Below are 140,923 nucleotides of genomic sequence, written 5' to 3' on the forward strand. Positions count from 1 at the left end.
CTTCGAAAGGAAGGCTGTGATTTATTTTTGGAGAGTAAGGCTTATGAAAATCTTTTGTTTTTTTAGTACTATAGCATTTTTATTTTTATTTGATAATTATTATCTAATTATGGACTAATTAGATTCAAAAGATTTATATCACGATTTACAGGTTGTGTAATTAGTTTTTATTTTTATCTATATTTAATGTTTCGATATGACGTAGAATTTTGAAAAGTTTTTTGGTTTTTAGAGTAAAAGTCTAAGATTGTGAATAATTGATTTAATAGAAACAAAAAAGATCCTAATTACTCCTCACAAATTTGGCTATGTGTACATAAACCCCTAAACTTATCGAAGTCGAAGAGCAAGCGAGAGGAGGCGGCAGACGCTGCAATTTCGGGCTTGGAGGAGACGATCGTGGAGTGCCTCTCTGGCGGGAGTTCCTCCTCATGGGGAGCTCGGACGAAGACTCCGACTCCGGGGAGGAGGAGATGGAATTGCGTCCTGTGAAGAGGACACCGTGGCTTGGGGTTCTCAAGGACTTAGGTATCGATCTGATCGAGAAATTTAACGCTGTCGGCGGCCTAATTGTACGTTTGTTTGCGTCCTCAAGCCCGTGTTGCCGTTTCCATCTTTGCTAGTCTTTCTTTTTTGTTTGTTTGTTTGTTTTCTTTGTCATTTCGCGAAATGCTATATGATGGTACAGTATTTTCTTGCTCCTCCACACCCGAATTTTTCCTGCACCAATATCTTCACGCTCTTCTCCATTTCTCCAGAGAGATTTATCTCGTCCAGCCAATTCCAGTGAGTTAGGGTTAGGGATTTAGGAGTTGGGGTTTGGGGATTTCGGGACTGAGTATTTTTAAGAGTGAGTTAAGACCTGAATCATGCTTGTTCCTACAAAGGTGGAGAACTGTCGGATATAAGTATTGATGTAGATCCTAGGAGTACAGAGGAGTACAGAGTATACATCCCCTCAACGAACATAATTCATGTCTTTATACTGTTGCTTCAAAAGACTTTTTTTTTAAAGTGAACTGGCATGAGCTCTGCCTTTCAATTAAGATTGGAAAAGGAGTTTATGTACAGCAGTTCCCCCTCCTCCCAACTTTGATCTGGGGATTGAGAAACAAAATACAATAACACTAAAAACGATTATACGCTTCAAATTTGGGCCCTCCTCCAGTGTAGGATGTCTTCTTTTGTTCTCGCAGCCACCTGCAGCGCCGTCTCAGGCGAGTTGGAGAAAATTCTCCTGTTCCTTTCTTTTCAGACGTTCCAGATGGTGTAGATGACTAGTCCATTAAAACGCCTCCAGTCATTCTTGGCTATTCTAGATTGGGCTTCCTCCCACCATGTGAGGAGACGGGCTGGTTCAGTTGCCGGTAGTACTTGGGCGGCATCAAAGTTCTCCCACTGAAGGATCTGCTCCCATACTAGTCTGGAGAATGGGCACAGTAAACTGGAGCTACCTACTTGATGTCCTGCGTGCTCTTGGCTTCGGCACAAGATGGTGCGAATGGGTATCCATGCTGTTTCGCACTGCCACCTCGAGGGTGCTCATCAATGGCCTGCAAGGTCCGAGCTTCCACCATGCCAGGGGAGTTCGCCAAGGCGATCCTCTATCGCCAATGCTCTTTATCCTCGCCATGGACCCCTTGCAGCGTATGCTTGAGCTAGCAACCCAAAATGGCGCTATATCCCCACTACCCTCGACCATTGCTAGATGGATAGTTTCCCTGTATGCGGACGACGCGGCCATCTTCTTAAACCCTACAAAGGATGACATTGCTGCAACCCAAGTGGTTCTCCAAGCTTTTGGCAACATCTCCGGACTCCACATTAATATGGATAAGAGCTCCGTCCACCCGATCAGATGTGAAGACATAGACCTTGATCATGTCCTTGGGTCTTTCACCGGGATCAGAGGCACCTTCCCTTGTCGCTACCTCGGACTTCAGCTACACACGCGTGCGCTGCGAAAGGTTCATATACAGCCACTCATCGAACGAATTGGGCAGAGACTTCCCGGATGGAAAGGGAAGTGGCTCAACAGAGCTGGACGCCTTACTTTAGTCCAGTCCGTCCTCTCGGCTATTCCTACATATCACCTAACGGTATTCCCGTTACCTGTTTGGGCCCGCAAAAGCATAGACAAGATCAGAAAATCTTTCTTTTGGAAAGGAGAGGAGAACGCCAATGGGGGACATTGTCTTGTCAACTGGCCAACAGTAACTAGACCAAAGGACCTCGGGGGGCTCGGGGTACCGGACCTCAAGAAATTCAGCAGGGCACTGCGGCTGAGATGGCTTTGGAAAGAATGGGTGGACACCTCCAAGCCGTGGGTGGGAATGGCGGTCCCCTACAACGATCTTGATCGGGCCCTGTTCTTGGCATCTACTAGAGTTACCATTGGGGATGGTCGAAAGGCACGATTCTGGCACGATAGCTGGCTTGATGGCGAGGCCCCAAAATTCCTAGCACCCAGCCTTTTCGAGGTCATCAGGTTCAAGAACAGGAACGTGCACTTCGAGTTCCGGAACAACGCCTGGATAGCTGCACTGAGGGGGCGAATCTCCACCTACCAGCAGGTAGAAGAATTCATCTCAGTGATCTTTCTTTTGGAAAGGAGAGGAGAACGCCAACGGGGGACATTGTCTTGTCAACTGGCCAACAATAACTAGACCAAAGGACCTCGGGGGGCTCGGGGTACCGGACCTCAAGAAATTCAGCAGGGCACTGCGGCTGAGATGGCTTTGGAAAGAATGGGTGGACACCTCCAAGCCGTGGGTGGGAATGGCGGTCCCCTACAACGATCTTGATCGGGCCCTGTTCTTGGCATCTACTAGAGTTACCATTGGGGATGGTCGAAAGGCATGATTCTGGCACGATAGCTGGCTTGATGGCGAGGCCCCAAAATTCCTAGCACCCAGCCTTTTCGAGGTCATCAGGTTCAAGAACAGGAACGTGCACTTCGAGCTCCGGAACAACGCCTGGATAGCTGCACTGAGGGGGCGAATCTCCACCTACCAGCAGGTAGAAGAATTCATCTCAGTGATCTTTCTTTTGGAAAGGAGAGGAGAACGCCAACAGGGGACATTGTCTTGTCAACTGGCCAACAATAACTAGACCAAAGGACCTCGGGGGGCTCGGGGTACCGGACCTCAAGAAATTCAGCAGGGCACTGCGGCTGAGATGGCTTTGGAAAGAATGGGTGGACACCTCCAAGCCGTGGGTGGGAATGGCGGTCCCCTACAACGATCTTGATCGGGCCCTGTTCTTGGCATCTACTAGAGTTACCATTGGGGATGGTCGAAAGGCACGATTCTGGCACGATAGCTGGCTTGATGGCGAGGCCCCAAAATTCCTAGCACCCAGCCTTTTCGAGGTCATCAGGTTCAAGAACAGGAACGTGCACTTCGAGCTCCGGAACAACGCCTGGATAGCTGCACTGAGGGGGCGAATCTCCACCTACCAGCAGGTAGAAGAATTCATCTCGCTATGGATCAGGATACAACAGGTTCACCTAATGCCGGGCACTCCCGACACCATCATCTGGAGATGGACAGCTAGTGGTGCTTATTCCACCAGTTCAGCATGTAGGATCCAATTTTCTGGGTCCTATAGAGCTTTTAGAGGAGACTTCATATGGAAAGCGCACACAAAGAACAAATGCAAGGTTTTTGCATGGATCATGGCACGGGAAAAAGCTCTCACGGCAGATAACCTACAGAAGAAGGGTTGGCCCCACCAAAAGCATTGCACCTTGTGCAATGGACCCCTGGAAGCTTCAAAAGATTTAATGATTCTTCAAAAGGTTAATGGTTCTTTTTTGCCTTGTTGTTACTTCTTTCATTCGAAAGATAAGTTGGCAAAGGTATGGGTCTGGGAAATGCTGCTGCCATACAAGTGTAACCCTGACTGGTCTGACTATTGCAACTACCTTGGGGAATATTACAAGCTCCATCACAGTGTTATTGCTCAAGTTCCCTTGATCTATCTGACATTTGGCTTTCTGTTATTAATGAACACTCCCAAAAACTTAATATGTTGTATGACTAGTTGCTAAGGATGGCCTGTGCCTTGCATGCTTACTTTTTTTTTTTGAAAAAATGGCAGGAGCTCTGCCCTTCAATTAAGAACGGGAGTAGAAAAGGTGTTTTAAGTACAAATAGGACCAAAAACAGTCCAGTCGGTACAGCAACAAGAAAGAAAAACTCCCTATTGAAACGCTCTTGTTCTTTGCTCTATATCGTGCCTTGCATGCTTACTGTTTCACCTGCTATGGATTGTTTGGTTTACCATCACAACCTTCAGTAAAGTATATTGGCTCCTTGGATAGCATTTTGATTATGTTATTTGATTTTTTATGATACACTTATAAAACAATCGATTCTAGTGTATCACCAAGGAGGCTGACCTGATCTGTAAGATGCTGAGTGTTGGTGCCAAGCCTTCTAATTACATAATCATTCAAAGCACTGAGATCCTCATGTGCGCTTTAAGCCTTACGAACCACCAATTGTGTGATTCTGTTCCTGCTGCTGCTGCTATGGTGGTACATCCCTGCCTGCATCACGCCTCTTAATGTTATATCCATTCCTTTCTTTGTTTAATTTGCGACCAACTTATGTGACCTAACCGCTAAGTGTTGGGTGGTTTACTGGCTTGAATTCAAGAGAATCATGAAGGAGACTAATAAAATATGTGACTGGATAAGACAAAACTGTAAGCCTTTTGACACGACCGACATGGACTTGGATAATGATTTCGAGTTGGGTCGCCAAGTTCGGCAGGGAACCCTGGACTTCATGACCAGCCTGCTGGAAAAGTCTCCCTTTTCTGTTTCTGCTGCTGCTACTGAGCAAAAACCTGTTGAGGAAAAATATTTTATTGGAAATATTCCTAGAAATGATGGGAATGACATTGCTCCTGCTGAAGCAGCAAACTCTACAGGGTATGTATAGTCTATCCTTTCTTGACACAACAAAGTGTAGATAGTGTTTGATTATATTATCTGATAATGTAAGAGAGTTAGGTTGATTATTTTCGACGAGAAAATTAAAGCATTGTGATGCTGTATCATTGTACTGTGCTATCACCAGGGGGAACACACCCGGTCAGGAAAAGATCACTGGCGCAGATATTAGTAAGAAGAGGATGGAAGATGCAGACAAAGAAGCAAATGACCAAGGTATACCCCTTGTAATTTTTTGTCAAGTAGTGAAATCGCATGATTCATTGTCTTAATACAGTTGTTTCAAAAGATTTAATGATTCTTTTTTTCTTTGTTGTTAATCTTTTGAAAAGATGTGTTGGAAAAAACATGGGGGTGGGACAGGCTGCTGCCATTGAAGAGTCCTATTGAGTGGTCTGACTATTGCAACTACCTTCGGCAGTATTACAAGCGCAATGCCAGTGTTGTTGCTGAAGTTACTGGCAGCTTGGTTGCTTTGGCCGAAGTTGTAACTATACAAGTATACAACTGCCCTTTCTAAACCATCAGCCAAAGCCTCCTAATTTTTTTCTTTGCTTATCTTCTTGCTATGTTGAATTAAACTGGTTGTCAAATAGTGTTTCAAGAAGGAGGAGGAACTTGTGTCTTTGTGGAAGACTCAGGTTTTTCGTTCCCATATTGTGATCTTGCCTGTCAACACTATCACTCAGAGTAACCTGATCCAGGAGCATGCACATTCATTCATATGTTCTGACTTCCTGTTGCTTCCACTGTTGCTTTTGCGGTATGTGCCTTAACTGGGCCTAAATAAAGCAAAAAATTGTGTCGTATTCATTGCAGAAATACTACTACTACTCTCTAAACCTACTGACCAAATGTGTGTTGCAGTTGGCAATTACCTACTGACCAGATCATAAAGGGAAAAGACATGTTTAGTGTGTGTGTGTGGGTGGGTGGGTGGGGGGGTGGTGTTCTCTATCAAGTTAATTGTTACGATATATAAACTAGTTGGACTCATCTTTACAAGAAGGGTAAGAGATTATCTCTTTCAAGCAATTGTAAAATACTACAACTACAGATTGGTTATTGTGATCACCAGCAACAACAATATTATCTTTGGTTAGAATGCATATTTTATGGTTTTTAGTCCTGTCTTCACAGTTCTATTTTATCAATATTGAAATACCTGCCTATGGCACATTTGATAACCGATTGCGACTGGTTCTTTAGTAAAATTGCCAAGCAATGTACTGTCATCTAACGTTTGTGATCTGCTTCTTGCTGCAAAACGGTGCAAGATCTAATCTTTTATCTTTTTATTGTTGCAGACTTTATATCTATTTGTTGTGGTGCCATTTTAATTGTGCCAACTTGGCCCTGAGCCCTACATGCTCACTGTTTCACTACTTTTATCCAACTCAGCACATGCACTTTCAGTAATGTAGTACTTCTTTTATGGCTTTTGACTAATGCAAAACTTTGGTTTCAAGTGTATTAGCAACGAGGCTGACCTGATATGTGAGCTTCTAAAGCATGGTGCTAAGGCTACTGATGGCATCATCCAGCAGAGCAGCATGATCCGCATGTGCACCTTGAGCCTTATGCACCTACAACTACAAGGATTCCATGCCATTGATGCCGCCGCAGCCATGGTGGTAAGTGCCCGCCTGCATCACGCCACCTCTGCCAAAACACTCTTAGGTTTAACTAGCATCCTAATACTTGCTGGCACTTACTACACCAATGGCTTCAATTGAAGGGCATCACAAAAGAGTGCAAATTGATGTGTGATTGGATAAAAAAAGAGGACAAGCTTATCACCTTTGGCTTTTTCACACGGCACAGGCTTGAGGAATGCCGCTTGATTCGCATCAGAACCTTGGATGTTATGCTCAGCATACTGAAAGGGTCTTCCTTTCCTCCTTCCAAGGTTAGTGGAATGGGTGATCAGAATGGAGCTGCTGTTGGATTTCATTTGGCTTCTTCATCATTTGGTGGGGCAGTCCAGCTATGAAATGTTGTTATGCCCTTTTGTTTGTAATATAGGATTTATTCATTTAGTTCTAATACTAATTATCTTCACATGATCATTCAAAATGTTGAGCAGGTTAGCTCGACATGGGATGAGCCGATTGGTTGGCCACTTCGCTAGGATAGCATACAGATTTCTTTTTTTCACTTAGCATTTAATGCCGCTTGTGTCCTGTTAATCAAATTCGACTTTATTCATATCATCATTTAATGGTATGCCTTGTGCCAGTGTTAAAAATTTTAGACTCATTATTGGTGGCGAACATGCCAATCACTCAGGAACGAATTGTACATGTTAATCTTAGGTTATCATGATGGTTCTGGCACCTATTTTGTTTTCATGTGTAGTACTTGATTAACTGATTCATGATATTTCTTTTCTACTGCAGATGTGGCTTGATCTAGTGGCTAATAACTAGAAACAATGATGGTGGGCAGCTCCATGGATGAAGTTTCTTTTGGCTGGAACACCCTAAACCCTAAATCCTAAACCCTAAACATTAAGCACAGTACTCGTTGCGGAGTATATGTCATGGTTGTCAAACCAAATTGTAACAACTACTAGAATGCACTGTGCTATTTAAATTTGTTGCTCCAATGACATATCTTTGGATTTAACTGCACCGTTAAGTTTTGTAGTCCAAACCTCATGTCGCACTTTGGCAGCCGCGGGACGTTCACGCGCTGCCGCATCTGAACTTATATCCTGCAAGGAGGAATGACTTAGGTCCCGTTTAGTTTGAGGATGAAAATTTTTTAGGTGTTACATCGAATATGTCGGAAGAATGTCGGAAAGGGTTTTTAGAAACTAATAAAAAAACAAATTACATAGCTCGTCAGGAAACTGCAAGACAAATCTATTAAGTATAATTAATCTATCATTAGCACATGTGAGTTACTGTAGCACTCAAGGCTAATCATGGAGTAACTAGGCTTAAAAAAATTCGTCTCACGATTTTCAACCAAACTGTGTAATTAGTTTATTTTTTTTATCTACATTTAATGTTCTATGCATGTGTCCAAAGATTCGATGGGATGGTTGAAAAATTTTTGGGTGAGTAACTAAACAGGGCCTTACAACTGCAAAGTGACAGATTATGTGGATTGATTGAAACAGCCAGTCTGGCTGATTATATTAGCTGTTTGTTAGAGCATCTCCAAGAGCTTGGCTAAAATTAGTAGCCAAATTCTAATGTTTAGTCATTTTGTAAAATATATAACTTCTTAAAAAAGAAGAGGTTCACAACAGTCTTGCTATCAGATAGCTAGTGCCAGTGGTTGGCTATATATGGCCAACGAAAATCAAGGATAGCAAACTTTCTATTTTACAAAACCAAATAGCACATCTGTTGGAGTCTATTTTTCTACTACAAAAGTTCTAAAAGGCCTCCATAACAAGAATAGCACGGAGTTGCTCTTAGCTTGTTATCCGGGTCCTTCCGTGGTTAATTTGTGGCTCATAACTAAACCATCTGCCGCGCGTCAGGTATCCAATGAATTTGATGCAAGATACGATACTAGGCTCACTCATGTATAGGGGCTCATTCCTATTGTTTATCACCATTGTCCAAAGACTGGAAACCCTTGTTCCAAGACTTGGAGTAAAATTAACAGGTGCTCCATATGCACGTCGTGTTCAAGTTAGGGATTTTTCTTTGGAAATGTGTTCCAGATATGTCTGAAAAGGACTTAAATTATAAAAATAACTTGAGCATATTTAAAAATAAGCTTAAGTTGAATTTTAACATTAAAGAAAGTTTCAAAGATCCTTTATTTTGGCTTTCAAATGTGGTTTGAAAATATTTTAAAATAGTCATTTAAAAATGTTTTAAAATGATTTCAAAATAGCTTTCAAATAATTTCAAATATAACTTCTAAAAATATGGTTTGCAAAGTAAAGTTTGAAAAAGGTCTCTAAAAGAGATAATTTTGACCTTCAAAATTACTCCCTCTATTCCAAATTATATGATTTTATAGCTTTTTCTCCATGTACTTAGATATACACTATGTCTAAATAAACTATAAAATCAACCTACTTAGAAAATCCAAAACATGTCTTAATATTTGTTACGGAGGCAGTATTTTACAAGGATTTTCAAAATATAGTTCAAATGAAATTCAAAAAGGTGGTTTAACAGAGTTCGGAACATATTTGTTTGTTTCCTCCAAATCTACCAAAGTCTGAAAGGTTCAACTCTCAAATGTTTAAAACATATTTGAAATATACTGTGCAATATTTTATAAAAGGTAAAAACTTTTCATGGGCCAAATCTCATTTGGAAAACCCCACCCAGCCCAAAATTTCTTTTTCCTCCCTCTATTATTCTGCCGGGTCATTCTTTTCTTCGGGCCTAAAGGCACCAGCCCACAAACCCCCTTCTGCCCTTCTTCGTTACCTTTTTTTTTTTTTTTTTGCGAACAGGTAATTTGCTTGCTGCATTTCATCCCTGAACCTGAATGGAAGTCGCTGAGAATCTTCAACCCTAGAGATCGGATCCTCTGGCTGTCTCAGAGAATGGAGATGGTGGTACGCAGCAGCTTGGCGCCTTCCTTCGCCTACCTCATTGCACTCGTAATCAGCTCAGCTGGAGGGCAGTCTCGTCATTCCGGCAGCTCTTCCACCATGCCTTGCCTTGACCTTCCTATTCTTCCCCCACAAAGCACAGGGCCTTATCTGCTCTGCTGCTCTCTCTCCCTCCCCACCCCACTCGCCGTCTCCAATTCCAATCCGTGCTCTTGTGCCAAGTCAGGCAATCAATCAAAGAGTCCAAAGATCCCAGCTTTCCCATGGCGAGCGTCGATCTCCCGCCTCCTCCTCCTTCCGAGGAGACGCCGGCGGCAGTGGCGGCGGCCGAGGAGGACGAGGACCTGATCGAGATCGTGGAGGAAGGTTCGGGGCGGCTGGACATCGCCCGGTACGTGGACCACGTGCGGGACCTGTCGGCGGGCGCCATCGCGACGTTCGAGGGCACGACGCGGGACCACTTCGCGGGGCGGCGCGTGGTGGAGCTCCGGTACGAGGCGTACGCGGCCATGGCGCGGCGCCGCCTGGGGGCCATCCTGCGGGAGGCCCGGTCCCTGCACGCGCTGCGGCGGCTGGCCGTGGCGCACCGCCTGGGCGCCGTCCCCGCCGGGGAGGCCAGCGTGTTCGTGGCCGCCTCCGCCACGCACCGCGCCGACGCCATGGAGGCATGCCGCTACGTCATCGACGAGCTCAAGGCGTCCGTTCCCATCTGGAAGAAGGAGGTCTACGACGACGGCGAGGTCTGGAAGGAGAATCGCGAGTTCTTGGACCGCCACGCCGGCGACGCCCACGGCAACGGCTCGGCCGCCGCGGCGCAGACGAAGGCGGGCGGGTGCTGCGGGAGCAAGGTCAGGGTGCAGGAGGCTTAATGGTGATGGATGGCGGCGCCCGGCTCTCTCCATCGCCATCGCAATCGCAATCCACGGGAGTGGGTGGTGTTTCATGAAATTCTCTGTACAACTCGATGCCCGTTGACTAATTTTTCCTCCAGTTTTATTGCTGAGAGAGACTACTGCTAAGTACATCTTGAAGTTGAAAGGCAGATAGATGTTTTGAGAAAAGTGAGAAGTGATGAGGGAAAATAGTACAGTAAAGATTTGTTTCTGAAAAATTCAGTTTGTTGGAAGAAACGGCATGTGAAGTCACGTTTCTAGATTCTATCTATGCCTTGTATACCAACACAACATGGCGAAAAAATAACACGAATTCTGTACTCTTTGAGGAGCCATGGAATGCAGAAATTTCACATGAATTATATAGAAACTTTATAGGAAAAATTTTCTGGATTCCAAATGGGCATAACTATGGAATTGCTGAAAGCCAAGAACTGCATATGATGATATGAAGAGGTGTTGATGTTGTGGTCTGAATCTGAAACTTGACAGGAGTTTTGTAACTGAAACACGAGTGGGTGGTATGGTACTGCGAGGAGAGGAAGGAGGGGAGACGAAAATACAACAGAGCAGTAAGAATGATTCTGACGATTCCACGTTTGAGACGGCATAATAACATCTTAACAATTTGGAACAGAGGAGAGAGTAGTTTCTGGAACTCTGACTCTGAGACAGGGGCCTGAAACTGGACAAGACGAGGAAGAGGGGTTTAAATCTTCTGGAATCTGAAACTGGGCACAGGAGTCTGTTGTATTGGATGGAAACTTGCCTCTCCTAGCCGTTTTCAATTATTCATTCACGTGTAATGACTACATGTTGGATGTAGGAAGCTCCCATTTCATAACTCAATTATATATGGCTGTATGAAACTGTCAAACATCAAAGTGGCTGTAGTTTAGTGGTGAGAATTCCACGTTGTGGCCGTGGAGACTTGGGCTCGAATCCCAGCAGCCACAGTTGTAGTTTTAAAATATTTTTTAGTCCTTTATTGCCATGATTTTCAATTTTTTTTAGTCCTACCAGCCATGGTTTTCATTTCTCTTCTCAGTCCTTTTGCAGCCATATTTATTCGCATATTTATGGTCCTTTTTTTTGTATCTCATGTGCGCATGAGCCACAGTTGTAGTTTTAAAATAATTTTTAGTCCTTTATTAGCCATGATTTTCATTTTTTTTTTAGTCCTACCAGCCATGGTTTTCATTTCTCTTCTCAGTCCTTTTGCAGCCATATTTATTCGCATATTTATGGTCTTTTTTTTGTATCTCATGTGCGCATGAGGAGGTGACATTTATTTAAATTTAGCAGCCACATTTGTTTTTTTTTCAGTCTTATTTTTGTCTCATGTGCGAAGGTGAGATTTTTTTTTTTCTAGCCCTTCAGCAGCAACAACTTTTTATATATATTTTTCGGTCCTTTTTTCTTGTCACTTATGTGCGCAGGAGGTGACCTAGATGAAGAGTTCTGGCAGGGCAGGATCACGACTCACGAGCCAGCTTGGCTCAGGCTCACCTCACGTTGGCTCGTTATTCAAATGAGTTGGCTCAGCTCGACTTGCGTTAATTCAACACAAAAAAATGCTAGCTTGTCTCTGCTTGTTAGGATTGTGGATTGTAAACTAGGTAAAGTCATGGCTAAAAAAACTATTCACTGATTTATTACGACAGAAAAACACTGTTAGCTGACAGAAAAAATACAACTTATATAGATGGACCTAGGTCATGGTCAAAAGGACATGGACTGATGGACATGGGTCGGCCTTTGACTAGGTGTTTGGCAGCGCTCAAGACATCGTGGTTCTCTTATGTGTCCATCTCCTCCAAGTCAAAACTTTTTTAGGGCTCCTCCAGGTCAAAATGTCGTGTACAATAGAGTTTTGTGGCCTGTTTTGGAGGGCGGTTAGAGCGCAGACATAATTTATGGACCTTAAAAAAAGTTTACAAACCAAGGCCTTGTTTACTTTCGATTTTTTTTTTTTTGATTTTGATAGTGTAGCAATTAGTTTTTATTTTCGTCTCATAAATTACAGACAAATTGTACAATTATTTTTTATCTTCGTCTATATTTAGTGCTCCATACATATGTCATAAGATTCGAGGTCAAAGTTTTTAGATTTTGGGGTGATCTAAACAAGGCCCAAGTAGGGGGTAAACCTACAAAAACCGTGTCCAGCCCATTCTTTCTGGCGGACGAAGCCCAATCCAAATAGCGGCTCGGCCCAACGAAATTCAATCGGCCTGCGCGGCCTGTCTAGCGTTCTCCGTTCCATCTCCACCTGTCGCCGTCGTCGTCCTCCTCCTGTCCAGCTCCGTCCCTGTCCCCGGCTGGGCGACTCCTCATGGCGTCGCCTCCTCCCGTGGCGGCTGCCGCGGGGCCTCACAGCGTCTTCGTGTACGGAACTCTGATAGCGGAGGAGGTGGTGCGGGTCCTCCTGGGCCGAGCACCGCCTTCCTCCCCCGCAATCCTCGCCGACCACCGCAGGTTCAGCATCAGGGGCCGCGTCTACCCGGCCATCCTCCCCGCCCGCGGCCACGCGGTGAGCGGAAAGGTCCGCGTCCGCCTCTCACTCTCTACGGCTGAAACATGGAGGCGAACGCCGCCGAGACAGCTCTCGTCTGAATCCGTTGCCTCTGTGCTCCGTCCAGGTTCTCAAGGAGCTCACCGACAGGGAACTCCATGTGTTCGACATGTTCGAGGACGAGGAGTATGTGAAGACAACCGTCGAGGTCTCACTGGCTGTGAGTACATTGCAACCGTATTTGCAACATCTGATTCTGATCGACTCCCCATGCTTATCTCCCATTGTTCTGAACTTCTGAACCTTAGTAGCTCAGATGGTTGATGGTTTCATTTTTCAATGATGAAAAAGGATGGTCTGCGGTTTTGCAGGATGCACAGGAGAAATCAATCGCCTGCGCCTACATATGGGGCAACGAGCGTGATCCTGACCTCTACGGGGAATGGGATTTTGAGGTCTGACTGAATGTCACCGTATGATGTTCGTGTTTGTCAGTGTGGCGCTTTGATTTGCATTGATGATTCTGTTTGTGGGCTGTAGGAGTGGAGGAAGGTGCATTTGAAGGACTACCTTGAGATGACTCAGGAATTCATGCAGGAACTCGGGCAATTTTAAGACACTTCTCCTCTGGTTTGTAACTACACAGGATCCTTGCAAAATTACCATAGAATAATCTGTGTCATAGTAGAGCCTCTTGTGCTCATATAGAGTCGACGAGTGATTGCTCCACGATGCATTTCTTCTGTTCTTTTGGAACATACAGATGTTTACTTGAGTCATTTGGATGTGAACAAATCGACTCTTCTCTTCTGCCTGTTTTTGCTGTGTTATCCTGTGAAATCCGCTTCCTACTAGATGCCTACCACTAGCAGTGACGTTTACTGCTCTATATATCTAGATCTGACTAGTTGACAGTAAAATGTCTATATAGAAATCTGTCGTTAAACTTTACCAAAATGAGACGTATAGAGTTTCCTCGTAGTGCCAGTGCGATAAAAACCTGGTTATAGTTGAACAAGTACACCTACAAATGGAGACGGACAGGTTGTCCATTTGTTGATTTTCTCAAAATAGATAAAGGAATAACAATGGGGAAAAACAAGAAAGAATAGCAAGCATGTGTAAGAACACCTAAAGGCCATTCACATTACACAAATAGTACTAATCAGTAGAACCTCTTAAATCTGCTTCAGTATTTTCTGAACTGAGACTCATAGTGCTACATGGGTTTCAAGCAACCCCAGCAGCAGTTCAATACACAATTACAAATACTCTCCATCAAAATACTTTATCTTCAGATCTGCCTACTCTGTCTGTAGTTCAGACTTTGCCTAACCCTCTGTCTGAAGTTTTGACTCTGCAATGGCTCTATATATCTAAAACATACCCTAATCTGAGGAGTGCTCTGCCAGCTATAAAAGCCTAGACGTCTACAGCATCCTGCATTGCTTGGCGATAATTCTGTAGATGGCTGGACACTGGTTGCTTTTTGCAACCATAGTTCTCATCTCCCATTCTGAATTCATAATTGTGAAATACAGTTCAACAACTAACACAGGGATGAAAGGAAATACTGTAAGCAAACTGTGTATGTACCTGTGATCACGTCATTCAAATTGATCGTAGAAGCCGATCGAAGGGTTACCAGGGTTCTGGTCACAGCGAGGCTTCCAGGCATTCCCACCATCTGAGCTGCTGCAAGCCTGGTTGGAGAGGACATTGTTCCCCAAATCACCGTCTAAGCTCATCTGTTGCACTTCTTGGGGGGATAGGATCCTAATGCACTTCACACAATTCACAAACTCCCTGTGTAATTCACATCACATTTTATTACAATAATAACCAACGAAATTCTTTTTCTATCATTTATATTCAGTGCGTTTACGAAATTTACACTCTATAAGCTCCAGCATACACTTATCAATAAAAAGGAAGACACAGGCACATTGCTGTTCACTTTTGTACTTTTTTTACTATATTACATTCCTAGACAATATACACATCTACATTGGGCACTTCTACAATATTATTTTTCTTGACAACTTTTCATAGTGAAAATACAAAATTTAATATAAAGCAAAAATAGGAAGGTAAACTTACTCCCATGGGTCATCACCGAGAAGTAGGATGTCATCCTCATGATCCTTGTAGACTAACTTCCAGCCTATTCGCTGTCGGTCCTCAAGTTGGCCCTCTATACCAAACATGCGGGCCAAAGCATGCTTCAATTCTTCATATCCAGAGAACCTACCTATGTCAATGGACCGGCCTACAGCTCCACGCTTGTAGACCTACAGGATTTATGTTACCGTCACTTTTATGAAAATGTTAGGTTCACATTCAAAAGAATGATGGCTATAGCAAACAAAGCACATGCTCAAGAGTTTATGGCTCCAGAGTGAGCATGGTCATAGAAGGTACCAATTGCCAAGTGTCCAGTCCTTGACAAGCTTTTAAAGCTATATGTGACCACCTCATCAACCATACATCCAAGCAAGCATAAATACACCTATCACGTTTGAATCATGATTTCAAAACTGCTTGACAGTAGCTGACTACTCAACTGGCATAATAGCATGGCACCATATACTAGCACAGCTAAAACCATAAATGCGCTCTTGAAAAGACAGTTATACATTTGCTTTTCTACTAGTCTGAATATGACAATTTTTTACATGTGAATTTTTTAAATGTACTTCACATATATTGTCATATCTGCTCCCATATTTCATCTTATATTTGGTGTTCAGGAGTGATCAGAAGTGTATTCCATTCTTCCCTTAAAGCCCCGCAATTTAATATTCAGGAATTAGTAAATACAACAACAAAAGCATACTGTTGAATGTTATAATATCAGTAAGTTGGGTTATGTAAAGAAGCACAAACCTTTGTGAATGTCCGCATTCTCTGTGGTGGAGGTGCAGGGGGCCAAGAATTTCTGTTCAACATGGCACCATCGTTGATTGCAGAATCAATTGAGTTAAAAGCTATATCAGACTGACCAAATGACTGTGAAACCATGGAGGTTGAGATCTCTTGTTGGGCATCCTTTTGTATTCGGTAATTGTTCTCAACATCAGTTGACAAATTAGTCTGACACTTCACAGGATTAAGTGCACTTACCAACAAGCCTTCTGTTTCCATAGGAAAGCTCAATGGACCATCATTGTTGATCCCAAAGAAAGCATTGTTAGTTGGATCCACTTCTTGAATTTCCACATCTGCAAGTGCATCTTTGAACATTTGTTGCTGGTTCAAGTTAGAAGTGGGGAATCCTTGATGCAAAAGTCCATCTGTTTGGGTAGGCCATAACGAAGTTGCTGATGAAGCTGTTTCCAGGTTTTCTGTTGATGGTACAATGTTCAAAAGATTGTCATGTCCAGTCCCAACAGTGGGTGACTTTGAGGTGATTACATTCTCCTTCAGATTATGGTTCAACTTCGACGATTCCTTCATCATTATTGGAGTTGTTACAGCTTCACTAGATGTTGGAATTGACATCAGAGCAGACGATTGAGGCACCTTCTCCATGTTGACCTTGCAATGCTCGTTCCTGCCAATAGTTGGGTGTGCCAAATGATTTCCGTTGTTGGCTGTAGAAGGTGATGTTGAGCAAGAAGGGATTTCCTCAGTTAGTACAGATTGTGTAGCACCTGGAATCATCAGTTGGCTTCCGGCTTTGGACAGAACGTTGGTTGATGAGATCTGTTGAAAGGCAACATCTGACACATTTGCAAGTGCGACTTGTTTCTGTGAAAGCTTCTGCTGTTCTTGCTTCATTGTTGGTGGCGCCTGTGATGCTTGCAGTGAAACTTTGCTATCTTGCTGAGGCATGATCCGCTGCTGCGCAAGTGAATGAGAACTCGATAGCTGCTGCATGTCCAAAAGTAACTTCTGCTGTTCCTGCATTAGTGGTAATCGTGAGAGTGTAACTGCTGGCTGTGATATAAGTGACTGCTGCTGTAGTTTCTGTAATAGCTGCAACTGAAGTTCCTGGTCAGACAATTGAGCCTGTTGACCAGCCAGATTCACAAGTTGACCTGGCAACTTGTTTAGCTGCTGCTGATTCTGCTGCTGCTGCCGCTGCAGTTCCTGAAGTAATAGCTGCTGCTGTTGCTGCAGTTGAAAATTCTGGTCCTGATGTTGCTGTGAAAGAAGCAGCTGTTGCTCACTGGTTCCCTGCTGGCACCTAGTTGGAGACGGTTGTTGTTGTTGTTGTTGCTGCTGCTGCTGCATCTGAGTCTGGATAATTACCTGGGCCTGGACAAGATTGGCTTGAGCCTGGCTTAAAGGAATTGTTTGGTTAATGTGCTGCTGTTGCCTCTGCTGGTTGCCAACTTCTTGCTTCAGTTCTTGATGATTGGTGATGGTGTCAAGTTGATTACAAGACAACGATCCCTTGGCAAGCTCATTTATAGGTTGCATTTGCTGAGGGAGCTTGGAAGCATTAAGCTGTACACTGTTTTGTTGCAGGAGATGGTTCTGAACATATAACTGCCTTGCAAGCTCAGCGGCACCAAGGTTTTGCATGGCAGGGTTACTTAGAGATCGCAGATACTCCGACTGTATGCCTGTATTAGCTAATGTGGAGCTCTGCTGCCTGTTCATGTTCATCCATTGAACCAAGCTCAGACCAGGCATTGTGGTGTTCTGGGTCTGAGCATCCTTTATGCATATCTCCTCACCAAGCCAAGGCATTGCCCTCTTGAAAAGGTTTTCCATCTCTGATGACTCATCATCTGTTAATTCAGATATAAAAGTGAACCATGTAAACCATCAGAAGTGGTTGTCGTGATAAGCAATTTGCATTGCAATCTAAAACAGAAAGATGAACCTAAGTCTGATTTACCTATTTGCCTAGGGCGCTTTACGCCAAAGAAAGGCTGGGGGCATATGAAGAAAGGAGCAGCAATTGGTTCAATCTCCCACATTGAAACTCTGTTTCGTCTTTCACCCGCTGCAGACTCATCCCAACCAACCTACAAAATTATGCTACATCTGTGAATCAGATAAAAATCAAATCTGCCATCAATGGTGTGGCTCAGCAATCTAACCTGTAAGTTTCGCCACTGGGAGTTTTTCCATCTTACAGGATCTAGGTCACTTATCCCAGTTATCGTGCCCATGTACCTGAAGAACATTGAATAATTTAATTGGTATAGAATAGGCAACAAAACCATGGCTATAATTTAGAATTTAGAACAAAGAAATAGAAATTGATTGTTTATAAAAAATGTCCAAATGAAAACATGTAAAAAGAGCCACTGTACCTTCTCATCCCTAATTCCTCAGTCTCAAACATCATCCGGAATCGCATTCCTAAAGATATTTGGTTACTATACAGTGCCTTCTGGTATTTGGCAAATGGGATAACAAACTCAGTAGGGCTAGCCCTGAAAGTCCACATTTCAGATAAATCATTGATAGTTACTGAGCTACATAAAAAGGCTGTTTAGAGCCATCAGGGTGGGAAAATTATAGTGTAGGAACGTTACTCACCTAGGGTTGTAAAATATGGTAAATGGGCTATTGTTAGCAGCAGCATGGGCCGCTGCAGCAAGCACCCCTATGTGCATACTGTCACTTGAAAGTACTGAAGAAGATATATTAGTTGGCTGCCGGCTAGCCCGCCTTATTCCCAGTAGAAGTTGCTGCCTTTCATCCCTAAAATCATGATGAGCCAAAACATAGATGATATTCACACTCCAATTTTGTTCATTATTTCGCAGTTAATTTAGTAAGAATATTTACTCTAGAGAGAACCAAGACAAGCTTTTACAAGAGGAAAATGACCAGGAAACCTACCTAACAAAAATGACAGAATCACCAGCAAATAATCTCTTGCCGCCCACGAAAAGACTCCACCCAGTGGTTAGTAAATGTCTTTTCGGCTGACCTGATCATAGCAAAGTCCAAAAATGATTCATAGTATTGAAACTTGCATTTACAGTCAAGGACCTCTAATGTCGGCAACAGTAACAGTAGATTTTCCCTTGCAGACCAACCAGAACATAAAAGAATGATGTGCAAGGTTCTTCAAATGCATGAAACTTCATTGGGAAATACTTGCATAAAAACTAAAAAGAGTCCTTCCTACTGCCATTTGTAGCAATGAAAGGGCTATATTTTCCCCACCTCGAAATATATGGCGAAATGTCCACACGTTGTCATGTATGTCTCTGGCTTGAAGCTCTTGAGCCGGAGGCTGCATACTGAAGTCCTATAGAGCAGACCAGGAGAGTAAAAATATTACAATGGCACTATGGGGTTGATAAAAAGCAAGCATTTTGCTGCGGCAATGTTAGATATTCGATGCCTGGATACCAGTGGAGGTAATATCTTCTCTGCAGCACGGCGAGGCACAGAGAAGCCTCCATGTGTACTTGTATCACTTGCAGTAAGTGTCTTACAGAAGAACTCCATCTGTGGCCTTGCATGTTTTAGTGCAAGCTCCGATAGCTGCAAAGCCTCTTTTCCATACTAAAGCAAAGTCAAAGCCATGGTTTTAGGACATTGGAACAAGCAAGAGACTTTTGGAGAACCACAAGTTCTAGATGCTCACTGTGTTCACTGGCTGAAGAGTCATCTGTGCATACACCTCATCAGTGTCTGGGTCCGCCTGAGGACAAAAGAGAGGTGGTTTTAGAATTGATCATTGCAAGCTCTGTGTCAAAGGGACAGGATAGGAAGTGTACATTACATGCAAAGTAACACTGTGAAGAAGACATATCAACTTTGAGGGAAGATTTGGGTAGCTTGGCACATGTGCATCAATGTCCTTTTGCATAGAAGCTGCAACCTGAATCAGAAGGACAATAAGTCCAAGCATAACATTGCGTTTGGAACAAAGTGAAAAATATTAGTATTCAAATATTCAAGGTAACTTTTTGTCTTAATCTCGGAGAATCGGAAGACATTAAATTGCAGGCAGATGAACCAACCATCAATTATATGGGGACTAATATCTTTTCATTATTTTCCAGTAATACGCCACAACTTTTCATGTATTCATTGTTGCATTACTGTCAGTCTGAATAATGCATGGGGAAATGTTTATCTTTGTGCCGTAGTTATTTCAAAATGTGCTGGTGTGGGGACTCATCAGTACTCTGCGGATTTTGCGATAAAAGATTATTTCTTGAAATGATTAAGAAAGTAGAGCCATTCGAACATGCTTCCCCTTTTGCTAACCCTTTCTGCAGTTTGACTAAAAAAATGAAGCGGAAAGTAGTCTGCAGTTTAAAAGGAGCGCCGCATGAGTGAACTTTTCTTAGATAAACTCTTTATAAGTACTGTGATAAAGTCCTCTACCATCATGCGCAACACAAGCAGATGTCATAAAAACTTAAGGGCTTCATTTCCTTTGCTTTTCTTCTGAAATAGTAGAAAGATAATTTATGTTTTCATCTTTTCTGAAAAGAACACCATGACTGCCTTTTGGATTAAGATTTTTATTATAGGGCACCATGACTTGTGATAAAAATAATATTTCATAATCATGTTATTCCAGTTCCAAATCTGTAAGCTGGGACAAAAATTACCCATCCCAGGACCATAAATGCAAGCAACCCACATGCACAAAAGATGCTTCATGTACACCAAACTCCTTGCAAGGAAATAGTGCACAACACACCAGAAACCAACAGAGGAAAGAAGCAAGTAGGACCCCAATAGTTCCAACCACTTTGGCAATGAGCTAACATTAGCAGGTTCTTGCACTGGAAGATATCAGCAACCTAGTGAATATCTTCACATTTCTAGTGAAGAATGGGAATCTTCTTGCACCAAAAAGATCTGAGTGAAAAAAAAATCACCAAAAATCTGGTAGTAAAGAAGATTATGGGGAAACTATTCCAGTTAGCTCAGCAACAATCAGTTGGCTCCACCAACAAATCAAAAAACTGTTTTTTTCATTTTTATTACTGCACTGATAGTAGTACCCTTTATATTATATCCCTTGTATAAAAACCACAAACATTTTAGTAATAAACTCAACATGAACCCGCCAAAAAGAATCACAGAATGAAAAAACACAACTTTTCTCCTGAAAACGCAGAATCAAACTACAAACTTTGTGCACAAGTATCTCAGAACTCTGACATATCGATAACCAATTGAAGATTTGGAAACATGATCCCATAGAAGATGCCGAAGAAGCATCAGCGGATGTTACAAGAACAGAGCATCCCAAAGGCTGTAGCAATGGCGTCAAGCCGTCAACTACCGTTACGGCGTGACGTCGAGGAGCAGGAGCAGGAGCAGCACGGGGACGAGGAGGGGCGCGGTGTCACTCACCTGCTCGCTGTGGCCCTGCGGGAAGTAGACGACGAGGCTGCCCACCGGCGGCAGCGACACGAGCGGGCCCGCGCAGGCGTACCACAGGTCGGCGTTGATCGCCGGCGCCTTCCGCTCCCCTGCAAGCGGACGCATGCCGACGCCGGCGTCAGCGACACGACACGACACGAGAAAAAAAAAGGCGACGCCTTTCTGAACTTGGGCACAAGAAACGCGAACTGCCGCCGGCCGGCGACAAACGCATGCCGCAGAAGAGGAGCAAGGTGGCGAAAGAGGTACCTTCGCATGCCGCCGCGCCGGTGGAGTCGGGCGCGGGGGCAGCGACGGGCGCGGGCGCGACACCAGAGCTCGCCGGGGACTGCTTCATGGTCGGCCACGCGGGAGCTTCACTGGTGGCCCACGAGCATGGAGCAGGGGCGCGCGGCGCTGCGCTGCGCTGCGCGGCGTCGCTGCCAGCCAGACAGCGCGCGCCGCCGGCCGGCCGTGTCGTCGTTCTTGGCGGAAACAACCTACTACCACTAGGAGTTGTTGCTCCGGACGCGGCGCTAGCTAGGCGAGCGGCGTGGCGGCGCCTCCCCGACAACGCGAGCAGCAGCAGCAGCTCACGAAGACCAAGGGGCGTCCCCGAGAGAGAGAGAGGGGAGGTGCTGAGCTGCTGGCTAGTTGGTGCGTTGCCTCGGGAGTTAAAACGAAACGCTCCTTGTTTCTCTCTTTTTCCTCGTCTTCTTGCGAGACTGAAGAGAGAGAAAGAGGACCGTGAACGACAGCAAGAGGAACACCACTCTCTGCAGCTCTCAGCTCAGCTCAGCTCAGCCCAGCCAAGCCCAAATCTTGTTCAGGTACAAAAACTTTTTTAGATTTTGATTCTATAGCTTTTTCATTTTTATATGACAAACATTATTTAATCATGAAGTAACTAGACTTAAAAGATTAGTCTCGTAATTTACAGACAAAATGTACAATTAGTTTTTATTTTCATCTGCTTCATGCATATGCCGCAAGATTCGATGTGATGGGGAATCTTGAAAAGTTTTTGGTTTTTGGGTTAAACTAAACAAGGCCTAAAATGAAAATCTTTTTCTGCACTGTGAAAAGATATTTTTTTCTATAAAGGTTTTTATATGCTTTAGACTGTGCCTCCGTGAAATCGTAGAATTTATTTTCTTGGAACATGACTAATAATGGGCCGTGTTACCGTGACCATGATAGCGAGTTTACCGCGAGGAGAGACGTGGACGACACTTTGTATGCCCATAAAGATAATTGGATAATTTAGCATGCTAAATATTGGTCAGTGCGACACGAGAGTGGATTTTTAGAATTGTGTAAATGTCAACTAATAACCAATTTGGTTATTCTAAAAAAACGATTTTGTTACGAGTGTTCTATTGATTCGACGACTATTTGTGTTTTCTTATGAAGTCTCGTGCTAACTACTAGTAACTTCGATTGGCAATCCACGAAGATATCATCGTGATCTATGAGACACTGTAACTCACTTTGAATACCAATATCTATAAATATATTGTTTTGTTATCAAATATGCTCTACGTTGCAATGAGAAAATAAATTGTTCTGTTGTCAGCTAGACTAGCCCCGTACCAATGACAATGGGGTAAGTATCTTTGTTGGATTTGATTGGGCTTGTCTTAATTCTTCGCTTGAATTTATCAGCACGGCTTTATCAGTTATTGTAAAAAAAAATTCATAACAAATCAATGAATAATACTTATCAGCATCAGCATGATCAAATCAAACACTCCTATGAATAAATATCTTAAAGTTGTCTTAAGTTAGACTTTGTTTTATGTTTGATTGAGTTTATAGAAATGTGTGCCAAGATTTATGAAACAAAAATGAATATAATTAGATATATCATAAAATAGATTTGTCGGTGTTTTCCCCACGGGGGGTCACACCAACGAGAAAATTTGTATGCGTGCTCCTTTTCTCAGATGGTGATGCAAGAAGACAGAGATTTATCCTGGTTCGGGCAAGAGAAGGCCCTACGTCCAGCGGGGGAGGGAAGTTTGTATTATCTTGCACCTAAGTGCTTGTACAGGGGTGGATACAAGTGTGGTCTGGAGTATGCGAGTTCTACTGCGTATGGGTGAAGTGTTTTTTTCTCTCCTGTATCTATTCCCGGGTCCCTTCCTTTTATAGCACCAAGGAGAGACCCAGGGTACATGTATAGGTGTCAGAGTAGGAGTCGATAGGAGCATGGCGCGCTGACCTACTCGAAGCCCCCGTACCAGCGTGACCTCAAGCCGTCCCGTCTTAGTAGCCTGGTGATGATTACGCGTGCCCCTGTAACCTGCTCTGCGCGCCGCTTTGGGCTGGTTCAACGGTCGCACGCCTGTACGATACGGCGGCAGATCCGGCGGAGTGGTTGCGGTATTGTCAATCGACGCCCAACTCGTCTCCAGGAAGGAACCAGGTCTGGTCGAGGGTCAGACCCCGTGCAAAGCCCTGATGTCCGGAGCGCTGACCTTGGTTGTCTCGAGGGGGTCCTGATTAGACGTTCCATCCCTGTTTCTCGTGTCCTGACACGTTCTGGGTCGTTTGGTGGGGAAGGCTGCAAAAAGAACGATGAGACGGGTGCCTGTTCCCTATCACGCTTCCCGTGACCAGCGTGTTAGGTGGGAAAGCGGCAGGCGCATTTAATGCCTCGGCTCTCGTGCGCGCGTCAGGCGGCGGACAGTGTCCTTGCACTCGACGCCTCCTGGTTCGCTCGAGCCTGTCTCCGTATTCGACGGTAGTCAGCACTCGTCCCCTGAGTGGTTCGCTCAACGCCCTTTCCGTCTTCGAGGCTGCGGCCGCCGTCGATCGTATGTGTTCGACCAGAGCGTCGAGTTGGAAGCCCCGACCTTTGTACGGGTAATCTCGTTATATGCATTGGTGAAGGTACCCCTTACTGATACCCTCGACAAGATTTTTATAATATGCTCAATTTTGTGTTATACACTACAAAAAAATACCCTTATACATGACGGTTTACTTTGGTCACAAACAAACGAAAATACCCTCATAGTTAACTCACTATGACGATCGAAAAAAACATCATATATCCCGCATCATACATTTGTTGGCCCAAATTGAGTCGTCACAGATTGGAATTTGTATTCGTCATAGAATAGTTGTCTTAAGTTAGACTTTGTTTTATGTTTGATTGAGTTTTATAGAAAAGTGTGTCAAGATTTATGAAACAGCAAATAATATAATTAGATATATCATAAAATATATTTTTATAGTATGCTTGTTTTTATGTTATAAATATTTGTGCTCTTTTCTATAAATTAGGTTAGACATAAAAAAAGTTTACTTAAGACAACAAATTAATTTATTTAGAGATGGTAGAAGTAAATTGCAAGGCCATAATAAATGTTAAACACAATAAAGGATTAATCTTGTATGGAAATTGACTAGAGATTGATCCAGCTTAAAGGATTGGCTACGTGTATGTATCTGTTGTAAGGTTAAAAAAGATAGAAGATGAGCCATAAATTAGAAGCCGATAAAACCAGAAAACATAAACCAAAAGAAAAACTTCTTCCAAAGAGACCTTAACATAAGCCTAGATTGTTATACTTCAGACCTAAGTAAGAAAATTTATTGCACCTCCTCTATCAAGAAGCGTCTGTCTCCAAAAGTCCAAATCATCTCAGCACTGGTACCAGGGCCTGTTCCCTTCAAAAGCAAAATAACAAAGCACCATTGGGCAGGCATAGCCCTTTTTTTATTAATTAATTAACTAATATCTTGCGGATGAAAGTGGGTCCATATATTATATATTAGTCGGTTGCGCCTGTATGCCACGTGAATTCCAGGAATACGACACGTACTCCTACACTTTTGGCTAATCATCCCTGCTACTGTTCTTTCCTGTTGCAACTCATTCTTATACTGCATACTTAGGCCTTGTTTAGATGCAAAAAGGTTTTGGATTTTGACACTGTAGCATTTTCGTTTTTATTTGACAAACATTGTCTAATCATAGAGTAATTAGGCTTAAAAGATTCGTCTCGTGATTTACAGATAAACTGTGTAATTAGTTATTCTTTTAATCTATATTTAATACTGCATGTGCCGCAAGATTCGATGTGACGAGGAATCTTGTAAAGTTTTTGGTTTTTGGGTGTATCTAAACAAGGCCTTATATTTAGAAGAAGTTAAAAAAGAGTATGTAGTTCAAGTAGCCAAAATTCGTGTGTTTAGTGAAAGCCTGCTGGTGGATCCTATGCACAACAGAGCATAGTTTTTTTTCCCGGCACTTTAACATAAATAATGTAGCATCACCGCTTCCCCCTCTTTAGAGAAAGGGTGTATTCATATGGACGGAGTTGCAGAATAAATTGAGATTATGTTGGTTGGTTGTATAAGCGGATGCAACTTGTGAGACTAACGTGTGGGCCTATCCTCGTCCTCCTCATCTTGCAGTCTTTGGGACAGGTTCAGGAGAGACGGCCAAATTAGTCGCATGAGCAAGGCTTGATTAATGGGAGCGTATATATTTGCACTAACAAATTAATGTAGCATTAACATAACGGAACAGAATATCCAAGCACCCTTTTTCGATAGTTTATATAGATGGACAGTTGCTCGTAAGAACCAAGCGTCCAAAAGACCAAAACATACCCAAGAGAGTTGAGCCCATAAATTATTACAGGAATGCAGCATCCGCTACTGATTTTGTGGATTCTATAGGACATGAAAAGAACAGATCTAGGTAGTAATTAGCCAAACGGTAGTGTGTTCATATACAACCTTGTACAACTTTAGTTTTGCCCACTGGACACTTGCCTACGCTTATATATAAAAATAAATAAATGATATCAAAACATATGCACATATGTATACTCTATTTGCATGCCCCATAATTTAACATACGTGGCAATGATTTATACAGAGAATGTTTGTTGGTGCTTGGTGGTGTGCACATGCATGTTGTCACAGCGTGCTTGATGCCAGCAGAGAGATCCTTCCAAGAAATCAAGACGCAAATTCAGATGAAATATTTCTTCATCATAGGTGTGAATGTGTGATCCACATCACATTATTATTATGATTAATATTGCCATAATATGATGCACCCACCATATCATTCCCTTTTGGAGCTCCTAGTGTACTTTCTGACCTGTAGAATTAGAAAGGCCGATTTGGCATGTGAATTAGCTAGTAGGAGATCTTCAGAGCAGCAGGCAGCGTATGATTGCGTGGTGGTTAGTTGGGACGTTTAAGGTATCCATTCCATCCGGTTGGCATGGCAATGGCAATGCCAATGGCAGAGAGAGAGAGAGAGAGAGGACATGTCCAGCTACTTGAACCTGTCATACAGGGACAGCCCGCCGGCCGGCCCGTCCGACCTCCTATCGGCAACCACCACAGCATCTCATCTCTGTTCGTGTTGGACTCCACCTTGAGTGGTGTCCAGTTCCAAAGGGCTCCGTAGCTTTAGGATCATGAGTCATGACTATTATATTATTGTTTTGTATTTCTTAGATTTCTGGCCATTTCTCCTACAGTAATCATGTCCTTTTAGAGGTTGTAGGAGTCACCTAAACTCCTTTTTTTTTTCCTTCTTAGGCCTTATTCTTCAGTTGGCAATTTTTTTTGGATTTTAGGTACTATAGCAGTTTCGTTTGTACTGGTAATTAATATCCAATTATGAACTAATTAGGCTCAAAAAATTCGTCTCGCAAATTATAAGTAAACTGTATAATTAGTTTTTGTTTTCGTTTATATTTAATACTCCATGCATATGCCGTAAGATTAGATGTCACGGAAAATTTTGAAATTTTTTGAAACTAAATAAGGCCTTAATATAATGATATACACCTCTAGAAATGTGCATGGCATAGACTGATGTATATATCATAGAGATGACTGCATGTTTAATTATTTTGCTGGAAAGATGTTGAATTCCAGATGAAGCGAAGTGTCCTCACCGTAGCCGTAGCAGACTACTAGGCCTTGTTTAGTTCCCAAAAATTTTGGGAAATAGACACTGTAGCACTTTCGTTTGTATTTGACAAATATTGTCCAATCATAGAGTAACTAGGTTCAAAAGATTCATCTCGTCAATTCCGACCAAATTGTACAGTTAGTTTTTATTTTCGTCTATATTTAATACTCTATACATACGTCTAAAGATTCGATGTGACGGGGAATGTGAAAAATTTTGCAAAATTTTCTGGGAAGTAAACAAGGCCCTACTCGTAGCAGCAGAAGGAGAAAGGCAACAGGCAACAGGGAATGATTGACGGGACGCGTGTGGCAGGGGCGCCGGTGGCTGCTGCGTCCGACAGCATTTTGCGCTCCGCCGCCCTGCCGCCTCGCCGGGGGACACCACCCCTTGCCCGCCGGCTTTCCCTGTCGCCCGCCGGTGTCCGTCGGTCTCCCCGCGTCTGTCTGGTCCAATCCAATCCCCCCTGCTGCTCACCCTGCAGCAGAGCAGTGCAGTGCAGCCGAAGCAGCTGCCGCATGCGACCGTGGTCGTCGTCCTTCGAACGGAATGGAATGACATCCACCTCTAGCCTCGGGTCTCGGGACAGGGCTCTCCTTTGCGCATTCTTGTCTGCACTAGTACACGCAGCACGCCACTGTATTTTTTTTGGCATTTGGAGTTGTTTGGTTACATGTGTTAAAATTAAAAAAAAATAGTATTTTTGTTTTATTTGATAATAGACCAACTGTACTTAAAAATTCATCTCATAAATTATTATATAATTATATTTTTAGTTTAATAAATACTCCCTCCACTTACAAATAAATGCACATATAATTTTCTAAGAAGTTAAATATTTTTAAGTTTGACTAAATATATAAAAAAAGTATATTAATATTTATCACGTGTGATATGTATCGTTAAATTGAGTACTAAATATAAATTCATAATATACTTATCTGTGGATACAAATATTAATATTATTTAATATATTTCTAGTCAAACTTCGAAAAGTGAGACGTGTATTTGTTTATAGACGGAGGGAGTAATCTATATTAGTGCTTTACTTACTCCGTCCATAAATAAATACATATCTCATTTCTCGAGGGGTTAATTTTTTTTAAATTTGATTAAAAATATATCAAATAATATTAATATTTGTATCTATACATAAGGCCTTGTTTAGTTCACTCCGAAAACCAAAAAGTTTTCAAGATTCCCCGTCACATCGAATCTTGTGGCACATGCATGAAATATTAAATATAGACGAAAACAAAAACTAATTACACAGTTTAGCTGTAAATCACGAGACGAATCTTTTGATCCTAGTTAGTCCATAATTGGATAATATTTGTCACAAACAAATGAAAGTGCTACAGACCGAAAAGTTTTTACTTTTCGGAACTAAACAAGGCCTAAGTATATTACGAAACTATACTTAATACTCAATCTAATGAAATATATTAAATATGATAAATATTAGTATATTTATATATATTTAGTTACAGGGGCGAAGCTACATGTTACTTAGGGGGTGCAGATGCACCCTCAAAATTTGTAAAAACAGTGATTAGGTCCAAAATTTCACCATATATGCACCCCTATGGAAGATGTCTATGCATACAACTCCTCTAATTTGCTCTAGCTTCGCCACTGTTTAGTTAAACTTAAAAATAATTGACTCTTTGAAAAATAAGATGTACTTATTTGTGGATGAAGTGAGAAGTATGCATTTATCTAAACATGGATGTGATAAAAAATCCGCCCCAAATCGGGGCAGTAGTACAGCACTGTAGAAGTCTACAGGAAGAGGGCTGGCGGACCTCGGTGTCTGCGTCAGCGTGCCCCTGCAGCGCCCGAGCTCCTGCTCGCTCGTGCGCCTCGGGAGTTGTGCTCACTGGCGTAGGCACGTCACCAGCACGGTCGCTGCCGAAGGCCCCCGAGCTCGGGACGGGCCAGGGCCACAAAGCTGCGCTGACTTTATTTTATCTGCAACTTAAATTTAATGTGACAGAGAATCTTGAAAAAGTTTTTAATTTTTAGATAAACTAAACAAAGCCTTAGACTCAAAAAATTTATACCAGTATATCCTTAGGCTGCCCATTAAACAACCGAGACACAAAATAGGTCCTTAAGATATCTCTAGGCTGCCTTAGAGTTAGATCCGCTGCCTTGCCTATATAACTCCGGCTCTTCCGAAGTATACTCCATTCACAAAACACGATACAATAATATACTCCATTCACAAAACATGATACTATTAACATTTATGTCTCCAACAATATATAGATGAAACTATATTTTAGAACTAATTTAATGATACTTATATATTTTGTATCGTAGATGTTGGTACTTATATAACTTTGATCAAATTTCAATTCGTTAACTAGGAACTAGCACCTTCCAAACCAATAGCTATAAAGTCTCGAGGAGGAGCAAACAGCCAAACACTAGAACTAGCTAGCGGATCGATGGCACACGTAACTGTCTTTTTCGATTGAAAGCCATCTGACGAGTGCCTAACCTAACCAACGGAGTGTAAGTAATACTACCTGATAGCGATCATATATACTCCTATATTACAATCTCCTCTAATCACACTCCACGCCAAGGTTTCTCCGGACCAACCAAGCGCTAACCACCGGTCAATTAAGATCTTCCTAACACATGGGCACATCGGCATCACGTGCATCTATCCGTTGTCTACCCCTAATCCTAACACATGGACACTTTCGTTTGTTTGCGGCAAATATTGTCCAATCATAGACTAATTAGGGTTAAAAGATTCGTTTCATGATTTATAGGCAAACTATATAATTAGTTTTTATTTTCGTCTGTATTTAATGTTTCATCCACTGCCACAAGATTCGATGTGACGGAAAATCTTAAAAACTTTTTAGTTTTTGGGTTGAACTTAAACAATGCCATATGGACATAGGCGTGATGGTATTTGGCGTGCAGTCAGCTAGTGTGGTAAATAACTTTGGGCCTTGTTTAGTTCCCAAAAAGTTTTACAAAATTTTTTAGATTTCTCGTCAAATCGAATTTTACGGCACATGCATGAAACATTAAATATAGATAAAAATAATAACTAATTGCACAGTTTGCCTGTAATTTGTAAGACGAATCTTTTGACTCTAGTTAGTCTATGATTGGACAATATTTATTAAATACAAACAAAAATGTTATAATATGCATTTTGCAAAAAAAAAAAACTAAACAAGTCCCAGGTTTACGAGACTACAAAACTTTGAAATACTAGGTCCATCATTGGTGCCATGGTGACGACATCTCCCTAAAAAAATAGATTTACCCGCTGTGTAGCGGTAGCAAACCTCTTCCTTTACCGCTATTGAACATTGACACAGGATGGCAGAGAACAAAGATTATTGGAAGTGGACCTAGGATCTGCTGTTGCACTTAGGCTAGTGTTAATGCATGTTTCATGAGAGTGTCATACATATTAAATAGGATGTCACATAAGCAAAATTAATGATTTAGTGGGGTCATTAAATGAAGAAGTTTCATCAGATGAGAGAGAAGTTTCATCCTCATGAAACACATGTGACTCAGTTACCTAGTTTTATGGGAGCAAAGAGGGTTTTATAGGGATAAAATATTTTACACTGTTTCTAAAATACAGATGTGTTGAAAAACTGAGCTATAAAACCTGCATTGAGGATGATCTTAGCATTCGCTACTGCATGCTACCATTGTTGTGCTAGGGCAACTATTTTTATATAGGCAATAAAAATCAAGTGGCAATAAAAATGTTTATAAATATAGGCAGTATAACGAAGAATTGATGGGATGATGAAATGAATAATGTCTTCTCCATTGATATAAGGACTTGATAAATTTGCATAAATGTGTCTTCTTTGTCATTGGAAAAATATGTAACTTTAGTTTGCAAGGCAACATATGGTGACTTTCGAGTAAGGAGTTATAACCGTTTTAGTGGAAGATGCACTAACTGTTGCTGGCTGCATAAGAACTAAAGAAGATTCATCAAATACTCCACTAAACTAATCTCAGTTCAGAAAAGAATACAATTCTAATTTACACAATATCAAATTAAAGTATCTCAAGCTTAACTAATTATACATGAATAAATAACTATGATATTAAATAATTACTATTAGATTATCATGAAATATATTTTTATAACATAATTATTTGATATTAAAATATTAATACTTATATATATATATTATCAAACTTTAGATACTTTATTAATCGAGAATACAACAAAAATTGTATTTTTTTTAAGGACAGAGACAATCTGCTGCCTCAGCTGATGCCTGAGGTCGGTGATGAGTAGTAGTAGTAGTACTGTGAGTGCTACAGAACCTGCCTGTCGTGCCAGGGGAACACACTTGAACAAACAGTCACAGTGTTACACTACTTTGGATGGGACCCCCGGTGGATTTGGCTTTGTCCCTCGTCGTTGAGACAGCCAGCGACCAGCGGCCTGCTTCAATTACCGGCTCCAATGGCGGACGTGTGGCGCAGAAAACTTAGGCCTGGTTTAGTTTCAAAATATTTTGCAAAATCGACACTGTAGCTTTTTCGTTTGTATTTGACAAATATTATCCAATCATAGACTAACTAGATTCAAAAGATTCGTCTCGTCAATTTCGACCAAACTGTGCAATTAGTTTTTATTTTTATCTATATTTAATACTTCATACATGTGTCTAAAGATTCGATGTGACGGAGAATCTGAAAAATTTTACAAAATTTTTTGGGAACTAAACAAGGCCTTAACGGACGCCTTCTTCTCCGATTGTCCGATGGGCGATGGCAAATAAAGTAGTACTACTTTCTCCAAAGACCATTGTTATTGACTTTCAAACATTTCTTTTAACCATCCATCTTATTACAAGTTTTTAGTATAAATATAGTCTATTTTGGTATGACTTATTTAATCATTACAGGTACTTTAATAATAATTTATCTATTTTAGAATTTGTATAAAAAATTTAAATACTCGAGCGGTCAAACATGATTGATCAAAGTCAAAAACATCAATATTTTTCAGACAGCTGGGAGTATATATAACGATTTTAGGAATGTATATTGGTCTTGTGATTTCGGTGAACATAAACTAAAATTTTAAATATTAACAACGATTTGCTAGCTAGGTACTTTCTTCATCCTAGAACGAGAAGCGTATTGTATATCCGAACAAGTCAAACTTTACAAATTTTAACCAACAACTAGTGTTTGTTTCTTGGTGCAACTTGTTAAAGACTGACTTGTTATAAACTCTATTTCAAATTATAAGACTTTTAGCATTTTCTTATAGTTTTTGTTATATTATATTTAGATACATAGTAAACTAACGTTTCTAGAAAAGCCAAAAGTCCTATTATTTTGAATGGAGTAGTGGTCAGTTTTCTTGGCACACACAGTGTGGTTTTCTTTGGCACCTCACGTCTCTCTCTCTCTTGTACCCTTTCCTTCTTTGTACATATCTTCCTTCTTTCATTCTTTGGTGCTACTCTTAGTTATCAATCGAACTTGTCCATATATCACTCCTCATATCTTCTCTGTACCTCTTTCTTCTTTGGTGCTATACTACTACTCCATAATTGAGAGAGAGAGAGAGAGAGAGAGGTGATTATATAGGATATATAGAGTGGCAATAAGAAGCTTCATCCCGATGACCAACAATATCTCATGCATATAATAATTGTTCATGATTGTTTTTCATCGTACTCTTCAATTCTCACACTACTTGCTTTTCGAAGAATGCATGCCCTTTTTCCTGCCACGACACTTGTCACACCTCTACGGCTAGTATGATATTGTTTGTAGTTGTACTGTAACTTTCTTTCGGTAAGTGTGGCATTATTTGTACTCCTAATAATTGTTCTGCGTTTACCAAAGCACAGGTTGCGGACAGGCTCACTCACATGGTCACATGCCTGTGTGCAAGTAGGGTATATGTGGTTTGGGATTTCCTCCACCTGCGTGAGAGGTCTTTTTCTTAAAGCACAAAGCTCTAGAGCTATCTAGCCATCCGAGGGTCGAGTTTTTTAGATTATTATGTCTAGCTACACTATTTGTTACTCTTAGGAATGATGCAAATTTAGCACACTAAAGGCCCATTTGGATCCTAGGGCCGCTAGGAGGGTTATGAGAATCACAGATGAGAACATGGGTTTTAGATAGAAAGATTCTAATCAGTTTGAATCATGAGAGTATACTATACTACGGAAAGTGGGTGTATTATACAAGATAAATGTATAAAATACTCTTTAGATGATTCAGCAAGGAAAGCAAGGGCAAAGTTGCCTTTTGTCACCTTATTGGTTTGGATTGCTGAAATACATATAAAAGCCTTCCCGTCTGGATAAAATCGTAATTAGATCCAAACGACCCCTAATTCTAAATCTATATCTGATATTAAAGAGGCTAAGGTGCCATTTGAATTCCATGGGCTTCTAAATCCAGACAAGAAAGAATCCCAATAATTATATTGAATTTTGTGATTCTAAAAACTTATGAGTTCAAACCCCTCTAAAATTTAGACAGTTTGGATGACATAGTAGGATAGGGATTTCATATTGCTCACACACCGCCTAAGAATCCCATGTAATTCAAAAAGGGGCCTAAGGATTCTTCATCTCTCATCGCTCACAACTGTCTGATAGAGATTTTGTTGGGACATGCGCCCTGATCGAACAAGTTGTAGAGGTGAAGGCTCCTTGGTGTGGAGAAGGTCTGCCGATAAGAGTTTGGCCAGAGAAGGCTCCTATGAAGGCCCATCCGGAGAAGGGTCTAGTGAAGGTTTGGTCGGAGGAGGTTGATGACAAAGGCCTAGCCAAAGGAGGCTCCAATGAAGGTCTGGCCAGAGAAGGCTAGTGACGAAGGCCTGGCCAGAGAAGGCTGCGACGAGGGCCTGGCCGAACGAGGTTGCGATAAAGACCTGACCGAAGGAGGCTGCGATGAAGGCTTGGCCATAGAAGGTCCCCTTGCCCTCATGTTATTGGCATTATATAGACAAGCGGAAATTTACAAGTAACTCCTTAATGCGGCGAGTTTTACATACCACTCCAATAAGCCCAAATCCAAAAGTAATTACAATACCAATGATAATCTCTAGGGCCAGCCTCACACTTCCGTGTCCATACGAGTTAAATATTCAGACATGGTGTGCAATCCAATCCCAAAACGAATTGGGCATTGTTTACTTTCAACCAAAAATCCAAAATTTTTCAAGATTTTCCGTCAGATCGAATCTTTAGACGCATGCATGGAGTATTAAATATAAACAAAAATAAAAACTAATTGCATAGTTTGGTCGAAATTGACGAGATGAATCTTTTGAGCCTAGTTAGTCCATGGTTAGACAATAATTACCACAAGCAAACGAAAATGCTACAGTGCCGCGAAATTTTTTCCTTCAGAAACTAAACAAGGCCTTAGAACTATCATTAACAAAATCTCTAAACCTCCCATACCGTGCGTGTTGGAGCAATATTTGAAGTCATACCATGTATTTTTCATACCAATTTTTATAAATCTCAATCAATTTTAAGATAATTGTTTGAGATTATATATACCAAATCTATCAATTATTTAGCAGTATTTTTCTTTTATAATAAATCAGGAAATAATATTTTCAGTTATAACTTATCAATTAAGTGAACAAGCTCACTGTAGAGTAGGCAGTGGGAGTTTGGATATATACAACCTGCCGACACGATCATTGAGCCGGCAGAAATATAGTACACAGTGCGTAAACAAGGATGGCCCCGCACCGCACCCTTATCTGGCCTGGATCGATCGAGAGCAGCTATAGCTGGTGATAGATCGATAGTAGACGAAAGATAACCAGTCAGTCACCACTGCAGTCAAGTCACTGCATGCCCTCTCCTGCCACAGCTTAGCGTACGCACAGTGTCCATGCTCACGAGGCAGACTTGTGTGACTGCTCACTGCTGGTGCAGCTGCTGGGCATCACGCACAGCTTGCATGCAAGTGACAGCACACTTTGGCTTTGCTACTACTGCTTCTACACCGTAGACCACACAAGAATTCCTGTCATGTCATCAGGTAGGAGTATTCGTTCTCATCTGCAGAGGAGGGGACTCGGCTGTGTGTGAGCCTCTCTGAATGCGTCCGTGCCGACACACGCATATGCATGCTTTGCAACCGTCTACGTATATATAAATCTGATCTGTGTGAGTAGTAACCACGCAACTAATGAGCTCTTGTGTGTATATTATTCGGTTTAGGTTCTTGTTTCTGCTACGCACTGATTGTTGGTGAGGAAGATTTAAGAGAAGGGTGAGTGAGGCTGTAACAGCTAGCCACCAGCATGCAGCAGCAAAGCAGACCTCTCTTTAGCCTGAGTGGTGTCATCTCATGCTTGCCATTGCAACTGCACTAGCCTCAAAATGAAAGGGCTTTATATATTCTCCTTCACTTCACCAGGATATGATCTAGTAACCCTTCTTTTTCTCCACATCTATATATAACAGGATTGACCTTGCGCGTATATCCTCATTGGATGGCACCGCCAGTAGTAGAGTGTGTCACCAACAACTAGCTAGCTCAAATGGAAAATCCACAGGATTTTATTTTAAGCTAAACAAAAAAAAAATACTAGTAGTTCATATAAATGGCCAAGAGAACACCTAGATAGTCCACATGAATAAAAGAACCAGCAGATCGATCTATGTTGAGGAGAAAGAAACCAATAATCACAGTGGATAGGATCATATTCCAGAATTTCACTTCGATGGCTACACTCCATGCATGTCCAAGTGCATGCATATGGTTATTAGCAGGGTACAGAAGCTGGCTAGCACTGCTGCTACCTAACCTAAAATGTGGTCTCTCTCTTTGGTAGCTTCTATATATCTATAACCTGAAAACCATGTGAGTGAAATCTGTCCCCAGCTTTTATGATGCTTCTTCCAGCCACCTTCTTCAGAGCCTGGCTCTAGCTTCCATTTGCTTGGCTGGTTTCTTGAGATGGACACTACATTGAGGGGTCTGGCCCAGGTCCAATTAAGACCTGGCCCAGCCAATCACCAGACGCTGGACGGCAGCAACAGTGTTGTGAGAGCGTAGTAGTAGTGGGGTCATTGCTGGGCCTCCTCTTTGATGGTTGAGCCTAACAGTTTCGGTCAATTCCAGCCTCGCCCTCGCGTTGCTCAAGCTATTGCCTTCAATTCCTTCCCCTTTTCGCTGGTGGGGCTGCTGAAAGATTGTACTCGTATCTGCTTTCTGAAAGAGCAATTCAGTCAGAAAAGTTGTACTTTTCCTATTCCTTTTTAAAGAAAACGGAGGCAGAGAAGATAATGTAATGTAATGCCACAACATGAAGACAATGCAGCTTGAAGAAAATCTTCCCATGCTACGAGTAATCAACCGATGGCCCTTCCTTTGTGCCTGACAGCAACTATTCCTGCCGTCAGAATGCAATTCTCGCTTCCGAGAAATCGAATAGTTTTAATTTCAAATTTAACTAAATTTACACAATAAAGTAGGGACATTGATCATTATGTCAAGTAAATATCGTTTGACTAGTCACAGAATATATATTTTTATAATAAACTTATTTAGAGACATAAATATTGATATTACAGCTAGCTGATTTTTCGTCTGCTGCTGATTTGTTATGAGAGAAAAAAACATTGTTTTATTCTCAGATCAGGTTGCAATTGCAACAGCTGTAATTGCTTCCTAATCAAAGTGATCAGCAAAGAAAAAAAAAGGAGTCCAGATCACACGGTGCACTTCTTATCCACGGTCTACCCGTCGGCCTGCAGCCGTGAAAGGACATGTGTGCCCGATGCGTCTCCCTGCACGAGATCTTTCGTGGCCTGCCGACTTGTCATCTACTAGGACCGGACCGGACCCCGTCGCTGCTGTTACCGGTAGACAGCTCCTCCTGCAACGCCTGTTTGCTTGCATGATTGCACCCCGCGCACCTGCTCTGATGTCCGCTACGAGCAGATCACACACAGCCAGCCCCAGGGGCACTGCACGGCTGCTGACGGTTGTCTCTGATGCTCTGCATCTAACAGCTCGAGTCGGTGGACGGCTACTGCTCGTGCGCGTCCATCGCAACGTCTGGGGGCCTGTGGTGTGTTGCAGCATGCTGCCGCATGCCATGCCAATCCGTAGGCCACCAAAGGGTCACGTCTTATCTTTCTGCAGTTCTGCCTGACGAGCAGTCGGCAGAGCGATGCATTCTGCCAGGAAATCCTCTCGTTGTCTGTAGATTCCAGCAACCAGAGGCTACCAAGAACTGAAGCACCTTGCTGAATTCTACTGTAGTGGTGCTAAGTTCACATTTGGCCATACGTATATGCAGTTGCAGATCAGCAGCAAGTTACTAGCATTATTATTGGCAGTGCTCATGTCTTTGTTCAATTATTGACAATGCTGTTCGTGGTATACGATCAATATGACCGTGTGGTATTCGCTACTACGTGTTCCTCTCGACAGATGCTTAATTGCACAACCTATTCTACGGCGGCCGAGCTCTTCCTCCAGTTCAGTTAGATGGCGACGTGGATCGGCGTCGAATCTTCAGGTACCCAAACTTGCAGGCGCCTGGAGACGAGCCCTCGAAAACAATCGGAAGATACCCGGTAGCTGCTTTGTATCTCTTCTGGATCTGAAAAGACCCAACAAGTTCATTAAGTTAGCACACCATGGATACACACACAACCACTTTGATTTTGGTGATAAGATTGAAGTCTTTGGATGTGTACAATTGGTAAGTCAATTATGGTAGCATGTCGAAGCGCACCTCAAGTATCTCTTCACTGCTTTTCAGGCAGTTCTTCCCAATCACACAAACTGAGCCACCGGACCCTCCACCGGTGATCTTTGCGCCGAATAGACTGGGGCCTCCAGTTCGCAAGGTCTTCCTGTGCCGGATTTCTTGTACTAGATTCACTAGCCTGTCTGTACCGTCAGAACCAAGCCCGCAAGCGTTGTAGCTGTAGTGGCACTGCCGTCAAATAAACAACCAAAATGTCAGCAATATGATACAACAAAATATTTCTTGTTTCTATTCTCGTGAGAGGCAAAGCTTTTGCTGTCCTTTAGAAAGAAAGATATTTTTTCCATTTACTTCATATGGATATATCATAAGCCAGTCTGTACTCTGTATGGATATAAATGAACTTTTTTTGTACCGCCAACCACAAATTTACCTGGAACATAAGCTCTCCAAGGGCTGAAAGTTGCTCGTCTGTTTTGGATGCTGTCAACAATGCTTTGAAGGCCTACACACAAGAAGCATAAAACATGTCAGAGATATAATTATCAGACGGGCTCATTTTAATTTTTTAAGGAAAAAATGAGCTTAGTGAAAGCAAGTTCACAGGATCATGTTATGACCATCAAGGCTTATCCAAGTGAGAGGAACAGGCATAATGGTTTCAAGATGTCAAACCTCAACTCTGGAATTCTCGTATATGGGATGTCTGGTAGGAGCCCTGACACAGTAAGATCGTTTTCGGTCAACTTCTGTTACCGCATCATTATGATCTCCATACTTCTCCAGGAAAACATCACCAGTTATCGTCTCTGGAATATCTTTTGCATAAACAGCTTCATATCTGAAGTAGAAATATAGCCATAAGAAACTGCAGAACATGAAACATGCTAGTGTTCTGTCAATTTTAATAAGGTGAGTGAGACCTATGTGGTGGTAAGTTGCATAAATACTCCATCGATGCTTCAGATTTCAGAAGGTCTACACCATGCTCTTCATATTCATCAGGATTTGAGTCGCCTGATTGCATAGACGTACATGAGGGTAACAATTCTGAAAGTAGGTCAGATGCAGCACACTTGATCATCTTGCGACCCATGTAAGTGCCTACTCTTACAGACCCATAATCAGTCCCACCGACACTGCATAACTCAAAGGACAGTAAAATTAGCTCCAACAAACCCATTCAAGATTCAGGAATATATTAAAAAGATTATCCCAACCACAAAGCTCAATAAAGATTTATCCACCTATGACGTATCCCAGAGTCAAGACCCCAAAATCGTATATGAGTTGGAATGCTAACCAGCTCCTTCACTTCTGCAGGCTGCAGTGAGATTTTGACCGATTAAAATCGTATATGTGGAGAATGATTGGATCTAGCAGCTAGTTGAGAAAATAAAATACTTACTAACCTGGCAAACCATTGCTAGGAGTTTGTTAGCTTCTCCACAAGCAGATGTCATTTGGTCCATTACTCCACAAGGAGCTCCAACAACACGATTCTCAACCTGCATAATTGTTCACCAACAGACAACAAACACTCAATTAAGAATAGATGAAATGATGAACCCAACATAGTTTGACAGTGTACTGTACCTTTTGACAGAGTAAAGCAAGATCCCTTGGAGCAATGTTTAAACCTAGAAGCAAGAATAACACGTGAACTGATGCCATTTTGCATGTATAAATGCAAGGTAAAATATCAGGAGGTGAATAATTCCTGAAGAGATTCAAATGTCAACATATATTAACAAAATTAGCTGCTATAGCTATTTTCTTTAAGGGTCATTTGCAATCTGCTCTCGCTTTGACCTCTAACAGCATGTTTGCCCCTGATTTTATCAGTGCCACCAAAGTAGGCAAAACCAGGGTCAACAGTGGGCTGAATGGGTCAAAGCAGAGGCAATGGGGCAAAGTTGGAAAAGGTAGGGAAACGTGAAGTTAGAGGTCAAGGTGAGCCCACTTATGCAATTGTCCCTTCCTTTAATGTAATAAACATGGCTGTATGTCTCCTCTCGATATACTAACCATAGGCAGCAGCGATGGCAGACATAGAAGCTACCTCCACTGATGCAGAAGAGGAGACACCTTTGCCTTCAGGGACAGATGAAGAAACCTGAGGATTCAAACAAAAGTACCATAGATAACTGATACAGATGTTCCAGTTACATGTGTGTCTGACATGTGAAAACATCACTGATTAATATGGGCATTATATGAAAAACAATGTGACTGGCATGATGTTTGATGACTAATCAACATAAATTTCTAATACAGACTAACTCTTACAGGCATATGTGATATATCCCAATATGAAAAAGAATGTGAATGCCAATGTGTTTGATGATTAATGGACATTTCTTTGCAGACTAATTCTTGCTAGCATATGTGATGTCGTTAAATGTGAATGGCAAGATGTTTGATGACTAATCAACAAACATTCCTGGACAGACTTGCTTATACAAGCATTAGTGATATATCCCAATATGAAAAAGGTGATAAATGGATGCAATTTTGCATACTATGAATTACGATTACTCATACCAAAATGCTCATGCTGTCCGTAAAGCGCACTCCTAGCTCAGACATCAATACAAAAATAGTTCCAGCAACATAGGCAGCCCATCTGAGATGGAAAAGTTTATTAAACATCAATACACATGAAAGTTGTTGATAATAGACAACCATAAAAACATCTTACTTTTGTGATGGGTCCCGAGAAAAGTATTCTTTAGCTTTATCATAAGATATTGGTTTGTCACCATCCATAAAATCAGAAAGGTCCATGTCAAACGTAGGTGCACGATTGCTTAATTCAGAACCAAAGGACACCTGCGCAAACATATTTAGTAAGAGCACCCAGTTGCACAAACAAGTGTATTAGATACTCTAGTAAGCATGTGGGGGTCTTATCTCCACAGAATTATGGGAAGTCAAAAGTGAAAATATTTTAGTACAAGACTCTTTTAAAAAGATAAGGGGACAGAAAGATTGAGGATTGTTAACGTACAATTTGTAACACTGGTACTGCTCCTCCATTTGCTAGTTGTCTAGCCTGTGTATGCTTCCATTGCTTCTGTTTGGTAGGGTCGCTTCTCTGAACAGCAACATGGCACGCCTCTCGGATGGGCATCTATATGTTAATAATCACACATGTCAAAAAAGAACAACCATATCACATCGGAAGGCTACTAGATCAATTCCACAAAGGTGCTAATTTACTAGGGAAGGTAGTCCTAGCTCCTAGGTAACTATGATTTATGAGGTAATCGGTCCCTATAGCAATGATCAATCCATTTTTATAGAGAAGAAAAGTTTGAGATCTAACTAATCCTTCAAAAAGGGCAGGAAGATGGGGAGTTGTCTCAGCCTTCAGGGATGTAAAAGTCATAGTAAATTATTCATCTATCTATTATCTGTAAATAAATAAGTGACAATACAACATTGATGGCATACAAATCTAGCCTGTTAAAATGGGCCTGTGACAAACCTTGTGGAGAGAAAAATTACAGAAGGGACCCTGATGGCATAAAGTGGATGCACAAAAGGTTAGGGCGATGCAAAAGGAAAGTTTAATAAATATGAAAAAAGGCAATGTTTTTGCCACGTTTGTAATTAAAACGGATGGTCAGAGGTTTAAGGATACACAGGTGGCATCCCCAAAGAGTCTAGTTGATAAGAAGTAATAAAAATGGTTCTCTTGTGGATTTGGGCCCATGGAGCTCAAAAGAAAAGAGTATGTTTTGAAAATGTTACAAAAAAGTAAGGCATATAAAACATGTTTTACATATGTGTCTAATATTTATTACTAATAATGATAATCTATGAAACAAATGGCACTTGTTTTGCAGTCAAACTTACCTGCAGTACAAGACTTCCAGAGTAATCTGCAATACCACCCATAACATCTAATCGCCCAGGAGCTCTTGCAACATATATTTCCTCCTATAACAGAATAAAATAAGTTTTGCATATGAATCTTGTTCTTAATTTAATATTGCATAGGAATTTTGCTCAAAATATTTGTCAGTAACATATTAACAGAATTTATCAAACAAAATGAAGTGTTCCATCAGATTCGGTGCATTCTTCCAGTCTAACATAGAGAAGAACAAGAACTTAGCACACTCTATCGGAATTCGAACTCCAGGATTATAAAGAGAACTGAGTACCTCCCAGTCAAAGAGCACAGAAGCAGCGGCCCTCTCTCGAGTTTGCTTCTCAGGGCTTCTTAAGTCATTTCCAACAAGCCCTGATAAACTCTTCAAAAAGGACATGGTATCAGTTAAGCCTTGCATGTCACCATGGAGTATCTCGAAGTCCTCGAACGATCTGGAAAAAAATGAAAAAGGTGAACAAATTTGTATCAGAATGCAGCAGACTACTACTGGAGAGAACGTAGATAGCATAAAGGGAAACAAAAGTGGTATAGAAACTTACGACTCTGCACTTCCATTCATATCATGAGATGTGGGCGTTGGGCGGACACTGATTTCTTTCTCAGAGAGAGAATACCAGTCAGGAATTCCTACATCTCTCCCAGGAGCCCTTTGTAGTTGATAGCCAAGCACAATGGCATCACGCAACCGTCTTGCTCCGCTCAACTACAGTTGTTAAATAAAGCAAGATGATTGAACATAAAACAGAGACATTCATTGAACATTATATGGGTTTTTTTTACAAAAAAAAAAAACCCTAATCACATGGAAAACATGGCCAGTGGGATTGTGAGACAACAGGGAGTATTAGCAAACAAAAGAATGATTATGTAACATAAAATAAAACTGTAGTCATGTACTATTGACAACAGAATTCAGAAGGCATGCTTCGTTGGAAATTTGGAGGTCCAACATAAAGGGTAATTGACTACTTTAAATATAGTTTGTACAGTAACTCACCTTTCCAGAAATATACTTCTTTCCAACAGCAGTATCTTGGAGGATATGTGCAGCCACCTGATGACAGAAGCATTAGCTTGTCTACAATATTCTATTGTATTGCAACTAATGAATCACATACACGTTCTATCTATTTGGTTCAAGGAAAATAGGAGGTTGATATTAAGTTGTTTTCTTTGCAAGAACTAATTTGCATGCAATTGAATGCTTCTAAATATTTGGCCCTTAACAATAAGGGACAACTTCAATTTATTCTGTGGGACAGAAGCAAAACATGATTGATGAGTTGCTGAATAATATTAAAAGATTATGCCTGAGAATAAATAGGAATTACCTCGCCACCATTTATGGGACCATCATAGCAAGGTTGAAGTGTGATAGCACGTTGCAGATAAGGTTTCCAATGCCCAGTAAGTAAATCCCTCCGTATCATCTCAATGCCGCATTGATAATGCTTTTTTTGTGATGCAACAGAAGAGAACACAGAACAGAATCTCAGGCAAGGTACTTAATGACAGCACACAATTTTGAATCAGTTTTAAGGTCAAAATGTTTCAACCTCAAGCATATTCCTCAAAAATGGTTCTTCATTGAAATAATCTCTTCGAACAAATACAAATGGCAACTTGTAAGCCAAAGCCTCACTCACTGTGCCATATCCAATTTTTCCTACATTGGAACAGGAATTTTTTTTGTAAGTGACAAGCAAGAAAAAAAAAGACATTAAATAAATACCAAATAATTTAAAGTTATCATTACCAAGCATGCAGTCAGATGCTGCCATCAAATCAGGTGTGTAGGCATCCTTTGCAAGCTTAATGAAATTTGGAGGAAGCTTTTGAGTATCAGATGCACCACATACCTTTCAGAAAATATAAAATGTTAGTCAGGTGGGTTGGTCAGGCATTAATCAGTCAGGGAAAACGTTGCTATCAGATAAACATACCAAACATAGCCAACCATCAGGCAACCACTCTTTCTTCAGTTCCCATCCCGCAGGCTGCACAAGAAAATAGCAAAAGATGATGTTATTAATGTGTACAACTGTCCTAGTTAGAACAATTACATACCGATAGAAAAAAAATAACTTAAACAAAATGAGGGCCGGTTTTTTTCATGGAAAATCTACTCTTCTGACAAAACATATAAGATAACTCCTAGTCCTCAAATGTTGGGGGGTGTATTATATGTTGAGAACCCCCACTATTATGTTCAGAGCACAATTACATAGCTCAGGGCTCGCAAAATAATATTTGGAGGATATTTATAGTCTTTAGTGGCATTTTTGTACATACAAACCCAGCAATGATCCATTTGTAGTCTTTAGTGGCATTTTTTGTGAATAAAAACCCTACCAGGGGCCCATTTGTAGCCCTTAGTAGCGTTTTTGTAAATACAAAGTGGGAGAGAGATTTTTTTGGCCAATGACTCTTTTGACTCGGTCCCATTCCCATGTTCCTCCTTTTCTTTCTCATTTTGTTGGCCTAAACCAACACCAAATTTAATATTGATAGAACGTTCAAATATTGTGCCATGTATAATATAAACTGATGTATCAACAACACATGTAAAATATGACCATAGAGCAGCGATATACCATAACAACATTGTCTGTGATCAGATCAACCTATACTAGTCCGGAAATTGGCAAATCAATTGAACATAGATATGTTGTGGGCAAACATCAATCAGATATTAGAATAAAGCAAGCCACATACTTATAAGGATGGACAATTTTCTCTCACCTGTCCTCCAAAGTTGAAAATGACCAACTTAACATCATCTGCAATTCCTAGTTCCTTTCTCACCTAAAACACGAAAATTATGTAACTTAAAAAGCAAAAAGTGGGTTACATTTGTAAGATATCACTCTAAAACAGAATATACAAACCTCAGATCTAGATCTGTGTAATCTTCTAACCACCAGAGGAACATCAATGACATCACGAAAAGCAGGCACTGCATCAAATAGGATTGCCAACTTGTTAATGAGAATTGCACGCTTAGACCAACTAAAAACAATTATTCGAGCTTAAGTTACATACTAGGGCAGTATCCAGGGAGTCGGAGCAAGAATTCACAATGGGAGTAATCCTCTGCTATCTACAATTGTTGTTAAGATACAGACATGGCTAATTAACAGACGACATAATATTAGATTACAAAATAAACATAAAAAAACATGGTATGATTGAACAAACTCTAAACGATAACTATTTGCAATTCTTTCCACCAGCCCACCCATCTTAAGTAGGCGTCAATAACTTGCCTAAGAAAAATTGAAAACTTAGACATGTGAGTGAGGTACCTGCCACACAATTGAGCGATGATGATGTCCAGCTGCTACAACATACTCTGCATAAATAAAGTCCCAGCTGCAGACAATTAAGATATGTTAGAAGCTTCATCAAATCACAAGTTGCCTGTAGGCTATAGTTTTTTTTGAACTAAAGCCTGTAGGCTATAGTAACCACTGGCAGATCCCCCAGATACTTACCTTACGAAATTAATTTGAAAAAAAAGGAGATTACAACTTATTTTAATGTTTATCAGTATTCCTTCCTGCTCTTTGCGACACATGGAACCAAAGAAGCAATAGAACCACTACTAACCTGAAATTTGTGACGCACACGGATCGAATGCCAGCATCTGCAGCTGCCCTACACGCCACGGGTACAACATCTGAAACCTGCCAGCATTTACTCGAGTGAGTTCAGTTGAGTCCTAGTCCGGTTACCCGTAAATATTTAGGGAGATAGATAAGTATCAGAAGCATGTAACAATCAGTGATCATGCTAGTATGGCATTGATACCACTAGGTCGGCCTTGATGGAGTTGAGCCACTCCGCCTCGGTCCTGAGGATGGACTCCCGGGGCACCACAGCCGTCTGGTGATACTGCACTCCGCGCACCCTTTTTTCAGAACTTCGGAGAAGCAAGGCAGGCGGTGGAATAACGGAAATGGAATTGAAAGGATCGAGTTGTGCGTGCAAACTGCAAAGCAGAGCCAGAAACCTTCTCGAGTGAGGCGAGGCGGTCGACGGTGAGTGCATCGGCCTGGACGGCGCCGCAGTCGAGCAGGACCTTGCGGATGTGGAGGCTCGGGGAAGTGATCTCGGTGGTGAAGACGAACTCGGGCGCGGCGGTGACCACGTGCACGTCGTGCCCCGCGGCGACCAGGTGCCTCACCACCTGCAGGAGGAAAGGACAGAGGAGGGACGCAGGCAGGGTCAGGAAACGGGACGGGGGGATCACGCGGGCACCAGGCAGGTAGGCCGGCCGTAAACGGGCGGAGGAGTCGGAACTCGGAAGGGAGGGAGGGGCGGCGGACCTCGAGGGCGCGGGTGGCGTGCCCGAAGCCGTGGCCGGTGATGTAATAGGCGAACACGAGGTGCTGCGGCGGCGCGGTCACCTCGCCGCCGCCGTCCCCGTCACGAACCCTCATCCTCCGGGTTCCGGCCTCCGCGTCTCGGCGACCGAGTGCGAGCGATCACTCCGCTGACGCTACGACTCTTTGCTCGACTTGGGAGTGGACTCTCTCTCTCTCTCTCTGCTCCCTCTTCCTATCTGTTGTACTAGTATTTATCATCACGTCGCCGTCGGGGCGTCGGGTAAGCAGGCGCAGGGGGGTTTGGTTGGTCATATCCGAACCCGGCGCCGGCTTCAATGCGCCGTGCGTTGCGCCCATTCGCCGCATTATCCTCCTGCCCAACTCTCTGTTTCAATTTGCGTGCCGTGAACTGAGGTGAGCTCCTGGAGTTTGGGAGTCTCAAGCAACAACCCCTTGCTTCGGATGGGGTTTTGATAAACCTGACTTTTTTTTCCCCCCGCTTTGAGCCTGATCCGAGCCTGATCCTTCAGTTGTGCGTGATTGACAGATTTCTTTAAACACGTCCGGTTCACGATCGTGGTCGGTCTAATGAGAGTGAGATTGTCAGCTAGGGCCGGCCTATGACTCTATGTGAGTTTGGCGTCATCTTATTCTTATCCAGAAGGTAGGAATATACTTAGATATGCATGTTTTCAGATGAGTGAATTGCACTCACCATACAACAACTATCTAAGTGGGTGCATATTCACTTAACATCTTGTAATTTGTTCAATTTAATACAACAACTATCTAAGTGGTGCATGTTGATCCAACATCTTGTAGTCTATTTAATTTGATGCGAAAACTTGGCTCATTGGTGCATATACGATCCAAACGTTGCAACTACATATCTTTGTACACCCTCTATCACTATGATAGGAAGCTATACCCTAGCATGCTCATTTCATCCATCACTTAGCTTGAATCATTTACTATATTGTGATACTAGATTAATTTAAATTTTAGCCACATATAAATACTGCCATTGATTTCATAAATATTATGATAAATAATGTGTTTTGATCCATTTTCACCTCTACCAAGCTCACTCATGGCTCACTAATTACAGCTCATAAGTGGGTTGTCCATCATGGAGGGAGAGATCACAACCAATATTTTACAACTTCTCTTAGTAAAGTGGGCTTGTCCTAGTGTCTTGGTAGTCAAAAGTTTAGGCCCCCTTTGGATCATAGGATATGAATCCTATAGGAATAGGGAAACTATAGGAATATACATGTCATACACTCTAATAATAAATAATAGAGAAGACCTTTGGTTGGACCATAAGAAATTTTCCATAAAGTCATACTTCATGCTTTTTTTCCTATGGAATTGAACTATAGGAGGCCAATCTTATGGAATGCTTCCTGTACTTTTCCTATGAACCAAGGAGTAGGAAAGAAATTTTTTTGTTGAGAATCCTATCCTACAACATTCCTTTGTTTCACCCTTGAATCAAAGGAGCCCAGTATAAATTTTTCATTTCCTTTGAGAATGCTATCCTACAAAATTCATTTGTTTCACCCTTGAACCAAAGGAGCCCTTAGTACAATTTTTCCCTACTAAATGTCTCCTATGATATTAAACATGCTAATTAACACATGCTACAAGATATTGGACCAACATGCACCCACCTAGATAGTTGTCGTACTAAATTAAATAAATTACAAGATGTTGGACTAATATGCACCCACTTAAATAGTTATTGTATGGTGAGTGCAATTTACTCTTTTCAGATTATATTCGTTCAAGTCATCATTCGCAAAAGTGTTTTTATTATTCTGCTTTAAGTAAACTTTGGAGATAAAAATCTAACATATTCTTAAATTGTGAAAAAGAATACTCCCTCCATCCCAAGATGTTAGGTTGCGCTTTTGAGAAACAATTTTAATTAAATATATATTAAAAAATATTAATATGTATGATACATAATTAGTATCATTGATAGATATTTGAATCTAACTTTTTTCATAAATTTATTAGGAGATAAAAATATTGTGCGTATTTTCTATAAATCAAGTTAAAGTTAACGATAAACAAATCGTATGGCAGGAACCTTGGAGATCGATGACGACCCGCAGTCCACGGCAGCAGGACGAATTACTCTATGACAGGAAGACTCTATGGTAGGAAGCCCTCGATGATGACCTACAACGTCTCGGATATAGTTACAGGAAACGGCGGCGACCTGGATGCTCGCGAACTGGCGGCGCGGCGACAAGAAAATGCCGCAAAGAAGATACGCGCGCGACCAAAAACGCGGGACCAGATATGACGCGGAAGAAAAGCCGCAGCAAATACAATTAGATCCGCAATTTTAGTTTTTACCAAGTCAATTATGTCAAACACTTGGAGATAACCTTTTTTTTCATTTGTCATATCGTTTTGGGAGTTGGCAAACCACAACAAATGGTAAACAAAAAATATCAAACTATTAAAGATGCTCTAATTAGTTATTTTTTTAATCTATATATATATATGTGTCGTAAGATTTAATATGATATATAATTTAAAGGCCCAATGGTACATGGCCACATCAGTCTGTGCTCTTGTCCCTGCTGTTTTTTTCAGTCTCTTCTCCCGTGATTCTTTTTGCGCAACCTTTTCTAAACTTATTTTCAAATGTTTTTTTTGTACAACCTTTTGTAAACTTATTTTAAAATGAAAACAGAGCAGGTAATTCCCGCTGTTTTCATGAAAAACAATTCTCAGTTTTTAGATATACACATTTTTTATATGAGCAATTAAATTTCTGTTATTAAAAGAAGCATATATTGTTAATTTTTATATAAATATGTGAAAAACTCCTGGCAATTAAACGGTTATGGTATCAATAAACTAGCCATGGTAATACAATAATAATAATGCAAAGGACTTCGAAACTAAGGCATTAAGATGTTACAGATCCACCAAGTTGTATCAACTAATCGGATGTCAATCTAACCAGGTCTCTTGTAACATGGAGTCTACTGACACTAATATTACTGGGGAAGATCAGCACTACACCAGGAGGCATCATGCTAAGCATAATCAGTTTTTTTGTTTTCAACTAGAGCAGCCAGCTGTTAAAAAAAAAAAAAAAAAAAAAAAAAAAAAAAAAAAAAAAAAAAAAAAAAACTAGAGCAGCCAGCTACTCCTACACAACTAGGGGAGGCCTATTAGAGGATTTCTTCATCCTTGGTGTGACTCAGTACTCAGTACACAGGGCCTCCCGGTTGTCACCTTGACCACATAACATGGGCTGATGGATTTGGTAACGACGATGGGGTCATACAATGTTGCCACTGGCCAAGGTTCTCGCCATTTAATCCACCGGAAACTGCTTCCGATGCTTCCTCTACATCCATAGAAGTTACTTCAGTCTCATCAGCCTCCATAGGTACTTCAAAAATTTGTGCGCTCTCTGGTTCAGCAGTGACCCAGTCAGATCTTATAGACACTTGTGGTGGTGTCCAAGGAACTAAAGCCAAGCTGTTCCTTCGCTCAGGAGATTCACCCTCCACCTCATGATAGTTCACTTGATTGAAAGCATGGTCTGAAAAGTGAAAACAGCAAAGAAACTCTTGAGTTGTTATAATTCAGGACACGTATAATTGGAAAAATATGCTGCATGTGAAGGTGGAGCAAAATAGAAGCCAATGGAAAAGTTCTACAAGAAGACAGCAGAACCAGAGAAAATAAAAGAAGATAATTGTTGACAAGTAAATCGTGTTAAAAATCATGACATGGATCATATTCTGCACAGCAAAGAATGCAGCACAACTACAGCCCTAGACAAAGGACACACCAAGCATTCACCCATGCAGATCATAATGTGAGCAGATGATGTCAATATGTCATGGCTAAAACATATCATCTCATGCTCCTAGGCCAACAAGCATGTTTCCTGTTATATTCACCAACTAGCTGCATGACAACTAAATAGTAGACTCTTCTGCATATAACTTGCTTAAAGTAACAGGAGATAGGTTTGGACATGTCACAGATATAGAAGTTAACAAAAGATCTAAATAGGTTAGGGGCCTTTTGGATCCCCAAAAGATCATGAGAATCCAGATTATGGATAGTGATTTTAAAAATCTAGATTGTGAATAGTGGTAACCAGTTCCGTTTGGATACCAGATTATACTATCCGGATACTGCATTCACTCTAGAGAAAAATTGTCTAAAATGCCCTTGACTCCTTTAACAGATTCTTTCATTCGGCTAGCACCTCACAGACATACAGGTGTCTGATGCCCAAGGTCCAATATCATCTTTTCGCAGATAGAATCCCCCAGAAGCTTGTTCCCAGAGGCTACTGGATTACTGCATCAGATTTCTCAAACCAGCCAAGAATCCCCTAGCAACCTTCTCTGTTTGGATAGATTTTTGGATTTTTTATCAGATTGCAGAATCCTATCTGGATCCAAATGGGGCCTTAGTTTATATTTGCACAAGGAACACCCAGATACTTAGGCAACAACAATACACTGTACTCATACAAGTTCTAAATATACATTTGACACTTCGAAATCTAATGAAATGCAGGATCAAAATAGCAAAGTTTCATAGGAATAATAAATTTAAATCTAAATGACGACTAAAGAAGGTTGATCACGATGTACTTACTCTTTAGACCACGTATCAAGTCTGAACTCACTATAAATGAAGAGCTTGAGATACCAGGACCAAATGGTATGGGATTATCTACTGGTTTGTATAAAACAAGTGCCATGTCCTCACTAGGCACATGATGTGTTGTTAGACCTTCCATCATGACTTCCACACTGGGTATGTCAACACCACTATTGGTTTTCTCTCCCAACATCTGGAATGACATGGAAGGAGCAGGTGGTTCTTCTTCCATAATTGGTGGGAGCCCGGGGTCCTATAAATAATAAGCAACACTTCATTCAGAGAGGCATTACAGATGCAGTATGTGTTCTAAATAAAGACTTCAGACGAATGTAAAACACCAAAATGACAGAATGCTTAACTATATGCACGACAAGACATGCAGCACACCATGCATGATAAACCTTGCTTAGGCCTTGTTTAGTTCCGAAAAAAATCGGATTTCGGCACTGTTAGCATTTTCGTTTTTATTTGACAAATATTATCCAATCATAGATTAACTAGGCTTAAAAGATTCATCTCGTGATTTACAGACAAACTGTATAATTAGTTTTTATTTTCGTCTATATCTAATGCTTCATGCATGTGCTCCAAGATTTGATGTGACGGGGAATCTTGAAAAAAATTTGGTTTTCAGGGTGAACTAAATAAGGCCTTATCTACATGCAGTGGAAAATTGCAACATGTATATGGTTTTTCCTCTTCACTTGAAGTAATCAAACAGAAAGTAGGGTGCTACTTTGCTAGACAACAAGGCTGTCACAACAAATGCATAAAAACGTATAGAGATGATGCCATAAGAACACCCAGCATATCATCATCAGATAAACCTCACTACATTTGTACACAAGAAGAACTCCAACGAAAGCAACAACACATAATCTGGCAATACCTGCATGTAAATAAAACAGGCATTCTCATAAAACAGGCTGACCCATGAAAGGGCTACTGCTCTTTGCAGAAAAGACGTTTTCGTTAATTTATTCAGTAGGGAGTTCCCGACAGAGCAATACTGCTGGGAAACCTAATGCTACTTAATCAGAATTAGGAAAACGGTATAGAAACTGAAAACAGATCTGACAAAACATCTATTGAATCGATTCTGACGAATTGCATGAAGATGCTTTGAACAAATATCCACTTACACAGGCAGGTCATGGGCATGATAGCAAGTATAGGTAATCATCAAGTGCAAGATATAGTTGGAGCAATATCCTCCATTTTTTTTCTTAAAAAAAATATTTTTTTACTGTATTTGCTAACATGTAACCGCTCCCAAATCCCTATAATCAACCACCCGAGTCAGGCGTCCACCAATCATCAGTAATCAAAGAGATGAACTCGCAGGCATAGTAGCAGCAAGATTAGGGCAAAAGATTGCGCCAGCAAACCAGATATGAGCCCTCAATTAATAGAAGCCTAAAAGAAGGCACAAACAGACAGCTCACCAACTCACCAATCTGCGGCTCTTGGCAGCGGGGCCGGAGAGGGAGAAGTCGGAGAGGCCATCCACCACCTGCTCCAGCTCCTTCCTCTTCCCCGAGAACCCCACCATCTTCTCGCCCGAAACGAGAAGGCCCCGCGAAATCCGGCCACGAACTCCGCAGATTCGGAGATTCCTACAGAACCCCCGCTCCGGTCGAGCGAGGGCTGGCTGCTCCGGAGTGATGATGCTTCCCGCTGTCCCCGCCGCGGCTCGCGAGGGCGGACGGTCGGGGGGGTTTGCTCCCTTCGCGCGCCGCGGGACGGCGGGAGGGATCCTTGGGCGGGGGCGGGGAGGGGTTTCGCGCTTCCGAGTTCTCGCACGCAGCACACGCGCTCCGCTTGTGTTGTGTGTTTTTTGTGCGGGGGTTCTGCTTCTGCTTGTTTGGTAAGCTTTGCTTCTCGGTTGGTTGCTTGGTTTGCGCTGGAAGGAAGGATAGTTCCAGAAAAGCGCGGTGGCCTTGAGCCCTGTGTCGCTGGCAGGTGGGGTCGGATTTGCGGAAGGTTATTTTTCCTTTCTTTTAGGCCTTGTTTAGTTTAAAAAAAATTACAAAATAGGAATAATACCACTTTTGTTTGTATTTGACAAATATTATCCAATCATAGACTAACTAGACTCAAAAGATTCGTCTCGTCAATTTCGACCAAACTGTGCAATTAGTTTTTATTTTTGTCTATATTTAATACTTCATGCATGCGTCTAAAGATTTGATGTGATGGGGATTCTGAAAAATTTTGCAAATTTTTTTAGAAATACGATGAAATGTCAACTTTGCCTTTCTAATCTATACCTAATAATAAATTGTGAAAATTTCAGTTCACCATATTTTTATATGTCCACCAGATATCAGGTTCTGTATATGACTATGATTACAATTAATCAAACACTGTGTGTGTTAAAATACAAAAGAAAAGAGGCCAAATTTCAGCTAAAAATTTCTGACTAATTTTCGTCTGGCCTCTTCCATGACCGTCTTCGACTCGCGTCTAAATACAAATCCAAGCCGGACAAGAGCAGTCGGAGCGGACCTCGTGATCCCGGGCGGAGGAGGCAGACACCGTGTAATCTGGCGGAGCTCTTTCTCGGCGGAGCAGGAGCCGGTGCTCCCGGCTTCCGTGGCCAGACGTCCGACCGATGGGGATGGAGATCGCAACCTACGGCGGCGGCACCATGACCACACCAGTGAAGGGGAGATGGGACACGTGGAGAGGCCCACAATCCTGGTGGAGAAGGCAGACTCTGTGTAATCCGCCGGAGCTCTTTCTCAGCGTTGGCGGAGCAGGAGCCCGCGCTCCCCGGTTCTGTGGCCCGGCGCCTAGCCGATGTAGATGGAGATCGCAAACCGCGGTGGAGGCACCACGACCACGCCTGTGAAGGGGAGATGGGAAGCCGCTGATGTTGGTTAGGGCGCAACCACCATTGGTGAAGGGGAGGGCATCGCCTCCAGAGTTGCCGTCGGGAGCGACGAGTGAACTGGATCTGCTACCGGCGTGGTTGGGGAAGCCGCTGCTGGCCTACGACAGTGCGGCTCCACATGGAGAAAACACCGCTGCTAAGCTAGGAGGGGAGAGAACCACCGGATGAAGCCACACAAGCGGAAGATTCTGGATTCCTCTTCTGAAATCGAGCAAGGGCGGTGCAGATAATGACCATATAAAAAATTGAATTAATGACTCTGTATATATCTAAACGGGTAACGATATGCTATTGAACCCGATAGGCTGCGTGTGGAACCGTCCCCTACGCATACAATGGCTGAAGTCTAAATAGATTAATAGTTAATTTTAACTACACCTAATAATTTAAATCTAATTGATCCAAAAAAATTATACTCCTATAAAAAAAATCTTCAAAGTTCAAGGTTCGTAATAACAAAACGTGCAGCGATAATTTTTGAGACTTGGCCAAGGTTCCAATGCTTTAGGCCAATGAAACTTTTCATTATGAATAATTTGATTTAGAGTTTGTTTTTTCTAAAGTGATGTATTATTTGAATAGGCATATTATGATCAAGCTTCAATTTAAGTTAGAGTTCAGTGGCGGGACTATAAACATATGCTAGGAGAGGCATATCTTACTTATTTTGTATATTTAGCCTCTCATTGTATGCTTTAGTAATTATAATCTGTAGTCAGGACGAGAGTCTCCATACATTCAGTGACGTTGGCGCAGGTTTCAAGTCCTGATTAACCCAATGCTAGATTTGCTATAGTTAGTGCTTGTCTCTTACGAAAAGTCTATTTTATGGACCCATAACAACTTCATTCAAGATTATAGCCTTTACATTGTTAATAAAAACTTTTTTTGATAATTTATGATTTTTATTATAGTTGTTAGAATTAATTTTTCCTTTTTCCCGTTGCAACGCACGAGCACTTTTGCTAGTGAAAACCAGAAGTCCAAAGCCCAAGCTGATGCGGCTTTTGTTCGGAGCAACTTTGCTTGCTACTACTTTCACCTTAAGATGTTTATTTTTTTAATCTCAATCACTCGTTTTATTCAAACAATTGTATAAATATTATTTTTAAAGAACTTTTATTAATAAACCAAGTCACAATAAAATAGTTGATATTTTGCACAAATCTTTGAATAAGACGAATGACCAAACTTGATGTCAAAAAAGTCAAAATTTTTATAATTTAAGATGAATTGAGTATTAGGGGAAAGCAAGGCCTTGTTTAGTTTACCCCCCAAACCAAAAAGTTTTTAAGATTCCCCGTCATATCAAATCTTGTGGCACATGCATGAAACATTAAATATAGACGAAAACAAAAACTAATTACATAGTTTGCCTGTAAATCACGACATAAATCTTTTGACTATAGTTAGTCTATGATTGAACAATATTTGCCATAAACAAACGAAAGTGCTACAGTAGCGAAATCAAAAAAATTCACATCTAAACAAGACCCATACATGGGGTACAAGAACAAAACGAGGGCAGGGACAGTTTAGGACATTCGTGTTGCTAATAGCTAGCAACTACTCTCTTCATTATTTTAAATTATAAGATTTTTTAGCTAGCAACTACTATCTTCATTTTAAATTATAAGATGTTTTGGTTTTTTAAAATATATATTTTTGCTATGTACTTCACATATATTATGTCTATATAGAACATACTCTAGAAAAATCAAAACATCAAATAATTTAGAATTGATGGAGTAGGAATTAGAAAGAGCGGATAATAAGCCACATGGCAATAAGTTACTAATCACTAGCACGTTTTTACAAGTTGGAGGCTATGAGGAGATGCCAATGTAGTGGCTAGCAATGATACTTTTAAAGCGTTCAAACATGCCATGTAAGGTTCATACCGAGAGAAAATTGTTCGGCTGACATGTCAGTGTCTACTCTTTTTTTTTGAATTGCATGACAGAATTTATCATTTAAATAAACTAGTTTCATGTGTACATGTAAGCAACACAGATTTGCGAACACCCCCCCCACTCCCCCACCCCAAAAAAAGGAAAAAAAAAGAAAAAGGCCACATACGAAAAAAAAAACTTCCAAAGGAGGCCCAACTCGGCATTTGGGCTGTCTGTTCTCAAAGCCCTTCGCCTCTGCTGCGAGTCTGCGCCCACACTCCGTCTCGCCGCCCAAAACCCACTCTCGAAAACCCTCCTTCCCATGGCGTCCGCCGGCGTAGCCGACGCCGACGACGGCGAGGCAGCCATGGCCGCCCCCGCTGCCCGGAGGATAGTTGGCGCTGAGGTTCCCATACCCGGCTTGGACAAGCTGCGGTGGATCGACCTCACCATCCCCTCCTCCTCCGCCGCCGCGCCGGCGAGCCCCTCCGATCCCTTCGTCTGCGTGCCCCCGCGCGCCGCCTCGGGGTGCCACATCATCTCTTCGGGCGATTCTCAGTATTACCTCTCGTGGTACGTGTTGGGCTTCTCCTCACTTTCGAGCTCTATATTATGGTTCTGTTCAGATGAGTGGCACATTTTGTTAGCTGGACCTCGCGCAGATTAGACTTAGCTTCGAATAGTTTTGGCCTTTGGAGTTGTCTGTGCTCGTGTTTATGTGATATGAATCCTTTTAGAACTATAACTTAAGTGCACTTTCAGTATTGCTTTGGTACCTGCCATGTTTAGAGAAACCCTAGGTTCATAGTAGGTGGGGATTTTCTGAATGGAGCATATGGATGCCGTCTTACAGGAGGATTCACGAGGAACACCCAAATGTGCTAGAGGTCATCGAACTTAGTGCCTCCAAGGAGTTCCCTACCTTTGGACTGCGGTTGGTCTTCCATGAGGCGCTATGTCCATTTGCCTTTTTATGTGAAAGAGAGGTTGGTTCATTCATGACATTTTATGCCAATTGTTGTTTTCAGTAACTTTCTGGAACATTAGAGACTAGACTAGTCACTTATGTGGCAATGCAGGGTCGCAGGCAAGGGGAGCTTGTATATATGCTATACGTGCTTACCGTTTCTGGAGTTGCTCTCTTGTGCCATTTACGCAGCCCATTTTCCTACGTATCTGGTTCAGTGCTGCATCAGGATGATATAATTGAGTTTAATCTCCAAACTCAAGCTCAGAGTGCAAAGGTTACAGCGGTAACAGCGAAGCCAGGATGTATAGTGATTGGTCGGCAAGATGGGTCCATCTGTTCTTACAGTCTTGGCAGATTAGCCCTGAACTCACCAGGCATGTCCTCTACTGTCAATTCACGGCAGCAAACTCATTGTTCCACGGATTTAGTGTTCCAGATGACTGAGCTTGGGGGCTTCTTCTGTAACTCTCCCCAAGGTTTCTGAATGATATTGTCTTCTACTGTAGGTTTCTCGAATGAACTACGAGATGATGCTGGGATTGGCCGTTTATGGAATCTTGTGTCAAGGTACTATCTTGGATTCCTGGTTATTATGGTCCACCAAGCAATAAAGGCATGATCATCTTAGCTACACGAGAATTGTTGCTAGAACATCTACTGTTTTCATGTTTTGGCTATTAGCCATTGCCCCAGCTGCATAGATATTTGCAGAGACTATCATAGCATAGGAAGAAGGAACAGCATGTGCAGTGTTCATATGCTTGTTGACGTGAATGGAGTTCCAGTTTACTCAAAGATTCTTTAGTTGGTCTACATCTCATGTTTTGTATTTTTTTGAATCTTTTTCCATGAAATTTACCTACATTATTTTGCAGAACAAAGAATGTGGGTCCTGTGCAGGATATAGTGGCAACTGTTGTAAATGAAAGGGACCTGTTATTTGTTCTTCATTTGGATGGACACTTGCGCATATGGGATAATCACATGAAGCTTCTCAACTATAGTGTTCACTCAAATGATATTGAAGGTAATGTCTATGTTCTCTTTACTTGCTACTCTCTTGATCTTGTCTGTCTGCACTATTGATGATTGTGTTATGGTTCTTTCTAAGCAATGCTGCTCTGTTTACAATGCATGCAATGTTGTTGTGACGCGTGTAAGCCATGATCTACATCCTTAAGTCAGTTCTGCTTCCAGTCTCATATCCAATCTACCCAAGCTGCTGGTATCCGATGTCTATACTATCGCTGGATAGCATATAATTTTTGTGTGGTGGGCTGATGATAGCTTTATCTGTGCATACTTGTTTCAGTGAGCTCAGTGACATTGCTTTAAATGTGGAAAAAGTACAGTGAGGGTCAACTGTTACTTGCATGCCGTTTTTTTTTTGTAATAGTGCTATCTAAGAGTGAAGGGAATGGTTTGATTGAACAATTTGAGATGCATAAAGATTAAAGAGTAATGATTTTCATGAATGAACCTGTGCAGTTGTGCTTTGTTGATGCACTGCAATTTCGTGGTCGCCTCTACAATGCTGTCCCTTGTTTGGAAACCATGGTTTCACAAAAACGAGTTTAAGCTTTGTTTGCACATTCCACATAATGCTGTTCTTGAGCAGTTAATATCTATTGACAAGTTCTCTTTATCTCAGGCCATCCTTCCAGGCTATGGGTTGGTGAGGCTGATGATGATCAAGAGTTGATATCTTTGGCAATTCTGCATCAGAACACTGTGGTATGTCAAGAATGTCGTCTAACCAGTTATTTACTTGCTCATCTGCCATTTACAAAATGTATACTTTTGTAGTGATAAATAACTAGGTAACTCCACTTTTTGAAAATGGTAACAGAATGTTCTATCTAGGTGTAACGTGAATCTGAAGTTGTGAAGTGTATCAAATGTGCATACTATGTGCCAAGAATATCTCCAAACTAATTGCAAGCTGTGCCTTGCCAGTGTTTTCATGTTGGAAAACCAGTTGATCTTCTTGTGATTGAGAGTAAAGAAAACTTTTTCTACCATATTGAGCAAAAGGAGTTGGACAGATTAGTGATGGTAGCTGGATTAGTTTCGAGGTTGCCTTGATCAGTATAGTATTAAGATGGACTAATGAATTGGTGACATATGTTGCTGTGGAACATTCTTGTCCCTATAAGATAGTGAGATTTACTAGCTGTGGATTATATAACCACAATCTGGTGATTATCTTATGCTAACTTCAACCGGTAATAAATGATGTTCCAACAGCAGAAGCAGACTTGCTGCTAGTACTAACTTCCGGTCAGAAACTTAAATGTTAGATCTGTTGTTCTACCCTTTGCTTGTGCTCATGTTTGTCACTTTGTGAAATCTCATTTTTCTATTGTGGGTCGTTCATCATTGTATGATGACATACCGTGATGGAAAATGTAATCTTCTCTCATCATTATTGTGGCAAAAAACTGATTGGTTAATATTATGATATTTTAAAGGTCCAAGATTGTGATTATGTTGCTGTGTATACCTTCGGTTTTTCTGCTGTGGAAAGGTTCATGTTCTCTTCTGAACCTTCAGTTTCTACTATACCTTTGCTAGAGGTAAAACACCACTGCTAATTTATTGACATTCTTCAACAAACTTAATTTTTGCAAGATTTCCATCTACTTGATTAATTGGAAATGAATTGGATAAAAGATGATGTAGAGTTATCTTAATCTTGCCAATCATAGTTACTATGGAATATGGAGTTTCAAATTCTATACTTTTATATGCACTAGCCAATGCCCGTGCGTTGCTACGGATGACAAAAGTATGTTAATCTAATTTGTTGGTCCCATAAGAAAGGTTTTTGAAACAATATTAGCACCAATAATGAAGTTAAAGAAACACATGGTGTATTGATTTGCATCACAGGTATAAATGGAAATGAAATGTTAAATGCACCTTGTCGAAATCCACCAAATGATTAGGCTCAAAAGATTTGTCTCGCAAATTACATATAAACTGTGCAATTAGTTATTTTTTATGCAATTAGTTATTTTTTTATCTATATTTAGTGCTCTATACATGTGCCGCAAGATTCAATGTGACAGAGAATCTGAAAAATGTTGCAATATTTTTTGGGAAGTAAACACCAAAACTAAAAAAATTTGGTGTTAGAATTTTGGTGAGCTGCTCAAGGTTTTAGGTTTTTGAATTTTTTGCAAAATACCATACCTAGATTCTCTTACCTAGGATTGACGATGTGGGAAGTCCAGGGATGGGCATGCCCAGGGCGCCCTTTAGTCACTCGGGGAGAGGAAGCCATACAACGCCAGGGGCCAATGTACCCGTCGATCGAGCGCGCCGGCTGCCAGGGGCCGCCATGCCCATGGGTTGGCAGCGCCGCCACCAGGAACCGCCATGGCCATGGGTCGGTCACACTGCTGTCATGGCCACCGCAGCCATCAGGGAGGAAGGGGAGGGGGCATTGCCGTCTAAGGTCGCCGATGCGCGCTGGCCTAGCAGCATCATAGCCAAGGGCAGCGTCCTGGGGGAGATGGCTCGCTGCCAGTCGGCTGGGGAGGGGTGGTGTGGAGGAGCTGTCGGGAGTAGACCGCAACAGAAGCCTCTGTTTTTTTTTTTCAAGAGGCTGACTGGCTGAGGGAGTTGGGTGGGGAGGCATGGGGAGTCAGAGAAGGCACGTTGAAGACTGTTGACGTCTCCACTTTCATCTTTTTAGGTGTAGAGATTTCTGCCAAAGATATTATGCTTCATCATCATATTTTCAAAATTACATATTGTCTTCCAAATCTTTATGCATTTTCTTGAGGACAACATTAGTGCATCACTGTTCCTTATTTTTTTTTGAAATAATAGCACCCCCACCCCAAAATAAGATAAAAATAATTCCACTGTAGGAAAATCAGAATTGCTTTCCTTGTTGCTGGTTATTCTATTTAACCTATCACATCTGCTGCCCACTGATAGCTAATATTTCCAACCTTCTTACTCAGGGGAAGCTTGTGGACTTGAAAATAGCCACGGATAAGCTTTGGATACTTAAAGAATTTGGCTCCATGGTATATGAAATATTACAGTATGACACCGAAACGTAAGTCTGTTCTACCTCATTGTTGTCACTATGTTCCTTTGCATTGTTTGCAATCCTTCAACCAGTGCCATCAAATTGGAATAAGCATCTCTTATTTCAATAAGCTAGACCAGTGGATGATTACATATCAACAACTGTACGAAGGCTAGCTAACTAACATATATTACAGAAATACACAACTCTTATTTTTTTCTTTTCATTTATTTTGTATATCATGTATATACATATAGTCAACTTTATACACAAAAAATTGTAAGCCTGCATGCAATAACATACCGTACCTCTATAAATTCTCGGAGAATATTCAGGTGTGCACATGTGTAATCTTTAGTCAGTATTTGATTCCTTTTCTTACGTAAATTCTAGACACAGTAGCTGAATTATATCAAGTAATGGTATTGTTAATGGATTGGGCCAGCTTTATTTATAGTGTAAAATGTTGCAGTGAGAAGATTTGCTGTTATGTGCTACAAGAAGATGCTATCAGTGAACAGTTGTTTCAAAGTTCTGACAATGCATTGGATGATTTGGTCTGGACAGCTGATTCAATGTTCACCTCCTTGAAGGTAGCTGTAACTTATGGATTTTTCATAGTTCAACTTTCATCTGGAAATGGAACATAAAGATATGTTTCGATGATTGTATCATTTATTAGGATAATGAATTATGTGCAACTTGAATCATGAGCTTGCTACTTTGCATGCTGTTATGTTTTTGTTGTCTTTTCCTTTAAATTGAGTGATCTGTTGGTGGACGTTTAATTCTAATACACTTGGTCGCAGGAACTCAGAGATTATTCAGCATACATTTGTTCTCAACTGCTGAACACTCTTTGTAATTAGATATTCATACTTTCATAATTCATAGTAATTTACACAGTTTGTAATTTTGTTTAATTTGGAATTGTGACTAGTTTGATCCCTCCACTTTTCTTCTCTCATTTTGATCTTATAAGTTTCAAAATGACCTGTCTTTTCAAGTGAAAAATGTCATAATATTCAGACTACTTTCTACACCTGTGCAGAATATATTGTTTAGCATTTCAGATCCCTTCCATGCATTTTATCTCCTCTTCCATGCATTTTATCTCCATTTTTTTTGTGTGAGTATTTTTGTGACTGGAGAGCACTTCTATATCCTTAACTTTCTATACATCTTTGGTATCTGTAGGAGCAGGCTTTCACTTTTATTTCATCCATGTTTATGCGGAGGCTACTTCAACCAGGAGTAAACCACTGTTCTGCCCTACGTGAAACCTTACTGGAGCACAAAAGGTTCCTATCAGATTCTGAGTTCCAGTCACTTACAGCAAATGGGCTACGAAAAGAGATAATATCTATTATAGAACAAGAGGTAATCTTTTTTGTTTTTTTTGTTTTTTTTGTCTTTTGTTTTGTTCCTTTAAGGTTTCTATTTTCTAGTTTTCCTGTATAACTGAATTTCCAGAATTCTTTTGGTTTTAGGGAAGTTCACAGGCAGCAAGTGCTACAGCTTATCACTGGAAACAATTCTCTGCACGGTACCTCCACAATTGGTGCTGGAACAATAAGCCATATGGGTTGCTTCTTGATACTAAAAATGAAGTGTTTGGTTTAATAAGAAAGGGTTCATTTTCTCTATTCCGTTGTTTGGAGGGTGTGGAAATGCTTATTTATGGTGTGATTCTTTCTTAGTGTTTTTTTGCAATAAATTTCAGCTTATCTGTTGGTAGCAATTAGGTAATGCTAATTAGCCTAACATTTCAGGTTCATCTGAAGAATTTCCCAATATTGATGACCTTGGAATGAACTTATTGGATGATATATCTGATTTTGAACTCCTCAAAGAGGTCCTCAGATGCATGGGCCATATACACCATTTGCTGGGGAGATCTTCCACAGCAGTATATTATGAATGCCTAATTAGTTCTATTATATCATCTGATGAAATTGCTTCACATATAGTAAAGATTCTAGAGACTGGTTTTAGTCCTCAATCATCCTCATCCCTCATTACATTACTTGGAACGGATACTTATGTAGAAAGAAGGCAGGCAGCTCACAGAAGTCAAAGGAAGTTTTCTGTTGAGATGTTACTATCTTTTCATAAGTTGCAATCAAGATCCGCGTCCTGGTCGGCAGTATTCGATGTGATTGAGAAGTTTATGAAGTGTTTGAACACAAACATGAGTATACAAGAGCATGGATCAAAGAGAGTTTGTAATGTAAATTCTGTGTTACTAGTTCAAGCTACTTCACAGGTTGCAAGAACAATGTTTGAGTGTGCATTTGATCTGTTTCTGTTCCTTAGTTATCTGGTTGGTGTTGGTGGCCAGGTATGCTATAACTTTTGATTATTGCTATTTCTGTCTGCTGTGTACCGTAACTTCAACTTTGCTTCTTTGGCCATGAACTCATATAGCTTAAGATACACATTTTTGAGCTTTTATGAGCGTGCTTGCCTTGTCTCAGCTGTAAATTACAATAGCTGGTCAGAACTCTCAAGTACTTTGGCATTACTCTCAAGTACTTTGGCATTACTCTCAAGTACTTTGGCGATTACTCAAGTACTTTGGCCATTACTGGTATTTTGGGTTGCTGGACCAATCTTGTCCACATACCATATGGCTAACTACCAACAATTACTATGGTCTCAAAACTCACTCAAAAAAAACTATGGTCTCAAAATCATGCAGATGAATATTTGCTATTTACATGCCCTTTCAGAACACCATTGTTACACCCTAAGGCCTGTGGGCTCAAATTGTTAATTCCATATGCAAAATATTAAGTGACAATGTCTGTTTTTTTTAAGCTTGCACCCCTTTGCTTCTAGTTTGAAAATTGCAAGTTATTCATGTTAGAGGTAACACAGACTTTTGATTAGCCTTGAGGCAACTAACCCCAGGCGTCTCCTTCATTATATATAGAGAAAAACATTGCATTGATTACAAATAGCTCACTAGAGCATAGCTAATCAGATAGGTGCCTTGGCAGCCGTACACACCTTTGGGCTGCCCAAGGTCTTTAATGACTGTAATTAACTAGCATAGTTATTTAGGAAATGCTTAGGAAGCAGGGCTTATTAACTACATTTCTCCCCCTAAGGCCTGCTTCAATTAATCTTGATCTCCTTGATCCCAATCCTGCTCCTCATCTCTTCCAGCTTGGTTTTGCCCAAAGCTTTAGTCAGTATATCAGCAAGCTGATCTGCAGTGGGAATGAACTCTGTTTTGATGCTACCATCTTCCACACAATCTCTGATGAAATGATGCTTGATTCTAATATGCTTGCTCCTGTCATGAAAAACAGGATTCTTTGCCAAAGCCAGAGCAGACTTATTGTCTACTCTGAGTTCCACCACTTCAACTTTTCTTCCCAACAAATCTGCAAACAGTCTTGACAACCACAAAGCTTGGGTTGCAGCTGTTGTCATCGCCACATATTCAGCCTCACAGCTAGACAGAGCAACAACTCTCTGTTTGACAGACTGCCAGCTGACCAGGCTGGTTCCAAGGAAGAACAAACATCCAGTTGTGCTTTTGCTTGAATCAACATCTCCAGCCAAATCTGAATCACTGTAACCCACAAACCTTGCTTTGCCTGTTGTTCTGGTGTAGCAGAGCCCATGATCTAGAGTACCAGCCAGGTATCTCAAGATTCTCTTCACAGCCTGAAGATGTTCGGTTGTTGGCTTCTCCAGAAATCTGCTAACATACCCTACAGCAAAAGCCAAATCTGGTCTTGTGTGCACTAGGTATCTCAAGCTGCCAACCAGTCTTCTGTACCGTGTTGGGTTTACTTCTTTTGCTGTGCATTCCTTGCTCAACTTCAGCCTTTCTTCCATGGGTGTGGTGGCTGGATTACAACCTGCCATACCACCAAGCTCAAGTATCTTCTTAGCATAATGGGTTTGCTTCAGAGTGATGCTCCCCTCTGATTGTCTCACCTCAACTCCCAGATAGAAAGACAGAAGACCCAAATCACTCATTTCAAAAGTTTGCTTCATCTTTGCCTTGAAGGCTTCAATCTTCTGCTGATTGACTCCTGTGATGATCAAATCATCAACATAGACTCCAATTACCAGTAGGGAGTCACCTGATCCCTTCCTGTACATAGCAGCTTCATACATATTCTGCTCAAAACCCATCTGCTTGAGAGTCAAGTCAAGCTTGGCATTCCATGCCCGAGGAGCCTGTCTCAGGCCATACAGAGCCTTGTGCAGCTTGTACACTTTCTTCTCTTCTCCTGTTACTGCAAAACCTGGAGGCTGTGTGACATAAACCTCCTCCTGGAGTTCTCCATTCAAAGATGCAGACTTCACATCCATGTGATGTACTGCCCTTCCCTCTTGTGCTGCTAGGGCAAGCAAGATACGCACTGATTCCATTCCTGCAACTGGTGCAAAAGCATCTTCATAATCAACTCCTTCCTGCTGCACAAAACCACGGGCCACAAGTCTTGCCTTGTGCCTAATTACAGCTCCATGTTCATCCTTCTTCAGCTTAAACACCCATTTCAGTGAAATTGGACGGTGACCAGGACGGGGAGAAACAAGTTCCAAGTCCCATTCCGCTCTACTGATCTCAGCTCCTCCTTCATTGCTGCTTGCCAATCTGGATCATCTTTGGCTTCTTCATAGCTTGTAGGCTCACCAGAATGGTTGAGATTCAGTTCTGCAAACAGCCGCTGCGCCGGCGGAGGGGTTGGCTGATCACCAATAATGTCATGAATCTTCCGATAGCGGAGTTCTTCATCGTCATGGTAGGCATCCACCCTTTCATCATCATCCTCCAGGGGGGTCACATGCTCAACCTGAGGACTTGCTGGGGCTGGTGTAGGTGTTCTGGGCGTCGCAGGCGCCTCTGCCTCCGCTGCGGGCTCCTCTGCTTCCGCTGCAGGCTCTCCTGCATTCACCGGGGAGAAACCAGGCGATGCAGGATGTGGCGGAGGAGATAGTGAAGGCGACGCTGAACTTCCTGCTTCAGGGAGTTTCTCCGCCCATGGGAATCCAACAGTAAACTCACTGCCCGCTGCTTCTGGTGCGCCTGCTGCTGGTGATGCCCAGTCCCAGCCGCGGCCTTCGTCGAACACCACATCACGGCTGACACGCACGCGCTGGGACACTGGATCATAGATACGGTATGCCTTGGCCCCTTCCGCATAGCCGATAAACACGCCAGCCTCGCCGCGGTCATCGAGCTTGCGAAGCTGAGTAAGCTGCCGGGTATAAGCCACACAGCCAAAGACCTTGAGGTGGCCGACTGTTGGTGCCCGACCGTGCCACGCTTCATAAGGACTGGCATTCTTCAGCGCCTTCGTCGGGGATCGATTCAGGATGTGCACAGCCGTCATCACAGCCTCCCCCCAAAACCGAGAGGGCATCTGGCGTTGCTTGAGCAGAGCTCGTGCCATGGCCACCACTGTTGGGTTCCTGCGCTCAACAACACCGTTCTGTTGCGGTGAATAAGAGCATCTCCAAAGGCTTTGGCAAATTAACTTGGCATTTGTTGTTGTTTGCAAACTCCCATAACAAAATGCAAAGGACAAAAATAGGTTATCTCCAAGGGAATTGGCATTTGGACTTGGCAAAGGATAAAAATAGGAGGTCTCCAGGCGCGCGCGCTTTCCTCGCGCGTGACTTTGCTCGCGCGATCGGGTTTGCAAAGCCGTCCACAACTTGGCATTTTTGCCAAGTTTGCTCGTTCATTTGCCAAGTTGCCCAAATTGCAAACTTCAAATGCAAAACCGTTGGATACCTCTTTTGGAGCTTTTTGGCAAATTACTCAAATGCAAACCTCAAATGCAAAACCCTTGGAGATGCTCTAAGGGGCATTGAAATGCCGTTTAATACCTTCATCAGCGCAGTATGCAGTAAACTCCGCGACAGTGAATTCGCCGCCATTGTCGGTGCGCAGGACCTTCAACTTGCGCCCGCTTTCCACCTCTGCTGCCACCTTGACTTTCTTAATTGCTTCTGCTGCTGCGTCCTTGGATGGCAGCAACACAGCCCACATAAAGCGGGTGGCGTCATCGACAAGCAGCAAGATATAGCGGTTGCCCGCCGGTGTCGCTGGCGTGACCGGACCGCACAGGTCACCGTGCACCAGCTCAAGCTGATTCTGGGCACGGTATGCTGCTGCAGCCGGAAAGGAACGCCGCCTCTGCTTGGTGGTAACGCAGGTGTCACACACCTGCTCAACATGGTCGACCACCGGCATCCCGCGCGCCATCTCCTTGCTGAGTCGCCGGAGTGCGTCGAAGTGCAGATGGCCGAAACGCTCGTGCCACTGCCACACCTCTCATCCTTGCGTGCCGCGAGACAGACAGGTCGTGCAGCCTCAAGATGCAGAATATACAACCTATTCTTCCCTCTACGTACCTTGGCGAGCAGACGGCGGCTCTTGTCCCAAATGCGAAGCACGCCATCATCAATCTCAACCTTGGACCCTCCTTCATCAAGCTGTCTCAGACTTATGATAAGTTCTTCAGCGCCAGAATGAAATAGACGCCATGAAGAACCCTCTGCTCACCGGTCTTGGCTTGGAAAACAATAGACCCGACACCCTTGATCTCAACCTTCGACGCATCCCCGAACCGGACCGTTCCTCGAACGCCAGTGTTCAGATCAGCAAAGAACTTTTGGCGCCCGGTCATGTGATGCGTCGCGCCGGAGTCCAGGTACCAGCCACTGTCCACCTCTTCTTCGTCCACGCCGAGTTAGGCGCGAGCACGTGGCTCAGAGAGCTCGACGTGCTGCGCCGTGTAGCTGTGCGCCGGCGTGCTCTGTTCCAGGCTAATGAAGCCATGTGCCAGAAACAGAGCGCCATCTTCATCGCACTCGACGTACTGGGCGCGCGCCTCATGCCTTCCTTGGTTCCCGCCACGCTGCCCAGCCTGATTTCCGCCGCCACAACCTCCACCACGGTTGCCACCACCGCGGCCAGCACGGTTTCCCCCTCCACCGCCGTGCTCTGCATCTTCACGGCGCGGCTGGGGACACTCACGTGCCCAGTGGCCTTCCTGGTTGCAGTTGAGGCAGGTGTTGGGGCCGACGCGGCCAGCAACACTGCCATCTCCTTGTCCGCCACCACGTTCACTGCCTCTGCCTCGTCCTCGTCCACCACCGCGGCTACGTCCACCGCCACCGCGCTGGTTCCTGAAACCAGAACCACCAGCATCATCTCCCTTCTTCTCCTTCCTCCAGTGCGCTTTCCACTGCTCCTCCGTGTACAACAGCTTGCCGTTGATGGCCACTTGCTCGGTCAGCGCTTGTTCCTCACGATTATCCACCGCCTTGAGCCTTCCAGTCACCTCCTCAAGAGTGAGCGCCTCAAAGTCGAGGAACTGCTCAATGGCGACAACAATCTGCGCGTACTTGGCTGGCACCGTGCGCAGAAACTTCTCCACCACACGCTCCTCAGTGATGTCCTTGTCACCATGAATGACAAGCTGCTGGTGCAGAGTTGACAGACGCATGGCGAAATCCTCCACTTGCTCGCCGGGGTTGACGCTGATGTTCTCCCAATCGCGGCGTAGGCGCTGCAGCGTTGCTCGACGGACCCGGTCCACGCCGATGCGAGTCGCAGCGATAGCGTCCCACGCCTCCTTCGCCGTAGCCTTGTCGAGGAGTGGGATGCCCATCTCCTTGGGCACGGCCCCGACAATCACCTCCAGTGCGCGCCTGTCATCGCGAAACTGGACAGGGCCGCTGTTGGCACCTGCACACAAGCACCAGGTGAGCAGACCCTGCTCACCTTCCCTCTTCCTCTCCCCTGACCCAAGGTAGAAGATGAGCCGAGCTCTGGCACACACACACTCACTCAGTTTCAGTCTTGGCTGAAACTAGAACCCAGGAAATGTGGCACTTGAACTGCCTTTCCTTCATTGCATACATGGTGTATATATACAAGCCTTGTACCAACTATAAGGTACACAAGGCATGGCTGAGTACAGCCCCAACTACTCCTAGTACACTGCATACATCATCCTCCTACCAAGTATGGCTGATGTATGGTTCTACCAACTACTGTACTAGAGTGGCCTATTGCCATACTCCTATATGACCAAGAGCTGACCTATTGCCTGCCTATGATCACTAACAGAACAAGAAAGGTTTAGCTGCAGATTATGTCTTACAGCCGCCCTCGATGGCGTCCCAGAGGTCGCGCGCCTGCATCCTCAGCTTCATGGTCTGACTCCACTCGTAGTAGTTCGACTTGTCCAGCATCGGCCACGACGTGCTGCTGCCGGAGTCGCGGTACACCACTCTGCCTTGCGGTGATTCGTAGCGACCGCCGCCGCGGCTGCGCCTCCAGTCCGGCAGTGGTGACTGCGAGCGCCTCCTGTCTCGCGACGGAGTCCGCAGCCGCCGATTCCTGCTCTCCTCCTCCTCTTCCTCCTCCTCTGCATCTTCTTCTTCTCCCTTCTCAGCAGCAATTTTGGCCCGCAGCTCCTGCGCCGTCCTTGCTGCCGCCTCTGCAGCAGCCGCCGCCTGCTGTGCTGCCTGGACTGCCAGCGCTGCTGCTTCCTCTGCAGCCTTCAAGCGCGCGGCCCGGCCGGAGGAGTCGCCCAGCTCTCCATCGCCGGTTCCCTTGGCCTTGAGCCTGGCAGCGCGCTCAGCAGAGGTCGACATGGGGTGGACAAGGTGAGGAGTTGGCCTCGTGGCTCTCTGGTGTCTAACCTAGCTCTGGTACCAAATGTTAGAGGTAACATAGACTTTTGATTAGCCTTGAGGCAACTAACCCCAGGCGTCTCCTTCATTATATATAGAGAAAGACATTGCATTGATTACAAATAGCTCACTAGAGCATAGCTAATCAGATAGGTGCCTTGGCAGCCGTACACACCTTTGGGCTGCCCAAGGTCTTTAATGACTGTAATTAACTAGCATAGTTATCTAGGAAATGCTTAGGAAGCAGGGCTTATTAACTACAATTCATTCATACAGTTATCTTCATTGTCTTTTTGTTTCTTTGATAATAATAATTTGTGAATCAGGTCTCCTTATTGCAAAGTGATGTTGCCAGAATAAAATTGAAGTTGTTCCCAACGATTCAAGACATATTGGGACAGTGGATTGTTCTCCACTTTGTAGGAACCTCACCAACCTCACCACCAACCATTGACGATTTTAGCTATCATCTTTCTTCTCTTCAGCTTGGTAATACCTAAAAGATATGATTGTGGTCTTAACTTTGTTTTGTTGTTGATAAAGATATGATTGTAGTCTTACCTTTGTTGTTGATACACATATTTTGAATGGGCACCCTGCTACTACATTTAGCGTCTTAATGTGCTCTGTTTTTACAATGGTGTAATGAGTCCATACCAAAGGACAGAACTTGTAAGTTGGTGTTTTGCGATGGCATTCATAATGTTTTGGCTATTGTATTTTAGGGACAGTTTTTTGTGATCAGTTGCTAGTATGTTCTACAGGACGGTCTTTTGTGATTTTGTGAATTTGTTTTAACTAACTGTACAAAGTCCTTTGCCTCCAAATATGTTTACTGTGCAAGAGCCCAAAGAATGTTTTGTTAACTTCACATTCACTAGTTTCTTAAAAAAATTGTATTCCTCCTTCGATTGCATTAAACGTAAGGCTTTCTTTGACAAACCGCAAAAATATTGAGAACAAGGGTCCTGTGGGGTAGGATTTGGCCTCCACCACTAGCATTCTAACTATGTTAGGCAGGGGTGGGCGAGGAAAAACATAACATTCTGGAATTTATGGTCCTGAATATGCATCTGATGACAGATTTGTGCTCTACAATAGCTTACATACAAATTTAAATATAGGGAAATGAATGGGATCTCATATTTGTGTAAATGTACTGGCAACTGTACTCGATTTTTTTTGCATATCAGTATATCACAAAGATACTATTAAAACATTTTATGCTGATTGGCGAACATTTTAGCTTCAAGAACTTTTAATTTGAAGAAATTATGTTTTTGAGATATCTTGAAGCCTAAAGTCGTAAACCATGTGGATAAATGTCTAAGAACCCCCCCCCCCCCCCCCCTCCTTCTTATTTTGCCCCTAAGAAGTTTGTGGTAGCCTTCGAATCCTCACTTGTGGTGGGGATTTCATCAACCCACGGACTTTCAACTGTCTAACCAGTGTAAGTCAGGGGAAGTTGGCGTCCAAGAAAATAGATGTAATTTTTTCCTCTCTCTTGTGTCAGCCTGTACATTGTACCATAGTTCTTAAGGCGTAAAGGTGAGGCATGACAATGCGCGCCCGCCTTGCCCGCCTAGGCGAGCATTTTGCAAGGCGCTGGGGGTCGCTAGGCGACGCCTTAAGAACTATGCGCTGTACCTCATTTTATCATTTTTCTGGTAGCCGATCTATATATTCTGCAAGTATACACCATTTTCCTATTTAACTTTTAATTTGTGTTCGTTTCATGTATAATCTTTGAAGCTTGTTACTTATTTTGAATTGCACATGCTGTTCTCTTATTATAGGTAAAGCAGATGAACTGTCTTTGCACAGAAAGCTTGGCTGCTCTGATTTTACTTTGGCTTGTTTACTTGATTTTCCAAAATCTCCTGAAGGGGACGTTATGTCACCTTGTTTTCCCAGTCCAGCAGAAGTGATCAATCTAGTAAGGAGGTTTAGTAGTTTGATTATGTGTGGAAGAAATTTTGAGTGTGCACAGACTTTCTTGGGATACACAATTAATCTATCAGCTGTTCTCATCCGACATGGTCAGTATGAAGCTGCTAAGGTACTATATTTTATTTTTGGTCTAAAATTCATTAGAAACATACTTTGTTTTTTTTAATGTTGCTTTATCTATATAGTAATCAGCTATCAGATATCCTTATCCTCATTTTTATCTCTAATAACAGAATCTGCTGGGAATTCTGGAAACATACTTGAACAATGGAGAAGTATCCCATACTGGTCAAGATGCAGATACTGCATGTGCAGCATACCTTCATCTCAATGGATTTTGCCTTCTGATGCTTGCACATGATGAAGCAAATATTATTTTGAGAGAATCCAAGGTTCATGATGCTATCCGATGCTTTTTCAGGTACCAACTTTTCACTATGTGAACTTGTGGATTGAGCCTTTTTTTTATTTTCATCAACCGACACATTTCTGGAAACTGTCTTTACTGGCTGGGGACAGCAATGATTTATTTTCCTATTGTGATACCGGAGAAGAAATATATAACATAAACATATTTGTTACTGAGGTATTGAAAATAATAGGACTGCATCAGTCTAACTGGTTATTTAAAAGCCTAACTGACAGACCAGGCGCTTGATCTACTTCTGCTGTTTAAGTTAAGTGGTAGCTGATACATATGGTTCTCTGTCCTTAATCCCACTTCAATGTATGAAAATCTTCTTTAATTAGACCTAATTACTAGGCGCTTGATCTTTGTGCTAGCACCTTGCAATAAGTCTGATACTTTGTCTTTTGCATACTCAATTTGTATAGAATTGTAGGCACAAATGTAGTTGTTACCTTACAAAATATCGATACAGAGCAACTCATCTTTGCCCACAACATTTGATTTGCTGTCATGCTCTGTTTTGAAAAAGAAAGGGACTGCACATTCCTTTATTAGAAATGACAAGTAACTAAGCAAGCTTGCTATCAGCGTAATCAGGACATCTCCTTGTGTCTTTTGATAAATATCGGTAAGGGATTTTCAAGCGAGTAATCCAATTGTTTAAGTTAATGTCTTCTGGTAGGAGTCACTTCATTTGATTTAGTTGCCTAGTTTTCAGGTTCTGTGAAACAAATAGTTCAGACTTGAGAACTGAGGCAGCACCATATATTAGTTGATGCTATGGGATCAAAGCTATGTAACTCTTAGGGTCACCTTATTTAAGATAAAAAATTGCAGGAGTGTTTTAGTTTATCTTTAGACAGGCTGGGGTGCGGATCCATTACTCAAGAAGGATGGAGCCCTGAAAGGGTTGAAAATATATACTAAGAATAAAACTCTTGGATCTGTATACATGCCACATTGTGTATTCCTTTTTAATATTGCTGTTTTTTTTGTTATAAACTTATAATTGGGCTACCTGTTTGCTCTTTCTCTGGTATTAACTTGACAAATACTTTGGAAAACAGGGCTGCGTCCGGGTATGAAGCTCCAAAGGTTTTGCAGAACTTTTCATTGGAAACAGGGTTTCAAGTTTCTGGTGATATCATTCTCCTAGCTTTACTTGTTCTATATTGCATTTAATTTATGTTCTTACAATCTTACTGTTTGTCTTTTTTTTCCCAGGGGAATCTAGATCTATTTCTTTGTGGAGACTTAACTACTATGAGTGGGCAATGCAAATTTTTGAGCAACACTCCATGAGTGAGGGGGCGTGCCAATTTGCTCTTGCTGCTCTTGAGCTAGTTGATATCATTGATGGGTTAGATAATGGAATTGAAGCTGAGGGCCTTCCAGAGACCGCAGCAATGATTAAAGGACGGTTATGGGCTAATGTATTCAAGTACAGCTTGGATCTGAAACACTTTCGAGATGCATATTGTGCGATCGTCTCAAACCCGGATGATGATAGCAAATACATCTGTTTGAGGCGTTTCATCATAGTCCTTTGTGATCTTGGGGAGACAAAGGTTTGTCGTATTAAGTTGCTTACATCCCCCCCCCCCCCCCCCCCCCGCGTGATTTGTCCATGGGCATCTTTAGTGTTTTGAGGTGGATCATAGTGCCTACCCAGCAATAAGTTGATTGGCAGACACATGATTTTGTAAGTATTATAGCTAGTGGTCATGACACATGTTTACAGTCATACATAGGTACCATAAGACTTCTATCTTGGCCGTTGACATGATCTACCACATTTGATTTTATTCTTTTTTTTTCTTACATTGGGGAAAAGGGGGTTCATGCAGTGTGGGATGTTGTCCAATGGATTTCTGCTAAATTTTGTTAGAGAAAATCTACAGGTGTGCAATGTGTTAGCTATTTGATTATTTTCTTTTTGATTGTATAAGCAAGGTATGTTAACGGATCAAGCTGGCTCCTCTAACTACTATTATTACCTAAAAACCATTATTTGGGTGCTTTTGTTGTGTTTGAGCCTTTTCTTTTTCTTGTCTTCCTTTTATTGTATGAAAGGCATGTTGGCCAGTCTAGCAGCCTTTCCCCTGTTAGTTAAAATCATTTTCTGTATGCAGGACATATTGACAATCTAGCAGGCTTTCCTCTAAATATCAGTAATTAGAAGTCATATAAATGAAATTTTGTCTGTCTTTGTGTTACCCAGTTGTTTTCCTCATCATTTTATGCAAGGGATGCTCACTATTAGATTGGAGCTTAAATTTGCCTCTTATTTGTGGAAATAGGTTCTTTGCAATGGGGAGATTCCATTCACTGACTTGGTAGAGAAAGTGGAGCAAGAGCTCTTCTGGAAGGTTTGTCATTTTCAGCATAGTCCAATCTTTGTGTCTTCCTTTCTTCCATGCCGATCTAATTTTTGTTTTTGCAGGCTGAACGCTCGGATCTGTCTTCTAGACCAAATCTCTATAAGGTTCTGTATTCATTTGAAGCACATCGGAACAAATGGAGGAAAGCAGCTGTATACATGTACAGGTACTATGTTAGATTGAATAGAGAAGGTAATGCAGGTGGCAGCCACCAACTTCCTCATGTGTTGCAAGAGAGGTTGCACGCTTTATCTGCTGCTATCAACGCATTGCAGCTTGTTGATCCCTCATTTGCATGGCTCGACTCTATTTGTGAAGCTGATGATCAAATTTCTCCAAGTAAAAGACCTCGGAATCTTTTGATGGAGAACTGTATGTTTTGTCAGACTTTTAATTGCTGTTTGATTTGTCTCATTGCACAGAAACATGCTTGGTTTAACTTTTGTTCTCTATTCCAGTGGCTTTTGGCACAGATTCTGAGCTTTCTAGATTGCAGTTTTGCGTCGACATTGAAATCCTTGAAAAAGAATACATATTAACAGAAGCACAGTATATGCTCAGCACTCTGAAATCAATATTTGATTTTTCAGGTATCTCCAAAACTAATCATAGGACTTCATTGCTTGAATTTATGGAGATCAATATCTTAATTAACAATCTTTAATATTAAACATTGAAATCAGTTTTTGTGTGACTGCAGAAAGGCAGTCAATGGAGTCCCTGATGGATATTCTTATAGATGAGAAATTGTATGACTTGGCCTTCACAGTTGTGCTCAAATTTTGGAAGGAGTCAGGAATGAAAAAGTACTTTGCATTTACTTGTTTTGTTTCCTTTTTTTGCCTGTAGCGCTGTCTTAATGGATTGCTGTTTGTCATGTTCTCATCTGTGTCTATGATTTAGCCTGACTATCTATTGTTTCAATTGTTCTGTTGTAGGCAATTGGAGCGTGTCTTTTCAGTCATTGCTCAGCAATGCTGTCCGAACAGAGCAGACAACAAATCAAGGTATGTTGACTGACCCCTCTAATTGCACATATGGGCAGATTATTGTGCTGACAAATAATTGTGTTAACTAATGGCGTGAGATATAACCTAATTACAGGAAAAGTTTGACTGACAGTCAACAAGTGCTACTCCTGCCTTCTTCTGAGAATGATGCATGGGAGATCAACAATAAGAGTATTCCTGTCACCCAACAACTGCAGGGGAGCAACCACTGGGAAATCCTTGAACTATATTTGGTATGTCTTTATTTGAATGTCTTCTTTTATTACTTTTCCCTAAGTTGGGGATCTCTATGCCCGGAGTACTGTGTTGAACTATATTCCCTCCTTTTCTTTTTGTAAGGCTTGATTTGACCTGGTGCTGTCTCCAAAGTCACACTTTGACCGTTAATATCTCATATATTATGATGTTCATAACTATGGATTTGATGTCATATGGAAGTGTTTTCAAATATGAATCCAATAATACCAAATCTGTTTGGTATCATTTGCAAATTCTTAGACTAAGTGTCAGTAAAAAATTAACAAGTTCAAATCTTGGGTTCCGCTAAGGAGTTGTTTTGTTGGCATTTGGCTGGGGCCAGAGGTGTATCCTTCCTCTTTGCTCTTGGTCCTCCCATGGGTGAGATCCTTTTTAGTTTTCCCGTCTTGGGATGTGTGGGTGTTTGTATTTGGGAGAAAAAAATCTTGGGTTGCGTGTGCCCCTTGCAAAAAGAAAAGGAGCGAGTACTTTGCTACTGTTGACCTCATGGGTCAGTCAGTGAGCAGCGGCATATACATATGAAAATTTACTATTCTTTTATGGTGCTGCTTCTATAGGAACCAATGCTATCCTTTTGGGTCCTTCCAACTATCTGTAGTGTTTTGCAATCAACAATTTTTTTCATCTTTATCTGATTAGTTTGATTTTACTACACCCTAAGTAGTGGAATAGACCTTTGTGCATGGGACTCTATGCAGCTAAGTCTAGTGTCTGGCAGAGGCTCCAATTACTATCCACTATTTGTAGATTTTGATCAATAAAATAGTTCTGCCAGAGCACAATTATGTTGTAAGTTTTGATCAATCAATAGTGTAGATAATTAGGGAACACGTCACACCCATTATGGGGTGCGGTTGTGTTATGGTGGTGAACGTCTATTAGCGTCGCAAGAGGAGTGGTGGCTGAGGAGTGGACCGTGCCAATGAATGCCAGAGTGCGGTCACCAGCCAAGGCATGCCAAAACCCGCGCTGTCCAGGAGTGCAGCACACGCATGTTTGTTATTTGATCCGATTGTTTAGGAGTGATATTTGCGTTGAATTGTTATCCCTTAAAGTTAGCAGAAAGGTTGTTAGGATTGTGGTATAAGTATCGAACACTGTTGCTTAATGAAAGGTTAGTCAGAGATTGAGTTTGCCTCTCTCGCTCTTATGCCTTTTCTGCGCCTTATGGCCTGTTTGGATTTTAGAATTTCGAGACAAATACCATGGTTTCTAAAAACACCATAGTATCAAAACTTTGAAGTGCTTGGATACCTCAAACTATGACGTTTTCTAAACTGTAGTTTCCCAGATACCATGGTATTCGTGGACTTTCTAAGTAAAAATCAACTTCTTGTAAAACAGAGCTATGTCTGGTGTGGTCTCCATACTCTTGCTGCAGAAGTGAGGTGCTTGATAAGCTAATTACACAGCTGTCAACTCAAGCCGAGTCTTCAGGGAAAAAGATCAAATAGCTACATGACTTTTTATTAGAAAAATAAAGAATAGAACAAACAAAAAAATACATGTTTAATCTCCCATACATAAAGTATTATAACTTCTACTGTTCTACACATCTCAATGTTGTATGTAGTGTTACATGTAAAAGCTAAGTACAATAGAAATGTAAGCATATATATGTAGATTCTGGTTTATTAATTATATGGTACATTCTACTTAGCTTGATAAATATACGATTTATAAAACGCAAAGCACTGCGCTACATACTGCAATAGCCAAACAAATCGTGGTTTCCTAAAAGACTTTAGAAAACCATGGTTTTGACAAACTGTGGTTTCACACCTTGCAACTACAGTATAGAAAAAAACTGTAGTTGTAGGATACTTTAATATCCAAACAAGCACTTAATGTACTGTGTGTTTGATATTTTCTGTGTTCCCAACAACGAAACAGCACCTGTATTGCGTTGTCAATACTTTTATTTCTGTTTTTGCAGGATAAATACAAAGATCTGCATCCTAGGTTGCCGGTCATTGTTGCTGAGACACTTCTTTATACCGATCCCGAGATTGAGCTACCACTTTGGTTGGTTCAGATGTTCAAGGTGGGTTTCTGATAAATAGTGTCTGGCTAATTTTATATTTTTGTATAATTAGTGCTGATCGACCTATGGTTTGGCTGCTACCCGTTGCTTTTTTTCAGACTAACAAGGCAGGGAACAAGATCTCCTGGGGCATGTCTGGGAAAGAGGCAGATCCTGCCGCCTTATTCAGACTATACATAAACTACGGACGCCATGCAGAAGCTACTAACTTGCTGGTGGAGTATTTAGAGTCGTTCGCATCATCGGTAATGGATCGACCGACTGAAATCCAAATGCAAGATCTTTACAATCTTAACATATAAATCCCTGGAACCATTTGCAGAGGCCAGTGGACCTTCTCCACCGCAAGCAGATGTCCGCCACTTGGTTCCCGTACACGGCTGTGGAGAGGCTGTGGTGCCAGCTGGGTGAGATGCAACGCGCCGGCCACAGCGTGGATCAGTGCGACCGGCTCAAGAAGCTGCTGCATGGAGCCCTGATGAGCCACCTGCAGCAGGTTGGTTGTGCCACATCTGAATGCAAACTCCACTATGTTGCGTGTGTCGGTGCTGATTGCTCTTCTTGTTCTACTTCTACGTTTGCAGGTTGTGGTCGACTCGGGGGACGTGCTGTCGTCAGTTGGAGATGGGCAGGGGATGGAGGGCCAGAGCAGATGAAGTCCTAGAGATCGTGTTGGTGTTGGTATGTGTGTTGTAGAGAACGATGCGCCACCACTGAATCCTGTACGTAATTGTTTGTATGGTTAGCCTGTCTTATATAGAATTATTAGAAGAAAAACAAAGATGGAGTGATGGCTCCATTTGTAACGTGAACATGGAATCATCGCTGATAACGGCCGGTTCACCCTCCCACATGTAGGAGTAGAAGATGGATTGACGCCTCCATTACAGCACTGGTATTGTGTCAGAGCACTGGTATTGTGTCAGATTCTGGGTGTCTGTAGCTTGTGAATTGTGATGGTGGTTTGGGAAATATTGACAAACTTAGCAATGGGAGGTTACGCCGATTGGAGCCTCCTCGATTTTGGCCTTGTTTACTTCTATTTTTTTTTTTTGCAAAATAGATATTATAGCATTTTTGTTTGTATTTGACAAATATGATCTAACTAGGCTTAAAAGATTCGTCTCGCAAATTACAGGTGTATAATTAGTTTTTATTTTCGTCTATATTTAACGCTTCATGCATTTATCTAAAAATTTGATATGACGTGAAATCTGAAAAATTTTGCAATTTTTTTTTTAAACTAAATAAGACCTTTGTTATACTGGAGACATGTGAACTTGAGAAAAAAATTATATAGGCAAAAACAGAAATCAATTTTGTTGTACTCCCTTCATATGAGATTTAGAAGTCGTTTTAGACAAGGTTTGGGTCAAACATTGAGAATATAAATTATTATTAATTTTCAAATTATTTAGTTTGTAAATATAAAAATTATATAAATAGATTTGCCTTTAAAAATACTTTTATGAAAGTGTATATATATATATATATATAGAAGTCGTTTTAGACAAGGTTTGGGTCAAACTTTGAGAATATAAATTATTATTAATTTTCAAATTATTTAGTTTGTAAATATAAAAATTATATAAATAGATTTGCCTTTAAAAATACTTTTATGAAAGTGTATATATATATATATATATATATATATATATATATATATATATTGGGAGCCCAGGGCTACAATTAGATATTGGAAGCCCCAGCCAGTCAACCACTCCACCCAACCTCTATGAAGCTGACGCACACGCAGGTGAGGACCTCTGAAGACCCAAGGATGCATAAAATCCTATGCAGGCTATCCAGAAAGGTTTTTATCGCGACAATGTATAAAATTTAGTAGTTGTATAAATTAAAATCAATTCATTACTGTATAAAAATCTCTCTCTAATCTAGACTTTACAGCTGATATAGACTGACACATGTCTACATGCGTGCGTCCACTCTAATCTCTTCCGTTTTTTCACGACAATTTCTCAACGAAACATCTGATTCAAAAACGGTTTTCACCATTGAACTCCTGATATTTTTGTGCACGATTTAAGATCTGTTGTGAATATATTTTTGAAAAAAAAAATAAAATTTCATAATTTTGCGCACTATGAGACAAAGTTTTATGTATCCGAATAGATCTTATGAGCAAAAAACATCAGGACAACCTCATGTTTTTTAAAATTTGAAATTTGAATCATGACACGTAATGACCGATTAAATGCATAGAATCACGGGTCAAAATGCGTAGCAAAGTTTTTGGCGCCGACATTGAATAGAAATTAGTGGTTAGATGAATAAAAATTAATTTTGTTACCGCATAGAAACATCTCCACATGGAGACGATCTTGTCTTCTTCAAAATTTGAAATTTTAATACTGACACGTGATGACCTAGTAGGTACATAGAATCAATAGTCAAGATACGCATAAAGGTTTTTAGTGCCACATTGCATACAAATTAGTAGTTCAATGAATAAAAATTAATTTCATTGCTGCGTAAAAACCTCTCCATGAGATGGACATTCCACGTGACACAACCATGATTGTCTGTAACAACATCATGCTTCCTGCTATGGGGGTGTATTACAACTAAGACCATCACTACCCATACCCACACTGTTCTTTGCACGAGGATATGTTTATTTAATAGAGCAACAATGTATAGAAACTTTACACCATACTTTCTTTTAAGGGAATGAAACATACAAAACAGTGTGGACTATCCATAATGTTCCCAACTCACAACATGCATAGACACTCAGTTAACCAAATATTGAAACCCAACAGAGGTTACATAGAAATCAATAGTTTCGCTCATATCATCGAAGCATATAAACACAACATATGGAAAACTTTTTACATTAACCCATCAACTATATGGAATATCACACTACGCCACCGTCATAAGCCAAGGAAGTTGTGAACGTCGCAAGTCATGTCTTATAATGTCCGAGCCACCATTGACCTCACACCAAAAATAGAGGAATCCTTCTAACCATCCTACACCACAACAAAGACATAGAAACATATTTGAGTAGGCGTAAAAAACTTACGGTGGCAAAGAAAGGTATGGAAACATGTTTTAGAAACGTAATTAGTGATTTTAAATCTTCAAACAATGTAGAGTGAGAAGAACCACCAAAGATGTGAAGATACTGGTCAGTGTAAACAACAGCTGAATGATCGTACCTAAATTGCATAAAATAATGTAGTGCTTTGAATATATTAAAAAAGTCAAGAAATACAAAAATCCTACAGTAGCTTCAATGGCTTACAACATGTGAGGCAGCGTGGAAGCGGGAGTAGCCTGCTAGGCACTAGATCTGAAGAAGCTTTGGGGCAATGGTAAGAAAGGCATAGAAACATATTAAAGATTTCAATTTCTATGCATCTAAAAAATATTTTATTTAGTCAGATTGTCAAATCATAATTGATATGCATAGAAACTTATGTATGCAAGTACAGAAACAACTTATCTCTAAATGGACACATCAATATTGCATAGAAAACTACGTTGTTCCTGTAAGGCAACAACCAAATTGGATCAAAAGCTAATGTAAAACCATAAAAAATCAGTGTGTCCAAAAGCGACAGGCATTTTGAATGTGTTGTGGACAATCTAGTTAGGCATATGCATGTATCTTGCCGATGGACGAGAATGGATGGTGGTGGTGGATGCCGAGCATGGGGCATAGAACGCCTCCGCTCGAGCGGACGCCACCATGTGGCACGACAGACTTGCAACAGCTCTGAATGTGCCCACTGCTGCTGGCCATTTGAGCTCTCGCCAGGTCCACCATGAGTCTCTGCAAGACCGGAAGAGGAGAGGAAGAGAAGAAAAAAAATATATAATACAAGAGACGGGAGGAGCTTCCGGAGTCTGACAGAAGGTTGCAACACTATGGGAGGAAGAGGGATAGATCTGCTCACCTTTGGGCCTGTAGGCCTGCAGCGCCACCAGGGAAAGCCCACCGTCACCACTCCATGTTGCCTCCACGCTGAAGCTGCTGCTGCTGCCCCCGTCGGTCGGAGAAGCAGGCCGCCTTGCCATGTCGGGGAAAGAGAGGACATGTGGCCCTCTGCCGTGCGGCATCGAGTGCCGTCAGCGGCTCCACCTCCTCGAGAGGCACCGTTGGCCCACGCGCGGCCGGGCACGCGCACTGTCGGCGGCCGCCGGCTAGTGAGTCCACCTAGGCCCTCCCCATGGCCCGTGCAGAGCCGCAGCCGCGATCGCGTAGTCCCCTCGCAAGGCCTTGCAGCAGAGCGGCACCGCCGCTCACCGAGATGCCAAAGATGGGGAGAGGACGCCGGGATGCAAGAGGTGGGGATGGACCAGCCGGACCCGGATGTAGGAGATGCCACCGCGGGGCGCGGTCCGCGGTGGGGAGCGGGCGCCGGGATGCAGGAGCCGCCTCGGGCTGCTTCCGTGTACCGTAAGAGGATGAGAGGAGAGACCGAGAGAGACGAGATTCAAAAAAAAATTGAACGGGTGTCGGTCTGGTCTCTGGTTGGCTTGAGCTGCTTCGGTGGATGCTGAGTTGGTTTGGCTGTGTCGTCACGCCCACATGCCAGCCCAGTGGATGATGGTTCGTTGGAACCAGATATCTGCCATTTGGACCGGGGCTTCCGCTAATTATTGGAAGCCTTAAGCTCTAAATAATATATATATATATATATATATATATATATATATATATATATAGGGTGCATGTTTTATACTCTCAGGAGTAATTACTCCCACATGCATGTAGTGTAGGTGAGAAGGGCGCTGCAGGAGTTAACGGGTTTCCAAAGATCCATTAAAAAGCTAACTAATCTGGGTGATTTATTTATTTATTTATTTAATAATTTTCTATGTGCGTTACCCATTATTTTCGGTTGGCTGGCTTATCTGTTAGTTATCGCTTTTGCTAGGATATTTGAAATTTCGCATGCAATATGTGTACATACATGATCTGTAAGTTGTATGAATGCGTACACGTGTTCTGAGAGTATGTCTACATACATGCATGGGTAAGAGGAGTATATAGACATACATATTGTATTGTCCTGGGCGTATAAGTACATACATATTTAGCAACAAGAGTATACACATGTGTTTTAGGAAATAGAGTAGTATATTGTTATACGAAAATTTGCCATGGATCCCGGATGCACATATATTTTTTTTGAAATGGAGTCCGTAAATAAGTTTTTACTAGAGTATTTATATATATTTTTTAAAATGGAGTATCTGTACATACTTTTAACTAGAGTATTTATACTAGAGTATTTATATATACTTTTTAGAATGGAGTATCTGTACATACTTTTAGAATAGAGTATTTATATATACTTTTTAGAATGGGGTATCTGTACATATACTTTTAAAATAGAGTATTTATACATACTTTTTTTGGATTGGAGTATGCATACCTAAGATTTAGATAGTATAAGTGCATAGTTAAACCACACGACCGGAGTATATGTATGCATACATTCACATATGGAGACTTATAAAACAATGTTCATACTATTTTTTTAAAATAAAATATATGTATATGATGATTGGAGAATGGAGTATCCATACATACGCCAAGATTTAGATAGTATAAGTACATACTTAAACCACACCATCGTAGTATATGTACATACATTCATGTATGGAGATATAGAAATTAAAACAATGCTGCTTAATGAAATGCATGCTTCTCGAAAAAAAACAATGACGAGAGTATGTATTTTGACTATTTTTACAACAAAATATATGTACATTATGATAGGAGCAACCTTCACGCGGTCAGAAACTCCAATTAATGACATGATGATCTGCAGTCTCATGTTGAAGTCTGATTTGAAACTGTTTTTTTATAATAAAAAAAATCAATGCTTAAAAATCCTAATGGAATGTGAATCCATCATAAAAGCTTGGGATGTGAGGACTCAAGGATCTGTATTATAGAAAATAAGGCATCCGTAGGTATAGAGGGAGAAGGAAAAGATCACCGATCACCGTAGTATATTTGTCCCGGTGAGGGTGATCTCGAGGACGATTGGGATGTATGCCCGACTGCAGGAGATGGAAGAAAGCCGCAGTTCGCGGTGTGGGAAGATGGCCCGGATTTCAGGATCTGGATCGCGGCATCGCTCGGCGGAGAGAAGAGAGACGCATCCCGGTCACCCTGCTTCCGCTCCAAGCAGCGCCGTTGGCCGGCGGCGGCGCCCTGCCTCCATGCTGTGTTGTGGAGGCGACGAACTAGATGAGAATGAAGGCACGTTTATGGGCATTATGAAAGAAACTAGCGTGTAGATTGGAACCGAAAATCAAGATCGAGAAAAAAAATATTGCATCCCAACTCACGCTTGCAGCTGTGGCACCGCCGACGGAGACCAGAACAGTATCACGTTGGTGGGCAATCTTTGGCGGCGGCCGTCCCGACGAGACCCCTGCTGTGAATGGCGGCGCTGAAAAAGAAAACGGAAAGCCGCCCGATGAAACCAGTGAAGCCGCTGCCACCACCAAATACCGTGAACATCGCAACCCTAAACTTTATTTTATAGGTTGGATTGACGTTGGATTAACGGGTCCACCATTTGAAACCCGTTAGGCAACCTGCCCACCACAGTTATGGTTGCGCAGGTGCATCCACGTGAGATTAAAAGAGGGAGTAGCTACTCTCAGGGAGTAGGAAAAAATTACCCTATATAGATATATATATAGGACGTGTTTCTTTTACACGCGCGCGTAGTTACTCTCATCTATGTATCTCTAGATATTAAGTTATATATGACCGGACGAAATGTATATAGACAAAGTATATGATCATACTAGACCATCTAGAGTGATATGTATGTTAAGTATGCATACATACATAGAGTATATGGTCATACTTATTTTATATAATATAGTAGTGGCATTTTAGTAATATATTTAAAATATAATTTTTTTTGAAAAATTTTCGCGTGGTAAGATCTAGAGTATCTTAATATGAGTATATAAACATACTCAAACTGATAAACAAGTATGAATACATACACAATATAGTTTATTGAAGATGAGAGTAACTACACGTACGTGTACAAAGGAATTTCCCTATATATATATATATATATATATATATATATATATATATATATATATAAGAAATTCAAAATTGATGTTAATTTTCCTTTACTTACACATCACCTCAGTAGAAGCAGTTGCATGTTAAATTGTCAATCCTCATTAGCCGCCTGCAGCAATCAAAATAACATACAAAAAGGCACTACTAGCAGATCAAGACGATGAAATGGGAAAGGGGGAAAAAAGAAGAAGATGCATTTGCGATCCTGCACGTAAAAGAACGGCAAATAAGGTGCTAAGCTGAACTAATTTGCATATGCGGCACGACACATATAATGACACTATTGGAAATAAAATTCCATGTCAGTTCATCTTAAACCAAGACGAATATTATATTTTTTCAATCAGTTTCATAAAATGATCTCTTTAATGAATTTTCACTCTTAAATGAATTTTCACAATATATAAATGATCTATAATAAATTTGAGATTGTTCTATTAATTTTATCATATTCTTTCTACTGCATTGCTTTGACGGTATATGAATCGACAGAACTTGATGTTTTTTTCCTGATGGTAGACACCAATTTTCCTGCCAGTTAATTTTTTTATAACTCCTTGTTGGTTACTTGTGACAAGAAAAGAATCCCCGAACCTGGTGGACCAGAGAATTTTGCTATCGATGGCTAGGAATTCTTTTGTCGATGTCTTACCGATAAGAAAATCGGTAAACTGACCAATAAATTGGTCTACTGATAGATTTTTTTTTTCTATCGCTTTTATTCTGTTGGTCTACTTCTTCCCAATAGAGAAATTAACTTTCAAAATTCCTGTAGGTATTTCATATTTCCCTGTCAATTTCACACCAATAAGGATTTTTGGTTTTCCAAGCTGTTGGAGACCTCAGAAGAAAAGAAGCATATAGATAGAGTACATTGACAGCCATAGAAGAAAATTTACATATATTAAACTATGCCTTTGTGTGTTCGTTTGCAAATAAAAAGAAAGAAACAGAGATAAATAAATAAATAAGTAAATAAATAAATAAATAAATAAATGCATAAATATAACGTACCCAATATAAAAGATATAACCTGTGATAGCAAACAACGGATAGACAACTTCAAACTTCGGGTATTAACTTCTTTCTATAGGATCCAACACAAGCCTAACACTCCTCCTGAAGTATGGGAGAAACAGCAAGAGTGAGTCCATGTCGAACTCCACAAGTATAGCAACTAGATTATATAGATCCCACAATCTCATGATCAATGTGACATAAATAATGTAAAACATTAAACAATAAATAATGAGCATATTAACACACAAGAATCATCACCCTTAATGTAGATGTCCCCAAGGCCGCACCTGACCGTGAGCACGGCTAGTATACCAGTTTTAAACACTCTGCAGAGGTTGTACATCTTTACCCATGAGTCATAATTTACCCTTTCGCCCGAGGTGATCAGCCTCTTAACCCACTTCCAAGGTAGGTCGGCAGGGATCACTATGAAGCCTTTCAAAGGTTTCGTCTAACAAGTTAGGGCCATTAGTTCACTCGGTTGGCAGATACAGAGCCCCCCTTCCATGACACATAACCCGCAGCCTATACACACGGACAGAGGCCGCATTATACCCAACGTGTCTAGCCATTCTTACGCCATTTAAGGTAACCGCTAACAAGCTAGAAAAAGGTCCTCATACTGAGCTAAAGCCAGAGCCATTATAGCCCTCATGGTTGCACTGTTATCCCGGATGATCACGTACAGATAAATCATCAAGTTGCTAAAAAGTCATTTTTATCGTTTGTTGCTTAAACATTAATCAAGTCACAAGATCATGGTCACAGAATTAAAACCCAAATGCTATACTTGCCTTAATTCAATTGCTCTTGTTGATCCTTTTAGTTCTGCTAGTCTTACTTGCCAAGGCTCTGATCTTGATTACTGAAGCACTCTTGATCACTACGAGTTGCTCACCAACTAAACTCGATCATCGATCATCAACACACAAACAATCGGGGACAACATACACGAAGCAAACAAGGATACAATTAGAACAATACATCAATAGTAGAAAAATAGTATAAAAAATTTATAAAATGATTCTACTTATCGCTACGATCTCACAGACGTAAAGATCACGAAAATCGGAGCTAAAACGGAGAAGTTATGAATTTTCTAAGATTTTATATAGAAAAGTAATTAATTAAATAGGATCACAAAATTAAAAGGTTTCAAACAGTGTTACTAACATGTAGAGCTCATGAAAACGAACCTAACGCAATTTGAATGAGTCAAATCAGAGTTAAAATAAATATTTTATGGCCAAAAGAAAGTCAATGGCAATTCTATGAATAGTGAAAACGTATTTTTAATCTAAAACCGAGCTGTTTGCGTTTTTCAAACTGAAAGGCAAAGTGATTGGGGCTTACGTTGGTAGACAGAGAGCAGGTTCGCCGGCAGCGATGCTTTCTTAGAGCTACAGCAACGCCGGAGCAGCCGACCGCTCGTAGATGTCGTGTATAAGCGAGATGATAGTGATCACGTTGTAGAGAAAGAAAGAGAAAATATAATTTTATTTTACTATCTTAGGAATTCCTAAATTAGAGGCTTTTTATATGGTAGTTTTTGGTGTACTCTGCCTAAGGGGTTGGTATATATATATATATAGGAAGAGAAACTCCCCACCTCCACGTCCACTAGCGATATGGTACTAATTGATTTGCAACTTCATCTTTACTAATAGATCTAATTAATTATTAAAGCCCATTAGTAAATAAATATATGGTATTTGGGATTTATTATGATTATTGGAAATGAGCTTTGACGTTGGAAAAATAGTAAGAGGTTTATTATTTTCGGAATTAGTTATTTTAATGGATAAAATAATTCTAGAAAAGTCCAAAATTATTATTTAAGCCAAAAAAAATACTCCGAAAGCTCCAAAAATTCGGGAAAAATTCTCAGAGATATTATAGAACATGGGAAACCCGAATAAAGATTTTAGAGCTCATGATAAGATTGTTTAGAGTATCTAAAAAATTAGATTATGCTCAGAGAAAAGTGAGAACAAAAGATAGAAAATTCCCGAAAAGTTTGTAGAGATTGCTTGATTGGCGAGGAACTAAAAGAAGTGCTTTGAGTGACAAAGAAAGGATTTTAGGAAGCTCCTAATAAAAACTTGAGCTTAGAAACAAGGAATTTGGTTATAGATAAAGATAAAGACGTATTGGTCAAGGAGGATCGATCTCCTAAACGTATTTTAAAAACTTTGCTCGCTCAACACATAAAGGAGCAACAAGCAAACATTACATCAAATCTTATGCGCCAGCATTGTATGCACAACAATATTGCTAAGTTTTATGATAAATTTTAATTTAATGAAAAATATTATTTTCCTTATATTTTCATGAGCACGGAAATACAAAACTGAATAAATTTTTATCTATTTTGAAAGGAGCAAATTTTAGGGTGTTACAATTACAACCCTGGTACACCGTTGAAATATGCGTTTGGTCTCATGATCTGCAGGCAGAAGGCACCCCCGCCCTACTTGTGTTCATACGGATACCGAAAGAAACTAGTGCAATTGACCAAACAAAATCAATAATTAGAGGACTAGTACATGTACGTGGGAGTGGGAAACAAAAACATAATCCCCATTTCATGCAAATGGTGATCAACCACACGTAAAGAAACAACAATGATAATAAAGAAACTAAAAACAGCTAGCAACAGTTACATAAAAAAAGAAAAAGAAAAGAAGATGATTACCTGGTACCAAATCCGTCTCCCATGGTCTGGGTCGGCATCGAGAACTACTACAAAATTCATTTTTAGGGACGGCTGGGAACTTTCTGTAATGGCGGCTGGCCCGCCCCTCCGGTCTTGCACTTATAAATAAAGCATTTGTAAGGGCGGGTGCCCCAACTGCCCTTACAAATATATTTGTTAGGGCGGCTGGTGTTGTCAGTCGCCCTTAGAAATACCATTTGTAAGGACGGCTATGTCACCAGCCGCCCCTAAAGTGACTATTTGTAGGGGCGGTTCAATCTACAACCGCCCCTACAGTCTGTTTTCAGCAAAAAAAAGATTCAAATCTGACCAGAGAATGTAATATATAATTCAAATATGACCACACGAGAACGATATAAACCACAAATTACATGTCTAATTCATTGAAAAGTCTATTACATAACCATAATTCACAAGTTCAAATATTCCCACAAGTCCACATGCATCTTAGTCTAGATTGTTATCAACGTCCAAGATAAAGCTTGTGTGTCTCACGCAGGTGTTGGTGAAGTGGATTGGAGCCTAAGTCAGAGCTTACATCATGATAAGTGCCTCTAGAATTAACAATCTCGTCAATGATGAAGTTGCAAAGGTCGCCGACGAGCCCTAAGAGTTCATCATCCTTGATTAGGTTCCTTCGCTTGTCTTTATATTCTTTCCACTATAGGAGAACAAGTTTAAGTTTTCATAACATGAGGGAACTAAATTTCATAACATAAGCTAAGTTTTCATACTACGAGGGAACAAAGTGTGAAACTAACCAGATTGGGGTGTCTCGTATAGGCACTAGTGTTACTCATCATGCAACATATGTAATATCCACAATAGTTACTCCTAGGCCTCTGCTTGAGACTCTGTGTGTTTTGCATATGGAAATGGTAAGTAATGCTATTTCCTAACGTAATCAAGTATAACGATGTAAGTTACACGTACCGCACAGAGCGGACATTTGTCTAGATCTTTGAACGTATCGCCACGAAAAAGGATACAGTGGTTGGGGGCATGCATCTATTTTCTCAACACCCACTGATAATGGACTTATAACCTTCTTCACATGATATGTGTTGGTGGGAACTAAGTTTGACTGTGGCAACACCTATGATAAGAGACCCAACAAATCATAGAAACTGTAGTCAGACCAGCCGTACTTTGCCTTCAAGATGAGTACCTCAAGCACAAAACGGAGTAGTGTCCAGTGGGTCGGACAACCCTTCTCAACACTGTACACAGTCTTCATCGATGCTTTTTTCACCCTCTATATTTTCTACACATTTATTCTGTAGTAATATTTCTGGTCCAATCGCTCGAATCATGTCCTCTAAATTGTCAAAGTCATCTTCATCCCCCTCACGTGCTCCTCCATCAGTGCCGACATCACCAACATCATTAGTACCTTCTTGATTGCCAAAGTACTGACCACCTTGTCCATTGCCATAGTCATAACCCATTTCTTCTTTAAGCTCAGTTGTGTATTGGTGCACATACCTCTCGGCTTCGGCAGCATCTCCTAGATCAAAGTTACCATCATCAGTAACCGTTGTTTCGCCATGATGAATCCACATTGTGTAGTTCAGAACCAATTCTTGCAAAATTAGATGTGATCTGATGGTATTCAGATCTGCAAATGCCATAAGGTTCTTGCAATCTTTGCAGGGACAAATAACTATATCCTTATAATGTGTCAATGTTGATGCATGCTTCTGTGCAGCTTCAATAAATTTATCCACCTCATCGTGAAAACCTTCATAAATTCTTGATCAACCATACATCCAAGAGTTCCTGTACTCCGTCTTTTAAAACAAAATAAAAATACAAAATACATAAAACAAAACAAATTAATGAAGAAAAATGCAAACTAGACATTAATTGTGTATATACTCATGGTAGAGGATAATTATTTAGTTGGCTATTAATAAAACTAAATATTTAGAAAAGGAATAAGGAACAAGTATTATTTTACCAATTAGCAACAATTAGCAACAAAACAAAAATACAAAATACATAAAACAAAACAAATTAATGAAGAAAAATACAAACTAGAGATTAATTGTGTATACATACGTATACTCATGGTAGAGGATAATTATTTAGTTGGCTATTCTTGATTATAAAGTTCTAAATGGTGAAAATATTAACTTATATATTAATTAGTTGGCTATTAATGAAACTAAATATTTAGAAAAGGAATTAGGAACAAGTATTATTTTTACCAATTAGCAACAATTAGCAACAATTATTAGAATATAATTATATAAATAAACTTATATATACTTCCATTGTCAACAATTAGCAACAATTTTTATTTTACCAACAACCTTTCATGTCCAAATCATTCTAATTTCATGAACCATAAATAAAAAAAATTAAAAAGCAAATTCTAGATCTAGAACTAGATGAACATATACATGATAGAGTGAAATATATCACCACTAAAATCAAGCAAGATCGACCAATAGAGAGGGCAAACTCATATCTCTAACTAATTCCAACTAAGCTAAAGCTTAAGAACAAGGGTGTAATTTGCTCCATACAAAGCTCAAGCACCATGGAAGAGAGAGAAAAGCAAAACTCAAATTACTCACTAACCAACCACTAAAACTTTAATTCAAGTGTTGGAATAGCATTTTCTTACCTTTTCCAAGCTCCCCATTATGGTAGTTTTTGAGACCAAAACCTCCCTCTTTACTAGAGCAATTTTTAGGAGGTGCCCAAGACCTCACAACCTTATCTTCTCGGGTTGGAGTGAGTGACCCGAGGAGAAAGAATGCTACAACCATATATATAGCCGCGATTTGTAAGGGCGGCTGGTGATTCAGCCGCCCTTTGAAATTAGAGCTGGGTCAACAGCCAGTCTTAAAAATTAAACCATTTATAAGGGCTGCTCGTGTTACCAGCCACTCTTATTGTGGGATTTGTAAGGACGGCTGGTGATCACAAAGTCTGATGCTGATGGAAACACCACTGTAGAGGCGGTTGCATCACCAGCCGCACTTGCAATGAGAGCCTCTAGCTCTTGCAAATCATTTTTCACGTAGTGGGGGCGATGGCTTGGCACCTGGCGCTCAGCTCTTGGTCCACCATCGCATTTTGCCCGGCGGCGGCGGCGGCGGCGTTGAGGCAGACGACGACGCTGTGGTTGCCCTTGAACAACCTGTACCGCATTCCTCCTCACCCCTGGCGGCTCTCCTGCTCACAGGTGTCCAAGTCCGGCGGCAACACCAGCACCAGCAGCATAGGTAGCAACACCAGCAGCGCCGTCGCGAGAGCAACCGTGCAGCCCCGCTCCATCCTGTTCTTGTCGCCGCCAACGACGACGATGAACGGACGACGGTGGGGTTTTCCTTTTTGAGGGAAACGACGAGGGTGGGCCGGTAGGGTGGTGGGGTAGACTGCGGGCCTCGACACTAAACGGACCGGGTCTCAGACACTAAACCACCCTGGCTTTGTGCTTTGGTGCACCGCGATGGAGAATTATTTATTATTTTATTTAAAATGTCACCTTTATATTATATTATGAAACAGAATTTTTATATGTGTTGAAAGTATATTTTTGGAATTGTTTGGCACAGGTACCTGCCGGTGACAGGCTGGCAATTGGTACCTACCCACCGGTTTGAACTAGTGAGGTAGCAACATTTGAAATGCTATACTAAAAAATTTGGCAATGGTTACAAAGAATCGATGATGATCTTACACCATCATATCAGACCAGCAGAGGCATGAAAGGCAGTGGACGTATGTATCCTGGTAATGGAAGAGATACTATTGGTGCTTCTTTGTATACTAGGCTAGAGTTCAACGGAAGCACAAATACATCAGCTTGAGCAAGAGAAGCATATTGATGTTCAGTTCTTAGAGCAAGTATTATGGTGGGCTGTAAGCTGGCTAAATGCTGATGTGGAGGAGAAAAGAGAGGAGAGAGAGGAGAAGCAGGCTGTAAGCTTACAGCCAGCTTAGACACAAAAACCAAGAAACTTTGTGAGAGAGATAAGTGGGCCATGTATTAATAGTGAATAGCTAACTATTGTACAAGTGGCCTGGGAGAAGGCTGTAAAAAACCTTACAGCCAGCAAGTTGGGTATATTATTAAACTTGCTCTTAGAGCATTCAAGGCTCAATCTGATGCTAGATTTCATGGAACCTCATAAATGTTTGAATGCACCGACACAGGAAAAAAGAAAGTCTTATTTATTGAGCTTAGGAAAAAGATGTCTCAACTCTCAACCCATTCCTTCTGCATCTGTACCTGCACCATCGATCTGCTATGCATTCACAGCCTTTAACTGCACCAATGCAACCATCATCTTCAAAAGAAAAAAAGGGGCAGCTCCACATGGCATAAAAAGTGAATTATATAATTTTGTGGCTGTAATTTTTGTAACATGATACGGGTTATTTTGTGGGCCATTAATTGTGCTTGAAGGGCCAGAAGATACCTGGTGGCCCTGCAATTAAATCTATGCCATCTTCTACTGGTCCTTGTATCTATATATCCTACAAAGACAAACCCACTAAGCTAATTCTGTTGCATATCCTTGCGCCACGTTATCATCCACTTCTACTGCTGCCGCACACAATTAAGTGTCCACTCACAAATGATTTTCAGTAGTGGATATAACTACCTACACAACCATACATGCATACTGCTAGCAATTATTCTCTTACGTGACCTTCTCTCTTTCTCTTTAGAAATTGGCTACTAAAACTATTTTTTTTGTGAGAAAAAAAGTTTTAGTAGTCAATTTGTAGATGACTCTATAGACTACAGTAAAATTATATTTATATTTCTTTTTCATACCCGCAGCAACGCGCGAGGAATCCTCCTAGTTATCAATAGAAATATGTCTGCTGGTGGCCTTCCACCTGAAGGTCCACAATTATATCCTTTCAATCGGCCGTAAAGTCATGACTCGGTGGCCAGACGATAATATAGCTTTTATGAAGCAGAAATAACCAAATATGATGCATCAAAGGTATCCTTATTTCTAAGGCGACATAATTGTCACTTATCATTGTTTATACAATTAATCAAGTCGCTCTAATTAGTACATATGATGTTTTTTTGTTTTGAGGGAAACTGGAGCTTCGTATATTAACCATGAATAGGATTACCATCATTGTCTATGATATCTCTTTAAGTCTGTTGGGGTCATAAGCCATTCCTCCGATCTTTCAAAAAAACATAAGCCATTCCTCCTCTTAATTATCACTGGATACGAAACAAGCACACTCATGAGCTAATCTATTATATTTTCCAATAATGAAAAGCAAATTAAACTCTTGAAGCTCCGGCTAAGATCTGCCATCTGCTGCAGTATATAGTAGGATGTCTATGCACTGGTTTATGACATAAATACAGCACATGAGACATGAGAATGGGTTGATTTCAAGGAGGTAACTAATTTTCAGTCCTTAACTCTTCATTCTGTTAATTTTATTGTCATGTGTCCAACACTTGATAAAATATATCCCTCAACTGTCGAAACCCAGAACGTGTAGTGTACTATCGCCTGGTGAGCGTGAGCAGGTGGCCGCCTTTCTATACTCAGGATTCAGGATACTATAGTATACAGAGTACTTTTTCTGTCTTAAAATAAGTGTCACTTTCGCTTTTCAAAAAATAACTTTAACTAAATATAGTAAAAATATTTATAATACATAATTAGTATCATTAGAAAGATTTTTAAATCAAGATTTTTAATAAATTTATTTAAAGATACAAATATTGTATGTATTTTCAACAAATTGAATTAAATTTGTGCATGAAAATCTAAAACGTCACTTTTTTTGAATGGAGAGAGTATACTTCAGTCTCAATTAATCAGACAGTGAATCATTGGTTGGTTCCTTTTTCTATACTTGCTGCTGCGAGCGGAGAAACAGACATATATAACCACAAACCTGCCGTTGCCGACCCAGAAAATTGCGGTATTAAATGAGGACACAACCACCCACTGTGAACAAAATTATAGGTGCTAATAAGAGTAAGGTTAATACTCCCTCCATCTCTGAAAGCTGCAATTTCTAGAGTTGTCCTAAGTCAAACTTTTACAACTTTGACCAAATTTATAGAAAAAAATGCTAAGATTTATATTACCAAATTAATACCGTTAAATTTATTATAGAATATATTTTTGAAAGATACTTATTTTATGTCATAGATATTGATACTCTTTTCTATAAAGTTGGTCAAAGTTAGAAAAATTTGACTGACACAGATTCTAGGAGTTGAAGCTTTCAGGGACGGAGAGAGTAATATAGTCGGCTTCTCTTAGTCCACCCATATAATAGTTGAATCTTTATTATTAATACATGGCCTACTTATCTATCTTATAGAATTTCTCTTATATAATAGTTGTGTCTTCATTATTAATACATAATATACTTATCTAGCGTACAGTTTGTTTCTCTTTCCTCTTTTTTGTTCTCTCTTCAACCTTGATATTTAGGCCTTGTTTAGATGCAAAAAGTTTTTGGATTTTGATACTGTAGCATTTTCGTTTTTATTTGACAAACATTATCTAATTATGGAGTAACTAGGCTTAAAAGATTCGTCTCGTGATTTACAGATAAACTGTGCAATTAGTTATTCTTTTTATTTATATTTAATACTTCATGCATATGCCGCAAGATTCGATGTGACGGGGAATCTTGTAAAGTTTTGGGTTTTTGGGTGTATCTAAACAAGGCCTTAGCCTACTTGTAACCTTTTATTGTATTTGCTTTAATAGTGTCATAGTAGAAAGTACTGGTGGCTGATTTGTTGCGATAGAAGCTGACAGATTTAGCGAACAATGACGGGCGTTCAATCACCCGGAAAACTGCGGTATTAAATGAGGGTGGTCAGTGGTCACACAACCCCCGCTCGTTCATCACCCAGGCCTTTTCCTAAAAAGTTTTGCAAAATTTTTTAGATTTTCTGTCACATCAAATCTTTAGACGCATGCATGAGTATTAAATATAAACGAAAATAAAAACTAATTGCACAGTTTGGTCGGAATTGACGAGATGAATCTTTTGAGTCTAGTTAGTATATAATTGTATAATATTTATCAAATACAAACGAAAGTGTTACTATTTCTATTTTGCAAAACTTTTTTGAACTAAACAAGGCCTCAGCATTAGCAGGCGTACGTCCACTGCAGCTGCAGATCTGCTTCTCGTACCACCACCGTTCCTGTGTGTCGACCGTCTCAGCACCACTGCACCAGAACCACCATGTGCAGACAGCCACCGGCCATCTGCTCGCACCGGGTCCCCGCCGTCACCCTGTGCAGCAACAGCACAGTCCTTACAAGTGTTCGCGTCCACTCACTCTCGCCTCCGATCCCCCGCTAGACGCCACCGCCCATCGCCCAATCGCTCTGCCGAAGCATGTCGCTCGCTCTGCCCCCAGCTAGCGCCACCTGCCGCTGTGCCAAATATTACGCCATGACGAAATATCGTTATATAGAGCTTGATACTCATCATGATGCTCATCACTGTGTTTTCTTAAATATAATTATTTTATTTAAATGGAAAACTATGTGAGTTGTGAGGAAAAGTTGTGGGTACTGTGAAAGGTTAATGAACAAGCTATAGATGGTGATTACCCTAGAGATTAAGCTTGAGCATTCGGGTTACCTGATTTTTTCGGGTCGGGTAATTCGGGTAATTCAAAATTCAGGTAATGAAAATTGTTACCCGATATTAGTCCCGAAAAAACACTACTCGCAATTTCGGGTGCCCGATAATTCGGGTTCGGGTATTCCAGATTTACCCGAATTTTCAAAAAACAACACACTATACAAAATTTCAATAGCAATTTATATATAATTTTAGCAGCAATTTGTATAGAATTTTAGTAGCATTTTGTAGAGAATAATATATTACTATCACTTGTTCAAACAAAGAGAATTATGTTCTAATAAATTGATAAGTTCTAATATTTAACTAACAACACATGATATATACAAAGATATAGACAAATATTTGGGTAATTCGGATAGTTCGGGTACCGGGGGATATTACCCGAATTACCCAAACTAATTTCGGGTAATCAAAATCGCTATCCGAATTTATGATCAGGTACCTCGGGTTCGAGTAATTCAGGCCCGAATAATTCGGGTACGGATAATAGATATCGGGTAATTTGCCTAGGCTTACTAGAGATGAGACAGATGATCAGGTTCCCTTTTCGTGGGATGTCATAATGTTGTTGCTTGTACCTTTTGTAGTTAAGTATGAAGATATCTGTCTCGTCTCGATTAAGGACTGAGTTAATGATTTATCCTGCCTAACTTATTTTATTGTATAACCACTCGACCCTGCATGTGGTGGACCTTAGTCTAAATCCCTCTAGCTGGTATGACAATCACCTGGAGGCAAGTGTGCAATAGGACACTAAGAGATGTATGTGAAAATTAAGAAATTTTATAAAATATAATAGGCTCGATATAAATTATTGTATTATGAGATGTGGCCTTAATGTTCCCATGGTGAGCGCCAATACTTAGCTATGCAGGGTAATGGCTTTGATGCTCTATGCTTGCATTATAGTGTTAAGTAATTGTACCTTACTTATGGTAAAAGTGTGCAAACTCTACAGAGTGTCAAATCTATCTAGATAGTTGTGTCCGCAGTTTTAAACGGGTTACAGTTTGGTTTCAACAACTCTAGATGGGTTAGGATGAGTGTAAATATGAGTGGGTGTGACTTTGGAATGAATGTTTATCTGCCATGTGTTTTGGGAACAAAGAGTTCAATGACATTTAAAATTGTGATCAATCCCCTTTTTCAGAAACACTCTTATATATGAAAAATGGATGTCTTTTACAAAAAATTATAATATGAAACCCTGCATGTGTCAAAAGATAGCTTTATGTAAATAAACCAAGTCTTATCCTTGATTTATCTATATGCATATACTTTTATTCTTTTCCATGGGGTAAAGTTGGATTTACTAAGTACTTTATATATACTCACCCTTGCTTTGTCGAACATAGGACGATCCGGATTTTAATGTTGAAGCTACGTTCGAGTAAGGTTCTGTCTGTACCCAACTAAGTCTGTGGCATTGGGGTTCGCCAGATGTGTGTAGCGGGTTGTTTCTGGTCTGTTGGGCCTACATCGTATTTTGGTTACTTCTATGTGTGGTGTGGCTTCATAGCCCACGCCTACCACGACTACTACGTTACGTTAAGACTTATCTGATTAATAAATGTACGCGCTAGTCTTAGGACTAAGTATTTGTATCACATGTGAGTTTCTAAATGGCCAGGGGCACTTTAAAGGGAACACATGAATATGGGTGCCATCAAGTACTTCAATGCAATCTTTAAAATATAGATATACTCGGCTATCATCCCTTATTCTCCTATGAACCGTATAAAAATTAGGATCTTTTGGCCTAATGAAATTCTTTGCCATGGCCATCAAACAGTAAAGAACATCATCAAATTTTTTTTTGACTGAACTGGAGGGGCCTGAGCCCCTGCAGGAATTTATTGATAAAGCAACAAGAGCGAAAACAAAGTTACAGAACTACAGAGTTGAAAGCAGAGGGGGCAGGTTAGGAGACAAAGAAAGAAAAGAAAAAAAATATAAAAACATCTAGAATCAATTACAGATTTTGAATCCATAAATCAAAGGGCGCTGAGAGGCTTTGCTTGACCCTGAAGGATACAAGGCGTAGCTCCTTGAAGAAAAATTCCTTACAATCTTGAATTGAGAACTGATTATTATTGAATATCATCTCATTCCTGGCTTTCCAGATCGTCCAACATAGAAGTATTATCGCAATCATGAAGAATTGGCTGTGAAGCTGGTCTTTGATGGCTTGTATGTTTCTAACCGTTCCTTCACTCTGCACTATTTGAATTCCAATGAACCCCCAACATTGCTGCGCAAAGGCGCAGTGCCAGAACAAGTGATCAACAGTTTCTTCTGTTGCCTGTAAGCAAAATTCGCAGTTGAAGGATGCAATATTCATTTGTTTTCTCCTGAGAATGTTACGCGTACTGAGCCTGTCTTTTAACAAAAGCCAAGCAAAAACCTTGTGCTTCGGCTGGCAAGCTGATTTCCATATCCAGTTTAAAGCCGGCTCAGATTGTTGATGTCCTAGGAGCCTTCTATAAGCATTTGCAGGTTTGAAACTGGAGGATCCTCCTTGATATGTCCAGACATCTTTGATTCTATCATCCAGTTGTAAGACTTCCATTTTCTGTTGTATGTTCGCCATCTGTTCATAGGCCACTTGTGATACCGGGAGGTTAAACATTGCTGCGATGTCATTGAAACTGAAAGCTTTGTGTGCCGTAATATTCTTGTTTCTTGCAAAGGCGAACGCTTGAGGATACTGAGTTTGTAAGGGCTGTGACTCCCAAGAGTCCTTCCAAAAGTGACACGTGATTCCACTATTCATTTTGACCGATGCCATTTGCTTGAATTGTGGTAGTAATTTTAGGACATCTCTCCACCAAAAGGAGCCCTTCTTCACAGTACCTGGCAGTTTGTCATTCTTGTAATGCATTTCTCATACCAAGTTTACCCAAGGAATTTCTTTCATATAGTAGAATTTATCTAAATTCTTCATCAACAGAGCCTGGTTTTGTAGTTCCAAATTGATAATACCAAGTCCTCCCTCCTTTTTTGTCCTACAGACCATTTCCCACGCTGCCTTAGGCTTACTTTGTCCATTTATGTCATTGCTTCTCCAGAGGCAATTTTTCCAGAATTTGTCGATCTGTTTGATGACAGCTTTGGGAAGCTCCAGGGTGCACATATAGAATGTTGGAAGGGCTGAGAGCACCGCATTGGTTATTTGAAGCCTGCCTGCCAGGTTTAGCATAGAAGAGACTCCTCCTAGCCTCCTTTCACATTTGTTTACGAGGGGTAGGAAGTCCACAATTTTTGGCTTAGTAGTCCCCGCAGGCAGACCGAGGTAGGTGAAGGGTAGGACCCCTTTAGAGCAGCCGAAGGTTCTCGAGAGCATGTCAAGCTTTTCACCACTTATATTAATAGGCAGCATCATGGATTTGTTGTAGTTAACCTTTAACCCTGTGGACTCAGAGAAGTTTTGCAGAATAGTCTTGAGGAAGAATAACTGTCTAGGATCCCCCTCCATGATGATTAACGTGTCATCGACATACTGGATTATTGGAAAGTCCTTCTCAGTTTGTAATGGAATAGGCAGATTGATTAAACCCATATCCTTGCCCTTGTTAATCAGAGATTGCAGAAAATCGGCAGCCATGACAAAGAGCAATGGTGATAATGGGTCTCCTTGCCTCACACCCCTTTTGCATTTGAATCTCTTTCCAGGTACCCCATTCAAGAGCACCGATGAGGTGCCTGTATTAAGAATGCCTGTAGTCCAGGAAATCCATCTTTCTCCAAAGCCCAGAGCAGCCATGATAGTTGTTATAGCCTGGTGCTCTATTTTGTCAAAAGCCTTTTCAAAATCCAGTTTTAGGATGACTATCTCTTTTCTTGACTTATGGCATAGGTGAATGTATTCAAAGGCCCAGGCAAGGCAGTCTTGTATGGTCCTTGATCTTATGAACCCATACTGATTCTTGTGGATCAAGGAGGAAATTTTTAATTGAAGTCTGTTAGCCATCAGCTTAGTCAGAACTTTGATGGAGGTGTTGAGCAACGAGATAGGCCTGAAATCATTGACAGATTTGGCATCCTCCACCTTTGGGACCAGGGTAATGTAGGATGAATTAATGCTTTGCAGGCAAGAATTGTTAGAATGGAATTGATCACATAGTTGAAAAACATCCTCCTTGATCGTGTTCCAAGAGGCTTTGAAGAATTCATTATTGAACCCATCAGGACTAGGGGATTTATTATTGGGTAGACCTTTGATTAGAGCCTCAATTTCATCCCTAGTGAAAGGAGATTCTAAACTGCCCAGATCAGAGCTGGCTTCCAAAAGATCTCTTGGGTTTATAGTGAAGCTAGTGAATTCTGTAATTCCCAGCCTTTCCTTGTATTCATGCCAAAGAAGCTGCTCTTTCTCAGAGTGATCAGCAATCATAACTCCTTGGGCCGAGGATAGGTGACTGATAAGTTTCCTCCTATTCCTTATAGTGGCATTGGCATGAAAAAACTTCGTTCCAGCATCACCCAGTTGAACCCATTTGATAGAGCCCCTTTGTTTCCAGTAGGTTCTCTGCTTATCTAAAAGCTCCAGCAGGTGTTTCTCTAGGATTTTATGAAAGTTCCATTCAGATAGGCTCAGATCCCTATATTCTGACATTACTTCCAGAAGCAGCAAAGTTACTCTGACATTAGAAATTACTGTTTTCAAACTTTGTAAAGACTTTTGCCACTCTCTTAGATTTTTTCTCAGGCTTTTCAATTTGGCCGAGAAGAGTTTAGCTGCATCAATTTGTACCTGGGGGGAGCTCCAGCTCTGAGTCAAGATATTTTGAAAGTCTTGGTGCTTAAGCCAATAGTTTTCAAATCTGAAAACTTTATTAGTTGGGATTTTGGTGGAAATTTTGACCAGACAGGGGCAGTGGTCAGAGGGCACCATGTCAAGGGCTGATACAGAAGTTGTGGGGTAAGAAATAGCCCAACTACTAGACGTGAAAACCCAGTCCAATTTCTGAAGGAGGGGGTGAAGGCTGCATGTTTGACCAGGTGTATTTTCTGCCTTGAAGCCTAATTTCATTAACACCTAGCTGGCTTAGGGCCTCATTGAACCTGAACATTTCTCCTATGTCACCTCCTGGCTTATTTCTGTCCTCTGGCTTTCTAATCAGGTTGAAGTCCCCAAGTAATATCCAGTCAGTATCAGGGCTGATTTGAAACTGTTGGAGCCAATCTAGGAAGACTGCCTTTCCTTCAGGGGTGCATGGAGCATAGACACAAGTGAGGAGCCAAGAGGCATTGTTATGCTTGGAACATAATTCCATGGTGAGAGAGAAATTATTGTGATCTGTCATGAGGCCCGAGAAAAGACTTTCCTTCCATGCGATCAGTATCCCTCCAGAAGCACCCACCGAGGGTAAAAAGACATGACTAGTAAAGGTAGCAGGGCAAATTTTCCTGAGAAAAGTAGTATCGACGACTTCCTTTTTGGTTTCTTGGAGGCAGACAATATCACATAAAGAATCAGCGATCTTGTTTCTAATCGAGTCCCATTTCCATGAGGAATTGATTCCTCTAATATTCCAAGACAGAACATTCCAGCTTCTAGTAGGAAAGCTATTCATTTAGGGAATTGATAAAGTCAAAAGTGGTGCGTAGAATCCATCCCTGAGCAAACATAACAGTTTTAGCAGAGGCTGCATCCTCTGAAAGAACCCTCTTACAATCACAAAAGACTGATACATAGGTACTGAAAAAGTCTGAAGCAGGCTAAAATGCTAGGGGCCTAAACCAACTAGATTAGTGATCAGCAGGGCCATCTTCTTCTTCCCCATCTTCTTCCCTACTCTTTTTGGTCTCCTTGGAGGGTTTGGGAGCTTTGCTTTTGTTCCTGACCACGGCATCCTTGATCTCCCCCTTCTTGCAAAGAGCCTCATCTTCTAGGACCGAAGCATCCAGGCTGCAAAACTGAACCCCCAAGTTCTTAATTATTTTATTGCTTAAGATGGGGGGTAGCAAGATGAGCACTTTTGACTAGTGCAACCACTATATTTAAAGCCTACACTGCCCAGTCTTACTCTTTCACTTCTACGTACCTGTGTGTCAACCAGTGGCGTGATCCTCTTGGAGCCACTTTTCTTCTTTCTGCACCCTCCTTTTTCAGCTTCCATTGCCCCCTCCTGAACAATCTTGTCCTTTCCAAGCTCTTCTTTTTCGTTCCCTTTTCCTCCTAGAGAAGAGAATGGTAAATCAGCACAACGAAAGTGGCTGGCGTGCTTGCTGTCACAATGATCTGGTATAGAGACAGGAGACATACCAGAGCCATCATCAAGGAAGGTTGAGGCCCCAGACTTTAGAAAGTCTCTTGCCCAGTCAAACTTATCTGTTGAAGATAGCAATATGTTAAAAAAAGGTATCCAAGTGTTGGGGATGTGTACAAGGAGGCCCCCATTGATACCTTGATTGTTGGTGGGTTGCCAAGCCATGGGAGTATTCTTAGTCCCCTTAAAGCCTTGGCCTTGCTTCATGAGCACAGGGTCGAAATGCAGTTCAGACATCAGGGCGAACCCAACTTGCAGATGATGGTTGTCAACTTGATCAGGAAACTCTTGTTCAGGCTGGTTGTTCTGAGGTGCCTGGCCCACGGGAGCTTGACCAGGGAGAACTTGTTGAAGTTGCAGAGCTGGCTGTTGGAAGATATGCTGCTGCGCTAATATCTGTTCTTGCAATTGCTCATCAGCTAGAGCCATAATATCCATCTCAACCTGATTATGTGGCAGTTGCATTCCCCCATTAGGGAAGACAGGGAAGCCTTCCTCTCCTGGGCCGACCAGTAGATTTAAATCAAGGTCATCCTCCCCATCCACTTCCATTTGATTGAGATCCCCAACAGGTTCTTCCTGATCCATATGGTTATTAACTTCCTGCTCAAACATGTGCACTTCCTTTGGAGCATCTGCCTGTTCAATGAGTTGGTCCATGGGGATCTCCTCTCCAAGCACATCAGGTAGAGGTGGCAAAGGGAAGCCCAGGATTTGCTGATCATTGAAACCTCCATTGGGGAGAGGAATAACAGCTGGCTGAGGGAGCTAGGGAATGTTCTCCTCAAATACTTCTAAGATGTCATTTAACTCAATGTAATCTTGATTGGGAGGATTAGCTAGATTGATGATTACTTCACCAGGATCAGCAGGATCATTGAGGTCAAACTGGGCCTGTTGGGCCAAGTTGAGGTCTAGAACATTTTGGGCCAGTTGCTGGGCTGGGAACTGGTCAGGCCAGGCCAGCCACGGATCCCAAGGATTGAGCTGTTGGGGCTCCCATTGAATCGGCTGCCCAGGAAGGTGGTCATTGAGGCCTTGACCTTGTATCTCCTGTTGCTGCGGGCCGAGCTGCTGTTCCCCTGGTTGATCGTTCTGACCCTGCTGAGGAAGCTGATTCAGTTCATGTCCTTGCTCCTGCTGACCAACTGGCTGCCCAAGTCCCATGAAATCAAAAGGAACAAATTCCCCCATTTCCAACTCATTTGGCATTGGGTCTTCTTCTGGAGGCTCATCACCTAGGTCTCGGCGTTGGACAACTTAGCACTGAATAGTCCAAGAGTCTCCATTGATGTTCAGGGAGTCAGAGTAAACGATGAACTGAGGGACACCCTAAGCACTAGTGACTCTGACCCTAGCCATGATTCTCCCAGGGAAGGCATTGCTCTCCTCCCAAAGCAGCAGCCTTCCAAAATCACTGACAGCATTGTGAATGTGACGCTCTGTCTTATAGTCATCAGGAAAGCCCAACATCATGACCCAACAATCATCATTAAAATAGACCCTCCTCCAATTTCTACCCTCATTATGCTTCACAAAAGAGATATTCACATTGCCAAAGACCATGGGGCTCTCATTGACCATCTGATCTCTCTCATAGGCGTGATTGAACCTAACATAAGCTTGTCCAAGGTGACAGGGCATGATATCCCTCGGGTTGATGTGACGACTGATAAGAAACTCTCTAATGATGTTCCTTACAGCACCAAAGTTTAAGACATTACCAGGGAGAGGATCAAAGGAGACGATTGCGAGGTCTTCATTTGCCGGTGGCGGACGCATAGGAGCCACCGCCCGGCACATAAACTCGCGGTTGGGAAGGTCCACCCATTGGAAGCTTGGCGGCAGGAAAGGCCTTGGGTCAGCACGCTGGAAAGCCATGGGCGCCGCCGAAGGAGGAAGCTCCTCGGAAGGAGCCGACGGAGAGGCGCGCAGCGGAGAAGACTGGAGCAAAGAGGGGTTTCCACCGGCCGAGACAGGGAGAGCCGAGGAATGGGAAGAGCCGAGGGACAGACTGAGGGAGTCGATTGAGGTAGCCAAACTTTGAACAGTGTTGGGCTTGGGGTGGCGCAGCACATTAACTTCAGGCTCTTTTCCCCTAGTGGCCCAGGTGAAGAGGGAGGGGGCAGCTTGCGGGATTTCGTCGGAGACGATTGGGACAGCTCTGGACGGCCCAGCCACCGCATTGTCGGACCAACCAGCGGCCATCTTTTTACCGAGGTCAGTAAACTATCTCTCCCCTTCCCGCCTTCAGTCAAATTTACCGGAGCAGAAGCAGGGTGAAAATCGCACAAGGCAGCAGTGTGTCCCCATCTACGGCAGGCAAGGCACCTAATAGGGGAGCGGCACTGTGCTCTGTAATGATCACGCGGGAGACAGCGCTGGCAAAACGGAAGCAGGGGAGAGTTCCCAGGGTAATCACCAGAAGATTGCCCGGTCGGGGCGCCCATGACTGGACGCTTGCCTCTGACAGACCCGGAGGAACCGGGCAACATCGGGGTTGGCGAGCGGACCACCGCAGGTTGAAGGCGCCTGAAGGCAGAACGCTTGGCCGGCAAGGGAATGGCGTTAGCTCCGGTGAGCGGCACTCCAGGGGCCGAAGGGGGACGCTGTTGCGGAGCGGAGTCCACACAAGAACGGACAACATCCGCAAAAGATAAATTAGGGTGAACCAAAGTGGACAGGCGAATGGCCGGACGACGTTTGTGAGCAGGAAGCCAAGAACGTTCTTCTTCGGACAAGAAAAGAGACAGCTCACGCCTCCAGTTTGGGCCTCCATTGCCCCATAGGTGGAAGAAAAGAGAATATTCAAGGCAAGAAAACGAACGCAGCTTAGCAATGAAGAAGCCAACGGTCTTGGATGAAACAAAGAATTTGAAAGCACGCCCGGCCAGGTGAGAAACACGAAAGTAAGCAGCACATCCTCCAATGGAAGCTTGGAGGATGATACTAACAGAGGAGGTGTCGAGACGAAACTTGCAGCGAGAAAAGGAGACAACCAGAGCAAAGGACCGGGAAGAGGAAACCGGGGAAGAAATGGGAAGGCCAAGGGAACGATCCACGTTAGCCGAAACCGATTCTCCCGGGGAGAAAGAGAGCCCGGGAAGAGTTGGGAGAACCATAGCCAGAAAGGGGCACACAGCAAGGAGCACCGAGCAGGGGAAAGGAGAAACTTACAGGATTACAGGGGGGCTCCCGGCCCCATTGGTGGCCGAGGCAGCCCAGCAATGGCAGCACCACCTGTAGTCGCCAAAAACCAAAACATCTTGCTGCTCGATCCTTTGTTCTTCAGAGGTCGCCGGGAGATGCAGGCGGCGCCGGCGGCTCTGCTGCGACGGCCAGCCGGCTCGGGCGATGCTGCGGAACCTTCGAGGAGCCCGCCGGCCCCGGCGGCGGTGGGGTCAAAGCCGGCGAGGGCGCCGCCGAAGGAGGAAGTTCCTCGGAAGGAGCCGACCAGTTGGTCATGCCAAAATGTCAACCTCTGTCTAGATCGTATCCAATACATCATCAAATTTCCTACTAATAGTTTCACTAGAGTGCTTGAATCGATTTTGAACTTTTCTATTAGACTCATTTCCCGCATATAGATATAAAGAAGAAAATTTCTAGGCTCTTCGGTAGATATGTGCAAGGATGCTTTTAACCCATATACCTATATATGTACCAATAAACCATGAAGGTCACCGAAGATTTCTGTGCCAGGTGTGCGGAAAAAGGAGTTCTTAGAAAGAGGAGTATTGGAGCACTTCTCTATTTTGTAAAGAGCATATATCAACAACCTATATCAATTTTGAAAAAATCCTCGTTCTGATTACTAAATCATCACTAGAATCATAGTGAGACTATGCAAGAATAAAAAGAACATGTCGAAATGAGAATAGTCATAAATATTTTCCTATGATCGATCTTTCTTGACAAAAACCTCAGTTGCCACAAAATGCTCATCACTGCCATACCTAGTCCCACATGCAACAACATGCCCCATTACTTGTTCCAATAGTGATCCCGACGATGTTGCACGTCTCCTAATTAAGCTTGCGCACCTCCTAACTATACTTACTATATAAGTATATGATAGCAATGCAAGCTCTTTTAACCATATATGGTACTCCAACAACCAGCTATAATTTGGACACGACGCTACATTGCGCGCGGAGGATGACAGCTAATTAATTTGGCCATCGACGACAACGACGCCTAGCTACAACCCTGTACACCGCGGAGGACGCCTAGCTGTACACTGCAGAGAACGACGCCTCGTAGGCTTTGTTGGCCTTGTTTAGTTCCTACAATATTTTGCAAAATTTTTTATATTCTTCATCACATCGAATCTTACGGCATATACATAGAGCACTAAATATAGATAAAAAAACTAATTACACAGTTTATCTGTAATTTGCGAGACAAACTTTTGAGTCTAGTTAGTCTATGATTGGACAATATTTGTCAAATACAAACGAAAGTGCTACAATTCGTATTTTACAAAGTTTTTTGGAAGTAAACAAGAGGAGGTAAAAAGTTTTTAGGTACTGTAGCACTTTTGCTTTTATTTGGTAATTATTGTTCAAATATGGACTAACTAGACTTAAAAAAATTATCTTGCAAATTACAGACAAACTATATAATTAGTTATTTTTTATCTATATTTAATGTTTTAATGTGATGAGAAATCTTGAAAAATTTAAGTTCTGGGTGAACTAAACAAGGCCTTAAATAGTCGTCCCGGTGCTCGTAGGTCCTCCGCAGCTAGCACGCGAAGCTCCTTCTCCTGGCTACGCAAAGCTCTCCTCTGCTCCTGGCTCTGGCTAACTACACGGCAGCGGGAAGAGGGCTGCCGCCTGCTGCTGCTTCTTATTAGCACATAAGCAAGGTCTGTTTATAGATCTTACTATACACTCGTGTGTGTGTGTGTACGCGCTAACTATTAGCTAGTTTTATATAGTTCGTCCAAACAGAATGAATGTACTAATTTTTAGCCAAGCTGCTAGTCTCATGGACGATAATATATAGAGAACATTTGAAATTAGAATAGCTCTCTAAATGAGAACTTAGAGAATGGGATTTAAAAAATAACGTTGGATATGCTCTTAGCTGGCTACCTTTTTAATTAGCTACGTATACACCTTTTTTTTTGTTCTAGTTAACAATTCTATTCTTACACTGTCCAGGGTTGGAGGTACGTATGCATTTCATCACTGACTTCGTTCCTTTTTACTGTATATACTAGCATGTGCCTGTGCGCTGCATTAATTTAATAAAGGTTCAAAAAGCTTAAATTTGTTTGCATACTCCGATAGATCCTATATACGGTTAGAGTTGTGTCTGAAGATGTATTTCATGATGGCCAAACTAAGGATCGTATATATACCGTTATTTAGAGTCGTATTACTGTTACTATATACGAATATATATACGATTTTTGAGTTTGCTATATATTATGCATGGACAACATGATTTAATTAAGCGACGACGTACTACAACGCTAGCTGCACCTTATTGTACTGATCTTGAGGCCAGTCTTTGGTTGGGTAGCTAGCAGAGCTTGGAATTAGCAGGGGCACCGAGCATGTGGAGGCTGAAGGTGGCGCAGGGCGACGACGGCCCGTGGCTGCGGTCGACCAACAACTTTGTTGGACGGGCGGTGTGGGAGTTCGATCCCGACCACGGCACGCCGGAGGAGCGCGCCGACGTGGAGAGGCTCCGCCGTGAGTTCTCCCAACACCGCTTCCAGAGGAGGGAGTCTTCCGATCTCCTCATGCGCATGCAGGTAAATAACCATGCATGTCATCATTAATAATAAGCTATAAGTAAGCTTTTTGCTAAGGTGGAGAAAAAGAGAAGAAGAAAGAGAAGAGAGGTGTGCTATAAGTTTACAACTAACTCATGTATAAACTTCAACAATTTTTGTACGTAAGAGAAGGAAGTATGACGATATACTAATAGTACTGAAGAGCTAACTACTATTATACAAGTGAGTTGAGAGACGAATCGCAAAGATTAATACAACCAACAGAAGACTATATCATTAGCCTTACTCGGCCCTGTTTCAATCCAAAAGAGATAATAGTTAGCTACTAATGATTAACTTATTGGATCCAAACAGATCTAGCTACCCCCTTTATCATGAAAACTTAAACTATTAGAATCTGTGTCAATCAAACTTTTTCAAATTAGATCAACTTTATAGAAAAAAGTATCAATATCTGTAACATAAAATAAGTATCTTATAAAAATATATTCTATGATAAATCTAATGGTATTAATTTGGTACTATAAATCTTAGTGTTTTTTCTAGAAATTCGATCAAAGTTTTAAAAGTTTGACTTAGGAGAATTCTAGAAACTGAAACTTTTAAGACAGAGAGAGTAATAGTTAGCTGAATACCAAACTAACGACTATTTCACTAGTTGAACAAAACTAGCTTATAGCAGCTATAATTAGCTATAACCTATTAGCTAGCTAGGCTATTATTAGCAACAACTAATGGATCGAAAGGGGGCCTTAATTAGGAAAAGAAATTGGGTGGAGACCGTCCCCATGGAGCAACATGCATGAGAGAGATGTATTTTTTCTTTCCAATTATTATTACTCCTATAAATTTTGATAATAGTTTTATTTGCTAGATGAATACGTGTCGCAAATTCATGATGGGTGCCCGTAGTTCCTTTGTGGGACCGTTTTCCAACTAAAAGGATTGTTCTTTGCATGGGTAGCTGGCTTAGTTAATTCATGCATGCAAACTATAACTAAGGAGGTATGAATATTATTTAGTTGGAGATATAAATATGAATATTATTTATTATAAATTTAGTCAAACTTAAGTTATTTTAACTTGTATGAATTTTATACCTGCATTATTTTGTTAGTATATCCGTGTACTGAAGTGTATGGACTGGTAACAATGTTTCACATCACCCAGTGGTGGTCTCCTCTAGACAATTAATGCAGTGGCATTCTAGCTAGCTATAGGCTACCCGACATCAACTTTTTGGAACAACAAGCATGAGCTAAAGCCCTTGTTTACTTTTCAAAAGTTTTACAAATTTTTTCAAGATTTTTCGTCATATCGAATCTTGCGGCACATACATGAAGCATTAAATATAGACAAAAAATAACTAATTGCACAGTTTGTCATATTTGTGAGACGAACATAATTGGATAATATTTATCAAATACCAACGAAAATACAACGGTGTCTATTTTGCAAAAAAAAATTACAACTAAACAAAGTCTAAGCAAGTAAGAATTGTAGGTGGGCTTTTTTTTGAGACATATAGGTGGGCTGAGTGTTGAAGTAGAGAAAAGAGGAGAAATAAATTGTACGGAACTACTAGCGCCCGGACGTCTGATCCGGGCACTAACATCTTGACGGCAGGTCTCCATACTCACCCTCTCCCGCCCCCGCACGAAAAAAACAAAGAAGAAAAGTAGAGATGTGAACCCGCCCCCACTCGCCCCGCACGAAGAACGCAAGGAGTCCGGCCCAAACCTCTTCGGCCCACTAGCACCTCCGCCCGTTGCCAGTTCATCCCCAACTCGCAACCTCCCCTCCCCCTTGCTGCTACAATAATAGGATGAAGCAACCGAAACACCATAAATGTGATATTGCAATAACGCCCGATAAACTACTGCAACAATAGATTGTAGTAGTTGAAAACATCGTAAACATATAGAAATACAACAGCAAAAAAGGACGACAGCTCCAACATTGGAATGATGAAGTTAAAACATCTTGAATATATTATTACAACAAACAAAGAAAAAACAGCTGAAACATTTGGCTGCAGTTGCTGAAACACAATGAACATACTACTACAACAACACCCAAACAAATGCTGCAACATATACGCAACAACTACTGCAACATACAGATTAAAGTAATTGAAACAATATATCAAAAGCAGTATTGCAACACCAACTGAAACCCTACTGCAACGTCTAAAAAGACCATTGCAACAAACGGCGAAATCTAAAGTCGAGAGCAAGCTGAAGCCCTAACATGCTGCAACATCACATGAAAACATACTGCAACAACCAAAGAACACATTTGCAACTCGCACGAGAGCTGAACCCCAAGACCTCGTCGGAACCCTAACCACCACCACATCTCTTAGATAGAGAGAGAGAGAGAGGAGGAGGAGGTGCTGGTGGTGGTGTTGGTGGAGGAGGAGGAGGAAGCCTTAGATCCAGATCCAGAGAAGGAGTAACATGCCTCAGTATGAGATCCCTCCACGACCTACCTTGTCACAACCCCTGCCGTCGTCCGTCGTCCTCATCTTCTGTGGGATGTGGGAGCAGGGTCACAGAGATAGTGGGCTCATGCATGGATCGGAGGTCACGGTGGGCAAGGGATGGAGGGAGGAAGGGAGAACGGGCAGGACGGGTGTGGGGGGGGGAGGGGGCACTGTGAGCTCGCGGGTGCGAGGGCCCTTATCTCCGGTGATAGCGTGGAGAGCGCGCAGAAAAGCGACGAGAGAAGAAGCGGGGGAGCAGTGCGGATGGCAACAGAGAAGAAACAGGAGAGACGAGCGGAGAAAAAGAAAGAAGAACGATGGAGACAGGAGCAAAGGAAGTGAAGACGCTGGTGCAGGGCGAGGCGTCCGATGGGTCGGACGTCCGGTCCATAGTATTACCGTAAATCGTAATTTTACAGCCGGCTTAGAAATAAGAACCAAAAATTTTTATAAGAGAAACAAGTAGAATATATGCGGGTTTATGTTGCTCACCTCGCTCATGGCCTTCGATGACCCTGTTGATGATCGTGGATTCATGCATGGCGATTTGTGCATTGTGCAGTCGGTCGGTAGTGGAAAAAAGTTTATTCTATCTTAGTTTGAACTATGATTTTTCTTCTCAAACATTAAATCAGATATTGTATCCGCTAAACTTTTAAAACCATTCAACTTATCTCCATACACAGGTTTGGAATGGTATTGAAGGTGATTTTATCTTTCTTCTTAATTAATTAGTTCAAAAAATCGGTAAATCCTTGATAAGGTTTTTAAACTATAGAAAATATCTTGGTTGATTGAAAAAAAAGTCTGATGATAAATTTGAATATGCCAAAATCCAAATAAAATACATCTAGATGCTTCAAAAAACAGGTTTAGCTCTAGGAAAATGAAAAAAAAAACAAAAATCCTTAAGAAGAACAAACAAAAAATAACCGCAAAGGTTGCATTGGGATGAAAACAACGGCGCTTCAACTTCCTCGCCACGCATACACAGTCGCACTCTCATCCTCCTCCAGGAAACTCCCTCCGGCACTAAATCTATTTTGTTTACAAACCTTAAGAAAGTGTCCTCATCGGTTCTTCTCACCAATTATCTGATCCATTCATACTCATTTTTTAAAAATAAATGTGTGCTTAAATTACGTCAAAAGTTTTAGCAGCTAGAGCTAGGTAATCAAAATCCTTGTGTTGCAGGGCACAAAGCAGAACAGATGTCAACGTGATCTGCCACGCATCAAGCTTGAGGAGGATGACCAAGTCACTGAAGAAATTGTATTGAGCTCTTTGAGGCGGGCTCTGGATCAGTTCTCTTCACTGCAAGCAAGTGATGGGCACTGGCCTGGTGATTTCAGCGGGATCATGTTCATCATGCCTGGTTTGGTGCGCGTTTGTTTCTCCCCAAATAAAATGCCATGTCTTTTACCTTTTTTTCCTTGCTTACTTGTTCACTGATGACTTGTAAAAATTCTCAACATGTATACTTGCACGTCCGTACGCAGATATTTGCCTTGTATGTCACTGGATCACTGAATGCTGTCATATCACCAGAACATCGGCATGAGATATGCCGCTACATCTACAACCACCAGGCATGGCATAGTTCTCTTGGATTATCTCTCTCATTAAGGCCTTGATGGGGACAAGGTCAATTTACACCCAGATTGTTCACTTTAGTTTTACTCATCAAATAAATATATAATGTGTAGAACGAAGATGGTGGATGGAGCACACTTGTCCTGGGTTCAAGCACCATGTTTGGCACATGCTCAAACTACATCACCCTGAGGCTTCTTGGCGAGGAGCTATATGGCAACAACGATGCGTTGGCTAAAGGGCGGGCTTGGATTCTATCCCATGGTGGTGCAACCTTCATTCCCCAGTGGGGAAAGATATGGCTTTCGGTATATATTCTTTGCGACCCGTACATGTGTACTAGTTTTATATACATATATATATAGTCTTATTTGGGAAAAAAAAACACAAGCCTGTTTCTCATTTATAACCTCTGATTCTTTACGTCGGTGTCACTGACACTTCCTTTGCATCGATCTGTATCAATCGAAGGTACTTGGAGTGTTTGATTGGTCAGGAAATAATCCAATTTTCCCTGAACTATGGCTCATTCCTCAGTTTCTTCCATTTCATCCAGGTATATTATTCCTTCTACGAAATGCAGAAATGGTGTCATTCCAGCTTCCAGCTAGCACCTTATAGATTGGATGCACGTGGTCTATATTGAATAAGTTTGCTATATCTACCAATGGCTCTGTCCTTTTCAGGGAAATTTTGGTGCTTAACCCGTATGGTATATCTGCCAATGGCTTATCTTTATGGCAAGAAATTTGTCGGACCAATTACACCAACTATATTAGCACTAAGAGAGGAGATATATGACACTCCGTACAACAAGATTGACTGGAGCAACGCTCGTAATGAATGCGCAAAGGTTTGCCACATCCTTTCTGGTTCTACAGTTCATTATCATCATATATGTCGTCCTTCTATGGTGAGATTGTATCAAATGGGGTTTTCACAAAATCCCTAGGCGTTGAGAGTGTTTAAAACCTAATATGCATATATAGGTTATGTAATCTATTCATGGTCTTAAGACTGCTTTTACTTTTTTTTTCATTTTGGCATTTCAGGAGGACCTCATCTGTCCACGTACACTGTTGCAGAATGTTGTTTGGACTTCACTTTACAGGTGTGTGGAACCAGTGTTGAGCAGTTGGCCTGTCAACAAGCTGAGGGAGAGAGCTCTAGGAAACCTCATGGAGCATATCCATTATGAAGATGAGAACACACAATACCTATGCATATGTTCTGTGAACAAGGTAAATATTGGCAAAAGTTGATATCTCATTACTGGCACTTAGTTGGCCATGCTTCTATTTGCTGTTAGCATGTTGTGTTCTTGCTATTAATTATCATGCTTTATATAAGCATTGTTTAGTGGTTCTTGTTAATTGTCATGTGGATCATGAACTTCTGATTGGTGCCTATTAATATTGGTTACCTTGTTACTTAGGCTCTAAACATGATCTGCTGTTGGGTAGAAGATCCAAATTCAGATGCATTCAAGCATCACCTTGCAAGGGTACCAGATTTCTTGTGGCTTTCAGAAGATGGCATGAAGGCACAGGTATAACTTTTCACCTTTTTACCCACTTATGGTACTTGATAGCTTGTATGCCATGCTAGCATGAGACGCTCGCTATTGGTAGTCCATTGAGGTATAATCATAATAGTTAAGCCAGTAATCATTTCCTTTGGCTAATTACTATCGTCATAATTGCATCGTCTTTACTGAGGAATAAACTAACAATAGATTTACTATCAACGATGTTTATTGCACATATAGGAACTATGTGCTTAATAAGCTACAACACATAGAATGATGATTCCCTTCAAATTACCTTAGTTAATAATAATAGTGTAAAGAGTGTTCTTATTTGCATGACTAAGTACCAGTTAGTAGATATTAGAGCATTGGTACGTAGTCATTGTTGTTGTGAGTAGTTAGTAATCTTTTAATATTATTGCAGTAAAAGTGTCTTGGAACCACTGTAAGTTTGTTGGACATATTGAATATGCATCAAGAAAACCCTCATATTATATAACTACATGTTTTAAGCATGGATGAGTGTTACCATGATAGGTATATGATGGTTGCCAGAGCTGGGAAACATCATTCATAATTCAAGCATTTTGCGGTACAGATCTTGTCAATGAGTATGGTCCAACTATTCAGAGAGCCTATGAGTTCATGAAAAATTCACAGGTTTCTTTTGTTTATCTTAAAATCATGGCAAGTTATAAAATTGACCATCGTGAGCAATGATGAACCACAACATGCATTTGTGTACATGAAGGTTTTGAGGAACCACCCTGGTGACCAAAGTAAATGGCATCGCCATAGATCGAAGGGTTCATGGACACTTTCATCTGCAGACAATGGGTGGGCTGTATCTGACACTACAGGAGAAGCACTTAAGGTTATTCCATCTTGTTCAGTTTTTTCTTTTGACTCATTATAGATGACTAACTACTTAATTTTCCGCCATCATATTAAGAAGAAATGAAACCAAGGTCACTAATAAGTACCATATAATGTTATGCTTAATTTATAGCGTGTAACTAGTAATTAATAAAATGCTCTACTTGATATGTTGTTCATTCCCATGCCTTTTCATTTTCTCTATTCTAAAGCAATTTGATGTGATTTTATTTACAGGCTGTACTGTTAGTGGCAAAGATCTCAAACAAAAATAACCTTGCTGGGGATCCAATAGAAAAACAAAGGTTGCATGATGCCATGGAAATCAGAAATGCCATACTCTGTGTTGGCTGATACAAAATAACTCTATTACACCAAGCTTATGGGGATGGTATGATGAGTGTATATGTTAAGGAACCAGGTTTCTACATGTGGCTGTGAATCTGAAACCTTGTATACAATTTGCACAAGTTTTCCTCTCCTTCTAAATTTCAATCAGTAAACCTCTTTAGATGTAACAACCAACAATACCATACTTACTTTGCCTGAATCGTTTTTAAAATATGTCTATGGTGGCATTGCTTTTAAGCTACGAAAAACATAATTTCAAATGGCTAATCATTCTATGTTGTAGAACAAAGATGGTACCTTTTCTACATATGAGTGCAAAAGATCTTCTTCTTGGATAGAGGTAAGTTTCAATAGGCTGAGTGCTTATATGTTCTTGTTACTTTCCCATTAGGAAGATGCAATTCATATGATGCATCTTACTCTTTGCAACTCCACTGTACTAATATCTTTTTGTTAATTAACTAGATTCTAAATCCTTGTGAGAGTTTTCCAAACATGGTTGTCGATTACCCGTAAGTGACACATACAAATGGCATATGTTTAGTAGAAGATCCCACTAACAAAATTTTTACTTTAGATAATGAAACAAACTCAAGTTGCACTATGAATTCACAGTTACCCAGAATGCACTTCCTCAGTGCTCCAAGCTCTGATACTTTTCCAAGAATTGTATCCTGGTTACCGCACAAAAGAGATAAAAACATCTATCAGAAATGCAGCAACGTTTATTGAAAGAAGTCAACAAGAAGATGGTTCATGGTTTGCCCTAATGCATCATTTAATCAAAGAATCTATAAACTAGTACTCAATTGATAACACAATTAATTGTTTCACAGGTTAGGCACTTGGGGTGTATGTTTCACCTATGGGGCCTTCTTTTCAATCAAAGGTTTAGTTGATTATGGAAGAACGTATGAGAACAACTCTTTCATACGGAAAGGATGCCATTTTTTATTGTCAAAGCAACTCACCACTGGTGGATGGGGAGAAAGCCATGTCTCTAATGAAACTCAGGTAATATATATATATATATATATATATATAATGAAGATACTAGTAACAAATTGACACATGATATTTTATGATGAATCTGGCTATTTAATTAGAATGTTTCAAATCATTAGAGATTTATTGATTTATTGTGTATGTTGAGCCTTTCTGTTATACTATGCTCATTTAATTTCCTCTCAGTTTGAATTGCTCCATAAGCCTTTGTTCTCAAGTCGATCCCTAGCAAGTCATGGCGGGCACAATATTTAATGCAATATGAAAAAAAAATATTATATTTACATAGTATCATTAGTATGTCCATTCATCTTTGAACTTATCTTTCCCCACCCCCTTGTAATGCTAAATAGGTTTATGTAAATATCAAAGGTGATCGTGCTCACGCTGTGAATACTGCTTGGGCAATGTTGGCTCTAATTTATGCTGGACAGGTACTGATTATTCATTTTCTTAATTTTACATATTGACAAGAACATACAATTTATCAATCTATTGGCATACACCTTTCTAATACAAGATGGAGCGAGATCCAACACCATTACACCGTGCTGCAAAAGAATTGATAAATATGCAGTTGGAGACAGGAGAGTTCCCACAGCAAGTAAGATTCCACTTCAATTTATGTTGGTAATACATCATATTGATAAGTGAACTTGTTATGTTTCTCTTAATTTGTTCTAAAAATTGATGGAACATAGTGTTGAAGAACATAGAAAAACCCTATCATGTGGCATGGCATATTAGTATTGAAATAATGAGGCACCCATTTTTGTCACATATAGATATATGAACAGACTTACTAGGTGGCTAGAATATGTAATTGCATGATAGAATTCTTTTCACGTTTTTTAATAAAAATGTCCCTATATATGGATCTGACATGAATAATTAATCACATAACTAGAATTGAATTAGCACAATACGAATAGAGCAAGCCTTTTGTCATTTGAAGCATCCAATTATAAAATCATTCATACTCAAGCCCACTACCACAAAGTTGATTATAGAGACTCTTCATTTTATTTTTAGAGGTGGACCTTAAAGGTATACCATCCCAAAAAAAACTCCCAGAGCATTGTAGAAACAGGTTGACTCTGAAAATGATTTTTAGATGCAGTTCGCATAAGGCAACACCCTAGAAAAATGTGCCGTAAACATGACAGCCAAGGCATTATTATGTCTAAACTCAAGTTCATGAATCTAACATGTTTTATGTGGTGTCCAGTAGACTTTTAAGATAACCTATTTGGATTATTGGATATTAGGGGGTGCATAATTACACATGCATTCTTGTAGTCATTTTAGAACTTTGAACTACCATATTTCAGCACAATTTTGTGGTGTGGGTGTTTGATTATCAAATGTTAAAGTGGTTTTGTTGACTACACTTGCATTTCGATGATAGGAGCATGTCGGATGCTTCAATTGTTCTCTTTTCTTCAATTACCCCAACTACCGCAACTTGTTCCCCATTTGGGCTCTCGGTGAGTATCATCGTGGCATTTGTGGAAAGAAGAGAAATGAGTCCAAATGAGCATAATATAATATAGTATGGTGAAAAATAAATAGGTTGCACCTCTGAGAAGCAAAAAGGAGATTTACTTTCATGTAGTTGTGTATAACATGTATGCAGTGTATGTTGAATGTTGTGGGGATATAAATCTAGCATGACATTATATATTGTCATACCTATCCATCTCCTTATATAACACAGGGTTTGCTTTATCTTCTACCCATACAAATTGTATGTTCTATTGGTACGGACGTGCGTGCCAGACTCCTTGAACCGTAGATACGCGTACGTGTCACGTCTGTGTGCTGCAGTTTTAATTTGCTCACATGCATGTAAACGAATATAAACTTGGCCATTTGGCATGAGCACGATGGCCGGCCTAGACAAGACCCTGAGAAGCACGGCCTAGGCACGGGTTCGGCTCCCATAGTGCCCGTGTCTGGCACGGCTCGGTCGTAGTGCCATGCCTAGGCCGCCATGTTGGCCCGTAGTGCCAGCCCAGGCATGGTACGGATAAAGGCCTGGCATGATGTGGCCCTAACCATTAGATGACTAGCTGATGAACTAGAGTCGTTGGATAGTAATATATAAATATATCTTCCTCACCTAAACCCTAACTTCCTCTACTCTCTCCCTCCCCACTCATTTCCTCACCAGCGCCGACACAGAGAGCCAGAGACCTGTCCTCTTTCCCTCTATCCTCACTAGCATTGACGCGGAGACTGGAGGTGGTGGGCAGCATAGTTGTGGGGCCATGCCTTGAGGGCCTCAAGGCGGCATCAGCGGCGCATCTGCAGCAGCGGTGGAGTAGCACGCAGTCGGCGGTGGCGCATTTGCGTGTGACAAATGGCCAGCGGTGGCGGAGCAGCGGGCGGCCAGTATGCGTGCGGTCAGCGATAGAGGCGGCACATCTTGTTTCCTAGCCACACCACCTCCACCTATGGGCCTGCATGGTCCCGACGTGCCGTCGTGCCCTTCGGCATGACATGGCACAACTAATCCTCTGTAGTGTTGTCTCGACATGGTGACACTATGAGGCATGACACAACTAAGCTATTGTGTCACGTAGTGCCGTGCTCAGCAGTGTCATGCCTGGCCGTGCCCGTGCCAGTGCCGTGCCGCGCGACCTGGCTGGCCATCTATAATCAAATCAGTATGTGCTCGCCCAGTACTTTGTTTGTAGCAATAGGCGCATGGTCAGGATATTCGCTTGAGCTTATGCGCTGAAATTGCTAATCATTCAATATTATTTTTTATAATAAATTAGCAAACAATATTTTTAATCATGGCCTATCAATAAACCAAATAGGCTAATTGTCGGTGTCTGGACTCATGATCTAGGCACTAACAAGTAATATGTGTGTCTGCGTGCCTAAATCCAGATGGTGATGTAGGAAGAACACAGAGGTTTATACTGGTTCAGGCCAAGAGTGCCCTACGTCTAGTGTGAAGGAGTGACTTGTATTATCCTGTACCCGAGATGCTCGTAGTAGGGGTTACAATCGAGTTGCGAGAGAGAGAGTGTGTCCTAGATCTCGGCTTAGGATGTGTTGTGCGAGACTTAGCTTGTATTTGTGTTAGTCTGCTCGAATGAGACCCTCCCTCCCATTTTATAGTTCAAGAGGAATGAGGGGATACATGTGTTTTGGTTCTATCGTCGTGGTGTTGATCCGAGGCGTGGATCGGAGTATGACGTTATACAGGGGGTAAGGCGCTCCATTCCTAATGCTCTAGTTGATCGTGGTTGCGGTATGGACGTTCCTATTGTTCGTGCTGAGCCATGCCGCTACTGTAGACAAGACGTATGTTCTTGTTCAAACCATGACGACCCCTACTCCTCATCTAGATTATCCTCCGAGGCCTCTTCCCTTAATCAGTGTTCTGGAGTTCTGACAGGTTGGTGGCTGTAGTGCTTGGAATTTGACGCTGTCCATTCCTCCTGACCCGATCGTACGGATAGTGACAGGAGGCAGGTGCTGCAGTGATGGAAGCAGGAAACATAGTGTGCGCTATATCCTGCCTGCACCCCATGGTTGTAAGGGCGTGCCCCACATCCCATCCGTCGCACGACAGTCATACGCAAGAAGCCTAGAGTGCCTTTATTAGGGACAGGGCTCGGGCGTGATGGGAGAAAACCGTCCGAGGCTTGGCCTCGGGCGAGACGAAAATCGTTCCTTTGTCGCTTGAGGACTACTTTGGCCCAAGCCGAGATAGTTCTGGTATTGTTTAAAGCCCTGTTTGGAGATGTCTTTTGGATGGCCCAGCTGTCCTCCTTTCCAAGACCGGGTGATTAGGCCCTGGCCTTTGCATTGTTTTGTTTTGAAAAGGTGACTGGAGTTTTTATGGCATTAGTTTGGATTATTATGATATCTTCTTGGGTACCCTGTTTTATGGTACCCGGCACTAATCCACCTGACCCAAGCTAGTGACGTGACGGCAGCATGCATCGAGACCATGCCACGCATGCAGCAGCATCAAAGAAAGCTACCACTGAGGCCATCCTCAATAGGGGTTTCATGACCCAGTTTTCAATATTTTTATATTTTGAAAACAGTGTAGAAGAGTTTCATCTTCATAGAACTCTTTCTACTCCCATAAAACACTTGTCATCTCTCTCTCTTCATTAATACAGTATCATATCAATATATTTAATGTGCATGAAGCTGTAATGAAACATCATTGAGACTAGCTTGATGGAACGAGGCATCGACCACAAGCAGCTGACCCAATAGATGTTGATGCAAGAGCTCTCAATCCGGCCATCGTCTACTAATCGATCATTGCGCAAGTGCATTACAGCTAGTCTTAGTGGAGAGTTTTATTTTGTTATTTCCAAGATTGCCATATTATAGAAAATGAAATAAAACTTAGATGAAATACTCACTCTCAATAGAAAGTTTCATTCCATAGTTTCATACCCCCTCCTTCCTAGAATAGAGTGTGTGGGGTGAAAGTTCTCGAACTTCGCAATCAATCACACAAACATTCAAAATTCAAATCAAGTCAAATATGCGACTTTATTGCTTGATGGGGTATTTATAGGGCTCGCGACTTCACCCAATGTTCAAAATGACTATTTTGCCCCTTATGCAAAATGACTACAATACACTATTTGGGTAAGGGTGAAGTCGTCATTCTTCACATCCAGTCTTCATTTCCTCAACTTCGATCTTCAAGTCTTCTAGCAACTTACAATTTTGACTTAGCCGATTTACATGATCAATTAACAGACGAAGTCAAACTTCGTCTTCGCTCTTCTAAGCCCGCTGTCTGGAGGCGAAGACGAATTTATCGTGAGCGAAGTTGATCCATGATCCTGGCGAAGTCAACTTTTGTCTTCGCTACAATCTTACTCCTGTAGACAAAACTCTGAAACAAATTTTAGAATTGATCTTCTGAGAATCTTCGACTCCAAAGTTTGGGACTACTTTTTGTGACTAAGTTTAATTCTCATTCTGGCTTTTGAGATGTATCCACAAATATAATACATTTGAAAAACAACAAGGTAATATTTACTTAAATAAAATTAAGGAAGAGAAAAGTAAATGAGTACTTACCATATTTTCTATAAGAAAGCTTAGATTACACCCTTTAATCATGCATATAGGATCAGATTTCAATAGATTAGGAAGTTTAGTGATAGGTACATGTGTCTATTGCGCTCTCTCTCTCTCTCTCTTATTTTGTCTTAGAATAGCTACAACGCACTATATTACATGACGGAGAGAGTATACATTCAATTCTATGATTCAAAGAGAATTGGTAACTCTGCTAAGAGAGTTTCATCTTCATGAAACCTAATTCTTCTTTCTCTTTGTTAAAACATTATCATGTCATCAAAAGTACATATATGGTAAGTTATTAAATTCAAATGAGTGAAATTCTAGTGAAACTCTCACTGGCAGTCTGAGACTGCCGCCGATCGAACTACGAGGCCATCTCGAGACGCTTCGATTTGATCCATGGTAATCCCGTACGTCCGCGCCCATCTTTTGAGTATCCTGAGATAACGGCAACCAACTTGAGCGACGTCCATCAATCACCCTGCCCGGGGCGCGTGCGGGATCGCGCAACAGCAGGCTGGGCATGAACAGCAGTCTTGGACAATAGCAGGCTGGGCATGATGAGCAGCTGGCCCGGGAGTTGACCGTGTTCAACTCGGTGTACATCGAAGCAGCTAGCCCAACCGATCGTCCACCGAAACTACGGAAATGCAATGCAAGCAGCTCGTCCCTCGTCATGTAATATAGCATATTCTAGAAATTTTAAAATAGATTAAGAAAGAACACAAAAGATTCATATGCGCTCATTTTATTTCCTTACTAGCCAATGCCCGTGCGTTGCTACGGATGAGAAAAAAATGTTAATCTAATTATTTGTTGCTTCATAAGAAGAGTTTTTGAAACAATATTGGCACCAATAATGAAGTTAAAGAAATACATGATGTATTGATTTGCATCACTGGTATGTGGAAATGAAATGTTAAATGCACCGTGTCAAAATCCACCAAAATGAACATCAGCCAAACTCTATTACATTTCGTTGCACCGCTTTGCTGCAACAACAAACCAAGAATAGCACTAATCAATATTCCAAGAAATACGGCCTTCTCAAGCTTCTAAACCCTGGCTATTGTAGTCCCTGCAGGCGAAGTGATCTAAAACTTTTAGTTTCAGGATGTGATTGGTTAGGTGGATCAGCATGGGCCTAGCTGAGAAGAAGAACCAGGCCGAGCATGACCAGCTTGTCCACATGTGTTTGGTTTGCAGCCAGGCTACAACGCTACTAATTGGTTGGCTGACTTGTTGGCTGGATTGCTATGGGTGCACAGTGAGGTTATGACTGTCGTGAGCATTTTCTTTATACGTCTGAATAATAGAGAATACAATCAAAACAACTAAGAATTGAGCTACCATTATTGTATACTTTCATGTCCCAAAACGACAAAATCACTGTCTCTACACAACAAAATTTCATTGGCTAAAACAAAGATTAGTGCCTTTGTGCCTGAACAATAATTATAACATAGTATTGCATACATTCAGTTGAAAGCACACTTTCTCCATGAAGTGTCAGACGTCCTCTCAATCTTAGCTATTTTCAGATCAGCTTATCCATCTTGACTATAGTATGCTGCCCTAGCTTCATTTTTTTTGTTGTGTGCTATAACAACCTCATATTTGGACCCCTTGTAAAAATACACCCTGTGCACAGCAACCACTCAACTCCTATTATAAATTTTTTTACCTAGATTTAGAGAACTGTTGGTGCTCGCGATGAATAGGCATCTCTTATTAGACTTTTTCCCCAATCAAAGACACAAAGAAATCATGCCTCTTGGAAGCATGTTTCTCCACATCTATTTCTCCTCACCACCTAAACCTGCAAAAAGACGACAAAATCATAAGGAAAGCAAACCGTAAATATATGTTTAATGTAATTGTGAAGAAAAATATCTCTAGGTGAGTAGAAAAATTCAACCCTCATACTACAACTATTAGTATCAAGAACTAAACTCGTTTGTGGTAATTGTTAATTCTTTTGGCTCTACAAAAATAGAAAATACACCGATGTGTGAATGTCAGTTAAGAACTATATCCTAAATCAAATGATGCATGAACGACACCTACGAACTGGATATAGACACATCTTGGTACAAGCAACACAGCGCCACCAAACACATCGGTGGGCGCTATGTCCGGAACCATTAGTTTTAGAGGGTGTTGCCAATATGCATCCAGGACCATATATATAGCTCGATATCGATTCTATGCTCGAGGAGACTGGGACCAGATTACTTATGGAATACTCCCTCCGTCTTAAAATAAGTGTCGTTTGCGCTTTCCGAGAAATAACTTTAACTAAATATATAGTAAAAAATATTAATATTTATAGTATATAATTAATATCATTAGAAAGATCTTTAAGTCTAACTTTTTAACAAATTTATTTAGAAAAATAAATATTACACGTATTTTGGGTCGGAGGAAGTACACTCTCTTTGGACGGAGGAAGTACACTGCTACGCCATCACGTCGTCTCACCGGGCCTTGTTTAGGCCTTGTTTAGTTCCAAAATATTTTGGGTCAAATATAAAATTTTTTGCTATTTTGCATTTTGGAAGTAAACATGTTCAAAATATTTTGGCCCTAAACTTTTTGCAAAAGTAAATAGCCTTGTTTAGTTTCAATTTTTTTTTATAAAATGGACACTCTAGCACTTTCATTTGTATCTGACAAATATTGCATAATAATAGAATAATTAGGTTTAAAATATTCATCTCGTAAATTACATATAAATTGCGCAATTAGTTATTTTTTATCTATATTTAATGCTTTATACATGTGCCGCAAGATTCAATGTCAAAAAATCTGAAAAAATTTACAAATTTTTTTTGGAAAGTAAACACCAAAACTAAAAAATTTTAGTGTTAGAATTTTGATGGACTGCTCAAGATTTTGGGTTTTTGAAAAAACGCAAACAAACGGACTCCACATCCATTTCCTCGCAGCAGAAACCTTTGTTTTTTTTTCAAAAAGCTGACGGCTGAGGGAGTTGGGTGGGGTGGCAGGGGGAGGAGGCACGTTGAAGCCTGTTGACGTCTCCACTCTCATCTTTTTAGGTGTAGAGATTGGCCCTAAACTTTTTGCAAAAGTAAATAGCCTTGTTTAGTTTCAATTTTTTTTATATAAAATGGACACTGTAGCACTTTCATTTGTATTTGACAAATATTGCCTAATAATAGAATAATTGGGTTTAAAAGATTCATCTCGTAAATTACATATAAACTGTGCAATTTGTTATTTTTATCTATATTTAATGCTTTATACATGTGCCGCAAGATTCAATGTGACAGAAAATCTGAAAAATTTTACAATTTTTTTTTGGAAAGTAAACACCAAAATTAAAAAATTTTGGTGTTAGAATTTTGATGGACTACTCAAGATTTTGGGTTTTTGAAAAAGCGCAAACAAACGGACTCCACATCCATTTCCTCGCAGCAGAAACCTTTGTTTTTTTTTCAAAAAGCTGACGGGTGAGGGAGTTGGGTGGGGTGGCAGGGAGAGGAGGCATGTTGAAGCTTGTTGACGTCTCCACTCTCATCTTTTTAGGTGTAGAGATAAGACACTAGTATGATTAGTGGTGATTGATTGATAAATAGAAAGTATTTAATACAAAACTAGTTTGTGTATTTGAAAGGTCCAAATGGCTAGAGGGGGGGTGAATAGCCTATTTAAAAAATCTACAAACTTTACTAAACAAGTGAGTTAGTAAAATAAGTGGCGAAGCTATTCTAGCACTAGCACAACTAAGCTATGCAAGCCACCTAAACAAGTCTAGCAAGAAGACTAAACACTAAAACACAACAACTCTATACTAAAAAGAACTAAGCTACACAAGCTAAACTAACAAGGTAGGCAAGAATGTAAAGCGAGGAGAGTGATTGTTATACCGACGTTGTAGAGATGAAATATATCCAATCAATCACATACACAATCACAAGAGAGACCTCGGCAAGGGATGACACAATATTTTTTACCGAGGTTCACTTGCTTCCCGGCAAGCTACTCCTCGTTGTGGCGATAGACCCACTTGATGGATCACAAGCTAATTGGCAATCCAAAGCCAAACCCTCAGCGGGTGCCGCACATCCACTCACAAGATGGGGATCCTCCAAGCCACGAGCAATCCACTAGAGTAGCCAATTGCGATCTCCCACGGAGAAGGCTCAAGAACCTCTCACAAATCACTTGGTGAGGCTCGAAACAATCTCCAATCACGAGCTCAACACCACCGCTGCTCCAAGCCGTCTAGGGCGTCGGAAAACACCCAAGAGTAACAAGAAATCCGCAGCAAACTCAAGAATCAAGTGCCACTAAATACAACTCTCAAAGCAATACACTTGAATCTCACTCAATCTCACTAGGATTAGCAATCAAGCAAGGAGATGAGTGGAGGGAGTGTTCTCTAGCTCAATGTATGTCTCAAGTAATCAAATGTGCAAGAGCAAGCCTCCCAAAGCCGGCCACCTTCTATTTATAAGCCCCTCAAAGAAACTAGCCGTTGGCTGTTTTCACTGGGCTGAAATCGAGGGCACCGGACGCTACCAAGTGATCACCGGACGCTCGACCCCAGCGTCCGGTGCTCAGGGGTTGGCCACGTGCCCTTCTTGAATCTCGCGTGTCAGATCCTAACGGTCACCTACGGATCACCGGACGCTCTGTAGGTGCACACCGGACGCGTCCGGTGCACACCGGACTCATGCGCAGAGAGTTTGTCAAACTCGCGACCTCACCGGACGCTGGTCACCGGACGGTCCGGTGCTCACCGGACTCGTGCGCAGAGAGGGTTGCAAAAACCCCTCACACCGGACGCTAACCACCGGACGCACTCAGAGAGCGTCCGGTGCTTAACCCTAGCAGGGTCAAGCACACCGGACTCTGAGGCCAGCGTCCGGTGAGTGTTTCTCAGTGAGAAAACACTCCCACGACTTCTCCAAATTTCCCATCGGCGCAAAAGAAAATATACACTTATTTTTCTCAAAAGAGCCGAATCCCACCGAGCTTGAGAAACCCACACCCCTCTCAACCCTAGGAAAACCACCTCCTTTGCAAATGTGCTAACACCAACAAGTGTCCACCACCAAAGTGCATGTGTGTTAGCTTTTCACAAACATTTTCACCAAAGGAGTTAGGTTAGCACTTTACTAGATCCTAATGCATATGCTCAAGATGTAGACCTAGTAGCACTTGATTCGAGAGATGACCGTGATTTCCCCTCTTGATAGTCGGCTATCTATCCTAAACCCGGTCAATCACTTCTCTACTCATCTTAGACCGGCAAAAGTAAAACCCTATGTTTATACCTTTGCCTTGATAACTTTTGCTCCTCGTCTATCATCATGATCTTCACTTCATGCTTCATCCCTTTGTGATCATGTGGCCACCTTTCCATGCCACCATGCACCTTCATCACATGTGTTGCTATGCCTAACTCAAATCACTTAAACACAAGACATTAGCAACTTGGTGTCATTAATTACCAAAACCAAACTTGGGCTTTCAGTATTCTAGAATACCTTATATTTGAGGACTAAATTTGAATACTAAAATATGCTATATTACAGGACGGAGGGAGTAGTAGTCTAGTTGTACCACTTTCATGTGTTTCTCAGCTTGGGCCTTGTTTAGTTCCCCAAAAATTTTGTAAAATTTTTTAGATTCTCCGTCACATCGAATCTTTAGACGTATACATGAAGTATTAAATATAGATGAAAATACAAATTAATTGCACAGTTTGGTCAGAATTGACGAGACGAATCTTTTGAGCCTAGTTAGTCTATAATTGGACAATATTTGTCAAATACAAACGAAAGTGCAATTATTCCTATTTTGCAAAATTTTTTGGAAGTAAACAAGGCCCCGGGTCTTAATGTGATCTTGGATTCGCCCCTGATTAATAGGGGCCGGACAATACGATGACACCTCATGTCTAGTTGTCTAGTTGTAGCACTTTCGTGTGTTTCTCAGTTAGGGTCCATCCCTGATTAAGAGGGGTTAAACAATACAATGACACCTCGTAACTATGATAAACATATGCATCAAGTATATGTCTCTATAGCTTTTCAATGATTTTTATATACTCCCTTCATTTTATCTCCTTCATATTATCTTGGGACTTGCCTACATTTATTGCCCCCATGTTGCTCATTGTCTACCACTTGCATGTATTTATTGCCTCTTTGCTGCTTATTGGTTGTTCCTTGCTTGTGACTTTTTATGTGCACTCAACTAATTAAATGCAAAGTGAATGCTTTTGCTCTGCTCTTTGGTCATTGCGCCGAATGTATGGTGGAGATAAATAAATGGAGGCAGTATGTATTTAGTATTTATAAAAAAAAACAGATATTATCATAAAAATGGGTGAAATAATATTTTTTTTGTGCTATGCAATTGAACCGTGTTGTGTGCCCCCCGCCCCCCCCCCCCCGGGCACACTGTTGTCTGCCTTGCTAGCTCACCGCCCAGGTAGAATCGATCGAGCCCATCACTTCGCATAGCTAGGTTGCACGAAAAGCATCGCCAAACTAGAGAGTAGTGCTATAAGCAGATTGCTTGACGAAGACAACGACGAAGAAGCTTGGTGGCGTTGTTGGAGTTGGCAGCCGCTGATATGAAGTTCAGCAATGATGACCGCAAAGTCCGACCGAGGAGTCACTAGCCGAGGCAACTGGATGAGTTGTGGAGTGTGTGCTACAATGTAGCATGTGACCCCATCGAGAAGCTTGATCGGCCGGTTCAACATGTTCAAGGAGACGGCGCACTACTTTTTGCCTCTCATGTTCGAGTTGCTGGCTAGGCTTTGAGTCTCAACATCTTCGTTGACTTTAGCAGTGAGGAGTTCAGTTGTGTCTTGTGATTATAAATGTCACATGATGACAATGGAGCGGTGCAACCGCAACATCACTGCTCAGCCTGTAAAAAAGGAGGCGTGGCGACGGGACCCTCCCGCTGCCCATCTGTCGACTTGTGCACCAAGAGCTACAAAGGCCAGTTGTGCCTAGGTCCAGTACTCAAGGACCAAAGGGGCCGTGGGCAGCTCTTGCTGGGCATTCACTGCCGGCGTGTTCAATAGCGAAACCAACAATTTATTTAAGGGGGTACGACCCCTAGTTCCGCCACTAGGAGCGCTGGAGAGCCATCAGAGGGGCGACCCAATGCAGTTGTTGTTGGAGCACACGTGAGCGAGGGCTGAAAAGGCGACGACCTCACCATTCACGCTTTCCACTACGTGGGCAAGAATGGTCTTGCGTCGTCGGTATCCTTCGCTTACATGTGGGAGTGGGCAATGGTACATGCCATGCCAGTGCCACATCACACATGCGAGGGTTCGAGGAGGTGGTGGCCCTCAACGAGTTCTAATTGCTTTGAGTAGTTACCTTTGGCCCGTCGTGGTCTCTGTCACCATCGAACGGAGCCCACAACAAAGACTTCACAGACTACGAGGGTGGTGTCTATGTACCGAGGCAAGTGTATAACTACTAAGAACGATCATGAGTTGTTACTCGTCGATTATGGCTAGAACTGTTATATCCTCAAAAATTCTTCTATAGCTACATGAAAGAAGATATATTTTCTATAGAAACCTACAATTTAAGAGGGACACATGCCCCCACTCCTTGTGTCCACCACTAGACAACGTCACTTTGGATGCATCTTTTGGAGTACGAACAAGATTTGGTCATTTGGGGATCCGATAGCCAAAACGAGGGCACGCATCTCCCTTTTGTTCCACTACTTCCTCAGTTTTGTTATTAGTTAAAAATAAAATATTGTTTTAAAATCATAAAGTCCAGCTTGCAGACATTAGAAATTCAAAATTGATGTCCATTTTCCTTTGCTAACACGTACATCACCAATGCATCAATAAAAGTTGCATGTCAATCATCATTAGCCGCACGCAGCAGTCAAAATAACATAGAAAAGGGAAAAGGCGCTACTAGCAGTTCGAGAAGATGCATTTGTGTTTCTGCGTGTAAAATAACGACAAATAAGGTGCTTGCTGAACTAATTTGCATGTGCATGCGGCAGGTCACATATATGCTGACACTACTGAAACGAAAAAATTATGTTTATTCAGTTTCATAATATGATATATTAAATGGATTTTCATGGTATATAAACGATCCATATTAACTTTGAGATTATTCTATGAATTTCATCTTTTCCTGTCTAATGCATTGCTTTGACGGTATATGAATCCACGTAACGTTTTTCGTGACGGTAGAAACCAATTTTTACTGTCGGTTACTTGTGGTTGTAACAGGGATAGAATTCCAGATCAGGTGCCTCTCGGTTACTTGTGATTGTAAGGCTAGTCTCAATGGGGGTTTCACCTGGATGTCATGCACATTTATTAGAGCGCCATGTCACCAAAACTGCACTTTTTGCATGAAACGAAGAAGAGAGAGAAGGAAGTAGTTTCACCATGGTGAAACTCCGCTGGCGTTGTTTCCCACGCGGTGAAACATGATGAAATCCCCACTGAGGACTAAATCGTTTCACCATCTTGCATGTGATCCAATCATTTTGCAGTAATTAAATGCTTTGCCCAGTCTTGGAAACATCAAGGTGAAACTCATGCATTATGGAGGTTGTTTCATTGTTTGTTTCATTGATGCTCTGTCAGCAGATTTGTTTTGGAAACAGTGCATTGAAACGGGCCATTCAGACTGGCCTAACAGGATAGAATTCCAGACCTGGTGCCTGGTGGACTAGAATTTCTGTGAACTGACCGGACAAAGAAGTTTTATTTTTCTGTCGCTTTTCTTCTGTCAGCGTACTATCGGTTTTCTGACAGAGAAATTAATTTTTGATTCCTGTCAGTATTTCGTGTCAGTTTCACACCGACATGGAAATTTTGGTTTCCACCACAGAATAAAAAGAACACATGGATAGAGTACATTGACAGCCATAGATGAAAATGTACATATATTAAACTATGCCATAGAGATAAATAAATAAGGATATATATAAGAAAGAAAGAAAGAAAGAAAGAAAGAAGTAGGTGCTACCTTTGAAAATAGTGGAGAAATTCTTTTACAGTCTCTTTGACACATTTTCTCAAACTTTAATAGTATATCTCCATATAGCAGTGCCCAAGAAACAATTTATTTAGCCATGCCAACAATCAAAGAAGAAAAAAAAAGTTCACAAATTAAATTAGACAAGAATTCTTTCAAACAGGTCCATGAAATATTTACAATTGTAGGAGAGGCCTTTCCAAGAGTCATCAACGATGAAACGGCTGTCCTAGGAAGCCCACCAGTTCGACATAGCAAATAGCCGAAAACACCCATGAGAAACAATCTTTATCATAGGTTGGAAATGCATACAATTTCATCTCAACTTTATCATAATACATTAGCAACATTTTTATTCTAAAATTCTCCGACAACAAACACAAGTGACCTTCAGATCCACATGTGTGCTTCATCTCCTGGAACAGCGCTACCTCCAGGCTCTGTTTGTTTTAGTTCCATAGCAATGCACTGGCAAACCTATATGAAACAAGTAAAAAATAACGAATGAGAATATATACATATGAGCAAACAGACACCGGTACAACCAATACGATTAAGAAACATCCACATTCAGACTTACATGTTTCCAAGACCAAGAGGCTATTTAGCATCATGTAAATCACAGTAGATGGTGAGATCATCCATCCATTAGAGAAACTAAACCCTTGATTCTCTTACATGCTGTACTCCAGTCGGTAACAGAATCCCACAATTATACAACTTTGGGTAAAACCATGTAGGAATTCCCAGTTACCATATACTAGTAGTAAATAATACAAATTGAACTGCTAGGTTAATCAAATCGTATCCAAAGAGAGGTTAACAAAAATCTTCACATACTTGTGGTTATTAGTTCTGGAAATTGTTCCCTTGTCTACCGATCAAGGCACTACTCAAAATCTCACACATACGAAGCCATTACAAACTGGTACACCGTTGAAATATGCGTTTGGTCTCACATGATCTGCAGGCAGAAGGCATACCCCCGCTTGTGTTCATATGGATACCAAAAGAAGCTAGTGCAATTGACCAAACAAAATCAATAATTAGAGGACTTCATGCAAATGGTAATCAACCACATGTAAAGAAACAACAATGATAATAAAGAAACTAAAAACAGCTAGCAACAGTTTCATAAAAAAAAAAAGATGTACCTGGTACCAAATCCGCCTCCCATGGTCAGGGTCCGGATCAGGGGCGATGGCTTGGCACCTGGCGCTCAGCTCTTGGTCCACCATCTCTGGGTAGCAGCTTTCGCGGACCTCCTCGTTGGTAAGGTCACCGAATTGGTTGATGGCGTACACGATTTGCCCGGCGGCGGCGTCGTTGAGCCGGACGACGACGCGGCGGTTGCCCTTGAACAACCTGTACCGGCATTCCTCCTCACCGACGTCTCTGTAGGTCTTGCCGTACTTGGCCTTCCACCCCACGAACATCCGGCGGGTCTCCTGCTCGTACGTCGCCTCCCCCTTCTGGACCCTGTACCCGCGGTAGATCTCCTCCATGGAGCGGGCGGCGAGACCGTTGAGGCCAGATGTGGTATCCCCGTCGGCCCTTTTCCAGGCGATGCGGCAGCGGCTCTCCTTGAAATTAGCGTACCGGCACTCATCTTCGCCGGCGTATTTATAGGTCTTCTTGTGCCTGGCCTTCCACTCCACGAACATCTGGCGGCTCTCCTGCTCGTACGTGTCCGCGTCCGGCGGCAACACCAGCAGCAACGGCAGCGACACCAGCAGCGCCGCCGCCGCTGCCGTCGCGAGAGCAACCGTGCTGCGCCGCCCCATTTTGTTCCTGTCGCCGCCAACGACGCCGACAAGGAAAGTGGTGGTAGACTAGATCACTGGTGGGTGGGCTGTGGGCCTCGACACTAAACAGGCCGGGCCTCAGACACTAAACAGGCCGGGCCTCAGACACTAAACCGGCCGGGCTTCAAGATGGAGCGATGGCTTCATATTTTTTTTTATCAAGCGATGGCTTCATTTGTAACGTGGAATTGTTTGTTGCTGATGCTGATAACGTGTTCACCTCTCGACAATATGCGTTGACGCCTTTGTGAATTGTCACGATCATTAGAGCATGTTTCGCAAATGAATTTTTATCCATATTTTTTTAAGTAAAATAAGAAAAAAAAACTCTCTTCAACCGTTTGACATCTCAATTCCCTGGTATATCTCCTTGTCTAGCGCAAATATGCGCGCGGGCTTTGTTCTTGGCATCGGTCTTTCTCCTCATGCTTAGCGGTGCTCTTTGTTTGTTTAGCGGAGCTCTTCGTTCGTTTAGCGGGGCTCTTTGTTTCGTCAACGGGTTTTTGGTTTTTTAAAATGAAATTTGCCAAACTGTCGGAAATAAGATCTTTTTTCTATTTATATTATTTTAGGAGTTGACAAACAACAAGATCTGGGAAAAGAATTTTGCCAAACAGATCTATATCTATATCTATATCTATATCTATATCTATATCTATATCTATATCTATATCTATATCTATATCTATATCTATATCTATATCTATTTCTATTTTAATAAAACTAAACCTCGCTAAATTTTCTCTCTTTAGCTCAAGATGTTCATATTATTTCTCACTAAGTGTTTTGTTAACTTACAATTCTTTTTTGCAAGTTATCCATATCATCTCATCCTATATTAACTATAAAAAATTTTTATGTCATCTCATCCATGTAAGTCATGTATATATGTTATATATTTTATCATTCTATTATTCTAGAATGTGATATAATATTCCATTAGCTTTTCTTCTATTAGCTTACCGTTTTTTACCACATTGGATGCAATAAACTAATATGCAAACCCAGCTCATATATATACACATAATACCAATTCGATGAGGGTAGCTGAGTGCTGTAGATTATCCACGGTACCATATAATTAATGCTATACACTAAAACAAATTTATCTTTAAGAAAGCAATGGGATTACGCCAAATGGAGCCTGATCGATTTATCGTACCGCTGACATGTGAGTTAAAAAGAAAACAGGAAGTATATACGAGGCTGCAGCGTGGGCTCAATCGTATGCCAGCCGGCAGGCGCCAGCTACCAAACGGCTGACAGGTGGGACAATCTGGTTCGCACGCGGCGCGCGCCCTCCTCGAAATTCCGTTCGATTCGATTCCCCATACCAAACCCGCTCGTGCTCGTGCGCGCGCGTCGCCTCCCACCTCTTCGTCCGCCGCGGCCGCCCGCACTCTCCCTTCCGCCGTCGTGGGCGCGACGGCGACAGGGGAGGCAAAAGCAGGTGAGGTCGGAAGCGGCGGCGGAGACCGGAGACGGCGTCGGCCCCCCGCCGTCTACTCCTACTCACGCACCACCGACGCGCCCGCGAGTTTAGCGGAGGTAAACGCAAACGCCTTCTCATGCCCCCCGCGTTGTCTGATCCGACCGGGCGTTCCACTCAACGAGGGTTGTTCCCTCATTTCGTCCGCCTCCACAATGCAGGTCGAGGCGGGAGGAAGGCGGTGGGGGTTCCCGGCCGGCGGGCAGGAGGGTCGGGGTCGGGGGCGGGGATGGGGCTCGACGGCGCGGTCTCGGGGGTGGTGTCGAGGAAGGTGCTGCCGGCGTGCGGTGGGCTCTGCTACCTCTGCCCTTCGCTGCGTCCACGCTCCAGGCAGCCCGTCAAACGCTACAAGAAGATCCTCGCCGACATCTTCCCCGCGAAGCAGGTTGACAAGCTCTCCTTCCGCACGTCTGCTTATGTTATTTTCTCCTTGCTCGCCATCAGCTGCATTTTCATGGGGCCCTCGCCTTAGAAATTGAACCAGTGCCAATTACACTGGCGAATTACCCATTATGAGCTGCTTAGAGCCTCAATTTGACTGTGTATCTGTCTTCACCGTTGCAATCTCTCCCCCCATAAGGAGATGGCAATGGTATAATGACCCTCTTTCTGTTTGTTCACACCACTCAGCTACCCTTAAATGGACTGTAGTTTCCCATTGATTGTTATGGACCATACTACGTGTGGTAGCAGTTGATTCTGTCTTAAAACAGGCTTAATTTCATCAATATTGCCACAGGAAGACGGACCAAATGAGAGGAGGATTGGGAAGCTATGCGAGTATGTTGCTAGAAACCCTCATCGTGTGCCAAAGGTGGGGTGTGCTCCTCACCTCTCAAATATCCTACAATTGCATCTAATTCGTTGCTTCCAGTTCACTTGTTTTCTCTTGCGTATCGGTGTCTCTGCAGATCACAGCTTACTTGGAGAAGAGGTGTTACAAGGAGTTGAGAAATGAGCAGTATGGCTTTGTGAAAGTTGTTGTGCTAATATACCGCAGGCTATTGGTCTCTTGTAAAGAACAGATGTGAGCTTTGTTTTTCACATCCATTTTACAATGCATCAGATCCATCTCATTCTAGAAATGAACATCTTGATTGATGTTTGGATTTTGTATGTAACTTCTATATTTGCATGCTGTAAGTTCATTCAAACTGTTGTAGATCTGAAAGTGAATTTTCTCAGTGCAGGCCGTTACTGGCAAATAGCTTGTTAAGCATCATACAAACACTTTTGGATCAATCAAGGCAGGATGACATGTGCATCATTGGCTGTGAAACCTTGTTTGATTTCACTGTCACTCAGGTATTCATTATTCAATTTGTGTAGTGGACAGTGGATACCTTTCTATACTGAGGATGCTATTTCAATCTCAATCAGTCACTGAATTATGAGTTGGTTCCAGTTGGATGGTACATATCAGTTCGATTTGGAAGAGCTTATTCCAAGCCTCTACAAACTTTCTCAAATAGTAAGGGACGAAGAGAAAGCTAATGCACTCCGTGCAGCAGTCTTGCAATCTCTTTCTGCTATGGTAAGTCTCCTGCACAGTATGATGAACAAGTTATCATTGTATCTATTCACAATGCCACCATGTTCTCCTCAAGTAATATTAGATGCTGCTTCAGCTCAGATAAAAAAACATAAATAAGTTGTTAGTGGACCTACGATTTGGCAAAATTTCTTTCAGTGTTAAAGTATAGCCCAATCAAACTTATTCTGGTTATTCTCATCACAATTAGGTGCATTTTTTGAAGCACTGTTTATAGTCGTTGGCTTAGCAATTGTTCATGGTATATACCTGGGGTTCCATCCTTTTCTTTACAGTTCTGCTAAAACTGGCTAAGAACCCCAATAAGAAAATTCTAGCAGTTTACAACTTTGAATTTTTTTAATGCTGCACTTTTGGTTTTCTTTTGCATCCTTATTACAATAATGGGGATATGTTGAGTAATTTTGTGTCTTTACAAAGATTGGTCCACTTTTGGTTTTCTTTTGTATTCTTATTACAATACATATAGTTATTAACAAAAAAACAATGCAAAGTACAATCCAAAATATGCTCCAGCACTAACATACTGTTCATTTTATATGCTGAACAGATCTGGTTTATGGGTGAGCTCTCTCATATCTCATCAGAGTTCGATAATGTAAGTATCTTGCAGTAGTTCTTGTAGTTTCTCTGTTTTACTTATCTGTCCTTGAAACTTCAGACTGCCATTATTTTCTTATTGTTAGATTAGATGTTTTTTCATGTATGACAGTCAGAATATCACCTTATACAACCTAGGAAGGAATGTTGCTTAGTTATGCAGATCTGCTCAAATATTTTCAAGCTGTGATACAATTCCTACACATATAATAGTACTTTTGCTTCTATATGTTTACTGAATGCTATACCTTTTTGCTATGAGCGGGTTTTTTTTGCGGTAACATATTGTGCTCTTAAACTTTTATACTTTATTCACTATAATTGTCAGGTTGTCGAAGTAGTATTGGAAAGCTATGAGCCTCGAAAGGTGCAAAGTGACAATAGCGCTGCCGCTACTAAAAATCCAAGTTGTCAGTGGGTGGAAGAGGTCCTTAAAACCGAGGGCCATGCCTCTCCATCTTCATTTATATTTTCTGTGATACCTTCTTGGGAGAGCATAGTTAGTGACTTTGGAGGAGCTCAACTGCTTATGTAATATACCATTCTTAGGGAACTTAAGTTTGTTATTTCCTCTTATTTTTTAGTTCTTAACTGACTCCTGTCTTGTAGGGATGATTCCAAGGATCCTTATTTTTGGTCAAGAGTCTGTGTGCATAACATGGCTAAGCTGTCCAGGGAGGCAACCACATTCCGCCGTGTTATGGAGTCCCTATTTCGCCACTTTGATAATACCAATTCATGGTCATCCAAGAATAGTCTTGCACTTTGTGTTCTACTGGACATGCAAATGTTCATGGAAAACTCAGGTGCGCTATTCGCATTAAGTAAACCTTCGTCATTAACATAATAACACGACTATTTTATTTATTTAGCTACAACTGGCTTTTGCAGGGACAAACATTAATTTGATGATATCAGTACTAGTAAAACACCTTGAACACAAGGCCATACTGGAACAACCTGAGATGCAACTCAGCATCGTGGAAGTGATAGCTGCTCTTGCAGAACAATCAAGAGCTCAGGCTTCAGCAGCAACCATGGTTGCTATAAGTGACCTTGTAAGGCATATGAAAAAGACACTGCATTTAGCTCTCGGTAGCAAAGATTTGGAGGTGGTAAAGTGGAATGACAAACTCCGCAAGGCTTTTGATGAATGCATAACCCAGCTGTCAAAGAAGGTCAATTTCCCTCCAATTGAAACTTTATCAGTGATTTTTACTTGCTGCTCTTTGCCTTTTCTTCCCTTGCTAATTTGATGCCAGTATAATGCTTCTTACTTCTTAGTTTGGTTTGCATAATATTATAGAGTTATATAGTTCATATGAGATCACAACTTAGTTGGTGTTGCTGATCAGGTAGGTGATGCTGGGCCAGTTCTTGACATGATGTCTGTGATGCTAGAGAACATATCACGCACTCCTCTTGTTGCTATAGCAACTACCTCAGCTGTTTACCGCACAGCTCAAATAATCGCTTCAATACCAAATTTGTCGTATCAGAACAAGGTATGGTGTTGGAGCACAAAATTTGAATTCATTTTAGCAGTAGTTCTTAGTGATTTTTCAATTGTTTATCCTGTGTCATACTTGTCAGGTATTTCCAGAAGCACTTTTTCATCAATTGCTGTTAGCGATGGTTCACCCTGATCATGAAACACGTGTTGGTGCACACCGCATATTTTCTGTTGTCCTTGTTCCATCTTCTGTTTCTCCCTTTCCCAATTTGAAATCCCTAGATCAGTGTAGAAAGCATGATGTCCAGAGAACACTCTCGAGGGCTGTATCTGTCTTCTCATCTTCAGCTGCTTTGTTTGATAAGCTGAGAAGGGACAAAAACTCCTTCAGAGAATATTTTCATGAAGGAAGCATGAACAGAATTTTGCATGGTATTGATGATGAAACTGCTACTCCCAATGACTTGCTAGGCTCCCAAAGTTTGAGAGAAAACCTCAGATTTCCTTCAGTGTCTCGGAAATATTCTTCTGCTTCTTTAAAGGAAGGTCAAAGTCCCGTGACGGAGTCAATCAACGAAATGGTATGTTCTGCCATGAGCAACCTCTTCGTTCCCCTCCAAAGGAAAAAAAAACCCCAACATGTTGAACCTTGTGCTTAGAAATTTACAGGCTAGTAACAATTGAACAAAGTTTTTCTGCTATTCACATCCTTTTATCTAACTTTTGGATACTTTCAGGAAATGACTGTGTTAAGACTAAGTAGTCAGCAGGCCACTCTTCTGCTCTCATCTATTTGGCGTCAAGCGCTTTCTCCAAAAAATACTCCTCAAAACTATGAAGCTATTGCTCATACATATAGTTTGCTTCTATTGTTTTTGGGATCAAAGGTACTTAATTTTTGTAGCTGCCATTTGTCTTGTGCCTATTGTTTATGGGTTGCAGAGAATTGCTATTCTTCCTGCAATTTGTTTGATTTGATTATTTTTCTGTTAAAATGATGATACTTATATTGTCATGCATGATCTTTATCATATGGCTTATTGCTTTCGCTCTTCTTTTTGTCGTCACCACATCTTTTAATCCTCAGTTACATGATGCTCTTTTGGAATGGTCATCACTGAGAACATTATTCTCTTTGTTTTTTTTCCCTTTTTGCTCTTCCAGACATCAATTTTTGAGGCTCTTGCTCCCAGTTTTCAGATTGCATTTTCTTTAATGAGCCATTCACTTGGAGGAACAGGTGAAGCAATTTATCATTTGCCTAGAGTTAACTAAAGTACATGTTGGTCTGGTTTCTGATAAGTACCTAACCATTTGTTTAGATTCATTGCCACCATCTCGCCGCCGGTCCTTATTTACTCTGGCTACATCTATGATTGTTTTTTCCTCAAGAGCTTTCAATGTGGCGACTCTTCTCCCAATTTGTAAATCAATGCTCAATGATAGAACGGTATGTCCAATCAAATTCCACTCCACACCGCCTCTTCAATCAAGCCTCCTTGTTTTTAGTAGAGTTCGGTATATTATATGTGCAGTGTATGTTCTACATAATGGGGGTAAATATCTGTATATGTGATGTTGGACAGTGATAGACATGATTCAGAACGATGTCATAGGAAGGAGGGTGTTGATAGAGGGAGAAAAGGAGACTGAGAAACTGGTTGACTTGATTTATTCATGTTTTTGCTTGATCATGTAAATATGTAATGAATGTCCTATCCTCTTAAATAGACTCTGACTCCTGAGAAATGATAGATTTAACGTCTGACGAAGCTAATAGATAACAAGTTGGGGAATTTAATTTGACAAGCTTATAGATAAGGTACAGATAGATTAATTTATCTGCTGGTGTGCTCAGATGACAAATACCACTGCACTTCTGCACATGATTAGCAGAATAGTGCCAAAAGTGAATGTGCTTTTCATCAAATGAACACAACATTTTTGTGTTCACTTTGCGTTCACCAATTACTTTTCGGTTGCACCAATTACTTTTCTTCTAGATGCAAAGCATACAGTGTGCATGTTTATACTATACATTAATAATGCATTACTGTTCTTCATGTCATTTTTGTTGCTTCCATATCTTTTTAATCAATGAAAGTTCTAAGCTTTCTGCACCGCAACTGTTGTAGATGGATCCATTCCTTCATTTGGTACATGAGAACAAACTTCAGGCTGTGAAGGACTATACAGAAGATCCATCAACATTCTATGGCTCAGCTGAGGACAATCAGAATGCCTTGAAGTCTCTTTCAGCAGTGGAACTAACAAATAGTTGCTCTCGAGAATCCATGGTCTTTGCCATTATGAACTCCATAACAGATTTACCTGATGTAATTTTCCATCCATTCACCGTAAGCAGTTCTTATATTTGCCTAAACTGAATACCATGGAATGTGTGGATAATGAACTTTCCTCACAACTTCTGCAGCTGGAGTTAGAGAATATTAGGAGTCAACTGCTACGTGATTTCTCCCCTGATGAAATGTGCCCAGCTAGTGCTCACTTTCTTGAATCACCTGGCAAGATTGCACGGCCAAGTTCTGATGATGACACCGACTATCAAGAGGTATATGTGTATCACCTATATATCTGTCTCGCTTTCTTTACCATCTTAACGGTACATGGAAATTTTGAGCAGGCTGAACTTATCGATCTGAGAAATGACAACAATACTTTTGCGGAATTCTCTGCAACTACACTGACGGCTACAGCTATTCCTGTGCCCACAACAAATCTTCTCAGTATTGATGAACTTCTAGAAACAGTATGTTCTTTTTTTCTCTCTCAAAGTTCATTGTTCCACTCTTCTCTCTTCGTTTGTTTGTTTGTTTGTTTATACCACCATCTGTGTGCACAATGCACATTACAGGTCATGAATGACACGTCATCTCAGACCAGAGCGCAATCGATGGCCGGTGACATCCCATTCCAGGAGATGACTAGCCACTGCGAGGCCCTTTCGATGGGAAAGCACCACAAGATGTCCCTGCTCATGAGCTTCAAGCAAAACAAGCAAGCTGCCACCGCTGTCGTGCCGGAAAATCAGGTTAACCGCGATGAAGCAGCCCATACCTCCAACAAGCAGGTGCGTGGATCAGCTTAGTTTCAAGCTCGTAATTTGCATTTCCACGGACGCTTATTTGTAAATCGGGAAAAAATATATCTTGGGGATGATATGGGATGGGGAATTGTGGATGGTGAGATGATGAGGCTGACTGTTGCCGGTTTGTTTTCAGAACACAAACCCGTTCCTCCGGCACAGCATCGGTGCCGAAGTGGCACAGGTTGCTGGCGTCGTCCAGCAGCCGTTCCTGAGGCTGCCAGCGTCCAGCCCCTACGACAACTTCCTCAAGGCTGCTGGCTGCTGATTTCCGCATCCCTGCAGAAACCCCGCCGTGTAACGAACTGAATGTATATGTAACAGTGGTTGGCAGCTGATTGGTCATACAGGCCAAAGCTGCCATTTTGCTGCTGTATCTGTGTGCCTTCAGAAAAGAAAAGAATGAAATGAAAAAAGAGGACTCCAAGTTTTCAAAGAAAGTTGCCTGCCGCAAGCTTATTTTCTTTTTGAACGAACTGGCACGGTATTGTGTTCATTTCATAGAACAGAGAAGAGCTGCAGCTGCCTCGAGCTTACGAGCTAAACAAGAGCATTGCCATCTGATCTTTGACATGCAAGCGTTGATTTATCGGGTCAATCCAAAACTCATCTAATTGAAGGATTTTTTTTAAGAAGCCGGCAAGAGTTTAGTTGAAGAATTCCAAAGCAAAGGCAATGGGATTATAGATAAATGCTGCAGCCATCCACTCCATTGGTGACATCAAGGACTAAAGGACATGCATGGACGGCACGTCGTGCTCATCAACCCTGAGAAGGTCGCATCAGCGATCCATCGTTACTTACAAGTCTGAGCTGGAAATGAAGGAATAATCGATTAAACATGACGGAAGGTGGCCGGCGACGTAATTCTTGGCGCCATCCGTACTATACGCGATCCTTGCGGCCGTACCGTATCCCAGAAAACCTAAACAATGCCCTTCCTCGCTCATCCTATATATACTTTTCCGGACACCCTTGTCATCGACGTTACGTTGCTACAAGTACAACTATGTTCGATAGCTTTTATGCGTCATAGTCAACAATATAGTAATGCAATACGGAGTTCGAGTGAAGACTCTTTTAACTTGCACTCCTGTTTATTTATCTAGCTGACTGGTTGGTTTGTTATATAGGGGACTTTTATATTATATACTCCCTTCATACCACATCTCGTACTTTA

At 41.4% G+C, this 140,923-nt stretch overlaps 11 protein-coding genes, 1 long non-coding RNA gene and 1 other non-coding gene across 22 annotated transcripts; 7 read left to right on the forward strand and 6 right to left on the reverse strand.

The window, feature by feature from the left end:
* On the forward strand, positions 5,948-7,627 carry LOC110435160. The gene is made up of 3 exons (XM_021460614.1): positions 5,948-6,594; positions 6,699-6,869; positions 7,360-7,627. The coding sequence occupies exons 1-3, from the start codon at positions 6,409-6,411 to the stop codon at positions 7,387-7,389; spliced, it is 387 nt and encodes a 128-aa protein (XP_021316289.1). The 5' UTR covers positions 5,948-6,408; the 3' UTR covers positions 7,390-7,627.
* LOC8069953 (molybdopterin synthase catalytic subunit) lies at positions 9,512-10,722 on the forward strand. Its single transcript, XM_002451476.2, has one exon. It carries the CDS (start codon positions 9,758-9,760, stop codon positions 10,361-10,363), a length of 606 nt encoding a protein of 201 aa, XP_002451521.1. The 5' UTR covers positions 9,512-9,757; the 3' UTR covers positions 10,364-10,722.
* TRNAH-GUG lies at positions 11,272-11,343 on the forward strand. The gene has a single exon. It is a non-coding gene; the product is annotated as a tRNA-His (tRNA).
* Positions 12,649-13,716, forward strand: LOC8062824 (AIG2-like protein D). Its single transcript, XM_002451477.2, has 4 exons — positions 12,649-12,932; positions 13,030-13,122; positions 13,274-13,357; positions 13,443-13,716. The coding sequence occupies exons 1-4, from the start codon at positions 12,723-12,725 to the stop codon at positions 13,515-13,517; spliced, it is 462 nt and encodes a 153-aa protein (XP_002451522.1). The 5' UTR covers positions 12,649-12,722; the 3' UTR covers positions 13,518-13,716.
* Positions 14,023-21,955, reverse strand: LOC8062825 (auxin response factor 5). 2 transcript variants are annotated; one of them, XM_002453239.2, is made up of 15 exons: positions 21,477-21,948; positions 21,198-21,316; positions 19,603-19,701; positions 19,465-19,521; positions 19,227-19,382; positions 19,038-19,122; positions 18,708-18,798; positions 18,402-18,566; positions 18,173-18,295; positions 17,957-18,032; positions 17,752-17,881; positions 15,789-17,641; positions 15,003-15,193; positions 14,499-14,708; positions 14,023-14,418 (listed from the first exon to the last, which is right to left on the reverse strand). In XM_002453239.2, the coding sequence occupies exons 1-14, from the start codon at positions 21,562-21,564 to the stop codon at positions 14,510-14,512; spliced, it is 3,432 nt and encodes a 1,143-aa protein (XP_002453284.1). In that variant the 5' UTR covers positions 21,565-21,948; the 3' UTR covers positions 14,023-14,418; positions 14,499-14,509. The 2 variants fall into 2 exon arrangements, with proteins under 2 accessions (XP_002453284.1, XP_021314858.1); XM_021459183.1 differs by lacking the exons at positions 14,023-14,418; positions 14,499-14,708 and adding an exon at positions 15,324-15,411 and having other exon boundaries at positions 15,018-15,193; positions 21,477-21,955.
* Positions 37,473-46,402, reverse strand: LOC8069954 (L-arabinokinase). Its single transcript, XM_002453240.2, has 28 exons — positions 46,124-46,402; positions 45,808-45,984; positions 45,606-45,689; positions 45,405-45,481; positions 45,101-45,167; positions 44,838-44,895; positions 44,684-44,751; positions 44,538-44,600; positions 43,739-43,792; positions 43,552-43,654; positions 43,352-43,461; positions 43,127-43,246; positions 42,793-42,849; positions 42,335-42,498; positions 42,067-42,226; positions 41,756-41,839; positions 40,905-41,027; positions 40,596-40,726; positions 40,439-40,520; positions 39,923-40,010; positions 39,491-39,534; positions 39,307-39,402; positions 39,142-39,218; positions 38,818-39,033; positions 38,570-38,735; positions 38,328-38,399; positions 37,919-38,122; positions 37,473-37,783 (listed from the first exon to the last, which is right to left on the reverse strand). Exons 1-28 carry the CDS (start codon positions 46,235-46,237, stop codon positions 37,661-37,663), a joined length of 2,982 nt encoding a protein of 993 aa, XP_002453285.1. The 5' UTR covers positions 46,238-46,402; the 3' UTR covers positions 37,473-37,660.
* On the reverse strand, positions 48,971-52,675 carry LOC8069955. Of its 2 annotated transcripts, none has more exons than XM_002453241.2 (3): positions 52,236-52,675; positions 50,774-51,032; positions 48,971-49,697 (listed from the first exon to the last, which is right to left on the reverse strand). In XM_002453241.2, exons 1-3 carry the CDS (start codon positions 52,332-52,334, stop codon positions 49,381-49,383), a joined length of 675 nt encoding a protein of 224 aa, XP_002453286.1. In that variant the 5' UTR covers positions 52,335-52,675; the 3' UTR covers positions 48,971-49,380. The 2 variants fall into 2 exon arrangements, with proteins under 2 accessions (XP_002453286.1, XP_021314137.1); XM_021458462.1 differs by lacking the exon at positions 52,236-52,675 and adding an exon at positions 51,925-52,211.
* Positions 55,823-78,351, forward strand: LOC8069957 (nuclear pore complex protein NUP160). The gene is made up of 27 exons (XM_002451479.2): positions 55,823-56,143; positions 56,424-56,556; positions 56,650-56,914; positions 57,047-57,107; positions 57,416-57,567; positions 58,192-58,274; positions 59,012-59,116; positions 60,515-60,612; positions 61,058-61,178; positions 61,783-61,965; positions 62,076-62,268; positions 62,358-62,926; positions 69,591-69,753; positions 71,061-71,323; positions 71,448-71,635; positions 72,691-72,761; positions 72,848-73,191; positions 73,924-73,992; positions 74,067-74,376; positions 74,463-74,594; positions 74,705-74,810; positions 74,943-75,011; positions 75,109-75,247; positions 77,209-77,316; positions 77,415-77,561; positions 77,639-77,812; positions 77,901-78,351. The coding sequence occupies exons 1-27, from the start codon at positions 55,893-55,895 to the stop codon at positions 77,970-77,972; spliced, it is 4,569 nt and encodes a 1,522-aa protein (XP_002451524.2). The 5' UTR covers positions 55,823-55,892; the 3' UTR covers positions 77,973-78,351.
* On the reverse strand, positions 79,973-81,871 carry LOC110434496. 3 transcript variants are annotated; one of them, XR_002452000.1, is made up of 3 exons: positions 81,243-81,871; positions 80,588-81,118; positions 79,973-80,312 (listed from the first exon to the last, which is right to left on the reverse strand). XR_002452000.1 is itself a non-coding variant. In XM_021458633.1 (3 exons), the coding sequence occupies exons 1-3, from the start codon at positions 81,403-81,405 to the stop codon at positions 80,279-80,281; spliced, it is 357 nt and encodes a 118-aa protein (XP_021314308.1). In that variant the 5' UTR covers positions 81,406-81,858; the 3' UTR covers positions 79,973-80,278. The 3 variants fall into 3 exon arrangements, 1 of the variants encoding a protein (XP_021314308.1); XM_021458633.1 differs by having other exon boundaries at positions 80,959-81,118; positions 81,243-81,858; XR_002451999.1 differs by lacking the exon at positions 80,588-81,118 and having other exon boundaries at positions 81,243-81,830.
* Positions 82,893-83,800, reverse strand: LOC110434497. Its single transcript, XR_002452001.1, has 2 exons — positions 83,653-83,800; positions 82,893-83,547 (listed from the first exon to the last, which is right to left on the reverse strand). It is a non-coding gene; the product is annotated as an uncharacterized LOC110434497 (long non-coding RNA).
* LOC8069958 (achilleol B synthase) lies at positions 106,801-117,374 on the forward strand. The gene is made up of 19 exons (XM_002451480.2): positions 106,801-106,922; positions 107,585-107,819; positions 111,481-111,666; positions 111,786-111,875; positions 111,993-112,187; positions 112,351-112,435; positions 112,566-112,732; positions 112,932-113,120; positions 113,315-113,428; positions 113,945-114,067; positions 114,159-114,281; positions 114,521-114,628; positions 114,918-114,974; positions 115,100-115,146; positions 115,250-115,393; positions 115,471-115,648; positions 115,993-116,073; positions 116,160-116,243; positions 117,048-117,374. The coding sequence occupies exons 2-19, from the start codon at positions 107,619-107,621 to the stop codon at positions 117,174-117,176; spliced, it is 2,301 nt and encodes a 766-aa protein (XP_002451525.2). The 5' UTR covers positions 106,801-106,922; positions 107,585-107,618; the 3' UTR covers positions 117,177-117,374.
* Positions 129,855-131,755, reverse strand: LOC8064215. Of its 3 annotated transcripts, none has more exons than XR_002452007.1 (3): positions 130,893-131,755; positions 130,319-130,702; positions 129,855-130,215 (listed from the first exon to the last, which is right to left on the reverse strand). XR_002452007.1 is itself a non-coding variant. In XM_002453244.2 (2 exons), exons 1-2 carry the CDS (start codon positions 131,520-131,522, stop codon positions 130,129-130,131), a joined length of 717 nt encoding a protein of 238 aa, XP_002453289.2. In that variant the 5' UTR covers positions 131,523-131,563; the 3' UTR covers positions 129,855-130,128. The 3 variants fall into 3 exon arrangements, 1 of the variants encoding a protein (XP_002453289.2); XR_002452006.1 differs by having other exon boundaries at positions 130,319-130,754; positions 130,893-131,750; XM_002453244.2 differs by lacking the exon at positions 130,319-130,702 and having other exon boundaries at positions 130,893-131,563.
* On the forward strand, positions 132,890-140,288 carry LOC8069959. Of its 4 annotated transcripts, XM_021458351.1 has the most exons (20): positions 132,891-133,091; positions 133,194-133,417; positions 133,772-133,846; positions 133,944-134,059; positions 134,223-134,337; positions 134,438-134,566; positions 135,135-135,182; positions 135,513-135,715; positions 135,794-135,990; positions 136,076-136,362; positions 136,540-136,689; positions 136,778-137,218; positions 137,375-137,524; positions 137,802-137,877; positions 137,960-138,087; positions 138,773-138,973; positions 139,072-139,209; positions 139,282-139,407; positions 139,513-139,728; positions 139,880-140,288. In XM_021458351.1, exons 2-20 carry the CDS (start codon positions 133,262-133,264, stop codon positions 140,009-140,011), a joined length of 3,084 nt encoding a protein of 1,027 aa, XP_021314026.1. In that variant the 5' UTR covers positions 132,891-133,091; positions 133,194-133,261; the 3' UTR covers positions 140,012-140,288. The 4 variants fall into 4 exon arrangements, with proteins under 4 accessions (XP_021314023.1, XP_021314026.1, XP_021314025.1 ...); XM_021458348.1 differs by having other exon boundaries at positions 132,890-133,091; positions 139,072-139,407; XM_021458350.1 differs by lacking the exon at positions 132,891-133,091 and having other exon boundaries at positions 133,280-133,417; positions 133,776-133,846; positions 134,218-134,337; positions 139,072-139,407.

This window comes from Sorghum bicolor, chromosome 4 (assembly GCF_000003195.3).
Source record: "Sorghum bicolor cultivar BTx623 chromosome 4, Sorghum_bicolor_NCBIv3, whole genome shotgun sequence".
NCBI lineage: Eukaryota > Viridiplantae > Streptophyta > Magnoliopsida > Poales > Poaceae > Sorghum > Sorghum bicolor.

Excerpts from the sequence above, each read along its gene's own strand:
- LOC8069954 (XM_002453240.2), bottom strand. The coding sequence starts at position 46,237 with ATGAGGGTTCGTGACGGGGACGGCGGCGGCGAGGTGACCGCGCCGCCG. Across the intron at positions 39,403-39,490 it reads TTGCTTTACTCTGTCAAAAG|GTTGAGAATCGTGTTGTTGG; the intron begins GTACAGTACACT and ends ACAATTATGCAG. Across the intron at positions 38,123-38,327 it reads TTGGAGAGCTTATGTTCCAG|TGCCACTACAGCTACAACGC; the intron begins GTAAATTTGTGG and ends ATTTGACGGCAG.
- LOC8069958 (XM_002451480.2), top strand. The coding sequence starts at position 107,619 with ATGTGGAGGCTGAAGGTGGCGCAGGGCGACGACGGCCCGTGGCTGCGG. Across the intron at positions 113,121-113,314 it reads GCATATGTTCTGTGAACAAG|GCTCTAAACATGATCTGCTG; the intron begins GTAAATATTGGC and ends CTTGTTACTTAG. Across the intron at positions 114,068-114,158 it reads AGTTCATGAAAAATTCACAG|GTTTTGAGGAACCACCCTGG; the intron begins GTTTCTTTTGTT and ends GTGTACATGAAG.
- LOC8069955 (XM_002453241.2), bottom strand. The coding sequence starts at position 52,334 with ATGGTGGGGTTCTCGGGGAAGAGGAAGGAGCTGGAGCAGGTGGTGGAT. Across the intron at positions 51,033-52,235 it reads CTGCCAAGAGCCGCAGATTG|GACCCCGGGCTCCCACCAAT; the intron begins GTGAGTTGGTGA and ends TATTATTTATAG. Across the intron at positions 49,698-50,773 it reads CTTGATACGTGGTCTAAAGA|ACCATGCTTTCAATCAAGTG; the intron begins GTAAGTACATCG and ends TTCACTTTTCAG.
- LOC8069959 (XM_021458348.1), top strand. The coding sequence starts at position 133,262 with ATGGGGCTCGACGGCGCGGTCTCGGGGGTGGTGTCGAGGAAGGTGCTG. Across the intron at positions 134,567-135,134 it reads TGCAATCTCTTTCTGCTATG|ATCTGGTTTATGGGTGAGCT; the intron begins GTAAGTCTCCTG and ends TATGCTGAACAG. Across the intron at positions 139,408-139,512 it reads TTGATGAACTTCTAGAAACA|GTCATGAATGACACGTCATC; the intron begins GTATGTTCTTTT and ends TGCACATTACAG.
- LOC8069953 (XM_002451476.2), top strand. The coding sequence starts at position 9,758 with ATGGCGAGCGTCGATCTCCCGCCTCCTCCTCCTTCCGAGGAGACGCCG.
- LOC8062825 (XM_002453239.2), bottom strand. The coding sequence starts at position 21,564 with ATGAAGCAGTCCCCGGCGAGCTCTGGTGTCGCGCCCGCGCCCGTCGCT. Across the intron at positions 19,522-19,602 it reads TTCACAGTGTTACTTTGCAT|GCGGACCCAGACACTGATGA; the intron begins GTAATGTACACT and ends TTTTGTCCTCAG. Across the intron at positions 19,383-19,464 it reads CTCTTCAGCCAGTGAACACA|TATGGAAAAGAGGCTTTGCA; the intron begins GTGAGCATCTAG and ends ACTTTGCTTTAG.
- LOC110434496 (XM_021458633.1), bottom strand. The coding sequence starts at position 81,405 with ATGCCGCACGGCAGAGGGCCACATGTCCTCTCTTTCCCCGACATGGCA. Across the intron at positions 81,119-81,242 it reads GCAGGCCTACAGGCCCAAAG|AGACTCATGGTGGACCTGGC; the intron begins GTGAGCAGATCT and ends CCGGTCTTGCAG. Across the intron at positions 80,313-80,958 it reads CCATCCATTCTCGTCCATCG|GATGGTTAGAAGGATTCCTC; the intron begins GCAAGATACATG and ends GTTGTGGTGTAG.
- LOC8062824 (XM_002451477.2), top strand. The coding sequence starts at position 12,723 with ATGGCGTCGCCTCCTCCCGTGGCGGCTGCCGCGGGGCCTCACAGCGTC. Across the intron at positions 12,933-13,029 it reads GCCACGCGGTGAGCGGAAAG|GTTCTCAAGGAGCTCACCGA; the intron begins GTCCGCGTCCGC and ends TGCTCCGTCCAG. Across the intron at positions 13,123-13,273 it reads CCGTCGAGGTCTCACTGGCT|GATGCACAGGAGAAATCAAT; the intron begins GTGAGTACATTG and ends GCGGTTTTGCAG.
- LOC110435160 (XM_021460614.1), top strand. The coding sequence starts at position 6,409 with ATGCAAAACTTTGGTTTCAAGTGTATTAGCAACGAGGCTGACCTGATA. Across the intron at positions 6,595-6,698 it reads ATGCCGCCGCAGCCATGGTG|GGCATCACAAAAGAGTGCAA; the intron begins GTAAGTGCCCGC and ends CTTCAATTGAAG. Across the intron at positions 6,870-7,359 it reads CTTCCTTTCCTCCTTCCAAG|ATGTGGCTTGATCTAGTGGC; the intron begins GTTAGTGGAATG and ends TTTCTACTGCAG.
- LOC8069957 (XM_002451479.2), top strand. The coding sequence starts at position 55,893 with ATGGCGTCCGCCGGCGTAGCCGACGCCGACGACGGCGAGGCAGCCATG. Across the intron at positions 56,144-56,423 it reads TCTCAGTATTACCTCTCGTG|GAGGATTCACGAGGAACACC; the intron begins GTACGTGTTGGG and ends GCCGTCTTACAG. Across the intron at positions 57,568-58,191 it reads TCACTCAAATGATATTGAAG|GCCATCCTTCCAGGCTATGG; the intron begins GTAATGTCTATG and ends TCTTTATCTCAG.
- LOC8064215 (XM_002453244.2), bottom strand. The coding sequence starts at position 131,522 with ATGGGGCGGCGCAGCACGGTTGCTCTCGCGACGGCAGCGGCGGCGGCG. Across the intron at positions 130,216-130,892 it reads GGAGGCGGATTTGGTACCAG|GTTTGCCAGTGCATTGCTAT; the intron begins GTACATCTTTTT and ends TGTTTCATATAG.